The 115,724-nt window shown below is 43.9% G+C and overlaps 1 protein-coding gene and 1 long non-coding RNA gene across 9 annotated transcripts; both read left to right on the top strand.

Annotated features, from left to right (window-relative positions):
• Window positions 1–3,643: 3,643 nt before the first annotated feature.
• On the top strand, window positions 3,644–78,247 carry IQGAP1 (IQ motif containing GTPase activating protein 1). 3 transcript variants are annotated; one of them, XM_067305831.1, is made up of 38 exons: window positions 3,644–3,786; window positions 5,647–5,746; window positions 28,882–29,038; window positions 29,406–29,483; window positions 31,169–31,245; window positions 33,583–33,650; window positions 34,742–34,855; window positions 35,262–35,440; window positions 36,148–36,238; window positions 36,679–36,842; window positions 39,619–39,703; window positions 40,864–41,027; window positions 41,407–41,567; window positions 42,116–42,240; window positions 47,556–47,719; window positions 50,394–50,484; window positions 53,395–53,562; window positions 53,922–54,064; window positions 54,407–54,577; window positions 55,869–55,952; window positions 56,600–56,671; window positions 56,769–56,838; window positions 57,444–57,652; window positions 58,832–58,987; window positions 59,155–59,318; window positions 60,551–60,775; window positions 62,135–62,275; window positions 62,370–62,454; window positions 64,714–64,946; window positions 65,735–65,867; window positions 66,252–66,354; window positions 67,842–67,977; window positions 69,860–69,947; window positions 70,407–70,619; window positions 71,735–71,901; window positions 73,038–73,160; window positions 74,092–74,200; window positions 75,771–78,247. In XM_067305831.1, the coding sequence occupies exons 1-38, from the start codon at window positions 3,732–3,734 to the stop codon at window positions 75,882–75,884; spliced, it is 4,980 nt and encodes a 1,659-aa protein (XP_067161932.1). In that variant the 5' UTR covers window positions 3,644–3,731; the 3' UTR covers window positions 75,885–78,247. The 3 variants fall into 3 exon arrangements, with proteins under 3 accessions (XP_067161932.1, XP_067161933.1, XP_067161934.1); XM_067305832.1 differs by lacking the exon at window positions 3,644–3,786 and adding an exon at window positions 6,269–6,416 and having other exon boundaries at window positions 5,671–5,746; XM_067305833.1 differs by lacking the exons at window positions 3,644–3,786; window positions 5,647–5,746 and adding an exon at window positions 15,682–15,702.
• Window positions 78,248–81,722: 3,475 nt separating this feature from the next.
• On the top strand, window positions 81,723–89,673 carry LOC136993419 (uncharacterized). Of its 6 annotated transcripts, none has more exons than XR_010885713.1 (6): window positions 81,723–81,817; window positions 84,306–84,478; window positions 84,667–84,852; window positions 86,318–86,506; window positions 86,922–87,005; window positions 88,401–89,673. It is a non-coding gene; the product is annotated as an uncharacterized lncRNA (long non-coding RNA). The 6 variants fall into 6 exon arrangements; XR_010885711.1 differs by lacking the exon at window positions 81,723–81,817 and adding an exon at window positions 82,678–83,895; XR_010885710.1 differs by lacking the exon at window positions 81,723–81,817 and adding an exon at window positions 85,244–85,428 and having other exon boundaries at window positions 84,122–84,478.
• Window positions 89,674–115,724: the final 26,051 nt, after the last annotated feature.

Here is a 115,724-nt window from a genome sequence, read left to right as displayed (position 1 = left end):
TAAGTGTAGAGCGGCAATAGACATCTGTTATCTCAGCTTTCTGAGGGTTTTGTGTGTGTCATAGAATAAGTGATAGCTTGGAATTCTTAGTGCTGAACAGGACCTAGAGCAGATCCTACTACATCTTCAGCTTTTGCTTTGGCAGAAATGAGGACGCATATGAAAAATTATTCAGTGGAAGGTTATTTGAATATGTTATTATTTCCCTATCTTTTTTGGCCTGAGAGACCATGTGATTTTTTGGAAAGACAAGCAGGATAGTTGTATATACTATAATGTTTGGAGGAGGATAGAAGAGATGAGAGATTCCCTCTCTTTCAGCAGCAGCCTGCAGCTAGGCTATTTTGAAGTGACTGCAGAATGGCAGCTTCAGAGTGTAATCTTTTTTTTTTTTTTCCCCAGCACCATTCACAGAAATAATCTTTCTTGATAAAGAAAGTGGCCAATAAATACTTGCAAAGGAACAAATAGTGGTTTAAATAAAGGATTGAGTTCTGCAGCTCTTGTTTCCTCAAGGAAGCCTGGTGATTAGGCAGTTAAGGCCAAATAAAGAATACTTAAATTTTGTACAGAATTGCTAACTAAAACTGTGAAACTGGAGAAAAATAAGTACCTCTGTAGTGCTTTGTGTTAGACTATCTGTCTAGTGGCTATTCAACATGGGAAAAAAAAGACAAGAAACAGGAGAGGTAATAAACTAAATACACAGATACGCAAACCCTAAGAAACAGCAGTTGGTAGAGACTGTAACAAAGACCAGAAATCTTAGAGACAATGATCGGTGAGGCCATTACAGGGACCTTAAAGAGGTTCAGCCAGAAACTTTGAAACTGCAAATGTGTGATAATCATGTTTTATTCTTATCAGAATGGGTCCTATAGAAAAGACCAAGTTTATGATTTTTTTTTCACTGGGATTATGGGGCTGTGCAAAAATTATTCTGGGATTTTAGGGGAACAAAACCAGTTCTGCACTCCACAGTCTATATATAAACATTGTTTAAAATGTCTTCTCATTGTATAACTGCAGAGTGGCCACATATGAAGTAATGTAAATACATATTAATAATTAGAATTATAACTGTTATCAAACATTTTGACTAAGAGCTGAGGGATGTTATGGTCTTACAAAATTGTTGGCATCACTTATTACTATCATTATAAGCCATTACTTACATTCATTATTGTCTCTTTCAACATTACTTAATGGGAGAATTTGGGTTTTCCTCAGGATCACTACCTGCATGCTTCTTCATAAAAAAAAAAAAACAAAAAAACCCCCAGCCTCACTGAATCAAATCACAGACCTCTTTAGTCCAGGGCCCTGTGTCTGATATTGATCTGTTGAGAATACTGACAGAGAGTACAAATAAGGCGTGCATGGAAAGAGATCCATTCTTATGCTGACATCCAGTGATGTATGATCTTCCTGAGTTTTCACCTAGACCAATTTGTTTAGCAGCCTTTGATGAACTTCTGTGAATTTATCTAACTCCTTTTTGAGTGTGTATATTCTTCTGGTCTTCAAAATAATGTCATATCTATTTCTATACTTTAGTGTTATGCTTTGTAAAAAGGCATTTAAAAACATTTAAAGACTTTAAAGCACTTCTGTAGCTCTGATCATCATTGCTGCCTTTCTCTGTACCTATTTTTGTTTGATTATATCCTTTCTTAAGAAGGGATGACCAAAAGTGAGGTATAATTCAAGTTGTGGGCACATCTCTATTGAAGATAAGTATCTCAATCAGAATTCAGGATGCACTGGCTTAATGAAGTTTCCTACTTTGTACTACTGCTTTTCTTTCCTAATACTATGGAGTAAGGCTTGCGGGGAAAATGACTGTCTTTTATGAGACCAACTGATATAACTGGTCAGGCAAGTCATTTCACCTCATGAATATCCTTAGACCGTCTTAGCTGCAAGATACTACTATTAATAGTTTCCAAAATTACCTTTGGCTTTGGACCATTCCTAAGCACTGAGCTGAAGTTTTCAGCTCCAGGATCTCCTGCCTGAGATGTAATGGGTAAATTAGAACCCGTCGTTGTACATGTACAGTTAGTATTGTTTTTCCAGTGTTCACTATGTTGCATTAACATTGATTTTCATCTGTTGTTTATGGACAAATTACTTAATATTGTGATATCCTTCTCCATCTCTGTGAGCTGTTTATCAGTCATGTACTTCAGCAGGTCCATGGGCAACCAACAGATTGGATCTGGCTTAGCCAGAGAGGGGGTGCTTCCTCCTGCTTCTTTACCTCCCTCACACTGCAAAGTGGCTCTTGGCAGCAAGAGGAACTGGCAAATGGTTCTTTGCCATTCAGTCTCCCCCTTCTTCCCCCACAGATCCTATTCACAGCTGTCTCCCTTCTTTCCTTTACTGACTTTACTGTGGCATATATTCCATTTTAAAGCTGATTCAAAATTAGTAGGAATGATCTTGCATGAAGAAGTCCTCCCATGAGTCTCCAAAATCCAATTACAATTAACAGTTCCATTTATATCAGCATACTGGAGCACACTTTTTCTAACACAGAGCACAAACTTTCTAACATAAGAACTGTCTCCTTTTTTGCTTTTCTACAGTACCAAGCACTATGAGGCACCAGTGCTGATGCATATGCATTCTAGCTAATACATGCAAGAACAATTACAACCAAGAAAAAAAAAAGAGAGGAATTAAGAGTGCTCTTCCTAATACAGCCCAGGATGCTATTGGCATACTTAATTACTTAATTTTTGCTTAATTATTAAGCTTATGCCCTCGCAGCAAAATTCATGGGAAAAATCAAAATGGACATCTAGTGGCATCTTCTATAGTCTGACTCTTGAACAAGTACTGTAAGAACAGTAATAGCTGAGTCTAACACGCATGGAGGGAAAGGGGCTGTCGGGGCACGGCTGTCTCCGTGCTGCTGAACGTTGCCGCTGTCGCGCGCTGATGTTCTGGAGCAGCCTGCCTCGAACCGCGGCTGGCATTTCGGGTGAGTGACAGCGGTGTGGTCAGCATAGCTAGGCCGGCGGTGGAGAGGAAGGGCACGACCGTGTCCGGCTGGGCTGGGTGTACAAGCCTGGCACCGCGGGGCGCCTGTAAGGGCCCGGCCTGGCTGCCTCCCCCCGGGAGCCGCGCGCCAGGGGGACGGAGGCGGTGGGCAGGGTAGATGTAGGGTCGTGGCTGGGCTGACCTGGGCTGCAGCCTGTGTCAGAGCTTGCTTGGGCGTTACGGGCGGTGCTGACAGGAAACGCAGGGTCCCACGTGTGGGACAGACACGGAACCGCGGGTGGCGCCGGGGGGGGCAGGTGGCAGCGCCCCGCGTGGGGCGGCGCCGGGGGGAGCGGGCGGCGGCGCCCCGCGTGGGGCAGGACCCCGTGCCTGGGGCTGGCGGCGCGCCGCGTCTGGCCGGGCTGAGGGAAGCGGGACAGGGCCGAGCCGGGCACCGAGTGCGGCCGGCGCCGCAGGGCTGGGTCGCGGCTGGGCGGGCGGGGCGGGCAGGGGAAGCTGCCCGGCGGCGCCCCGAGGCCGAGCCGCGGCGCAGCAGGGCCGGGGCACAGCAGGGTCTCGCGCCGGCAGCGGCGGAGGCGGCCGGGGCGCGGCCGGGGCGGGGCGGGGGGAGCGGGGAGAGAGCGCGGAACGGCGGCTCCTCCTCCGCCACACCCGGAGCGGCAGGAAGAGGAACCGCGGCGCCCGCACCCAGCTCCGGGCGGCCCGCGGCCCAGCGCAGCGCCATGGCGGCGGCGGAGGAGATGGACGGGCTGGCCATGTCCCGGCCCCACTACGGCTGTGAGTACCGAGGGGCGGCCGGGTTCGGCGGAGCCGGGCGGCCGCCAAGGAGCATCCTGCCCGGCGACGCCCCGCCGGCCCGCGCTGCTCGTCCCTGCCCGGGGGCCGGTGCTGAAAGCGGAGGCTGGGACGCCGCGGGCACAGAGAGAGACGCGGGGCCTCGTCCCGGGCAGAGCTGCGGGCGCGGCCGGCCCCGCCCGCGGTCCGCGCGGGAGCTGGGCCGAGCCCCGGCGCCCGAGAAGAGCGCGGGGAGCAGGCGCCGGCGGCCGCGCGGGGGGGCAGCCGTCACCGCTCCCGCGCCGCCGCCTCGCGGGGGCTGCCCGCCCCTCCCGCGGCGGGGTGCGGGGTGCGGGCCCCGCCGCGCCGCGCCCAAGATGTCCGCCGCGATGGGCGCCCGCGGGGCGAGCGCGGCCGGGCGCGGCGCGGCGGGGGGGGGCGGGGGAGGGGGCGCGGCCGCCCGGCGGGGGGAAGCCTCGGGGGGGCGCGGGGGGGCACTGCCGCGGTGGCAGCCCTTCCTCCGCCCTTGCTGTGCGTTTCGGCAAAGGCATCTGCGTTACCCGGGTGAAACACGTTCAGACCTGTGGGCGATTGGACAGATTCACCCCCTAGGAAATACACTTTGGTGAGCGAGGCTTTAGCTTACGCTCGCATTTGAGGTTTGTGATACACATTTGAGTCTGTGCTATGATGTCACGTCAAAAATAAGCAAGGATGGAGGAGCTGCAGCGCGGTGGTGATGTGTTTCCTCGGCGCAGCGGCGGTGGCGGCGGGGCCGTGTGGCGGCGGCCACGCCCGTGGCGCTGGCGGCCAGCGGCGGGCAGGAAACGCTGGGTGCTCCCCGCTGTTCATCTGAAGTGAGAGGGAAGTATTGCGGGAGAGTCAGGAGGAGAGAGGAATTTTCCCTGCTGGTAGGCGTTGCCATGTGCTTTGTCACAGCTTTCAGCTCCTTTGGGAGCTGAACTTCCCGGTAACTTTGGGAAATGTTGAAGTAATAAGATGCTTCTGAGATACTCTGAACTAGGAGACCCATGGCATTTTGAAGCAAAATCTTGTTTGAAACCCAATACTGCAGTTAATACCTTGTCATTATACTTATTTGATGAAGGCATTTTAGGTGTAAGCTAACCTTTGATTAATACTGGTATGAGACATTTCCTATTTGTCAAACGACTCCTTGAAACCTAAAGAATGTGCATTTTTTTTCCATAAGAGCATGGATGAGATATTTAGCTGTAAGAGTGGAAAGGACAGGCTGCATCACTGAGGCTTTGAACATAGTCTGAAAGATTTAGGCATACACCCCTCTATAGGTCCTCAGGTTGATCCAAAGATGATGCACAAGTTGTGGGTCTGAACAGTTTCTCTTCAGATGAGGATTATGAGTAGCATTTCTATCTCTCTTAGAGATGGAGTGTAACTATATAAAAGGGATTTTATGGTGTGATGATGTATTGTTGTCCTTCTTTAATCTTTGATTACCAAAATCAGAAGGTAGATGGAGAGACATGATCACTGATGCACTTTTTAGGAAGAGAAAGGCAAAGCTAGAAGAAAATAAGAAAATAAAGGACTGTTTATAGGAAATTGGAAGATGCAAAAAATTGGGTCAGAAGCAAATGGAGAAATCAGAAAGAAGGAAAATGACAAATTTATGTGACAAAGGAGGAAGGGTAAGGAAATAGGATAACTTCAGCTTTACATTCTGTTCTGCTGTTTGTAAAGAACAGATCTATTTGGTTCTTCATTTTCTGAATCAAATAAAAGTGAGCTCCTGTGGCAAAGGTTGGATCTGATTTTTGGTTTGTCCATTCAGTTGCATTCAATCCTCAAGAACCTGAGAATCTGTTTGACTGTTTGCAGCTGTCCTGGATAATGAGAGGTTAACAGCAGAGGAGATGGATGAAAGACGGCGCCAGAATGTGGCTTATGAATATCTTTGTCATCTGGAGGAAGCCAAGAGGTAAGAATAAGTGGACTTGAGACTGCTGGTATATTAAAAGGAGTTGATACTTGGTAAGTGGAATAATTTCTCTGTAATTTATTTCTTGACTGTGTTTCTGAGCAGCTATTTAGATTCATTTAAAAAAAAAAAAAAAAAGTCTGTAGGGGCCTTTAGCAGCTACCTCTCTAATCTGTTTTTCTACCTGACAGAGGCAAATGCAATTTTGCCTACCTTGTTCCTGATGTGCTTATATAACATGTTCTTAAGGACTTTTGTGACAGGGACTCCATAGCTACCCCTTCAGCAATTGTTCCAGTGCTTCAGTATCCTTAACACTGGAAGGACCCCCCCTGGTATCCAACTTGTATATGTCTTACTGCAGTATTACCCCATTACTTATCAACAGACATGGAGAACAGGCTATTCTCTTAACTGCAACCTTTTAAAAATCTGAATTGTTACAACATGTTTCCTTGCTCTTTTCTCTTAGACTAAAAAAACCCAATTCTTTCATTTTTCCCTGTGGGTCCTATTTAATAGATGAGGTCATTATTCCCGGATTGTTTTGACATCTCTCCACTTACTCCATGTCTTTCTGGAAGTGCACTGCCAAAACAGGAAGAAGTTTTCCAACTGGGGCATTAACATGCTGATAAGAGCATAAGGATTATTTCATGTATCCTGCTAGGTATGCTGTTATTCATACATTCCAGCATGGTATCTCTGTTTTCATAATGGCATGATGTGGTAGAGTTTTGCTGACTTGCCATCCTTTTCCTTGAAGGTATGCTGCTGAAGTTTGTTCCCCATCCTATGTTTGTGCAGCCAATTATGTTTTCCTAAGTGTATTGCCTTTTACTTGACGCTGTTGAATATTATTCTGTTTTCATGACCTTTTTGTTTAAAATGTTAAAATAATTTTGAATTTATTCCTGTCCTCCAGCATACATGTAGCCCCCTCCTTCTTCTGTGTTATCTCCACATTTATAAAGTGCGAAAGCATGCTATATTTCTTTATTCAGACAAATAATGAAAGTATGATCTGAACATGCAGTGTGTTGGGGTAGATTCCTATATCTGCTATGTCAGAAAAAGGAAACTATTAAAAATGTGTAAATTCTTATTGTTGCTAGTTTTAAATCTTTTGCAAGCAACCAATCTTATATGCTGTAAGTGGAGAATATGAATGAAACAGATTGGTTTGTCTAATGCTTCCCTTCATGACAGTCATCTCTTCTCACGACTTAGCACAAATTGAGCTTTTACTTGAAATTTTGCATGGTTGGTCCAATCTCAGTTCAACAGAGACAAGCTTTCAAGAATAAGATTGAAGAAGTGATGTTATAGGTGATATTCCCCACACATACGCTTTTTAAAATAATGCCTATGTTTGAGTTGTTTGCATTTTGTAATTAGTCAGGACATTGATCATTAGCTTAGACTTTCAGTGTACCTATAAAGATCTAGGCAAACTGGTCAAGATGTATGCCACAGAAAATAGCTTCTGGTGCAATAGAAAAGTAAGGAGGACGCATAAAAACATGTTCTAAATAATCAACAGCATGCTTTGTCAAGGTTCACTGAATACTTGAGTCTTCCTTTGTCCTTCAGAAGATGATACAGACTAAGAACCAGAAAACTTTGTTTCTTCACTAACTGATGATAAATTTCTGAGCATTTCTATAAGTTCGCCCCAAGAAGACAGACATGTTTCACTTAAGTGATGTTATGGGGGAGGAAATGGAGTGTTTGTACAAAATCACTGCTGGCAGTGCTTAGAGGACTCATTTGCAGTACTTTATTCCAGGATTTTAATAGCTTACACTCTCTTACCAATAGCTTACACTCTCTTATTTTTGAAGGGGGCAGGTGGAGGGATTCAGTTTATGGTATAGTCTCTTAGGTGCTTCATAACAGTTGTCACTACTGTGACTCCATAGAGGACCCTTCGTTACTGCAGACAGTAACTTCCTATCCATACAGATTTGGATGAGGTTTGAAGTACTGAGGAAGATCCAGATACATCTCGGAATCTGAGTCGCTCCTTCCCTTTGAATCTTTAGGGCCAAATGTTTGGCAACAGGGAGAAGTGAGTTCCATTATAGTCACCTTTGGTGCTTGAAGGGCCCCAAAGGCATCTCTTGTGGACTCTTTCAGTTATTGGCTTCAGAGTAAATGCTTTCTGAGGTGTTTGTACTCTGTGAAATTCCATGTCCAGATTTGCAGAAGGATTTGGACAAAAATGTCTAAAGCAGCAACAGGTTTAATACATTCATTCAGCTGTTGCTTAATCCTGGAGATTTCAAGTCTTTGGGGTAACTAATCTTTGACATTAAAATTTCTTGGCCACCTCATGTTTGCTGCTGAGTATTGCCTCAGTATTGGCAAGGCTGAGCAGCTAGGCCTTAGATTTCCCTTGTCAGAGGCAAGATGTTTCTCCTCATTGTCCTCAGAACGAGTCTTCGGATATTTAAGACAGTACCTAGTGATTGCCAGTACATTTTCTGAAGAATGAACTGTGTCTTTAAAACACTAGTGGTGATACAGCCTTTGTCTTAGCATATCTTGGCAGTCGGAGTGCTTGCCTGTTAAGTGGAAACTCTGCTCGAAGAGGTTCAAATACCCTTTCCCAATCCTACCCTTTCCCAGTTCCCAAACCATGTTTGATTAGTGGCCTATAGGCTATTTGTACATATTTGAAAGGGAATTTCTGATTCCCAAAACTGAAGCTGTGCATAAGAGTTAAAGATTAAGTCACCAAAAGGAGGGGAGCAGACCGGTTAGTTTAATGATTAAGAGACTCCTATGAGAGCAGAAAGGCTTGGATTCATGGTCTATTCATGTTAATTTTTTTCCTCACTAAGCAGTTTTTGTGTAAATTGTCCTTTTGCTTTTTAAGTTTTTTTTTGTTTGTTTTCTTGTTTTGCTTTTTACTATAAATACAGGCAGAAAAGGGCTTTCAGCTGCATTGTTGGCAGAGAGTTTATTTAATTTCAAAAGTAATGATCTCTTAAAGCTCTGTTTTAGTTGCTTTTATTAATGTCGTTGGTCTGGGATTCTCTGTATTTGACTTCTTTACCAGTAACGTAATTGATATATAATGTGTGAACTAGGTGCTGTAACGTTTTGCTTGTGCTATTGATGACAATGCCTCAGAACTATGGGTATGGATAGAAGAGTTCCTCATCTTTGCATAGTGAGAGATTTCCAGATTGAGAGTTATATCTGTAAGGAGAAGAGGAGAACCTAATAGCAGAGCAAGGTATCTGGTGAACCCTGTGTCACATTTTTTTTTTTTTTTGGAAGTCAAAAAGGTGAGTTTTGTAAAGCTGACAGCTCTGGGTGTGGAGTGGTAAGCACCTGAAATACAAATCCCCTTCTGTCCCCTTCTATCATATGCTATACATCATAATATCCTATTCAGATACTGTAGTTTATATTCAGTTTCTCTAGAACAGAGAGGCATCTAAAGGGCAACTAAAATTATTTGAATGCCATGTTAATTTGCATTGCATCAACATTATCAGGAGTTTGCTGTCCCTGTAACCAGTGGATACTGTATCTAGAAATATAAACTATTTTTCCCTAAATATTAAAAGAAGGTAACATGAAAATTGGCTAGTGTCCAGTTTCATGCTAAAGTAGAAACTCTGGGTTTCTGAACTGTGAGACACAACAGTGTGTGTGCGCAACAGCTTTGAATATTTGACAAAATGTTGCTTTGAGTAGCTGTTTGCTAAGGAGCATATATCAAAGGCATTAACTGAATATCAATACCTTATACTTATTTAATGGTACTCCACTCTCTTTTGCCTTTTTTCTTTCTTGAGAAGTCAGTGTTCTTCCGTTGTAATTTGGCACTTTTTGACCTCAGCTAATAATTTGCAATAGTCTTGTGAGACGAGCATTATTTTTGCTACTTGAAGAAAGGGAGACAGAGTGTATAGCAAGGATGTTGCCCGAGATCATGAAGGAAATTGAGATGAGAGTTAGTGCTAAACTAAAGATTATGAATGAAGGAATTGCTATACTATGCTTGGACCAAATACATGTTTCATGAATAAAAATAGCTTCCTGAATAACTGTCTTTTAACATTTATATTTATTTTCTGTTCCCAAATCACTGTAGTCTGTACAGAAAAACTGTAGCAGGTCAGATAAAACTGATTAAGAAATACCCTGTTTTCTCATGACATGACAGCGCATGCTCACAGAAGTGTAAAGAGATTTTTATCCAAAATAGAAGCAACCTGTGAGAACTTCTTACCCCTCTCCCTGGAGATGTAGAGTACTAAAACCAAGGAATAGAGAGAAGTATAGAGGGCACTGGTTTCCATAAAGATTGAATACGTATAGAGGTATTGCTAAATGGGAAGCTCTCTTAGTGCTTATTCTGTGGATAACTTTGCAAAGCTGGCTCAACAGTGCCTGTAAAGGTGTAGATAACCAGTGTTGAGGGAGCTCTTGTTTGCAGATACAGTATTAAAATATTACACTGCAGCTTAAATCGGCTTCTGAAAGAAACACAATAGTTGCTTTTTTACATGGTGAATTAGGTTTCAGGATATTTCTCCATTGCGAATCAGAGGTTTTCAGAAAGGTGATAACATTTTTGCATTGGTTTCAGATTCTTATTAATCCGAACTTGGAAAAGTTGAAGCAGTTCAGGTAGAATACGTGGCTTATGAGCCTTCATTAAGCACCGAGACACCACAGGAGAGCTAGGTACTAGGAGGGTAGTTTGAGAAAAGCAGGATTAGTTTTTCCTCACCTATTTTTGTACAGTTCTGAGTGTGACTCATCTTTCTGTTGCATGTATTCTGTAGTGAATACATTCTAAAATAAGCAAGTTGTGTGCAGATTCTCTGATTTAAATCCTGTTTAGGTTAATCTGCAAATTAGGTACAGGCAAGTTTACAACGAGCTTTGAAGCTGTAGAGTTAGCGCACTACCTCGTGGAGGATTCTGAGGACAAAATGGTAACAGCAGTCTGAGGAATCCAGCTTGGAGTGCTGGAAGCCTGGCAAAGTGGACCACAGTTGCAACTTAAGGTTTTATATACTTCTCTTTATTTCAGAGTAAATCTCAGGAGAACAGGAAACATAACATACCTTAAGAGCCCTTCAAATCAAAAGATGGGTGAGGGTTGCTTTAGGTTTGTATATCTGAGCTGATTTTTCAGATCTATGCAAACCTGACTTTGTTTTTGCTCTAAAAATATTTCTATTTATGCTTGCATTCTCATTGATGACCACATACAACTGGCAGGGAGTCGTTATTTGGACTGGAAGTGTCTTGGAATGTGTATTCAGAGCCATATTTTTCTGAGAAGTGGGTGGAGAGTGGCTGAGAGAGGGCAGCAGTAGAGTACCACCGTCTTTTCCTCACTTTGAATACTTTTTTTCTGAATCACTGGAAATAGTAATGAAAAGCACGAGGGGAGCAGAAAAACAACTGCTTGCACAGAAATCATTTCAGAGACCAGGGTTTGGCTGATTGGACAGTGGTTTCTGAAGGAATATTGTACGTAATGCAAGAAGAAAACAGGCCCGTAATAACCAAGTGTAGCAGTTCTTGACTATCAGATACTGTGGACTGCTTTTTATAACCCGTATTTGCAGGAAAGCAACTTTAGTTTTGAGATAAGGTAACTGTAGTGATGCTATGCCTTCCATTTTGTTGCTAATTGTAAATGATCTAAGCAATTAGCTTTGACAATAGAATGATTGAATGTGTCTTGAAAAAGATTTTACATATGTAATAATCAAGTTACTTGTGAGTGTGGGCTTAGTACTCATCTGAAAGCTCCTCTGGACTAACCTAGTGAATGTGATAGAATCTCCATCAGTAAAAGCAGCTAAGGTAATTTTTACCAGTTTTTGACAGTGTTCGCAATGGGACTACAAAGAGGAACCTCATGTTTACTTGTAAAGGAAAAGGGGAACTTAAGTGCCAGAATATAAATAAGGTCTTTGGTTCAGCTGCAGGTTTCCAGGCAGGGTACCTGAATCACTACAAAAAATATCTGGCCTATGTTATTCAGTAATCCCTTGCTTTTTAGTACCTTTGAACTGAAAATGCCTTTGTGGATAATGAGAATGCCCTGGGGCATTTTGGCTGTGGGCGGCACTTGTTCTCCTGGCTCTTTATTTGGGAGGCCATGTCTTTTCCTGCACAAACTGCACTGCAGTTCAGTTAAATTACCACTACTTCTCTAGGAGAGTAAATATCCTCTTAATGTTACAAAATTATTTATCTTTATTCTTGTTACCTCTCTAAGAGATCTTTCCTCTTGTCAGATGATTCCTCGATTTATTTAGTATTGGTAGACTGGAGAATTTTAGAGAGAAGTTTTTGTTCAGGATTTTTTGTGTTGCTGTCTGATGCTGTGCTCGGGTGAATTTGGATGAAGAACTGGCTGTTTGCAAGCTTTGTGCTCTGATCCCCTGTGAGAATGTGTGCCAGGTCTGCAGTTTAACTGATTTGAAAATGTTTGTGATTCATACGTAGTGGTCATGATCTGCTAGAGTATGTGGTTTTCATAGCCTTCTCAAGCATCTTAGTAACTCTAAAGTGTAGTGCCCATCTCAGTGTGTTTAGCTGTAGTTCAGAGCTCTCGTCCCTCTCCTTGCAATAGAATGAGTGGCTTGACTTGTCCAAAAGAAAACTGTGTCTGTGGTGCTGGCTATACTGAGCAGTGTCAGGGGCCCTCTAAGCCATAGCTTAATACATTCTTTAGGATGGCTTATGCAGACACTGCTGCCCCCCCCCCCCCCCAAAAAAAAAGTAAAAAAAAAAAAAAAGTGCAGCCCTAACTCTCTGGCCACTTGCTCCTTACACAGTGCTGTTGGGAGCAGGCATGTTTTCCTTGGCACACCTGCAGAGAACTGCAATAGTAGAGCTAAGATAGATGTGAATGGAGAATGAATGGGATTGTCTGGATGTGGAGGCGCCACATGCTCTCATGGCAGGGGCAGGGCCCTCAGCAGGGGCAGGGCCCTTGGAATGGCATGTGTTAATGGCACCTGGATTAGCAGACCATCAGGACCTCAGCCTTTTTGTGTCAAGGTTCACAAGACAACGGGAATCTGGAGACAAAGTACAGGGAACAAATTCTGATGACTCGCAGAGGTGGGACAGGACAGAGATTCTTCACTGTCAACTCCAAAAGAGTACAAAAAGGTATATCTGAAACCTGGGAAACCTGCACATGGTCAACAGCTTGAGAAGAGCCCTGGACAGCTGGGCTTGTCCTCCATGTCATGGCAATGGATCCTGAGCCTTGTGGTGCTTGTTGTCAAGACACTGTGTCTCACTGCTGGCTAATCCCTCTCCTGGTGCCTGATTCCTGGACCGACCTCTTGGACACAAAACGCATTCTGGTGCTAGTGAGTATGAGACTGTGAGTGAGTGAAATCCTTTTTGTTTGTTTTTATTTTAAATAAAACCAGCTTCCATTTCTATAAAGTCTGGCATATTTTGCTACATTGTTGATACAATGTTGCAACAGTATTTCCTACACATTTGTGTGAGCTGTGCCAGTTTGTAGGATAAGTCAGCACTGGCCAATTGGACTGTGGATTCCGAAGTTGAAGGCAAGAGTTCTTTTTTCTGGTGCAGGTGATGAAGATTTAAATCTCTATTTCAGCTTGTTAGATTTATCAAAATTATATTTGATTAGAAATTGAGAAATTCAGAGCATTGCTTTTGATAGGCAACTAGAGAAGAAAATCATAACCTAACGAGCAGTCAAAACGTCCTATGGGAAACATATCTTGTTAAATAATCTTAATAGAAATATTTCAGACTACTTTTTTTTTTTTTTTTTAACTGTAACTATAGGTGTAATATAATTGTAAGGGTACCTGACTTAGTATGTCATACTGATTGGAGAAAAGTGCTGTCTATTTGTTTACAATTTTGATCTCAGATTTACGAGCTCTGGAAAGATTTAAGGAGCTGCTCTTGAACAGTTAAACTCTTGATGATCATCTTGTTTCCCAGGGCATCAACTGTTATTCCATTGCTGAAGCCAACTTGCCTTTTTTCTGTGGATTCGAATATTCTTGTGGAATTCTAAATAAGTGTTGCTGATGCCTTGCTTTAGCTTGAATAGCTGCTCTCTGTGCTAGTGTCCCCCACTCTGCTTTTGTGAGTCTGCATTCTACAGGATGAATTGTCAAGTGGAAGACGATAATGCCTGAAATTCTGTGTGCTAGTGCAGGATACTAGACAAGACTGGGGAAAGCCAGTGATATGTTATGCAAATGTAGACCTTGAGAGTGAGCAAACCCAGTGGGGAGTTAGGGAAGGGGAGAAAGTTTTTATTCTTGGGATTTTGTTTCATTCTGAGTGGAATGCGTAGTACTCAAAGTCTTTGTGTGACGTAGTTTGTCATTTTTATTGTATGAATTGAAAGGCTGCTTAGCAGTGTTTGCTGGCTTATTTCTGGCTTCTGTTTGGCAGCTACATTATGATTACCAAAACTCAGTTTGACAGAGGGTTCTGCCTTCTCCCCCCTTGCAGATTTTCTAGCATCTATCAGATTTTTGCCGGATTTCCTGTTAAAACAGCTGTATGAATAAGATGCTGTGACAAGCTCTATTGCTTGGGGAAGATGATATCATTTACTGCAGGTCAGAAATCCTTTGAAAAAAATTATTTGCCACAAAAACGCAAGGCTTTTTCAACACAGGGACAGGTACGTTATGTTACAGTTCCATGTAGTTTAAAATGTAGATATTCAGGAACTGTGAAACTCACAAATTTACTATTTAAGGCCAAGCATGTGAGTTTACTTGGGTGTTCACTGCTGTAGTGTGTTTTCTGTTTCAGCTTTGGTAGTTCAGGTATGCATTTTCTGCTTATGCTCTTGTGCATAAAATTCTTATTATTTTACTTTTCACCCACCCTCCAAGCTACTGGAAGGAGAGGACAGAAATTACTCTCTTTTCCCCCTAAGCTCTTTTCTTGAACAATCAAACAAAACCAAAATAAAACAAAAACACATTGTGCATTAGCAGTGAATTTTAAAATAGCTTTTACAGAGACTAGTAAATGGTATGTTTATTTCCCATATGCTTTAAGTCTAGAATAGACCCCAAAGATTATCTCATCATTTTTTTTTAGAACCCAGACCAGATAACTTTACCATGTGACTTTTGTAGTGGGATTTTGACTTTTGACGTTGTACTGTGAAGGCATCCAGTGTTGATTTTTTTAGGCTCCAAGTAGGGGGAGGTCAGCCAATGGATCATTCCAATGGATTAAAAGTTTTTGTTTGTTTTCCAGTAAGAATTTTTCCCCTTCAGCTGCTAAACTCCTGCTGTCACAGATACTCTATTTGTATTGTTACTGGTAAAGACTGATTAAATATCCTCTGATAGCCAGTTCACTGACCTGACAAAAAATCACTTGTTTTTTTCTCTTGGAGTGGACGGTGGGGACACTTTCTGTCAGGGTACTGGGCTGAATTTGCTTGCTGAGGGTCAAGGGCCTCCAGAATGCAAGGGAAGCAGCTGGAGCATGTTGTTGAGAGAGATTTATCTTGTACAACTGAGCCCTTATCTTGCCACTTTCTCTGTGTGAAATTTTAAATTTGTTCTCTGTGCCTAGTTATGCCTATTCTTGCTTCCTCTTGGCCTGCTATTTTATTACTCTGCTCACATGGCTGTCTGTCTTCAGTTTCCCCTCTGTAGTCTTTTTTCCAGTATATCAAATTCAAGTTTGTCTTCAGGACTCTTTCATTGTTTACCGCTAACATAAGTGATGATTTTTTTCTACTTGCCGATCACTGTTTTCAGTTGGCTGAGGACAGTAGCTTTGATCATTTGCTGTTCCATGTCTTCCTCAAGTATGCTGCCCTTTGCACAAGAAGATTTCTTGCACCAACAGGTGTAAATCTTCTGCCTCTTCCTCTTGTAAATACCTTCTGCTGCAGTATCTACCATCCTTCACTGGATTTGAGCGCAAAGGTAGTTTCTTGCTTTTGGGTGTACACTACTTTCTCTGTCCAGTGCTTATCCTTGGTTTTTGTTCTGTTGCATGTTGCATGTCATGTTTTGAGCTGTCTGGGGCAAGTGCTGCCTTAGACAATAATGTGCTTCAGTACAGTGAATGCTTTGTGCATAACTGGGGTTTCTCTGTACTACAGAAAATTTCTTTGTCTGGCTGCTCTGGAGGACTACTTCATAGGCCTAATGTGTGGGAGGAGTTTCGGAGAAGGTTCTCTTCCTGTATGACATGCCTATGCCTACACAAGGACACCTAGTTTTTTCCTGGCTGGAGGGAGATTAAGGCTCATACTAGGCTCACCTGTACGGGTACATAGAGAGTCTTTCTCAAAACTGAACAAGTTACTTGCATGTGTCCTGGATGCACTGTATGCTCATGCAACAGTCTGAGTGTACTAGGATAATTGCCCTGTCTGGACACGCTGAACTTTTTTTGCCTCTGGGTAGAGTGTAACAGCAGAATAGAAAAGCAAGATTGGATTCTGTCCGTTGTGTGCTGTCTACAGAAATGCAGGAACTCTGCTCCTACTCTTTTGAATTACTGCAGTACACTTCACTTGAAGCTGCAACTTCCAGCTCTGCTTCATGTGCCCTGGCTGTCAGTTTCTGGGTGAAATTTAAGACTGTATGGCTAACAGCTTTAAAAAAATTAAAAAATAAGACTTTTAAAATTATCTAATCTTTCCTTCTTTCTAAACATAGCAATGTGAAATTAAATCTTATCAGCGATCAGCTGTCTTTCTAGCCTTTGCTTTTTGTAGTCTGTTGAAAACACTTAATATAAAATACCCAGCATTGATGAGATCTGCTTTAAGCTTTTTTAAAATTGCATGTGTTTTAAACTTTAATTCAGGAGACAAGTATCTAACTTTGTTTCGTTTGGGTAGAAGACGTTTTGCTTTCATTACTTTTTACTTAAACTCAGCCAGCAGTGTACAGGATGTTGTCTTCGCTTGGAATGCTGTGTTCGGAGTTGTATAAATGATACAAAGTTTGGCGTGGTGGGGAAGTCAAGAAAGCTGATGTTGTTTAAATCCAGGAGGGGCAGAATAAGATTTTTCCATTAAAAATGGCATAGAGTGGCAGCTTCAGAGGTGCTCAAAGATGTGCAAAAAGGTCAAATATTATTTAAGAAGTGTTCTTGCAAGTTAACAGCTTATCTTCATTGATTTCAGTAGGAGTTAGAGGTTGGTGTGCTTAAGTACTTCTGAATGTTTTCCTAGATATTTATGGACATCTTTGGTCACATAATTTCAGTTAAAAGTTTGATTTAGGGTTATTAAAACCAATCTGTCAGCTTGTTAATTACAGTTAATACTACTTTTGCCTGAGTTTTAGTGGAAAATCTAGTTGTTAAGTTCTATGTACTTAGAGTACATAGTATGAGACACAGCTAATAAAGGCAAATCTAAAGCCCATTTTTAATGCATTTTTAGTAATGCTGTGATTCCCAAATACATTGTGGTACATCAAATAAAAACTTATAAGTGTGACATTCATAACTTTCTATCACAAAATAAAATTTCATCAGCTAATGCTCTATATGCTCTGTATAATAATTTAGGTAAATATGAACAGGTATAGCATATTTGATTGAGCAAGAAGTTACCTAATCTAATGAAAGGCTCCATTTGTTTGCAGTCACCATGTTTTAATGATTATTCCAACCACTTGGATTGTAACTTTCGTCTGGAAAGTAATTATTTAAAAAATACAAAACCAGAATAAAAGTGGGTGGGTTTTTTTTGTCTTAATTTTGATGTTTATAGGGCACTTTGACCTTAAATCAGTCTAATAGGCTTTAAGATACACTTGTAGGGCTAGCTTTGCCAGAGAGTAGGATTTCTGTTTGGAATGGAGATGACTGAGTAGGGTAGATGCGATGAGAGTCCCTCAAATGATGAATAGTGTGGAGAAAGTGAATAAAGAATAATTTATTTGCTATTTTGTGCAACACAGTTCAATTGAGTGCATCCAGCTTCTTCTAGGGTAGCAGAATTAGAGAGGGGGAAAAAAAACCCAAAGCAAATGTTTTGTTCCTGCAGAGTATTATTAATTTGTGATTAGTCATAGGATGCTATGGAAGCCAAAGGGGAGATGAGATTGTGATTTGACAAATCCATGGTGAACAGCAGCTATAAGACTTGTCTGTCTCAAGTGGTCTCTATCTCAGGAAGTCTCTAAGCTTGTACTTGCTTACATCTGGGTGCCTAAAGATGGCAAGAAATAAATCTGTACATCTCTGTTACAGTCCTCCCTAGCATCTACTGCTGGCCTTTGTCAGAGGCAGGGTATTGGCCTTTATGGGAAGGGAATTTCTTGTCCGACACCACAGTCGGGTAGAGGGGCTGCTGCGATCATCTACATCTTCCTTGGTGATAACTTCCTGGTTTAAATGTGATTGAGGTAGCTGGAAAGCATTGTCAGCAACTGTGTTTGCCAGAGTCCTAAACTGGATAGTCTTCAGAAAGTTCTGGCAGATACTTCTGTTTTCCTTGGTTTTGTGTTAGTAGGCATGGAGCGGTTGCATAGAGGAAAGGTGAATGATCCTAAGGCATTTTGGGAGGGTTGAGAATTTTTTGAAGGTCTTTTTATTTCTGGTGTCTGGTTGACTTGCTTTGATCTCCATTTTGTAACTTCTGTAATGCAATTGGGAATGCAGTGCAAATGGAAAAAAATCCTAAAAAAGATCCCCACCACCCAGGGTAATTCTCCATGAGCATGAAAATGTTAAGCTGTAGTAACTGCCTGGGTATGCCATCTGACTGGCTTTGTAGTTTTGGCAGCCTGCCTGGAGTATTTCAGTGTGAGAGGAGAGCAGGGAGCAAATGGTGAAGTCCATTTTTACATGGTGGTAGCTGTACTGAGTGAATGGAGTTAAACTTTGGTATTCTTCACTCACTATTATTTGGGTATAACCAGCAAACTCCTGCAGGAATCATTTCTTTGAAGATGCAGTGAGCAGAAAGCTGTTTCTTTTATTCTGAAAAACAAAGTGAGAAAATGTAGTGCTGTAGGTTTAGTGTAGAGTTTGGGATTACAGGAGTTTATTTCAAGACATGCTGTACTATGTTACTTTGAGGGACGGACTTTACAGTCTTCCTGTAGATAATTGTGTTTGAAGTACTGTTTTAGTTCCCTGTGAGATAACCACATCCCCAGTGGTCTCGGCCTTTGACATTCATGTTCTGGAATTAGCTCCATCAGCCCTCACTCGAAGGCCTGCTCCCACAAGAGCATGTGTAGAATCCCAACCTGGAGTATTACATTATGTGAAAGGTCCTGGAGTTGGTGTATCACCAAATCCATGCCCTACTGTGCTACTCACCTCTACTTAAGATCAAGGAGATAGACATATGACATTCTTAGGGGATATGTTGGTAGTCCCATGGCAGACTTCTGAATCCGCCCAGCGCTCATATAGGAGCCTCTGTTTGTGAGGTCAAGAACATGTCACTTTCAACAAGGGAATGGGTTGTAAGGCTCTTACTGTTTAGAATCTGTAGTTCTAAGCTGTGTTTTTTACACCAAACGCTGTTAATCACTTTTTTCTGAACTATATTCATTCAGGATTTATAAACAAGTTCATTCTCTTGGGCACCATGCGTGCTTTATCTTGAACAAGCTGAAAGGCTTTAGGGTGGTCCCTTGTCTCTGTTTCCATAGCAGATGGCACCTAGAACATTGCTGTGTTGACACACAGGTTGTTGTGCTCAACAGTGGACTCTAACAACCTTCTACAAGAGTGCTACTATTCATTGTGCTGTGGGTGTCTTCTGAGACCTCAAATGACTTCGGCATTTCTGTGAAAGGTCTGTCTGCCCTTTGTCCACAGTTTCACTAAGCACTACCTGCAGCTTTTGCATAGCTTCCAGGTGATGGTTAACAGTTGAGCAGCCCTTCAAGTCACCCTTGTAGCAATATTCAGATACCCCTCCACATCCCTGTGTAGGCTGTACAGTGCTGCTTGGAGTTGCTTGCACTTTAAAAGTGTTTGCATGAAATCACTCAGAAGGAAAAGCTACTGGACATAACTTTTCAGGTTCTTCACAGTGTCTTCAGTGCATCCACTCAAATAGCACCCTGCTTCTTTTCTCTTATGCTTGATTTTTGGGTATTCTGAGGTTTGGAGAGGCCAGGGATGTAAGATGCACTTCTCCCACTTTTGTCTGTATATGGATACACCAACAGGCAATGGATGAATATCCTCCTAGAATTACTTCCAAGGCAAAAAGATGTCCCTGTTCCAAGTATTTGTACCCACAGTGTGAGCATGCACACAAAGATCACATCTCAAAGAATTTCTGTATTTTTTGGCAAGTAGCATTCCTATTTCTTGGTCATGAGTGGGAGATGTGTAAGAGGTTCTAAATGTATTAGCACACTAACACTTGTGCTTTTTTTAGTAGAGCACGAGTTTAGACAGACTTCTTTTGCTAATTGAAATATATTGGTATAGTATATAGATGCAGTTTCAAAAACTGGAGGATAATATCACGTGCCTCTGGAAAGAGGAACCTCCTTTCCACCACCAGACCTCCTTCAGTAGCATACTCGGTCTTCCTGAACAAGGAGCCAACACCCTTCTCTAATGTAGTTGCTAGGGGACAACTAGAAAAAAAGCAAGGAGTGTTGTGGCACTAACGTGTTAATACAGACAAGACTCTCGCATTCTGTCCCATTGTTCTGAATTCTCCAGTCAGTGCTCCCAGAACAAAGGGTCGGAAGTTTGCATTGAAGTTCTCTCTGCAGCTTCTCTGCTAATGAAATTGTTGAGGCTGTGCAACGAGCGAAATGAGGAGTGATTTTGAGGACAGCTGAGCCTTAGCCAAAACTTAGCATCAGTGCCAGACTCTGAGTGATACTGGTCATCCTTCAGCACAGTATTGTTAGTGCTATGTACTTTATCTCCTTTATGTTTTTTATCAGCTAGAGTACTGAAGTGTTGCATTTGGGGCCAAAACAGTGGAAGTGACCTCCAGGTGCATACTAAGACTGTGTGTCATGCAACAGTCCAGTCTTGAAGTAGAAAAGAGTCACTGGCTAGGTCTGTGTACAAAAGGAAGAGCCATTGTTCTGAAATTCTAGGTCAGCCAAAGGTTAGAAGATGTATTTCTGGCCTCTACAACTAATTAATTTACCCCAAAATTGCTACTGCTTAGTGATGATGAAGCACTTAGCACTCCTAAATGTTTGGCTGATCAGGATTGTTTTTCTTGTATGTTAATATCACTTGATTTTTGCCTTCTCTGTTTTCCATACCGTTTTCTGTTTTCTTTTTGTGCTGGAACATCCTGTATGGGAATCCTATCATGAAATGAGTGGTGTTCCCTATAGTTTTTTTTCTAATTTTGCCATCTGTCCTACTGTCTTTGTGTGTTAAATTGGATACTCTTACAAAAATTTCCTGGAGAGATCGCATGATGGTTCTCCTTCCTTGGGCTTAGCGGTAATCAGTATGAGAGAAAAAAGTGACTTTTTTTCTTCTTCTTTTCCCCGCTTTTCCATTGTCTCAGGGTTAGGAGAACATTTCTTTAAGGTCAGGACAAAAACAGAGGATGAAAATGTTAATGTTAGCCAGACTTCTGGCCTTTGCACAAGTGTAAGGGCAAGATGTGTGCAAATATGAGCAGTGTTACATTTCTGCCATCTTTGAATTCCAGTTCTGGTTAAAATTGACCTACAGTACTGTAGGAAAGTATGATACCTTAGGTTAACTTGTCACAGTCCTTCTTGATAATGCTGTGTCGGGGAAGAAAAAACAGGCCAATAATTGAGGGGTGACTGGTGTTATTTTTTTCCCCCCCATTCTTGCTAACAGAGCAATGCTTCTTTTTTGGAGTTTGACAATAGCTGATGTTAGTTTTTTACTAACTTTTTTTCCCCCCCTTTCTTTTTCTTTTCCTTCTTCTTCTCAAGGAAGGCCTGCTTCTAAATTGCAACTGGTGGTACTAGCTGCATGTAGATATTCAAGGATCTTATCTGGGAGTGGGATCTGTGTTTGACTTGGCAGTAGGGCTGACTGATTAGAAAGGAGAAATTATTCCTTTCATTTGAGCTAGCATCAGTAAAATCGGAGTCTCCTATATTGCTTTTGCAGTCATGTCATGAAAGTGGGGGAATTTAGTTCTGGTTAAAAATGATCTTTCTTTTCTTTGTGCTGGGGAGAGGGAGGGAGTGTAGTGGAAGCTGCATGAACCTGCAATGCCGCTGAAAAAAAATATTTTCAAACTATGCCTTAAGTAGCAAAAAAGGGCTCAGGGTTTCTGTGGAAACCTTATTGATGGCTTATTTTTCTAATGCCTTCTGTTTGATAGGCCTTTAGAGGGATGCCTTAGGTTGGGTACAAATGCAGAGGTCAGAACTTGCAAGTGAGTGAGTTGCTGCTCATCATCGTCAATTGAGTGAGCGAGCTGCTGCCCATAACCCAGTTTGATTTCAATAAGATTTGAGAAATGCTTGCCTCTCACTCATTTGGAAATCCCACATTTCTTTGCTGAAAATCTGTGCTGTTTCTTCCTTTTAAGAGTGATGGGAGTTTTAATATAAATACACAAGGTTTTAAATAAAAAAGCTGCTGTTTAATACTTTATGGAAATATGACTGTCCTCTGGTCTAGCAAACAGTTAAGCTATGCTGCAAGAAGGGAAGTTTTATTGCATGTAAATTGGCCTGGTTTTGTAGTTGCATTAACACCCACTTAGGAACCTGTTGAAACAGGTATGAGTACATTGAGACAGCTTATGTTCTAATTATGGGCTATTTTTCTTACTTTATGGAGATGCTTAAACAAAGCTCACCATCTCTGTGTCCTTCGGTAAGGTGATGTGGTTCCGTGTCCCTTCTGCTTTCATTTTCAGTCCTTCTAGGGCTGAACAAAGTGGGTGTTTTTGTTGCCTCAATAAGGCTGTTGGGAGGGGAACTGTTAACCTTATTGCTAGCATCTGAGTGCTTCCCAGGGTTTGAGTAGTTCCAGGTCCTCTCAAGAGTCTTTGGCTGTAATGATTTTAGGCATGTAAGCAAGAGTTCAGAAAGCTCTTGCACCATACGGAAGGAATGGGGGAGAAGGCTGGGTCGCTGAAGGAGTACCACAGGAAATACAGTCATGTGGTTTGACATGTGGAAAGAGTATGATTTGAATGGTAGTATTTCATTTGCTTTACAGTATCTTTGGTTTAATGAATCATTTGGATAATGGTCCGGAATTTTTAAATTTAATGTTTTCTCTGTTACTCATTCAGATTTAGTTGCCCTTCTGCACTTCCCAGAACATAAAGTTCAAGAAGAACAAAGTTTCTGGGAAGAAAGCAGTAAGGCACAGGAAAATGGTAGCTGCAGAGGAATGAGTTTCTCTTTGTGGCTGTGATCTCGTGTACAGAAGTTGCCCAGGGGTTCCCAGAAACTTTTTCTTTCTTTCCGGTAACACTATTTCTTGTTGCTTTTCCAGGCTCTTCCCATTCTATTTTGGTTGCAAGTCTCCCTTCTCTTGGGCTCAGATTGGACTCCAAAGTGTCATGGTGTTTCATTTGGGATTGGTTGACTCTGCTTAAGAAGGATGACTGGACTTACTGTTGCCTGGACAAAGAGCAAATGCTACACTTGGGATCTAGTTTCATTGCAAGTTTTTTATTAGAATTTGAGTAAGAAAAGGTTTATATAACGATTAAGTGAATGATGAGGTAATATTTGAGGAGCGAATGTATGGTGGCTTGCTTTTATTTGTTATTTCAGTTGATAGTAACTGCTTATAAAAATAGAAAATGTGGTGTGTTGGTTTCTTACATTGGTGTTTCAAATAATTTTCAAGTGCTCTCCCAGTTTTACAATGATCCCCAATTCTTTATTTTCAACCGAAGGCTTCTTTGAGAACATTCTGTTCAAGAAGCTGTAGCAATCAGTGTGCTTTTAATCTCTCTAGTAGGGAGTTTGCATTCTTGGTTATATAAGTAACCTGAGAAAATATGATTGTCCAAGTCACAAACCACAGCATTTATTTCTTATTAGAAAGGAAAGTGTGATACTACGTCTTCTACTATAGGAGTCTGTTCAGAAGCTCTCATGGGGTAGCTTTCCAGAGTAAACTAGGCCCAACTAAGCAACTTCCTGTATATACTTTTTTCTGCTTCAGGAATGTTACTTGTCATTTACTAAGTGCACTGTACCTGGAGTACTGAATATAAAGAACATGAGACCTTGAAGTATTAATATTGTTGTCATTTGGACTAGAGGGACTGAGAATTCCTTGAGTTGTGAAAGTTTCTCTAATGCAGGATATTTTGATTTATGGCTTATTTGGAACTCTTCTGACATGTAGTTGCTACCATCTATGACTCAAAATGTGTCAAAACTCGTTGAACTGGTTTGCTTTCTGTAGCTTGTACTTTGACTCAATTCTTTACTCCCTTAACATGTCCTTCGGGTTGTATTTGTTTTCTGTACCTTACAGGCTCTGCATAAACAGTCCTCCCTTTGTTTTCCCAAGTTAGATGGCAAGGAGCTCAAAGGCAAGATGAACGAGATCATGGTTACGAGTCATCTGGTGTTTGGTGGCTAGCTGGTGACTTTCTCATATATGAATAAACTAGGCAGTGAAACTCATCATTTCCAGATGGTCAGGTGCTACCAAAGGGCACGTAAAGCAGTCCTCTGACTTTTTACAACTTTTTAGGAGAGTAAAACCCACAAAGAGTGTGAGAGATATGAGGCTTGGAAGAAATGTCATTGTTTTATATACCTTTCTGAATACTAATACTGTTTTACATTTTCTCCAGCATATAGAAGGTTACTTCTTGATTTCTACGGTTTATCCACTCTTAATTTAAAAAAAACAACAACAAAAAAACCCCTTTTTCTTTTACTGCTGGATGTGGTGTTGCAGTGTCCTGTCTCAAATAAAGTCCCTTCAAGTAGTGCTAGAGCCTAGCTGTCATTTTTGTGTGAGCTTTGCCTCAGCCATTCCAACCAGCTACTCTTTTGCTGGTTGAAAGTTTCTACACACAAAGCCTTTGTACTCTGGATGTTCTGAGCAGAGGCTACAATTGCCATGTTGTACATCTTGTAAAGAATTTTATGCGAGAGTTGCAAATTAGGAATTTTATTCTAGTTTGGGGGGGAGCTGGAAAAGACAAGAAGTGAGTGAGGAAGTTGGGAAATGAGAAGGTGGCAGAAGCTGGACTATTGACTGTTGTGGGGAGGGGAGGGGAGGGATGTCAGCAGGTACGTGCAACTGCTTTCTTGCTGTTGATTTTTGTGAGTGCTGGTTCCTGGCAAAGGTAGTTTCCTTCCTTTCTCACTTTCCTTCCAGGCTCTGCTAAAATGTCCGCATCCATGTCCGTTGGATGCATTTGGTTGCTGTCCCATTTCTGTGAGTAGTTTAGTTACTGTGGCAACCTCAGTGAAAAGCTTCTTGACACCTTCTTCTTGCTTCTGTTAGCTTTTTGAAGGTGTCAGCTCTGCTGCTTGGAGCTGTAGAGAAGCCAAGTGTGAGGAAAAGGCTTTCCTGTGCAAAGGGAGAGAGCCTTTAAATTGAGTAATGGTTTGCATTCAGATAGAAAAATCAATAGAACTGAGATTTGGGCACCATAATAGTGGCTGATTCTAGGTACTTTATGATGAGCAGCTATGGGATATTTGTGGTTTGTGGGTTTTTTTTTTTCTTTTTTAACTTTTCACATTTTTCTGTGGCCTCTAGAGAGGAATGCAGATACTTAAAATAATATGAACAACTAAAGAAACAACAGTAAAATCTGACTCTTTCTGAAGCCCCTGTTGAGTAACCAAAAAGCCTCCAAATGAGGCTTAGTATAACTCTCTGATAGAAAATCCACAGATTGGAAAACAGCATCTGGCATGAGATATTGAAAAAAGAAACACAAATAAAAGTGCAGGAGGGATGACTTTAAAAGTTGAGGATTTTATGCTGCATTTACTCCAGAGTCAGATTTTAGATCCTCTTGCATATAGGCAACCAGCTCACTATGGATAATTGTAACTACTGTGAATAGAAAAGGCGGTCTGAGGAACAATGGCAGCCAAGCTAAGTAGACTTGTTTGAATTGTACCTTTAAGCAAATACAGAATTAGGGCAAAGAACAAAGCATTAGTGTTGCACCTTTTTTTGTTTTAGAAACACAGATTTATTTATCTTAAAAGGCAGATGGCCACACTGTATACTAACAACATTTCAAGTAGAGATAGATGGACAAGTAATGGATTCAGGTGCCAGTATGTGACTGGCATTCCCCCTGAGCAGTGGAGATGCATGTTCATCTGAAATGGGTTTTGTATGTTTTCTCAAGTATGTTTAGTTCTGTTTAAGTTAACCCACTTAAAAAGGGACCAGCTGTCATAGAGCAACAGGCTGGGTCTGTGATAGGTTAAAAAAGAGAAACCTTAGAGATGGTTGAAATTATGCACAGGCAAGACCATTAGAAGAGTTATCTAAGACCGTATATCTGCACTAGTCAAGGTCGTCTTTCCTTTGATTGTTAAAATATTGCAGCCTGTCAGAACTTTTGTTTTCACCAACACCTACCAGCCTTCTCAAATTAGAAATGCAGTTTACTATCTCTTCCTGGTCTTCTTGGGAAAGATGAAAAAAATGACCATGATGAATTTGGAAGCATCTCATCTCCTTAGTTTACTGCTACGTTGTTCTGTATTTGATATCAAGAGTAAATTGTACAAAAAATCCCCCAAATTAAATTTTTATATGTATAACACTTTCTTTTCTAAATTAAAGAAATTGTCACAGATTATATTTTCTTTTTAAGGCCAGAAAGAGGGATCATTTAGTCTGTCATCTTCTCAGATATTGCAGGTTGTAAAACTTTATTTAGTTCTTTCCATTGAGCCTTACGTACTGGGCTGAAAATTGGTGGTTCAGAAGTGGATATGTTCTTGCCTTACTTTTGGTGCTGTTCATCAAAAAAGGTGGAGCAGGCCGCTGGTGATAACTATAGCTTCAGTCATCTGATTTCAGTTTGCTACCATGAGACCGTCAGAGCACCATACTGCTTCTCACTTTGTTGCAAACTGAATGCATTGCACTGTTTGTCTCTCATTGTGAAGAATTATCTTAACGAATCAAAAATTTCTTTCCTGTCATCTTCCCCCTCTCCAATTTGAAAAAAAACGTGTAGACCACAGCGATCCATTTACTTAGCAGTGTCAAACACAGGGAAAATAGCACCTGACTTGACTGTTCCCCTTGGTGTACACCCCAGGATCACATTAGGTTTTCTAAAAGCTTTAAACTTAGAATTCATTATGTCCATTGTACTCACTACACATTTTTCAGTGTTACAGATTGTCTTTTTAGAATATGGTCCCCAGTCTGTAGATATGCTCGATCAGTGACCTAATATTTAACAATATGTAAGGCCTGGGTTATTTGAACAGCTCCATTTTTTTTTTACTGGAGCTATGACCACCCATGTGCTAATTATAGTTTGCAGTTATGGTAATATTGCATATTGTAATCATCTGATACATAGATATAATCATTTAATTTTGTCAGTCTTGATTTTCATATTACTTCCTGGAGAACTGAAAGAAGTGCATAGTATGCCAAAATATATTAGAAATAGACCCATTTAATGATTCCCCATGAAAACACTACTTTGAGAATTCTGCTAGTTCTTAGTATATGTGAGCTATTTTTTTGTATGTATATACAGTGCAAGATTTTAATCAGAATATTGAGAGGCACAAAGCTCTCCCAAAAGTGAGATGTCTGCCATTTTAGGTGGTAAACAGAACTGCATAATTTTCCCAGGTGTGTTTTACAGGGCCTGTTTTCTGTGAAACTGTGTAAATTTACCACAATTTTATATTTAATCCTATATAATTTGCATCCAGCATGTTGTTTTTCTGTTATTTTGCCTGGATTAATATGGAACTAGATAGTCTACAATTATGTATTCATATAAAACAATATTTAGATATTAGAATTCTGGTTCTATGGAATTTCTCTGGGATTAAAATATCTGAATTTCCTAAAAACAGACAAACAGCCCCCCCCCCCCCCAAATTGGGTCAGCAGTATCCTTTGCTTGACTGTCTTTAGACTCAGTCCCAGTAATGAGGACCCATCATCCCTGTGACCCAGATTGTTAACCTGGCTCAGGTACAGCGTCAGATCTGTGTTTAACGTGCTACTGCTGTTCTGGGTCACTGTTGTCTTGAAAGTCACTTTTCTATGGCTTTCATTGATTCAAGGCTGATGTGTCCTTTAGGAGCTTTGAAGTTCAGGTGGGAGTGAGGCATGGTCTCCAGAAGTAAGAACGGTGTTCTTCAGAAAGTGGCCTGTGGCGCTGGAACTCCCTCCTGCAGAGAACAGAACAGCCAGGGAGCATGTCTCCTCCAAAACAAGCTGCACAGCCAAACTTGCAATATACATCTTGTGGCAGCTTTGCTAAAGAAGAAGTGTCTAGGTGAACCTTTGTTGTGAGGACAGTGGCTTTTCAAATTATTTGCTGCTGTAATCTTTATTTTTGTCATGAGGAATACAATAACACCATTACATGAAACAAGGACACAAGGGGAAATCAGCTAATATGAGGAGGGAAAAGTGAAAGCTGTGGCAGTGAAAGTCTGTTCCATTTTTTTTGTTTTGTTTAAAATGTGTAGGAGTGAGAGAAAAATATAGGTAAGGAACGTGAACTCAATGACAGCTTTTTAAGGCATCTCTATGAGGTCAACTAAAAGAGCTTGCATCAGTGGCACAAAGTCATGAAATAACGAGTGGATATTTAATGAAAGTAGAATAAAGAGATGCTTGTGAGATGAACCTGTGCTCAAGAGGAAGATTTAAATACAGGTTGGCTACTGTGTCTAGACTAGTACAAGCTAAATCAGGGGCTGAAGGAGAAACATGATGATGTGATGATATCTTAATAACTTGTGAAACTTTTATTACTGTACTTCTGTTTAATATTTTATCTGAAGCATTACTGAGTACTATTTTAATGGCACAGATTGTCTGATAATGCTATAACCATTATCAACCTCTAATGCTAAATGAATACCGTGCTGAAGAATGGCATAGCAGTAGCAGCATGAAACTTTTTTAGCATGAGGCTGTGTTTACGAATTGGAAATGCGCTTATGTGACCTGCTTTGTTCTTCATGCACTTCCAGATGGATGGAAGCCTGTCTGAATGAGGAGCTGCCTCCCACAACAGAACTGGAAGAAGGCTTGAGAAATGGAGTCTATCTGGCCAAGCTTGGAAACTTTTTCTCCCCTAAAGTGGTTTCTGTGAAGAAAATCTATGATAGGGAACAGACTAGATATAAGGTGAGAACTGTTGGCCATAGAGACTGGGGTAGGTAGAGGCCTAAAACAGGAAAGAAAATGTGTGCACGGAGGAACTATGAGTGAATAAGCAGAGTGTTAATTTATGTTAATGTTATCTGAGAAACTCCTCCTTGGCTTTAGAGCGAGAGAGGTGGACTCTTTATCTCATGTGAGATAAAGCTTGCGCTCATGAGAGAAAACTTGCCTTGTTATAAACAATCAATGTAATTGTATATAAATGCTTCTGACATCATCTTTTCAGTAAAAGGACAGTTTTCACTGTCTTAGTGAAGCTCCCTAGTGTTCTTGGCAGCTGTTACATTTTGTCTTACCACCCTCCACTTCTTTCTAACTATCTTTATTTCAGGCAACTGGTCTCCACTTCCGGCATACTGATAATGTAATTCAGTGGCTGAATGCAATGGCCGAGATTGGTCTCCCCAAGGTAATTTCTTTGTTGTACATGCAAATAAATACATAATTTCAAAAAAGCCTTGCGTTCCATGGAAGCATTTGCTGTTGTGCAAGAATCAGCAGACTTTATCTAGTTAATTCTTCATTTCCTGGAGTTGCTTCTCTGTAGAAATTCTCTCCTAAAATTTGCTGAAATATTTCGTTCTGCTTCATGTGTGTGTGCGTGCATGTGTGTGTGTATAAATGATTAGGAGTGAAATAATTCCTCCTTCTGTACCATATGCTAAATATTTCTAATCTTGCGTGACATCTGCATTACATAGTTCTTACTCTGCATCCTATTGACCAATATCTGAGCTACAGTTTGTTTGTGGCATTTTTTTATATATATCTATGATGGAAGAATCAGCACAACATGGAGTTTTTACATCAAGTTGGAATATGTTCATGGTATGCTCTAATCAAGCATATATTATTGGCTTCACTAGGGTAATGGCCAGATAAAATCCTCTGAGCTAATAAATGGTGTGACCTTAAAGTGTATGAAACTATGGTGTCGTGCTGATAGTCAAGTCACATACATGGATTAGTACCCAAAGTAAATTTTCCTCATGTGTTTATGTAACTCTTGTTATGCTCAGTGCCACCAAAACCAGCACTGCGTAGTTTAGTCTGTTGTTTGTTTTGTTTGGGTACGTGCTTGCAAATTGGACACACTGTTTTTGTCAAAGTTTTCCAAACAACTGATGAGATTTACTAGTTGAGCCTTGCTTGGATTTATGATGATCTTACAGGAACACATTTGGGAGCAGGAGATACTGAAACATGCTGTGAAGGTGGTTAGGTGAAAGGAAAATAAATGAAGAGTGAGCTAGGCAGAGGGAGTTAAGTGTGAGGTATGGGTTAAGATTTTCAGATGTGAATGAGGTTTTGGGGGAAACAAGTGTGTAAGGAGACATCGAGGAAACTGGACTGGAGCCCGATATGTTGACAATGAGACATTAGTGCTTTAAGTACTTTTCCATGCAGAAGTGCCAGGGACCTGATGCTTTAGAGTTGTGAGGGTCCTTCAGTTGCTCTCACCTTTATGGAAAGAGCAATGTTATTTTTTGCTCATAGACAACAGAAAGGAATGCACAAATAACTTAAAAGTAGTGTACCTTGTCAGCACTTCTGTCTGTGAAGACACACTTTCAGCATTAACTCTTTGGGCTAAATTTTGAAGAATTTTTCATTTGAGACTGTCTGAAAGCATTTGGGCCCAGGCAACTGAAAACGTGGTGCACATTGCCTGCAATCTCAGTGCTGGCCTCCGTCTGCTTTTGTCACTGTCTCTTCTCTTCCTCTCCACCCCCACTTAGTCTGAACAAAATCCTCTTTTCCCTCTTCTACTGTAAATATTTTTCTTCATCTCTTGACTTTCCCTGAAGTCCCCACAAAGACTTCGCGACCCAGCATCTTGGTGGGGGCCCAAAAGAAAGGGTGGCTGCTTCCAAGTGCATAGAACTTGAGCAGGAAGAGGAAGCCCTGGTTTGTGTGGTAGAAACAAAAGGGAGGCTTGGCACTTCAACTAGGAAGGCAGGGAAGCTCACGGAAGAGTTCTGTTCTGTGCACCATTTCATAAAAGCACTGCAGAAATTTAGGCTTACCACAGTTATGCCAATTGGATATGAAGAGTGAGTATCATTCAGACTGCTAACTTTGTTTTATCTTTAGATTTTCTACCCAGAAACGACAGATATCTATGATCGCAAGAACATGCCACGCTGTATCTATTGTATTCATGCGCTCAGGTAAGGCATGCTAGGCAGAAATCTAATTGCTTCTGAAATCTGTCTGGAAAGCTGAAAGGTGAAGGAAGGAGTATGCACACTGACTTGGAGCTGAGGGGTGGATGGGATGGATTTACTAACAGAAGAACAGTCATACTAGGTCAGAGCAAAGATCCATTTAGCCACTGTTTTTTCTTGGCCCGTGGCCAAAGCAGATGCTGAGGGAACAGGAACCAGACAAGTATGTTGTGATTACTCCCTTGCCATCCCAGTTCTCACCCTCCCTCTCGGCTCTCTGAGCCAGAGCTAATACTCTGGGCATAAAGGAAAGTCTTGAAGCCCTAGAAAGTGCTTGTGAGAAGAAAGCGTGAGTGTATCCAGGGATCAGTGCTATCACTGTATGAGAGCCAGTGTGATCACTGTAATGTACTGCAACATGTATAACTTGAGATGATCACAGTAAGAATGATCAAGCAGGAACTGTTGCCAAAAGGTCTTTAAAAATATCTTAAAATCTCGCATAGACTGAGTAGGATAATTTCAGTTCTTGAGAAAACTAGGAGGATTTATTTGTTTGTGCTGTGTTCAATTTGATGGGATAGCGCGTAGCACAGTCTGGGTTTTTTTTGTTTTGTTCTTTTCCTGACAGGCTGGTTTGAATGCAAGTTTCCAGTGTGGCTTTTGAAATATGTTTAGATTTTTATATCAAGAGGACTCCTTTTGCAGAACTTACTGGGTGAATGAATGCTGGATTGTATAAATTTGGGTCTTCGTCTGTTGCTTGCTCAGTATCAGTTCTCAAGAACAGCTTCTTCTGCTCTCTAATCTGTTGCCAATGTGAAATCCGTGGAGATGAATGGCACTTAGCTGAATGTTAAAAGATATTTCAGACTGCTTTGGATCAAATTATTATTTATAGAAATAGAGTGATTCCAACTTGGATCCAAAATGAATTGTCACTGGAGAATGGGTCATTTGGAATTTATATAGCAGTCCGGAGTAGACCTGTGGTGGGGTGCATTGCCACTACCAGAAGCAACATTCCCTTTCACATGGCTTATAGCAAAGTTCTTCCCTTACTGGCAGCTTTGTGATAGTTATTGTAGCTACTCTGTGCCTGGAGTTGGCTGGCATATATTCTCGTTACATTGCTTGTCATAGCCTGGCCAGTTTTGGGGGGTGGGGGTGGGGGTGTTGTTTTTTTTTCTCCTTCTGCAGTCTGATTTGTGGACAGTAACTCTGTTTTCTAAAAAAGATTAAATTTGTTGTTGTTGAACTCCTTTTCAATTACATTTTAGGTAAAGAAAATCAGTTCAGGGAATGAATAGATGCAAACAGTCCAGGTAGTTATGCTAAAGCTGTAGAAGTTATAAGCTTTCATCTAACAATGCCTTTTTAATGCATCTTATTTTTTTCAGTTGTTATCATTTTTGGGTGAGGTGTTCCATAACTGATTCCTCTGCAGAGTCAGCCTCCTCAAGATTTTATTATTTAATTAATTTTACTTACTGAGGAAAGAAGAGTAATTCTGGCATGTAAATATAAATAAGAAAAAGGATTTTTTTTATAAAAATGTGTTCCTTTTTCAGACTTAGTGCATCAATGTATTTCAATTAAAACAAATAAAGATCTAGAACACAGTTCTGTTGACAGTCCCTAGGTCAGAAATGTGGCTGCCTGGTGTTTGTGTAAAAACCTGCTTAGATCTGTAAAGACTAGAGAGCTAGATTTGACCTGTTTTGGTCATGTATAAAGCAGGAATTCTCTACACTCTTTTTTCTGGGCAAGTAATGACTCCAAGTTTAAGCTGAGGAAGCAGTTATTTAGTTTTTAAAAAATAGTGTGTGGTTTTTTTAATAGTGGGTTTGTTTGTTTGTTTGTTGTTTTTTTTGTGATGTTTCCATATAATCTGATATTTTACTGGAGGACACAGTTCCATGAGCTGTGCTGAGCCAGCGTGACAGGCAAAAAAAGGGGGAGGAATTTCTCTGCTTTCTCTGATCCCATTTGTCCTTAGCTATGTGGTTTCACGCCTCCTCTGTAACAGTTCTAGTAGTTGTCATACTCCTTTGTGAACCAGTTCAACTCACTGAAGTGATGGCAAAATGACCAAATGAATACTTTATTGTAATTTTAGTAAGTCAGATCAGCTCAGTGAAGACTTCAGGGAGTGATGGGCCAGTAATGTGCAGCTGTGGGGAGGAAGAGGGGAGTCAGCCCACCCTTTTGGTGGCAATTTTTTTTTTTGGCTTATCTGAATGACTCCCTGAATCTATATATTTTTTAAAATTCTGTGTCATTATCAGGATCACAAGGAAAAAACACTGGTGCTAATTATTCCTTTGTCTTCTTTTTTAGCCTGTACCTGTTCAAACTGGGACTTGCCCCGCAAATTCAGGATTTATATGGAAAGGTGGACTTCACAGGTAAAAAAAACAAAAAACAAAACAAAAAAAAACCCCCAAACCCAGTTTTTGTTTTTGTTGATACTTGTACTGTCTTTATCTCATGCTCTGCTAGACACTGTAACAATCAGCTGAAAAAGGACTTTACTATAGTCAAAGTTAAAGATTAATGGCTCTGAGGAGTTCCAGTAGCTTAGGAAAAAGGTTTGTTTTGGGTACTTCTGAGTAGAGTTGATACATAGTCATCAGTTCACTAATTATTACTTTCACAAATAACATGCTTTACCTTTCTATCATTGTTGTAAGGTGCTTCAGCCTTTCCTTCATCCCTTTGAGGGGGTTTCATCTGTTAGGTCATGAACATTCTGTCAGTTTGGAACTTGGTAAACTGTTAAGGGAAGTCAGAACTGCTTAAAATAGAGCTATCATCAACTGAAGAAGAAAGTTTACCAGGTGGTCTGCTGTAGGAGAATTCAGCACTGAATTTCTTATGTCCACATGGCTCCTCAAGGTTTCAGTTCCTTGATTTTTATTTTTTTTCCCCCCCCAAAATGCCAAATTGTGTTTGCATTAGCGAGGTTACTGCCCAAATGCAGACACCTGATTTGAAAGGTGTCTAACTTTTTTATTTTATTTTCCTGCAAACCAGTTACTGATTGTACCTAAGAGGCTTAACTAAAATCCTGTTTTTGAGTTATATAGTATTTGGCAATAGCATGTCTCCATAGTCTACATCTCGTTTTCAACAGTCTCTCTGCAAAAAAAAAAAAAAAAAAAAAAAAAGCTGAAATACTGCCTGTACATTTTCCTGACCTGTTGGCAGTCATAACTGAGGTACCTCACAATGATGGTCTCTTTCAAGCTCTTCGTATGAGTTGTGTGATGTTTTCTTGTGAGGAAGACTATGGAATTCTCCCATATGAGTTTCTGGGATGAATGTAGATTTTTAGGAAAGTGTACAGAATGCCTATCAGTTTCCACTTGTTTTAAGCCTCATTTACTTCTACTGGATTACATTCAAAGTATTAATAAAACAGTAATTTGTAACTTAATGTAGCTGTCCTGAGTTTTCATGCAGAAACAGTTGGTGTATGTTTTTATGTATGTTTCAGAGGAGGAAATCAGTAATATGAGGCTTGAACTGGAGAAGTATGGTATTCAGATGCCTGCTTTCAGCAAGATTGGAGGAATTCTAGCAAACGAGCTCTCTGTGGATGAAGCAGCATGTAAGGAAAAATGGAGTTTCATTTTCTGTGATTTTTTTTTTTTTTTTTTCCCCATGTTGGCAGATTAGATACTATGTGTTGCTTGTAGTATTCTCTGTTGTGAGACAATATAATCCTTTTGATACTCCTCTTGAAAGAAGAGGAAGAGTGGGTTTTGGGTTTTTTTTTTTTTTGCTGGGACATCTTGATTTTATTAGGTAGACATAGTACTAGGAAATGTGCCACCATTTATGTCCAGAATATAAAGCCATGCTGGAATGGAAAGCGTGTTAGTAATTCTTTTGTTGTTGCCAAAGCTTTTTTCAGGTTCTTTTTCTGTGGAATTCTTTCCAATTAAGTTCTAAATTTGTTACAGTTAGAGTTGTTGTGTTTGTGCCTAACTGGCAGGGTGTGACTTGTTTTTCAGTACATGCTGCTGTTATTGCCATTAATGAAGCAATTGACCATCAAGTTCCAGCTGACACTCTTATGGCAATGAAGAACCCTAATGCCATGCTAGTAAATCTTGATGACCTGTTGGCATCCACTTACCAAGACACACTCTACAGAGCAAAGCAAGACAAGATGGAGAATGCGAAAAATAGGGTAAATCCATCCCTCTTTCAAACCGTCTATTTGTGTGCATTGCAGTATATTCTTTTATCTTGCAAAGTAAACTGAGGAATCAACAGTGTGTGTTGTTGGACAGTCCTCTATGTATGGTGTTGGGTGGGTTTATTTCTATTAATATTCTACCGTGGCCCCCAGTAACCTGTTTTCTTACAGAAAAAGACAGGCAGCCATAGCTACATTACTGTGTTTAGCTGTCTGAAATATGGACCTCACTGATGAACAGCATTCACGTCAGCCTTTATTTATTAGAAATGCTATCCCTCTATTTTCAAACAGTACTGATACTTCTTTCAGAGAATGAAATGATGTGCATAACAGGCCCTCTGACTCTCTCAGAAGGGATGATTGCAGTTTTAGAACTCTACATGTCTAATGCCTAGCTATGTCTACTGCTTTCTATGTTCTGGAGCGCTACTGTGTGTTCCTTTAGAATCATTACATTGAAATAAGGCTCTTGGCTGTCTGTATCAGAGAGCAAGTATAAGTATACTTACTGTATATGTTTTTACTTCTAGGGCTTCTTTTTCCATGTGTAGAGATCACCTCTTAAACATCCTGTCACAGCTCTGTATAGATACACAGTTATGCTCCCTGTCCTTTTCCATGAGAGGATCATAGAAAACCTATGAAGGCAAAAGAAATTGTAGAAACAGACTGATTAGTTTTTATTTCATCTTCAGATTGCCTCTGAAAATTCAGAGAGAGAGAGAGACGTGTATGAAGAACTTCTGACTCAAGCTGAGATTCAGGGCAATGTCAATAAAGTGAACAGTAGGTATCATGCTAAATTAACAGCCCTAGTTAAAGAATACTTGAAAGCAATACCTGTGCTGCTCCTCACTTTCTATAATGCTAACAGAAGCGGAAGGCAGTTTTCCTGTTTTTTTTTTTTTTTTTTTTTTTTTTTTTTTAATGTTATTAGTACACAGTTATAAGCTGAGTTCATTTTGACTTCTGGTGCCCAGTCTTTGGGGAATTGAATGATTTTTCGCTAAATTCTCTTCCTTGAGTAATACATGTTATTTCTATTCTTCAGCCACTTGTTAAAGTGCTACTTTGCAATTGACTTTGGAAGTCTTCCGGTTAGGTTCCATACCTAACTCTCCAACCATCAGGTCTAAGCGTATTTCTTTCTGAGCAGTAGGTTATATAAATCAGGGGATTTCCTCATTTAATGTTTCTCTCAAAACTCTGCTTTACTTTGTTACTAGCACATTCAGCTATATCAAAGATTGGCCTAGCTTTGGAACAAGGAGATGCATTAGCATTATATGAAGCTTTGGCAACGCCGGCCCTGGGACTCCGAGGATTACTACGAGAAAACTGTGACTGGTATCTCAAGCAATTTTTGAGTGATAGACAGCAGAAACAGGAGGTATGGAAAAGCCTAGATCACCATGGTTCCTATTTTTTTTTTGTCCTTTCACCATACCATTATATAGTAATCATTTGCAATATACCTGCATACAATTTACTGTTACTTTGAAAAATTAGATGTGTAATGCAATCAGAGAAAAGCATACAGTAAATGTATTTATCATTTAGTTTTAACCTCTGCATATGAAACGCAAGTACAGTGCTTGTATGTACGTAGAAGTACAAGCTGGGGACTGATCAGCTGGAAAGCACCTTTGCAGAGAAGGACCTGGGGCACCTGGTGGACAACAAGTTGACCATGAGCCAGCAAAGTGATGTTGTGGCAAAGAAGGCCAAAAGCATCTTGGGTTGCACTAGGGGTTATATTGCCAGCAGGTCAAGGGAGGTGATTCTTCCCCTCTATTCAGCACTAGTGAAACCGCATCTGGAGTACTGTGACTAATGCCGGGCTGCCCAGTACAAGAGAGACATGGGCATATTGGAGCAAGTCTAGAGAAGGGCTGAGAAACTGATTAAGGGACCGGAGCATCTGACACACAAGGGCAGGCTGAAAAAGCTGGAGCTGTTCAGCCTCGAGAAGAGATGGCTTGGGGGGGGGGGTGGTTGGAGGACCCTTATCGATGTGTATAAATATCTTATGGGAGGGAATAAAGAAGATGGAGCCAGACAGCTTCTTGTCCTCTCACTGGGAACCACTGAGAAGTAATGGGCACAAACTGAAATACAGGAAATTCCGCTTAAACATAAGAATAAACTTTCTTTTACTGTGGGGGTGGTCAAACACTGGAACAAGTTGCCCAGAGAGGTTGCGGAGTCTCCATCCTTGGAGATATTCAAAACCCAACTGGACATGGTCCTGGGTGACATGTTCTACTTGATCCTGCTTTGAGCAGGGGGTTTGGACAAGATGATCTCCAGAGATCCCTTCCAGTCTCAATTTTTCTGTGAGTTTAGGCAGTCTTGCTTAAAACTTATGCTTTTCTGGGAAGGGAAGAAACTTTCCCCCTTAATGTTTCTGGGACTTGATTGCAATACACATCTAGACAACAGCCTTCAGAGTCCCTGTCTTTTTATTGTAAGACGTAGGTGCAGCTCAGTCAGTTCAGCTCCTGCCATATAATTTCTGAATTTGTTTTGGTGCAAGACTGGATACAGTTGCAATGGGGAGGGGTATGGGACCTGCACAGCTGTGTGACTGTACCTGCCTCATGTGATCTGACATATACTCCCGCTTTGGACAGGGTCTGCACAGGGCTCATTGAGACCTACAGCCCAATGAACTTAACATGTCCTCCTCCCTGGCCCCCCAAAATCTGTGTCTGCATAAGTAGGATCAGTCTATTGCATATCTGATACACTTTTTCTCCAGAATGTTCTAGCTTTTTCCACTAGAGTGCAGGCTGACTTTCGTGTTCAGGATCCCTGAATCTGAAACAGATTCAGAACCATGCTTGTGTGTGTAGGTTTTTTTTGGTTTTATTTTTATTTTTTTTGGGGGGGGGGGATTGGGGGCGGTTGATTTTATTCTTTGGGGGTGGGTGGGGTTTTTTTGGTTTTATTTTATTCTTTTTAATGTCAGATTCAGATGGTTGATAGCTAAATAATTTTCCTCAGTATAATTCCTTAAAATAACCATGTTATTTTGGAATGATGATTTTATCAGCCAGAATCCACTGCCATGCTTTGTGATTGTTCCTTACCTGGGACTTCACATTAATGAAGGAGCTGAAGGACGTGTTTGTTGCTGTAATGCCCTTAAGTGGGGGCCTCTTGTACAGCATAGACATAGTCCAACAGCTGCTGCTATTCAGAAGATTTGTCACTTATCTCTGAAGAAAGGTCTTAAAAAGTAATATTCCTTGGGAGCTACAATTCAGACGAGATAAGACAAATGTGGGCTTTTTAAAATGTACTGTCAAGCTTTGACATGGCAAGCACTCTCTGTAGTTGTCCAAAGATGTCTCTAGTCATGAAATAAGACTGGGGATATTTTTACCAAGCGTTTTAGTTCAGGCAGCTGTTTTCTGAACTGCAAAGTCAGATTGCAGATTCTTCAAAAAATAGTTGAAAGATCTCAAAATACAAATATGGTCTTTTACTGCTTCTGGAGAATAATCATCTTTACTCAGTGTTACAAAAGGTTGTTGCCTGTACAGCTAGTACCCAGGTTCTGGAAGTCCTCCTGTCCTTGTATCAATCAATCTTATTTTCTATTTGTATTCATGTGGTACCATACAGCCCAGGAAGGGGTGTGTGTGTGTATGTGTGTATATATACATATATATATATATAAGCAAAAAATACACATTGTCCATTTTTGATGTTCCGATAACTTCTGTTGATAAAACAGAACACTAATTGATGTTTGGGTTCAAGGCAAACTATGCAAGTGCTAACTTTTTCTTCAGCACACACCTCATGTTCAGTGAGCCTTTTCCCACAAAGTTGTCCCCTTTGTATTAAATGTTTCATAATTTTGGAAGTCAGGTCTTGCACTTATTAATTGGTGTGTTCATGGGACTGCACTTTTAATACGGTAAAAGGCATTAGGTTGTAACCATATGGTCTTTCACTATATGAACTGAGTATCTAGTGTGGAATTTCTGTCTCCAGCATACGTGTGGCATTCTGTGCAGAGGCTGTATGGCATTAAAGTGCTCTAAGGAAAAGCTGCCTGCCTTTCCCCCCCCCCCCCCCCCCTCTTTTTCTCTGACCTGTGTGAAGTCAATGAGCTGACATTTCTCTCCCCTTACCAGTGGTTTGTTTTTTCTCAGGCTGGCCTTACAGGTCCTCTGCAGAAGGAAGAGTTGCAGTTGGGAGTGGATGCTGCTAACAGTGCAGCGCAACAATATCAGCAAAGTAAGCATCAGCAGAAATTGCTGCAGCAAAGTAATTGTGGGATGTGATCAGAAAGATGAGACAGCAAAATTATTTGTGTCTATGTGGGGATATATCAGGTCTCTCAGACCATTATGAATGTTCTTTAAGTATCTTGGCTACTAAGAACATTAAATAGACACAGTTTCCATGATTATTTAGTGTTTTTTCTCCAGCCCTTATTTGGTTTGATCTACAAAACTTTTAGCTGTTTCTGTAAATTCTGCAAAATTGTTGCTAAATATCAAGTAGCAAATAAAATGTAGATGACAATGACTTGTATCATTAGTTAATTTATTTGTAAGTCCTAAAAAGAGTTTATCTGTGGAAGATTTGTTTTAATACTGAAAATATCTTTTGTTGTTGCTTTCCTACAACAAAAGCTGTTCCTGAAAATTGCTTGTATATAATTAGTAGTAGGTATTGTTAGACTCTCATATTTTATTTTTTTCTGATCATTTTATTTCATGTTGATATTTCATATATTGATTGTTTTCTGCTCGGTGCCTCTGACGCTATACAGAGTTCTCTCAGTTCTGGCTGCACAAGAGTGATTGATTGAATTTGTAATAGGTAGAAAGAAGGTTATTAGAGATCCAGGGACAGAGCGTTTAGATTACACGAGGAAAATAGTTGATGTTTAATAACTGGAAGCTATCTTTGAAGTACCTCACTTGCTCAGCATTTGTTTACCTACCACAGCTAGTTTAATGCTAGCCAAAGCATATGTACTACAGAGTACACCGTACAGCTTTGATGAGTAAAGGCACAGGATAGACATAGACAGGAAAGAAAAGTGTTTATTAACCGTCCATGGAAAAAATTGGCAGTTCAGAGGTTTCTGACCGTCAGAAGACTGAAATAGTGAAACAATCCTCTGATAGACTAGTCAAGCAAAAAGGTGAGCAGGTTTTAAAAAATAATCATTTAAAGAAGCGATTATGGTCTGGTTGTCTGCAGCAATGGAAGGCTAACTTCAGAAGTACAGATCAAAGAACGTCACTCATTTCCTATAGCTAAGGGAATTTTTCTTTTTCTTATTAGGTGTCTGACTACTGAGTGGAATAAAAATATTCTCATTATTAGGGAATCCACTGCCTGCCTTCCTGATTCTTTTTGCTGCCTCTTCTTTGAACTTCTAGGGCTGGCAGCAGTGGCCAGAATTAATTCTGCAATTCGAATGGGTGATGCTGAGAAGACTGTAGCAGAGTTAATGAATCCAGAGGCCCAGCTACCAGAGGTTTATCCATTTGCTGCAGATCTTTATCAAAGGGAGCTGGCCACCTTGCAGCAACAGAGCGCTGAAGTAAGTACCACGTTCTCACTTATTACTAGAAATAGATGTGGATCACGGGGTCCACCTTGTCTGGTTTGTTAAACATGTTCTCTGGAACAAACCCGTTTTGAGAGTTCACAGAGCTGTGTTGATGTTCAGTCTTTTTTGATGTGTTGTTTAATCCATACATCTTGAGCTACTCAGCACTGTAAGATTCTGTTTTACTCTCTTACTTGGCATTCTAGTTTTGTTCATGATACTCACTTTTCTACCTCCATGTCATATAGGTTGTCCTTTTGTTTTGTCTCTTATATCCCTATTCTGACAACTACTCTCTTATGTTTTATTACATACAGCAGTAGTTTGTGACGGGTGAGTAGAATGAATTTGTTGTCCTCTTTGTATGCAGAGTAACCTTACCCATCCAGAACTATCTGTTGCTGTAGAGATGCTGTCTTCTGTGGCCCTCATTAACAGGGCTTTGGATTCAGGGGATGTGAATACAGTGTGGAAACAGCTGAGCAGTCCAGTCACAGGGCTCACTAACATTGAGGATGAGAATTCCCAGAGGTGGGTATTTCTAGGAGTCATGTCTGCCCTTGATATTGCTTATATTGTTAGACTTCTTGATTTTTTTTTATTTTTATTTTTTTTTTGGTCTTACCCCTTTAAGTTCTTTCTATGTTATTTGTCACAGCTTTGATTTCATCTGTGTTGGCTCTTGTGTCTTGTTTTTGCTATTATCACTTCATATTGGTCTGATTTCTGTGCTGTCTCTTGAAGCCTTCTCTCAGATTTCACACTAAAGCTGTGTTCAAATACTTCTTGGTTGTCACTGGTACTAACCCAGTTCAACCACAGCATCCTTTGCCCTGATCCCTCATTTGGTGTTTTAGTGCTTTTGTTGCTTATTTCACTCTCCTTGCATTTATTTGGGCTGACCTGTCTTGTATATAGCCTTTCATCTTTGTTTTCTTCCCTCTTTTTGCATTTGCTTCATATCAACCCTCATGTTACCTCTTCCATTTTGTGTTCGGTCTTCGTGCTGTATTGTGTGTTCCCTGGCCAGCTTGCTCTGATGTGATGTTTGTTGTTGGTTTTTGTCTTTTCTTTGACAGGTACATTGATGATTTGATGAAGCTGAAAGCTCAGACACGTGTAGAAGGAAATGAGTTTATCACATGGAATGATATCCAGTCATGCATTGATCGTGTGAACATAGTTGTGCACGAAGAACATGAAAGTAAGTTCTGCTTGATTCATACTAGACTGACTTGAGATTATAAAGGATGCTAAACCTAGATGCATCAATACCAAAAGTTGTTGATGATGGACTTGTAGTTGTGTCATACATTATATATCTAGGAAGAACTTAGTATGAGAAAGATTTGATGGTCTGTAGTTAACGAAGTCTTGATAGCAGAACTGTTGATAGAGAGATCAAGCATTAAGGAGTATTTGTGGTGTTGCAATCAGTATCTTAAAACAGCGTGTTAATTGCTCCAATGCACGTTGCTACCCTTTTTGTATAACAAAACTGCATCTGTTGTCTGCCATCAGTGTCTAGCATTAGTCTCAAATCTTTTCTAATCTGGCTTCTATCCCTCAAACTTAACTAAAACTAGTATTGCCAAAATCTCTAATGAGTTCATTGTAGCCAAATCTTGGAGTACTCCATGCTCCTTCACCTTTATCTGCTGCCTTCAGTAGAAGTTATTTTTCTTGGAATCTTGTACTCTTTGGCTATAATTTCTGTCCTGTTCAGGTTTTCTTCTCTCTTCTAGTCTTTTGAATGTGCTTTGGCCTTTTTTACTCTCCAGTTTAGTAAAAGTTCCACAAACTCAGTCGAGGATCCCCCTCTCCTCTTTCTCTGCTCTATCTATGGGTCATCTCTGTATCTCTCGGATCTAATCATCTGTCAGATGCATTTGTATGGTGGATGAGGAGCTTGAATGAACAACAAAGAAATGAATGCACTTCCAGGTTTTATCCTCAGTCCTTTAACTCCTGGCTGTATTAACACTGCTTCAAACTACAGCTTCTTTGAAGATCAGTGATGCAAAACATCATCAAAGAAATATGTTTTTTCGTTTTAGTTAAGTCATAACTCAAACAGTGATACTCAAAAAAGTTGGTTTTGAAATGTTGATTGTTCACTTATGTATTCAAATGCTTATGCTTATTAAAACATTTGATTTTTTTTTTTCCTTTTTCAAAGCACACTTAATTATATCATCTGTTTGATGCCACTGAAAGTTTATGTTCCAGGTGTTGGGACCCAAATCTCAAGTTAGAATTGAAATGGAAAGTTTTGCTCTTTTAAGAGGTTGATTGCTTTGTTTGCAGCTAGTTCTGTAAGGAAATTTAGAAGCCTTTATTTTCTGTTTTAAAGCTGTGTATGACTGCTAGTTGTTAGAACCAGGGTCTACAAGCTGAATTGCCTGATAACTGACCTGTTGATGAGTAGAAAAAGAGTATGTCTGTACTTCTGTGTCTTTTTAATGCAAAAGACTAGTAAAGTGAAAAAAAAAAAAGATCCCTAATCAGAAAATAAACAAATCCCCTATAACAGTTTTAAATATATGCAGCAAGTGCCAGTATCAGATTTCTTAACTAACATACTCAGGAAGGTAATTCCTGCTGCAAATTGAGAAATGTGAATAGGTGTTTACCTAATTTCTATGCTACTTCTATTTCTGCATTTTTTTAATTTCAGTTTAAGTAGTATTTTGAAATATACTTAATATACTGCTTATAGTATTAAATGTCTCTCTTTTTAGCAGTGATGAAAGACTGGAATTGAGCATAATGGTGAAAATTTCAACAAAACAGAAAATTGGGGAAACTTTCTGTTCTCCAAGACAGTTTTAGTTGACTGAAATCCAGAATGGAAATAGAGGAGTCCTAGCACAATTGAGCAAACTATTCTCAGGTAGCTCCTTCTGAGGTTCTGTATTTGCCAATGTAATTTTCTATTAATTTTTGTTCAGTTCCAAAAGGAACTGTAATTTTTGGTTATGACCAGTCCTGAAAACATCCTGTATATGCAAGTAGCATAACCTAGACATTCAAGCTATCTTTTTAATATTTAGCTCAATGCCTTATATGATAGGAGGGAAAATATTTGTCGCAAATGTGGAGGTGAAGATTAAGTTGATCAGTGGATGCTGAGACAAGTATCTTCTGCTACTGCTCGTTGCATAGTTGCTGAGCTGTGTTTCACCTTGAGAAGACTTCCTATAATCTAGAGAGGATTAGATTTTAATTTAAGAGCCTGCTGTCTTGATTATCTTGCTAGACTCTGGGTTTGCTCTTTGGGCCACGTGAGCAGATATGTTGAAGCCACGTGAGCAGATATGTTGAAGCCACACATGCACACAGACCGAGATAGGCATATGCACACACCAAGACAGTAGCTCTGTAGTATCCTTTCTATATAAGAGATCACAGCAGAAGTATAAAAGTTCATGTAGTCCAATATCCTGCTTCTTATAACACTCCATATCCTTTAATGAAAGATACAGGAAATCCTGTAATGGGATTAGCTGTTCTCACGGGAAATGTCTCAAGTCTTTCATCTTCTGGTGCCTGGTGTATACCCTCATGCAAGGACACACTCATCTCCTGTCTATGCATAAATTATATTAGTCTGAGAAAGTCCTGAAACTGTACAAGCATATATTTTTCCCCTTCCATTATCCTGGTAAATGGTTTCAAATTCAAAAGTTACTTTCTAGTGAGGAGCTCTAACATATTACTGTATCATGGAGTAGTCTTCTCTTGCCCACATTAGCAAACAAATGAAAGAGAATTCCTGTTTATCTTCTGTGCTCTTTCCTAGGTTTAACAGTTATCATATCTGCTCTTCTTTAGTCTTCTTCAGAGCTAGTAATCCCAGTCTTTCTAGGATTTCTAGGGAGAAGAGTATGTTTTAAGATGAATGTATGCAAACTGTAGGAGGGAGCAAGCAGTCTGTACCATCGTCTGCCTGGATGACCTGAATTAAGAACAAAAAAGAAAAATGAAAACATCTTAAAATCTAAGATAATATAGAGAGGGATAATGAAGAGGCTAAATCCAAGAGATGCAGAGAAAAGAAATTCCATTATGGCCTATGCATCAGTTCCAAGAAACTAGGTAACAGGTCAGATTAGACAAATTTTATCTAGTTAGTAATATGGAAATCTAGTTGAAAGATCTGAGTCATTAGCAGTTTTGGGAGTAAATAATAGATATTATTTGTTGCTCCAAGAAAAAGCATAAAATCGGGTATTTGTTTATATGTGTGTTAGGCAGTCAAATCATAATAAAGGAGAGTAGAGAAATTAAGGAAGAAATCCACTATTGAATTGGGGAGGAGGAAGAAAGGGATGTCACTCTAAGTGGCCTATGCTGTGTAACTCTCTACTCAGACATCCTTGGAATTTCTAACTTAGTTTTCTGCCAAAAACTGTGGAGCAGGGAATAAATCAGAGGATATGTAGATGTTCCATCCTGTCCTGTCGTATGTGTTTCTATAACAAAACCAAGGATTCTGTCAGCAGTCTCTCTCATCTTGACAGATAAGTAGAAGCTTATCATAGAAGTCTTTGCAAATGATCATGGTTTGCTAACATGTCTGTGAGCACAGAATTAGCTGAAGCATGGTGGCATGGATATGTGGACTTTTTACAGGGCTGAGTTTTACAAAACAAATAATTTACCTGAAAGAACAAAATGAATTAGAAGAATAAGGGCAATTGAGAATGAAATAAAACTATTTCTCTAGCAGCCCAGTCTCACAGGAAAAGTAAAAGAGTGTATTAAAAAATAGTATACAGAAGAAGGAAGTGGAGGGTAATCAGAAGGGGATAAAGTAAATCAGTAGCAAAAGAATCCTACTGGTGTCTTTGTCTGCTACCAGGTAGAGCTGTCAATAATGCAGAAAAAGAAGAAATATTAACTAAGTAATTCTGATTGGAGAAAAGCAGATGATAGTCACATCATGATGATGACAAAGTATCTCTCATTTTGGCATTAAAGCTAGGCATTTTGGAAGCAGTAAGTGCTGAAAGTTTGTGTTCCAGATTTCTAAAAGAGGTTTTCCCCCAAGTAAATCTGTACCAGTCTGGAAACTGAAACTAGAGAAATTAAAGTGAGGAAAAAGCCTGATGGATTTCTGTTTGTTTTGAAATTAGTTAACCATTTGAGGCAGCTGACTGGGAATTGTGATGGGATCTGTCATACAGAATTTTACTGAAGATTGCACTCAAATTATTTCCTAGAAGCATACCCAGATAGGGAACACATCTGAAAGCCCCTGTGGCTTGTGCTGTGTGGATGGTCAGACTAGACATTTGCTTTTGATCATTGAAGGTCTCAGTGGATCTCCAGTAATTTTTATCCCCCTATATCTATTTATCTGGTCTTGTGTCTGTGGTCAAATGAGCTACATGTCATACTCAATTAAAAAGTTATCTGAAATTTGGTGAGAACTGATGAAAAACGCCACAACTTGTGAAATTCTGGGCCATGTGTCTTCCTGTCATTCCTTTCAAATTAATTTTGTTTTCATGAAGCACATCCCTGGGGTTTGAAGGAGATTAAATGTTTAAATGATGCTGTTGGACAGACAACCATGCCAGCGTGTTAGTGATCCTGGTTCTTGTAGTGTCCTTGTTTTCCTTAATCTCTCCTCCATCCCAATAGCCATTCTACCCTAAAATGTTCTGTTTTTCATATAGTGCTAGTCTTGTGATTCTTTCGCCATGTACAGAACAAAAGTCATGATCCTTGGATGAATTGACCAAAGTTGAAAAACACCACACTGAGCTCCTTACTTTCTTTTCTCTAAAAGACCTCTTTGTTTTGCGCTGATCAAACCATGATCTGAATTGAGCAGGGAATTGAACCAGATCACCTCCAGTGGTCTATTCCAACCTAAATTACTCTGATTTGCAGGAGATGGTTGCTGTTGATAGGGCACAGATGATGTAGACTCTGTTCACATGTAGCTAACTATAAGCTATTTATTTTTGTCAATTTTTACTTAGCTGAATGGGACTCTTAACTTTTACTGTACTTGAATAGCATCCACATCTCTGCTAATATAATTAATGTTATATATGTTCAGTAAAGTAGATTTCTAAAATAGGAAGTTACTGTATTTTTAAATTGTATTTCATGCAAGTCTTCAAAGTTGAAGATTGCTCTTCAGAGAAGCCAGTACCTTGGAAACCTGTAACCTATGAACTTCAGCCATTTGGGGGTTTAATAGTTGTCTCTTCTCACAGCTCTGAGCTGGGATGCCTGAGGACTCAGTTAGGATCCTTCCTGTGGTCTCCCTGAGTGATTATATTTTTATTACAGTGCCCATACATTTAATGGCCACTTTAAAGTGAAAAAATAGTCTTGCTTTCTTTACCAGTAAAAAATATTTTCTATTAACAATGTTACAGTTCTCGACTGACATCTGGTTTAGAAAGGCTTAATTGCACTTTTTTGGAGCATTGCTTGTGATTTTTTTGTTGACTAAAAATGGATTTTTATACTTCTCCCCCCCCACCCTTTCCTCCCCAGGGATTTTGGCAATTGGACTTATCAATGAAGCCCTGGATGAGGGGGACACCAAAAAGACAATTCAAGCTTTACAGATTCCTGCAGCAAAATTGGAGGGTGTAACCCCAAAGGTAGCACAGCACTATCAGGATACACTACTTCGAGCCAAGAGAGAGAAAGCACAGGTGAGTGAAACTAAATGCCTCTCATGAAAAGCTTTTTTATCTGTGTGGTACAGTTATTGCAGCAGGAGTCCAGAAAGTCAGGAAACAAAAACGGAAGTGGAGAGCTGGGCCTTCTGCATGTGATTAACAGATCTTGCCTCGTCAGTTTGGAACTTTCTGTGCTAGAGAAAGAGATTTGCAGCCAGAATCTGCGCACCTTCATGAACTATGGAGATGACTATAAGGATATTAACTGCATGAAATATTTTGCTACAGCCAATCCCAATGAGAGAAAGATCTTGTTTGGGGAGAAATAATATGTAATTAATGACTGCCTCTTCCATATTCTCGGGGAGACCATGTTAATTCTAGTAGTTCTGAACTTCTGAAAATAACTCCCCTGCAACCTTAAGGTGTTTTTTTTTTTCGTTGTGTTTTGTAAGAGAATCCTTTATGTCAAATGTGTCTGGAGGCATCATTATATACACTTACACAGGAAAAAGAAAAAAGTTTCTGAAAATGAAGAACCTATTTAGTAATGAGCTTGGAGAAAGAAGTGAGGCAGAAATAGCGCTATTAGCAAAATGTATGCTGATGCCTATTGTTCACCTGGTGACACTTGCTAAGGATATTTTTGGTGGTAGCTGTTGATCTTATTAGCTGAGAACTGCTATCCTTTTGTAAAGAGTTGCCATTAGGTAACTGGCTAAATGTCAAGGTGGAGATGGGGAGAGGAAGAGCATGTCTCATCTTACTGGATTTAGGAAGGAGGAGGATTGTGTGTGTGCGTGTGCGCGCGCGCACTACTGATTTTTAAGTAGTATGGATGGGATACTGATTTTTATTTTACTTGTCTAATTACAAACAAGTAGCAGACTTTTCTGCTTTCAGTAGTGTTTTTTTGTTCTTTTTTGGAGCTTTTTGCTGTAGTACCAATGCAGAATTTTACATTGAGATTAAGAGCTATATTGAGCTGAACTTTTTTTTTTTTGAGAGAGAGAGTAAATGTAAACTCGCACAATGGCAATAGCTAAAAACTGAATACATTACTGATGAAAGCCATTGAGCAGCTTCCTTAAGAAGGGACTTGAAAGGGTTAATGTTCCTCAGGAACCCATTTTGTGCTGAAGCATTTCCTCCTGCTGAGTCAGAATGAAATAATGAACTTTTTAAAGTGTGCACTCCAGTTTGTGCCAGGCTGGGCTGGTAACTTCAGTTGGTGTGAAATTACCTTATTTAGGCATATGTTAAATTCAGGGCTCCTCCCAGCAGCATTGCAGTAATTTCAGAAATTGTGAGATCATATTACTGAAAAATGTTTTGGGGAAAATAGTCACAATCTTAAATCAACCTTAAGTCAATCTTAAGTTACTTGCCAACTAGTAATTTCTGAACCTCAAGACTGGGAGGGATTATAGTTGGCAATAAGGCACTCTTCAGTTCCTTGTGTGTTGGGGGAGCATTGTATGATGCATGTTTTTCATGGGCTAAGTACAAAAAAGGTAGACCCTGTAATATGTTGTGCTGTGTGCACCTGCCTGAAAGCCTTCAGCAGAAAAAGCATAGAAAAGCGCAGGATGGTTTTGACAGTCTGTGGGTTGGCTTCTGCTGGTAGAGACCACAACAGAGAAAGTTGTTTCTTTGATTATTTCCCCCCCGCCCAGCCCGGAATTCTCTGTGTTCCTGATACTCTCTTGGGACTAGCTGGACTTTCAGATGAAATCTTCCTGTATCAGATATGTTGGTCTCTTGAATGAAAGATCATTAAGGATATCAGTTTCCAACCCACAGATACAATGGGAAAAATGTAGAGGGTGTGTTTAGGAAACGCTCATGTTCAATCTGGCCCTAAAACTCTTTAATACTCCAAATAGTGGCTCTTTAGTGCTGTGTGATTATTATTCCATACCAGAGGCAAATGTCTTCTGTGTTCTGTTTGTACAACAACAGTTGTTGGGGGGGGGGGTCGCAGTTGCTTATTATGATTTCTTTTAGTAGTTACCTACAGGAAGCAACAGTGGGTGGGGAGAAGCTATGCTTGGCAACTGCTGAATCATCGTTTTTTGTATGTTTTGGGACTTGCTAAACCTTTGTCTCTTTCCTCTTCTCACACTTCTGCATGTAAACTGAGTTTCTTCAACACCCTGACAAAATACAGGATACTGTGTAATAACTATTCCATAATGAGCAATCTGTTAAAACAGACTTGTAACATAGCTTTTAGTGTTATATATGTACATCCAGCCACAATATGTACAATACTTTTTGGTCTTCCAGTTTGTACAGTTATATGAATTTTTATGGACAGAGACCAGAACAGTCTAATGTGTCATTAGTTATCCAGAGCTTTCAGCTGCTGTGCACACATTGGTACCTTTTTGTTCTAAGAACTCTTTGTAGCCATGTTCTGTAAAAGAGCTAACTTGTTTTCCTGGAAAGTTGTATCCTCTGAGTAAATATGGCTTTAGGACTAAAGGGTTTTTGACTGGGAGGCCATGTTGGGTCTGATAGAAGTCTTTGCTGGTCACAAATACACGTGATGTTCTTGTGCTGAAATCAATTAGAAAGATTTTGAAATGCTTCTCTTTCCCTCTGATACTGAAAACTAATATATTGGCTGTTGCTGAGTACAGATTATTCTACTTCACAAAAATACAGTGAAGATAACTGCTTTTTTCCTCATAATCCTCTTTAGGACACTAAGGATGAGACAGCTGTACTTTGGCTAGATGAAATTCAGGATGGGATTCATAGGGCTAACAAGGACACAGAGGAGTCCCAGAGATGTAAGTATTGTAGTAAATATTTCAATTAATCTCTGTTATCAACCAAATACTGGTTACTTAAGGAAAGGTTCAGAGCTAGAAATGTCATGTAAATATGGCAAAGGAAACTGATTAACTGATTACACTTTTGTGCTTTGGATGTGATAATTTTTCTTTGAAGAGTGGATGTCAAATTCTTTAAATGTTAAATTTCTTAATTTCTCCTTTTTTTTTTTTTTTTGTTTCTTTTTTAACATGTCATTTTTCTGGTTTTGCTTGTGACCATGTTAGCTCATTGGACAAATCTCTATCAAGCAGATTAGTGTTTGTAGCTAATTGTGTATCTCCTGTGGGTGGGTAGTTAGGTGTGAGAATGTGCATGCGCACAACTTAAGCTAATGTGCAGCAGACAATAACATTTATTATTTGTGTGGTGTATTGTTGTCTTGTCTCAGTTCTATTAAGTGTTTCTAGACTACATCAGACTCTTTAAAAATACAGACCACTGTACGCATCAGTGATATCCACCTTTCCTCCTTATTGCAGTTTGCAGGTGAACTGACCCACCCATCATTACATCCTGGTCTTCTTACAATAATCTTTTCTGCCTCCAGAAGCAATAAACTAATTCCTGTTCTTTGCTTACTTTTTTTTTTTCCTGACAGAAGTTTTCTTTTTAATAAGAACATGAGTGTTTCTGTTTTGGTCTGGGTTCCCCCCCCCCCCACTCATCTGTTCCCTGTATATGCTGGCTGTTTGTTGGGTACCACTTGTTTCAGAGAGCTTATTTTTATACGTTTTTCAAATATGATATTCTATTTGCATTTATCCTAAATCTCTAATTTTCTGTTACATTTAACATTTGTACTTGCCTGCTTGCTTTGCTTGATTTGTGCACCATTAGCGAGCTGATTGTTTTCTTTCTTTGTAGAGACCTTATTTTTCTTTATTCTGTGTGTTCATCTCTGGTGTGTTGATAAAATACTTTTTTTTCCATTCCCAGAACTTCTAATTTGTTATTACACTGATGCTTAAAGTTTTCCAAAGAGGCATGAACGGTCCCTTCTGATTTTGATTCGAATAGGCAACTAACTATACTGGAAACTGAAAAGTTTAATCTGAGTCTGGAATTGTTCTGGAGATGGTGCTGTCTTACTTCTGGAACAGCTTGTTCAAAAAAGTTGTGGAATCTCTGTCCTTTAAGATTTTTCAAAACTCAATCAGACAAGGCCCTGAACACAAAATCACAGAATGGTTGAGGTTGGAAGGGACCTCTGGAGATCATCTAGTCCAACCCCCCTGCTCAAGCAGGGTCACCTAGAGCATGTTGCACAGAACCCTGTCCAGACAGCTTTTGCATATCTCCAAAGATGGACAACCTGTTCCAGTGCTCTGTCACCCTCACAGTGAAGAAGTTTTTCCTCATGTTCAGATGGAAGTGCCTGTGTTTCAGTTTGTGCCCATTGCCTCGCGTCCTGTTGCTGGGCACCACTGAAAAGAGTCTGGCTCCATCCTCTTGACACCCTCCCTTAAGATACTTGTACACGTTAATAAGATCTTCTCTCAGCCTTCTCTTCTCTAGGCTAAACAGGCCCAGCTCTCTCAGTCTTTTCTCATAAGAGAGATGCTCCAGTCCCCTAATCAACTTGATCCAGTGTTGTAGTTAGCCCTGCTTTGAGCAGAAGGTTGGACTGCAATACCTCAGAGATCCCTCCAGCCTAAGTACTTCAAGCATCTGTGTATCGGTTATGTAGAGTTTATAGCACAATTGATTCCTTCTGTCCTCGCTCTCTTGACTCAGAAATGAGCTTGCTTTTATATTTGTGCCTGGTGCCTTTTTGTTTTTTGTTTATAGATGTTTTAAAAGGGAGCAAAATCAATAGGTTCACAAAAAGCTGTGGATATGTTATGTTTCTAGTGAAAGAAAGTAGTTTTTATCAGTTTTTATCCTACTGTATGGCCTAGTTCAGTTGTTTTTGATGCCAATATTTGATCAGTGAATTCTGCTGTTAACTGTCTAAAAAAGTGGTAGGGCAGAACTTTACTTATTCATCTTAGTATTTCTTTCCAGCAGTACCAGTATAATGCACCATTTCCCTACCCTCATGAGCACCTTGGCAAGGCAGCAGCTTGAATATCATGCCAAGGAACATTTGGTCAAATGCAGAATTATTTATGTTCCCTTAAACCTGAATAAAACCTTCAAATACCCTCATCCATATGTGAACAGACATTTTTGCAGTATTATCTAATGCTGAAGGTTACTATAGCTCATCTTTGCTGTGATAGTGTAATTCCTTTGCTTGTTTTCCTCTTGCGAATATGTCAGTGTTTGGGTCACAGTCCTGGGGTACCCCTGGAACTGCATCTTATTTTCCTCCCTCTTTGCCTCCTGCCCTTCCCTGCCCCCAGTTTTTCAGGTTTTGACTTGTTTACAAGCTACTACTTACTCATGCTGCTGCTGTTACCACTAGGGATGGTACTAGTTGTTGAAAGGAACCCTTTTATTCAGTTAGGCAATGTGGCTTGGCTCTGCCAGGAGAAACTGTCTCAACTAAAACTGTTGTCAGAGTAGAGCTAGGTGGAAGGATGAAACTGTGTGTTGTAGAAAAACATTGCGGATAAATCTGCACCACACCAGGGCTCGGAAGGGCCCACAAATAATGCGCTCAGAGGCACCATGCTGTGTATGACTGGACGCGCCATACTCAAGATGCCTCTATACTGCAGGATGTCTCACTTATATGTGTGTGTGTGTGTGTGTTTTATTTATATTTGCATGTACCCAGACAAACACAAGCACACGTGCGCGCGCACACACAAACACACACAGTGTGTGCACATGTGCATATTACCTTCCTGCTGTTTTGTTTGCCGTGAATCACTGAGCCTCTGAATGCCAAGGTAACCTGCTTCCTTGTATTGTCAAAGTTTCCTTAGGAATTCTGGCCATTAATGAAGCAGTAGACCATGGTGATATTAGCCTGACCCTGAGTGCCTTGCGCTCACCGGATGTTGGGCTATACGGAGTCACTCCTGAATGTGCTGAGACGTACCATCGAGAGTTGGCAGAAGTCAAGAGAAGAAAAAGGGCAGCAGGTGAACCTCAAATAGCTAACCGTTGGTGAGAGCAAATAAATCCAAGATTATTGCATGCAGAACAGGAGCCAGAGAAAAATCAGTCTCTGGGGAGAAGTCTTGTGTTATAGGTGGGAATTGGGGCTTCTTTGTAAGCTGAACTAAAAAATAAGCATATAAATAGTAGAATCTTCTCCATTTGTAGAATGTGTTGTGTTAGGTAGTTGTCATATTAGTTCATTGGGGTCTCAGAAAAATGTATAGCCCTCTTGTTTGGGGGAAGGTTCATCTTCATATGTTTATTTCCTAACTGTAATATTTGTATGCTGGAAAAACAATACGTTTGTTTTTGAGACTTACACTGCGGTTTCTGTTCTTAGGGGGCAATAGCAGTGAATGGGTGAAACACTGGGTGAGAGGAGGCTATCATTATTACCATAACCTGCAGACCAAAGAGGGAGGATGGGATGAACCAGACAGATTTGTGCAAAATGACACACAGCTGTCGCGAGAGGAGATACAGGTAGGGTAGATAACACAAGGTCTTTCTCGGAAAAGTTGAAGTTCTCATCCTTCTAGTCTTTAATGCAACTTGTTTCAATGCAGTAGATTGTCTTCTGTGTAATGTTAGCAAGCTTAGTAACTCATTTATTTCATTTTGTGTCATCAGACTTTGTGTCAAAATTCCTTGTCCCATTTCAGAAAATTCATCGTTTTGGTAAATGACCATGATGCTGCTGTTCACTAAAAAGCAACTTGGAAGTTTCTCTTGTACACAATACAGAAAGATAATGTAACCTCCCTTTTCTTGTGTTCCAATTCTCTCTTTTTACTGCCTCTTCTTCCTACCATAACGCTAATCCAGAGCACTATCTCTGGAGTCACTGCTGCATACAACCGAGAACAACTGTGGCTGGCCAATGAGAATCTGATTACAAAACTTCAGGCCTGTTGTCGAGGATATCTTGTTCGCCAGGAATTCAACTCAAGAATGAATTTTTTGAAGAAACAAGTCCCAGCAATCACTTGCATCCAGGTAGTGATGTCCTTTAATTCTGTTTGAGACTTGTACTCTGCAGCTGCTCTCTATACACAGACATTTTGACTGTTTTTGTTCTTTTCAATTTTAGCGCTCAGTGATCTCCACCTCATTTTGCAAGTTATCTAAAGATATTTCCTTTTCCCAAAGAGTTTTTGCATATGATTTGCTTTTCCATGTGATATAAAATGAATAAATTCTCCTCAGGCAGAATTGCAGGGAGAAAAACATATCTAAGGAAGATCTTTCCATCACTTTATTACCCAATTCAGTGTTTTGAGAATAGGGCAATATCAGGTATGTCATGTCTTTATGCTGATAATACCATGTGATGAGTTAGTAATGCGATTCATGACAAATTGAAAAGAAACAATATATTTTTCAGTCTTCCAGACTAAGATTCCCCTTCGGTCCTCCTGTTTTAATTCCTCCAGGGATTTGGAGGATTGAGGAGGTGAAAGGAGATGGTATGGCATTCAGTGTGAGGTCGGGCACTGGCAGGAGAACAATGAACAAATCTTTCTCCAATGTTGTAACTGGAATACATGTAAATGAAATATATGCTTTGTACATTATCATGACTTTATTTTTTGAGCGGTATATGTGTGTTCATTCCTGCCTAAATAACACACACACACACACACACACACACGTGTGTGTGTGAGTGCATATATTTTTTTTTTCTATATCAATAATTTTATATAATTTTTAACACACACTTATGTGTGTGTGTATGTACACACACATCTATGTGTATGTATACATTTACATGTATATTTATATATACATACATACATGCATGTATGTATATATAAAAATCTTCTGATTGATTAAAATAGCACCTTCTCCCTTTAAGCATAGTGATTAGGTTCTTCCAAACACTTGTCTAACTTTTGTTCCAAGTATTAGTAGCAGTCAGTCTGCTCTGAAGGCTTGTAATTTTACATCACTCTTCTCTCCAGCGGCAGCATCTACCACGTGGCCCTTGTAGAATAGTTTGTCAGTTTGCCTATTTAGCTCTACCTTTGTTCTCTAACTCTGCTTCTGGAGGTCTGGGCCTTTCATGAGGTAATTTGAAGTCTCTCATGATTACAACTGGTGAAATAAGTAGTTAATGATTCACTGTATATCTCTTACAGTTTGTTTGATAAGGTAAGTATGTCTCCCTCACATTTTACATTCAGCCAAAAGGGAACTTAAAAGCTGAGGAGCAGAAAGAATCTCAGAATTATAATTACCTTGCTTTACTTTGAAAAGTAAAGCAGGTGAGCATGTTTTCTGTTTTCAGTCCCAGTGGCGTGGCTACAAGCAGAGGAAGGCATATCAGATTCGTTTGGATTACCTGCGAGCGCACAAGGACCAAGTAGTGAAGGTACAATTCTGGGGGGAGCCTATTCCAAATGCCACAAAACAATTACTAATAGGAAAGAATGTTCAGGTTATACGAGCTGTCCTTGGAGCCACTGCAGAATTATTCACTGTCTGGAGTATTTCAGGTATCAGGATTATTAACTATTCCTTATCGCAGTCCAGATAGTGCATGAGCTTTTGTCCATTAAAGTTACTAGGAGAGACATTTGTTCCTTTTGGGGGGGGGGGAGGGGCCAGGGCAGATGGGGGGAAGGGGAATATTACAGTCTTCTATTTCCCAGGAAGTGTTTCCTAACTTTGACTACAACTTCCCTTCTATACAGTTCAGCCCATCATTCAAAATTATCCTCTTCTTTTGTTGTACTAATCTGTCTACCCTCTTGAAATTATAATTGTTAATTTTGGTAAAATTTGTAAATTATCAGAATTTACCAGCCTTTCAGCTCAGGTGTACTTGAGGTAAAAAGTATATAGTTGTTGCTTTAATATTTTGTTTAGCATTAGTTTCTTAACTCTTTCTCTCTCCCTCCCACTCTTCGCTAATTGTCATAGTTGTATTTCTCTGAATCCCTGCTGTTTTGTAACCTTTGGGAATGATCTCTGTAGAGAAAGGAGTTTTTATCTGAAAATTTTGTTATTTTTCTATAGATTCAATCAATGACCAGGATGTATCAAGCCAGAAAGCGTTACAGAGATCGTCTGCAGTATTTCAGAGACCATGTAAGAGGCTGTCCTGTTAAATTAATGCAGTACCTGACTTTTGCACTATGCCCTGAATGAGTTCAAGTGCTTTTTTTTTTTTTTTTTTATAACCTAGATAAATGATGTTATAAAAATTCAAGCCTTTATCCGAGCAAACAAAGCACGAGAAGACTACAAAACCCTCAGTAAGTATTGCCAAAACAGTAAAACTCATGTGCCTTGAATCTGTGTTTGCAAGGGATGTTGCTACTGTATTCTGTAACATCAAGACAGTTTTGAAGAGCAATGGGGGTGAAATTGGTAGGGTAGTGCAATGAGTAGGGTGCTCTTGAGGCTGAAGAAAAACTTGATTCCAGACATTGCTTTTGTTGCTGAGAAATAGAACTGCAACTTTTGAATCAGCTTCAGCAGTGTGGACTATCTTAGGTTGATATTTGCTTGATTCTTTGCTCTTCATTTCTCTCATGATTTACCCAAAACAGGAAATTTCAAATGTTGTCAGAAGTTGCTCAGACTAGGTGGTATTAATTTTGTCTTGGCCAGACTGCTCCCTCATGTGCTATTTAAACACAGATGAGGCACACGTTAATTTCTGTTGTCTGTTGCCCAGAGAGGTTGTGAAGTCTCCGTCCTTGGAGATGATCAAAAGCCCTCTGGACAGGGTCCTGGGCAACGTGCTCTAGGTGACCCTGCTTGAGCAGGGGGGTTTGACTAGATAATCTGCAGAGGTCCCTTCCAACCTCAACCATTCTGTGATTCTGTCCCCTGATGTTTTCTCACCTATTTTTAGTTAATGCTGAAAACCCACCTATGGCTGTGGTACGGAAATTTGTCCACTTGCTCGATCAAAGTGACCAAGATTTTCAGGAGGAGCTCGAGCTAATGAAACTGCGTGAGGAAGTTGTAACTTTGATCCGATCCAATCAGCAACTGGAAAATGACCTCAATCTGATGGACATCAAAATTGGGCTGCTAGTGAAAAACAAAATTACATTGCAGGTAGGAAATGTGCAAAAAGGAGACCAGCTGAAGATTGAACTGAGCTGAGTGGTAGTTAGCAAGGAGAACTCCTGGCCTTGGTTGCTCAGTTGCTCTGGGACAGCTGAAAATATTGCCCCAGATTTGCAAAGAAAAGCAAATACAATAATTTTTAATTAGCTATTCTGTTCACCTTTCCAGACATCAACTTGCCGCTATCTCCCTGTAAGTTCTTACTCCAGTCCACTCATTTAATGCAAACCCCCAGAAAGAAAACTGTGGGAGGAGAGGAAATGGGACCTGAAGCTTTAAAAACAAAACAAAAACATAAACTGATAAAACCCACATCAGACTATCTTGACCTAATGAAAGCAGGAGATTCTGTGTTTGAAGGCTTCAAGAACTCTGCTTTGTTGCTCCTTTGTGGTTAAACAAGTGACACACAAGCTTGCACATTTTAGTTGCTCTTGTTTTGGGATGCTGTAACAGAGAGAGAGATGATTTCTGAGGCAGGAGACATACGCATGCCACTTGATGTTGGTTGGTTAAAGGAGGCCCAGTCTATCACTTGGCTGATGTGATTAATTTCACAAAAAAAGCACAAAACAAATGAACATAATTCCCCACCTTCCCCCCCCCCCCAAAAAAAACAAAAAACCCCCCCCACAACCTGATAGAGCAGTGCCCTTGTTCAAGCTGAAGTTCTAGTCAGCTTTTAATTTGGTCCTGGATGACATGGCATGAATCTGGTCTCCATGTAAGATATGGATCAGTTTAGTCAAATTTTATTTGTGAGGGAGGCTGCAACTTTTGGGCAGGTGCCTGCAGTGAAAAGTACCATTGCTCACAGAGTACATAGAGGTAGTGACATAGCTGAATATAGGACATGATTTTGATGTTTTAAGCCCAATTTAAAAAAAAACCATTGTCAAACATCTTCAGGATGCTATCAGCTCTGATACTAATTGCTGTCAAGAGCGGCTAACCCTTCTAGGAGCACATGACAAATTCTGGAAGTCAGGCATAAAGTACAAAGAAATCACTGCCATAACATATCATGCTCCACTTTAATAGCATCATGCATACCTTGACCCTGCCTTTCCACGTGCAAGAGAAGTGGGCTGTCAGTTGCAACTGTTCTCCAATACTGCATGTTACTAAATATTTAGAGTGTAATCTATCCCTATTCTTCCTTTCTAGGATGTTGTTTCTCATAGCAAAAAACTTACCAAAAAGAACAAGGAACAGCTCTCTGACATGATGATGCTGAATAAACAAAGGGGAGGTCTGAAAGCTTTGAGCAAAGAGAAGAGAGAAAAGCTGGAAGCCTATCAGCATCTGTTCTACTTACTTCAGGTATGCAGCTTCTAATGCTGCTCTTAAAGCATTCGATGACCTGTTGTTATAGAGGCTTATAAGTTTTGGCCCAGTCCTTGCTTACGCACTATATTTTTGAGCCATCTTAGTTCCCAGTGATACTGGACTGTGGGGGCATGCACACTGAATTTTCCTTGTCGTTGCAGACTAATCCAACCTACTTGGCCAAGCTGATTTTTCAGATGCCTCAAAACAAATCCACAAAGTTCATGGATTCTGTGATCTTCACACTGTATAACTACGCATCCAATCAGAGAGAGGAATACCTGTTGTTGCGGCTTTTCCAAACAGCGTTGCAGGAAGAGATCAAGTATGTGATAGCGTATAGTATAGCCTTGTGGTTGAATCAGTTCTGTGAATTTCTAGAACTGAGGCAGTTTTCACATGGTGTCTCATGCTAATATGCAGATAATGCTAAACTGTCCCTTCTTTCTGCTCTTCCCATTTCATATCTGTTCTTATGCAATCTAGAAAGGAAGAGTTGAGTCTGTCCATTAAGGATGAAGGCTCTTTACTGCAGTCAAGATTTTGCTACCCAAGAAGGCAATTTCCTTTGACCTAGTGCAAAGTCATCCTAAAATTCAGTCTAACCTGAATTCTCTAATGTTTGATTGTAAAAACCTCCAATAAACTGCTCTTTTGTCTAGAGCAACTCAAGCTTTGCCAGTCAGGGAGAGAGCTGACAGTAAGCATGTCTTTGTTTTTTTTTTAACTGGATTTCCAAAAGCTAATGATGAGGATACTGAAACCAAGGAGCTGTATTATTTGGTCATCTTATTGAATGTCAGTCTTAGGGAACCTGGCTGTCCTCAGGCACGTTTTGTTTGGTTGGTTGAGCCTTAGGAGCTTGGTGTTACATGACTGCAGTTCTTTATAATGCAGAGCTGCACAACTTGCTGAAGAAGAACATATAGTAAAATTTTGGGGGAGACTATTCTTCTGACATTTCTTTAGAATGTGTTTTAACCATGAAGATGGTGTATGCCCTGAAACAAATAACAACTGCTAAAAGAGTGGGGGTTTTTTTGTTTTGTTTTGTTTTGTTTTTGTTATTGTTTAAATTTGTGTTCGGAATAGCCCGGGGAAATGTAGATGCTTCTTTCTCTGCTGCTGTATTTCCTGGAGTGGTATACTAGGAATGGCTTTTGTTATTGTAGCTTGCTTATTTTGAATACTGGAAGAAACCTACAGTTCTTTTTCTTCTCCCTACATCAACCACCCTCTGTTACCTTTGTATTTTTGAATCACGTTTTCAAATGAAGTATATGATTGGATGAGCATTAATTGTCATCAGGCTGGCTACTGGCAGGCTGTGTTGCAATTCCCAAGCAAAAGGCATAAGTTCCTTTTCTCACCTGTCTTGAAAAATGTTCCAATATTACTCTTATACAGTGTTGCAGTTTATTGCTATAGAAAGATTTTAGTACAAATGCATGTTTCCTGATGGTGACGCTCTAACACTTTGCTTTATGCTGTGAAGTGTATCTAAAACTGATAGAATTATGTGTACTTCATAGTTCATTCAGATTATTTCTTCTTCAGATCAAAAGTAGACCAGATACATGAGATTGTGACTGGGAATCCTACTGTTATTAAAATGGTGGTAAGTTTCAACCGTGGTGCCCGTGGTCAGAATGCCCTGAGGCAGATCCTGGCACCAGTTGTGAAGGAAATCATTGATGACAAATCACTGAATATCAAAACTGATCCTGTGGATATTTACAAGTCTTGGGTTAACCAGATGGAGTCTCAAACTGGTGAGGCCAGGTATGAGAACTGTTACTACTGTATTTTTCTAAACGTTTCTTATCTCCTTTGCACTGCTCTGCTAATCCTCCCAAATCATTCTTGGCTTCGCTGCATGCATCTGTCCAAATGATACCGGCTTTTTCTCCTCGAATCAGCTTTCATCAGAGAGTTAGAAAGATCATGTTTCAGCAATGGTGCCGAGCGTATTGGAAGGAGATCCCATTAGGAGATGGAAGAGGAAATGCTCTTTGATGTGTGTGCGCCGAATTGTGCTGAATTGAAAGCACAATTCAATGATGGCTGTGAGATGCCATCTAACCTAGAAGAGATCATGAGAGAAAAAGTACTTGGGAATCAATTCCATGTCAGTCCTTGTTCATTTCATATATATCCTGTGCAAGCTTAAATAATACATGCAAGCATACAAAACCTCCTTTGTTGGAGCAAAAGCGCAACATCAAAATTCTTAGTCCTAACATCTTTCAAATTAATGTCAGTCACTGATGAGAATTGGATTGCAGGACCTCTGTGTGCTAGATGATTTTTGTTTGTTTGTTCGAGAGAATCGTTTCGGATTCTTTACTTCAGTGATTGAGACTGTGCTAAATCTTGAGGAATCTTTTTTTTTTTTTTTTTAATTTTTTTAAATGCACTTAAAAATCCATAAAAAGTAAAGCCAACTCTTGCAGCACAGCACACTGTGGGTGTCCCTGTTTAAAGTCATCTGCAGTCATATGTCTTACCATATGCCTTTTCAATATTCTGGATGTGTTAAAAATGCAGGCGAAGATGCATGTTACTTTAGATCCTTCTCTTTACATGAGATTCAGGAGACACTTTCATGATTTATCCATTTCATCTCTCCCTCATCACTTGAATACTATACAGTAATTTTAGGTGATAGAGAAAACATACCCACTTATTTGGCACTACTTCCTGCAGATAGCAGGTTATATGGATTTTTCTAGAGATTGCTTTAGCTTGTGGTTTGTCCCCAAGTTTTTATCAGCTTAATGTTGAAATGAGTAGTTTGCTGTTTCACTGACTTATATGTAGCCTGAAACACTACATGTCACAGACAGCACATTTTTTGCCTAGAGTGCATGTCTTTGTGCTGTACAAAAGGTACAGTTTTGAGTTAGCTGGGTCTTTTCTAACAATGTCCAGTGCAAGGGAAGCAGCGAAAGTAAAAGCAAGAAATCCCCAGCTCTTCTAGTGCCTAAAAGGTGGATTGAAGGCAATGCTCAGCCCTTGGCAGCCAAGTGAATGTAAGCTAGTTTGTTTCTGTTTCTAGCTAGAAATTCTGTCTAGCGCTCTCTCTGAAATATGCTAGCCTGAGAAATACTCACTTTCATATGTTTGATCTTTTTCAAATAGCAAACTGCCATATGATGTTACACCTGAGCAAGCACTAACTCATGAAGAGGTGAGGACGCGCCTGGATGCCTCAATCAGAAACATGAGGACAGTGACAGACAAGTTCCTGTCTGCTATTGTTAGTTCAGTGGACAAAATCCCGTGAGTCTGGTGTAGCACTGTACCGTTCTGAAGAAATTACTGATGTAATAAAAATGCTAGCAGCAGTTTTATTTGCCTTTTCTTTCTTCCAAAGTTATGGAATGCGCTTCATTGCCAAAGTGCTAAAAGACTCCCTGCATGAGAAATTCCCTGATGCTGGTGAGGATGAGCTTCTGAAGGTGAGGACCTGAACACCTTTGAGAATAACTGCCAGCCAGCTTGGCTGTGGCAAGAGCATCTCGTTCTTCTCCTGTGTGCATGCGTGCGCACGTATGTGTGTGTGTGTGTGTGTGTGTGGATTGGAGTGTATATACAGCAGATGCACTTTTCTTTTTAATTTATTATTAAGGATATAAAATGTTTCACATTGGGCGTTTGATTGTTAGCTTCATATACAACACCTGAGATGTAACACAGTGCTCAAAGGGAGGCATCCTCTTGCTTCTGCTTTGCTTTTAATATCTTTGATGTTTGGTCCTTTAGGTTTCTGGACTTGGGGTATTCTTGCTGCTAGGAAGTAAACCTTGGTTTTGCTGGAGTGATCACAGCTAGTTGGTCTTTTCTTAAAGAGACAATGTCAAGTAAAAAAAATTCTGTACTAAAAATTCTGATGTGCCTAATTTCCATACTTGTGACACTCTAGGACATATAAACAGCAGCAACTCATGATTTCTAGTCCGTTTTGTATTTTACATTTCAATATGTTTGGAGAACTAGAAGTATGCTCAGAGTAGGCACTCTCAAATGAGTATAGCTTTCTGTTTTTCACTGAAATTTCTTTTTTTTTTTATATATAGCTTTTTGTAATCATGAAGGCCTTTATGTCCATGAATCCTTTGCTTGTTAATGAAACAAACTTTTTATCTTAGAATACTTGACAATGTCTCTTTAAACTTCTCTGCCTCTACTTCATTAAAAAATATTTACCAATCTGAATGCTGTTTTCTTCTCTCTTCTAGTTCTGTGCTTTCCCATTCTGAGGCATCGATTCTTTCTATGCAGGTGAATTAATTTTTTCCATCTGTAAATTTAGGTGGAAAACTGCGGTTTTCATTAGTCCTCGTGGAAACAATGTAACTGTCCACATGAAAGTCAAAACTGCAGTGTGTGCAATGACTACACGTAGATTTTTAGGAACAAAAGCTACCTGTGTAATACCTTTTGTTCTCTTCTCCCACTCCCTAAGTTTGGATGTTATTAATATGATTTTTCTCACAGACACGTTTTCTTATTACCTTTAGTGAAACAGCTTTGACTGTTGTAATCCTGTGACATAACCTGAGGGAGTACGACAGTGTTTTGCATGAAATAGTTGTCAAAAAGCTGACCTCTGAAAGTGCTTAATAATTTCCTCCACTGTTTAGTAGTGGCTAGGTTGTTTATCTCTGTTTTCAGCTGTTTGTTCAGACCCCTGATCTCTTCTGTGCATTTAAGTCACACGGAAAGCAGGAGAAGCCAAGGTTCTGTGACCTGGCCATCTACAAATTTCTGTGAACCACCAGAAAATACTAGAGCACAGTGTGAGAATTACTGTTTTACAACAGCGTGTTGTGTTAATTCCTTTTTATTGCTGGAATAACTTTTGCAAAGTATCAAAGGTTTGAAGTATATTTGTGAGCATATGGATGGTGTGACATCTTTATTTTTGGTTCTTTGACGTTTATTGCTGCTCACATTTAACTAAGTAAACTGAATTTTGAAATGTCAAATGCCATTCTTCTTTTGTACTTCTGAATTTGTTATCTCTGGATTACATGGTTTCTCAGTTACACTAGCTTCCTTTTAACTGGGGGACTGTATCTGAGAATGTTGTTGGCTTACTGAGTTATTCTGAAAAAGAAAAGGAGTTGGGAGAAAGAATGGAAAATAGCCACTAGTTTTCTCAGTTTAGCTCCTTGTTTTGCCGTGCTGCTTCACCATTTTTGCTTTATTGGAGATGGCAGCCTGTTTTGCGCACTTCTCTAAACTAGCTCTTGTCTTATATTTGGACTACAATCCCAGGTTCCTCTGTACAGTCATTGTTCTGCCCTCTGTCAGACTAACTCACCTCTGTTTAATTCCCATGGTAAATTGTCTCATGATCATATAAGTAGTCTGTTGGTAACTTGCTAATATCTTCTGTCCATACATTTTATAGATTAAAATTTTAAATCTTTATACCTAGGCATATCTGCAGCCTTATATTCCTGTTACTAGTCATGCTCGTTTTTCCCTCTTTGTGATTACCATCCTACTGCATCTTAATCTTTTTTAAACTGTAGATTCTTTGGGATAGCATATGCTTGTATATGGCAGGACAGTAGGACTTTAATCTTGAAATGGGCCTACAGCTTGCACAAAAATAATTGATCAAAGCACAGTCAGAATAGTTTCAATAAAATTTAGTTGTGACCTATACCATTGTTTATTGACATGTTTCTCTACTCAACTTTTCCCAGATTGTTGGCAACTTACTCTATTATCGCTACATGAATCCGGCCATTGTCGCACCAGATGCGTTCGACATCATTGATCTTTCAGCTGGAGGTCAGCTGACTACAGATCAACGCAGAAACCTTGGTTCCATTGCAAAGATGTTACAGCATGCTGCCTCCAATAAGATGTTCATGGGAGACAACGCGCATCTAAGCATCATTAATGAATACCTTTCACAGTCATATCAGAAATTCAGGTAGAAGACCATAGCTAACTAAGTTGGGAAGTTTGGCAGATGGTAACATTTCAAATAAAAAGGAGTAATAATAAATTATAAATATGATAAATTCCATCTCTGTCAAATAAGCAGTCTGTTGAAAATAAGAGATTGCACTCAGAGTTCCATAAGCATCGGTGACGATGGCAAATACAATGCGTACCTAGAATTCACAAACCATACATAGTATGGCAATGAGATTGCCAATCAAGTATTTTGATTTATGACATGTCAAAATTAAGGTTGCCTTTCTGTGTATTTATTGCAATACTATGGACATAGACAACTAATACGGACATACCCCCTTCTTTTTTCCCCATATGAACCCTGCCTCCATGTAAAAGCTAACTGGTGCTCAGAAATTGAAGTGGGTTGGTGTTTTGCTGTTTATGTAGTAAAATCAGCGGTTCATTCCAGAACTCTTGCCTTACGCCTTTCATGTTTTGTAATGAAGAAAACCAAAGGCTGCTGGGAGTGGGGAGTGTTCTTGCACTGAAGGCAGGAGGATGCGTGAACACAGTCCCTGGAGTCACAGACCTGTCCTGTGGATGCTGAAAATGAGCCAATATCAACATGCTCAATAACAATAATTAAATTTACGAGGTTACTTTGTGGTATGCTAAAGCTGATGAATTGTAGCATGCTGTGATGCACAGAAGATTATAGAAGAGTGATTCTTCTTGGGATTGTCATAGAGAGTTAATGCTCTTGATATGTCATGTGACTCATAGAGTTATATTGATTCTTTTCTCCTCCTTTTTTCGAAGACGTTTTTTTCAGGCTGCCTGTGAGGTCCCTGAATTGCAGGATAAATTTAATATTGATGAATATTCTGACTTGGTGACTCTCACTAAACCAATTATTTATATTTCCATCGGTGAAATCATCAATACACACACTGTAAGTATGCATTGGTTACATTTGCTCCTTATAAGCAGCCCTCACAAAGAAAATTCTACTTTTGGGTTGAAACCCAGCTTACCAAATCTAAAGGTGAAAACTGTCATTTGTGTGCAAGAGCTAATTGTCATTAGTGTACGAGAGCTTGTCAACTTATAGAATTCAGTAATTTGCGTGTGGTTTTTCTAAGTTGTTTTGAAAGTATATAAGTATATCATAATGTATATGATAATGGCATAGCTTTGAGTGTTGATATTGCTACTTTGGAGTTGAATGAAATAAGGTCTTTTTCTAAAAGAAACCAGCTCTGAGTGAAATAATTCCATTGGCTAGAAAAGGATCTGTGATTAAAAAAAAATAAACAATTTCTTTCTGTTCATCTAGTTGCTCTTAGACCATCAAGATGCAATTGCTCCAGAGCACAATGATCCAATTCATGAGTTGCTGGATGATCTGGGAGAGGTTCCTACTATTGAGTCCTTAATAGGTGATCTGTTTTATTTTACTTAAGAAATATGTGATATTCCCATAAATGATCCTAAGTACAATAAAGAAACCATATAAGGAATCATCATAGGTCATTTGAAAGCAGGTGCTCTAAGAGAGCAGCAATAAATTTGTTCATTTATTCTTTCTCGCAACAGAATTTGTTACCCTGGAGGAACAACCTCGCTAACCTCACTTCTTTCTCCTCCATCCTCCTCCGCTTCCCCGAATTTCTAGAAGACAGAAAGAAATTTTGAAGTGTTTTATTTCTTCCCTTATGTTGGAGCTCCCCGCCCTGCCCCAGCTTGTTTGAAAGGATTTGTTCTCCGTTCTAGAGATCTATATTTGTAATGTAATATATAGATTATTGAACTTTGAAAGGAACATGTGTTCCTGTAAGGCTCTTTGGTATGGTTGGTAGGGACAACTGTTTCCCTCCTATTCAGTTATTTCTGTACATTAATGAATATCTGATAAAGGAGAGAATTTTATCCTCTTCTAATGGGGGAGGAAGGAGCTAACTTTACTGTTGCTAATCTGTGACAGTTTTCTAAAAACTGGATCTGACCCTACAGTTCACTGCTCCGTGATATCACAAACACTGCAAAGTTGCATGAGCCTTTCTCCTTCCTTGGTTTTTCACGTTGCAGCTATTGGGAGCATGAAATCTGCTAGCTGGGGGGGAGGATGTTTTGGAGAAGATGGTTGATAGCAAAATGTTTATTTGTAAATTCATTGATGAGAAAGGTTAGAGCTTTTTAAAGGAATGATTGATGACGTGTTTTCTTGCAAGCACTCATGAAGAACAGAGGAAGTGTTATCTGAGAGAACCTAGATTTTGAGTTTAACTAGAACCACCCCCCCCATTTCATTTTCCTTTATGTATTGTATTGAGGTGGTTAATATTTCAGTTTTATCTTTTTCTATCTCTCTGGAAAAGGGGGACAAGTGTTTGGAAAAAAACATCCTAACAAGTGTTCTGACAGAAGGCTCAGACAAAATTAAAGCAACAAAAATTCCTCTTGACAGAATAGCTTGCTTTGTTTAATAGAAGATTACGGGGTTGGTTTCTAATAAGGGTTTTACTCTTTGCTTTAAAAATTCATTCTAATGAAGACACGAGCAATGAGGCAGACCGATATTTTTTATTTACATATTTTTGGCAGGTCAGGTAGACTTCTCATTAGAGAGACAGAGAGGCTAAGATACAGTGTGCAAGGCATACCCGTTCATAAGGCCTACAGACTTGAGATTACATGGTACCTTTCTCTTCCTGGCCCACTCATTGTCAGTTTTGTGAAGAAAATCCTGTCACATATTCAAGATAATGTTTTAAAAAATCCATTATTGGCATACGAAGTGTCATTTTAACAGTGTGGGAAGCAGTGCTGTTTTTCTGTGTCCTGTTAAGTTAGAAAAATTACAAAGCTCTAGCAGTCAAGAATGTGAAGAATACAATCAAATATAACACCTTTTTCCACTTGGCAGGGGAAGGGTCTGGCAACGTTAATGACCCCAACAAGGAAATGCTAGCAAAGACTGAGGTTTCTCTCACGCTCACTAATAAATTTGATGTTCCTGGTGATGAGAATGCAGAGATGGATGCAAGGACAATTCTGCTGAAGTGAGTGAGCGGTAACTGCCTGGCGCATATCTCGGAGAATGAGGAGGGTAGAAGCTGAATCTTTACAGCTAATCTGCATGTGAAAATAAAAGAGAATTGAAATATAATTTAAACTAAGATGGGGCTGATATTCAAAATACCCTGAGCTTGTAGCCATGTCCTTTAAATTTTGTGGCTGTTAAGTTTGTTCTGTTTAGTTCTCTGTCAAAGTATAATTTGTCTTCCTTTAAAAGTTTTTTTTTTTTTTTTTTTTTTTTTTTTTTGCTGGTTCTAGAGGGGAAAACTGTCAGAAAAGAAACCTTCTGGATGTGAGTGAGAGAGACCAAAAGCAGGCAGATTTTCCTGCATGTGAATAATTCGTAAAGACTATCTGAAATAATTCATCGTGTTCGTCACAATTTAATTTTAACTCTGAAGTCTGCAGATCTAAAATTTAGATGTATTGATGTTTGTGTTGCCTATATAATGCCTTATGCAAATATTTTCAATACAAAATGAGTGACATATGGAAAATCTATGGGTAACCAAATGTCTAGTACATATGAGTAATATTGTATTGTACTGTACTGCTAAATTAGCCAGTTCTTACAGAATCAGCTTCTTTCCCTGTAGCTTTTTCCCTGATTGTGGGAAATATCTCCTTAGGATATTTTTGCTGTTGCTATTGTCCTTTTTTTGATTTATTTAGTTTGATGTGGTCCCCTTCCCTCTAGACTTTCTATTACTCAAACCTGACTCTTACCAATGAAGCCTAATAGCTTTTTTTGGGAAAAGAAGTGATGTTAGCCTAATGGAAAGAGAGCAATGAACAGTCAGGGATTTCATTATCGCCAGACTCTTCATCTGGGGGGAATTAGTACTATTTTCTGTCTCTTGGCCAGTTTTAAGCAATCCCCTATTGCTGAGATGTGTAGAGCAGCTCTCTGGCATTCAGTTGCATATTCACCTGCTCTGATGAATACACATTCTTGCTCAGATGCTAGATAGTTTAACTGAGAAGTCTTCAGGTTGGCTTACACTGGGATTTGCCAGAGCAGTGATCTCCCAGAAGAAAGTCAGGCCTCCAAGAAGAACTTATGTTAACTGGATTTCTCAAAAGATGTATTGGTATTTTCCCCGCCCACCAAAAGAAGCTAACACTGATTACAAAAGAAAAGATTTTGGGCATGTGCCTGTAGTAATCTAAGATATTGATCATAAGGAAAATTGTTGATGGACTTTGTGTGATGCCAGAAATAATGACAACCTCACTGCAAAGTACCGAAGGTACTCTTTGGTTTCATCGTCTGCTTCAGGGACAGTTTGCATCAGACTGGGCACTGATTGTGATTAAATCGTAGCTGAGGTCAAGGAACAACACTGTCTTACTCCAGATTGGAGACAGGTACCCAGTTGGGCTCAGATGCTCTATATGTAAGAAAATAGTCCCCATGCAGTTGTTTGATACCTGTTACAAAGCACTGAAGTGCACTCATGGATGGGTACTATTATAGACTTTTTCTGGCTGCATGAAATTGCTGTTGCTGCTACCTGTTTTGCCTTTCACCTTAGAATTGCAGCTGCTGTGGTCCAGGTGGCAGTACTGAGGCTGCCTTGGAATATATAGGGTAACATTCCCAGTACTTAAGAAGGTGCTGGGGAGCAATCCTGTGTACTGCATAGGGACACCCTGCAGGGAACTAGTTTCTGAAAAGTAATTTACTTTTTTACGCAGTGTTATCGGGGATCTGGTCTGGCTTATGATAGGCCAAGTGTGCATGCAGTGAAAATGCGACTTTAGAGAAGTCAGTGACATTTTGTTGTTGTTGTTGCAGGGCAAGAAGAATATTGAAGGTCTTTCAGTCTTAACTGTTCTCTTCTATTCTCCCTGGTTTCTTTGCAGTACAAAGCGTTTAATTGTTGATGTAATTCGCTTCCAACCAGGAGAAACACTGACTGAAATCTTAGAAACTCCAGCTACCTCAGAGCAAGTATGAAGAAGTTGTTTCCCTACATTCTTTTTGGACTAAGAAATTATTGTCTATCCAGATGTTTGTGGGTATACTTGGGAATCTGCATCGAGGCTTAGTGGTTATGTATTGCAGTGGGGCTGTGGCATGTTGATGTTGGAAATACGTGTAACAATAACGAGAAGGGAATATAATGGAAATATATTATATGTGTAAGCTTAACTTCTTCGATAGTTGCTAAATATCTGTCTGTCTGTCTAGCTAGCTAGCTATCTAAAAGGCTGTTTTAAACAGCAGGTGGGCTACTGCTGGTTCCTATACGTGAATGTGTTTGCCAAACATGGATTCACTGGCTTCAGTAAAGGAATAACTGAGCAAAATTCTCTATCCTGTGTTATGCTGGAAGTCCGACTGGTTCCCAGTCACCTTAAAATCAGTCTTTTTGGAAACTTGTAACTTTTTGTTGTTTTTTTTTCCTAGGAAGCAGAGCATCAAAGAGCTATGCAGAAACGGGCCATTCGTGATGCTAAAACTCCCGATAAGATGAAAAAGTCTGTATCTGTAAAGGAAGACGGCAATTTAAATCTTCAAGAAAAAAAAGAGAAAATCAAGACAGGCCTGAAGAAGTTGACAGAACTGGGGACTGTGAATGCAAAAAATAAATACCAGGAACTAATCAACGATATTGCAAAGGTATTCCCGTCAGTGGTTTCCTAGTAGTCATGGTTGTGTTTTTCCACAATTTGCAGTGTTGTGAAACGGGTCTGTGGAGTTTTCAGGAGTAAGTAAGTTTTGCATTAGTTACTTTAGAGACATGAAACATACTTTTTTGCTGCTGGGTTTTCACCTCTTTGTGTTTAGAAAGTCATATATCTTAATGAGAAATTCATGTCTTCTCAAATGGTTGTGTTGCCAGGATCTCAGGCATTTTGTAAGGAAAAATATTGTAGCTTGGGGGAAGCTCTAATGTGTTGGGGTTTTCTTTTCCCTCTGCTGCTTTTCACTAATAGTGCCTCTACAGACTTATTTATACAAGAAAACCTTGCACATAACTTAAAGAAATCCTAACCAATATTGTTATTTAAACATACTCATCCAAGAATTCCTAAAATATAAAGGGGGAGACAAAAAGTCTTTCAAAATTGGTCTCATACTGTTGTACATTACTATGGTGATGATGTATTTTATATCACAAATTTACCCAAGTAATGTGTGAGAAAGATTATGTACATAAAGTAAATAAATCATCACCTTTAGAAGTTGGATTGGAATTGATCATGAAGTAGTTAATAAGCATCAGAAATGAAAAAGGAAGTTGACTTGACCATGCGACACTTTTTTGTTCAGTTATTAATGTAACATATGCTTAAAAATGGCTGACTAACAAAGAAAGATGAGGAAATCTTGTGCACTGATATGATTACAGTTTTTGATTTGTAGGATTTCTTTTCTACCAAGAGAAGGTAGAAGTTGATGCAATCCTTAAATTCCCCTACTGTCAGTGCCCACACTAGTCATTGCAACTGTGACAGCATCTAAGTCTGAGAAAGCAAAAACACATTCAAATGAACTGCTGTGGAAGGTTGGTTAGTTCCATAAATAGTCAACACGGAGAAGAGGTGGTGATGCTTAAACTGGGGCAAGTATGACTGGGGAATCTCACTACAGCTTGTAACCTAAAGCAAGGCTAAGCCAAATCAAAACAGTGTGTTTCAAATAGTCTGTCTCAATGTACTGGGCTTGAGCAACTGCCGGAGAGCATCCAGCAGTGGCTGCTAAGTCTTTGCATGTCTCGTTCTGTGCTGTAGGATATCCGAAATCAGCGTAGATACCGTCAGAGAAGAAAGGCAGAGCTGGTGAAGCTGCAGCAGACTTACAGTGCCTTGAACTCCAAAGCTACCTTTTATGAGGAACAAGTGGATTATTACAAAAGCTACATCAAAACCTGCTTGGATAACCTGGCAAGCAAGGGCAAGTAAGTATCTTGGGACCTTGGAGCTGTGGCTCTAGAAGCGCTCCTTAAAGAATGAATTTGTATGTCGTTGCTAAGAAGAATGGGACTGCCATCTGCTCAGAGGTTCTGGTGTAAGCTCTTTACCAATCTAATGGTCCTAGAGAAGGATCTTAACAGTGGTGGGAAAATACTAGGTAAAGGGCAGTGCCCTGCATGGGGTCAAAAAGACATTTTAAATAATTTTGGTCCCTCTGGGAGAGGGGAGTGTAAAGGCAGGGGGAATAAAGTGAGGTGCCCAGATAATGCATCTGCTGCTCAGTCTGTCCTGTCATTCTTTCTAGAAGCAGAGAATGAAGATAATCTAGCTTTTAAGTTCTGTATTTTGATTACTTAAAAGCATTGATTAAGATTTGTCTTATCTTTTGTCCTGAAAGGAGTTGGTTATTTCAGTGGAAAACAATTCGGGTGCAGGGATTTTCCTGACAAAAAGTGATGTCTTCCTCCTAAATTCATCACTTCCTTTTGCTTTGACAGGCGGTGGACCATAGTCCTTTTTAGGCTGAGATTTTTATTTTTGGGGGGGGGGGGGGAAGGTTTGTTTGCCCTCTTGGAGGAGCCTATCTCTGGCAACTGGCTATAGGGACAGTTTGGCCTATACACCTAGCTTTCAGACAGCTGACATAAGCGAGAGAAATCCCACTTTGTGTCATTCTGACATAAAGCAGCAGTTCCTTTGATGTTCTTTTGTGTAACTTTTTTTTATCTGAACATGCTGCAGAAAGAATTTCCTGTTTTGAAGAAATTTCCTTATTAACCATAAGAAGATTCACTTTTGCCTAATGATAAATGGGACTGCTTCCTATAAAGTACCATTCCTTTTTCTTTTCCTCCTGTTGCGTAAGAGTTTTTGGGAAGTAGTAGGAAATTAAAGATTTGATGCATTAGGTGGGTTACGTACTCTTGTTCTTTTTCTAAAATATAAAGACATGGCTTCTGCCCCAAATAACATCCAAGCTACAAATGCTATGTAGATAGATGATGTATTTCTGCTAGTCAGTTTATCAGCTGTGTTAGTTTCAGTTTATTAGCTATACTGTTCTAACCGCTCACCCAAATTGGATTTCTCTACTCATTAACTCATCATCTATTTTTCACAGGGTCTCTAAGAAACCTCGGGAGATGAAAGGCAAAAATAGTAAAAAGATTTCTCTAAAATATACGGCAGCTCGACTTCATGAGAAGGGAGTGCTATTAGAGATTGAGGACCTGCAAGTTAACCAGTGAGTTTCTCTTTAAAACTCTAACCTTAAGAGGCAAGTAACTTTCCTGGGGGAAGAGGGAAACAGGTATGCTGAATTCTTTTGTCTCTTACTTGTAACTTGCTCAGACTTGAGGAACATAATCCCTTTTGGGGGCTGCAAGGAGTGTTTGTGTTCTGTTGATCTTGAGATTTGTCTGAGATCATGACAGATCGCCTTATGGTTGAGCTCTTGAAATTCAGCATTGTTTGTAGCCTTAGCTGTCAAAGCTGAAGAAATTGTTTTGATTATCTAGGCTGGCATCCCTGTGTAGCGAGGGCCAGGAAACCTCGCATAGTGATCTCTTTTCAGTTCTGTTATTTCTGGGTGAACTGAAGCAGATCTGTGATAGAGAGGTTTGGCAAGATTTAAAGATGATTTTCCCCACCCCCCCAATCAGGGAAGGGTACCTCCTCAAATGAATTAGTGAATTGCTCCAATAGTTAGAACTCTCAGTGTTGAAAAATCAACTTACTGTTAGCTTGGGTTTGTCCAACTGCATTTTGTTAGCCTTGGTCTTTTGTGGAATATTTAGAAGCTACCTGCTACTAGAATTTTTCCAAACCTGAATGCTGTTTTGTGCTTTGTGCACTGAATGGGGTGTTGATACACGTGTGCTAAAGTGGGGTGTTGATATGCATGTGCTGAAGTATCCTGTTTCCTATTATAGGATATTACTGCTTTTATAAAGATGTGCTCTACTAGAAATAGACTATATTAAGTTTCCATTCATTGTTCTGCTGAGTCTGGTTGGATTTTATGGTCTCATTCTAAATAGGGATAGAGAATTAGAGTTAAGAATGGGATTCTTGGAAATTTATCTTCTGAGTTCATCTGGTGTATTCACTCCTTGTTTCATTAGGAATTGTGTGTTCAGTAATGAACTGTGGTTTTCATTTTTCAAATTTCATAGGTTTAAAAATGTGATATTTGAAATCAGTCCAACAGAGGAAGTAGGAGACTTTGAGGTAAAAGCAAAATTCATGGGGGTACAGATGGAAACCTTTATGTTACATTACCAGGTAAGAATTGTCCTGTTTAACATTGAAAATGTATGGTATATAAGTTCTGTGGGCTGTGTATGGCCAGCAAATACCTTTTCTACTTGCCAGACTCTTTATTGTAATACTAATCACACATTTTCTGCCTGAGCGGTGTGAAAAATGTGTTTGAAAACAACCCTTTTGCAGGCGAAACAGATGTAATGCAAGTGGGAGATTCAGGCTAATTTGTTTCCTGATATCGATCTGTGTTCCTAGTCACACGCATGCATGCGTGCACTTCACAACTTTCCATTACAGCAGGGAGATCAGGAGTCTGCTGCAGCGGTCAGCTGGGCTTGGGCGTGTTGGCTTCAGCCACTCATTGCTTATTGGTATTTTTTCTGCCACCCTGCCCTTAACTGGTTTCTTTAGCTGCCCAGTTCTTGGGAGGCCTCAGCTTTTAGTTACTCCAGAGTACTGGAAAAGGCACACAGACCTAACTTCTCCCAAACAGCCTCCATTCTGCCTCCTACACTGGTACTGTTATGCCTGATGTGTCTGTCCACTTCTTCCACTTCTGCACGTCCCCCAAAATTTGGTCCCTAGGCATCGTTAGGTTTCTTGATCTCTAATGCCTCAGGGATCTTGAAATAGATTATGTGCAGGAGCGCTGTGCATCATAAGTCTGCACCTCATCTCCTTAACATGTTCCCTAATTGGCTGCTGGGAGGCACAGCTGCTCTGCACATCCCATATATGTGCTCAGAGGACTCTTCTAGTTCCTTTCAGTTCTAATCTGTTGGAGCTGCTTGTGAACTTCTCTGTTCATTTGGTTACCCCAAGTCATTCACTTCTCATACATACACATTGCTATGCCACTACTCCTTTGTAGCACTGCTTTGCAGAAAATGCAAATATACTGGGAGTGAGGGAACTGCCCTCACTAATCCACATATAGCATTACCAATGGCATCAGTAAAAAGAGTTACATTGTCATTGTCAAAATTTTTATGGAAAACAGGAGAAGTAGTTTTATAATTATTTATTCCAGTGTCACCCAGATTGGACAGCTGCAAGACCCAGATTATTCAGATTATTCCCTCCAGTAATACTAGCTGAACACCTCCTCCAGTATGTAGTATTCGAGAGTGGGGTTGCTGACATGTTCACTGATGAGATAGATCAGGAGAGTCTTTTTGTATAAAGTCGTGCTGTGGAATATAATGTTTCACAGGTACATAATATGGTTAGGCATAGAGAAACCCCTTCTAAAAGTTACGACAACTTTGTGGCAATTGTGGAAATGAAAAGCCTGGAGATGTCTAGATTTGAAATTTGGCTTTCTTAGAACTGTTTTCTATTTCTACCCTCTTTCACAGTTTTCAATTAAATGTTTTTTATAAACAGATTAAAAAATGAAGATCTTTTGTCTTAGAGCGACTTTATTTTTCAGGCAGTGTTGGTAGATCTTTAGGTTACTCATTTTCCTAGCTTATGCCGTATGCCTCATGAGAGATGTCCCTCAAAAACCCCACTATATCCTAGGGTCTTATAGATTCTCTATTAGCTCTGGAGGATTCCTCACTGATAAATGTATTCTCTTTGGTAGGATCTTTTGCAGCTGCAGTATGAAGGCGTTGCAGTCATGAAACTGTTTGACAGAGCAAAAGTAAATGTCAACCTTCTGATCTTCCTTCTGAATAAGAAATTTTACGGGAAATAACTAACCTCTGCCAGCAAGTCTGTGAAAGGGGAGATAAAAGAAAAATCTGCACATCTTTTAATGTCTCCTCTAGCTGTCAGAATCAAGGACATTATATTGAAAGGCTATAGCTATGCGTATCAATATATGCCCATGCCTTGCTAGAGTATATCAAATGTATCATGAAGGAGGACTAAGAACCTCAGTGAATTGACAGCCCTGACCGAGTCTGCAGGGAGTTGGTTTCTTGTATCTTTATGATCTTTATCTTCTACTTTGAAGGTCCCTTGAGAGGAGGTTAATTTAGAATGTATTTTTACAGGGCACTGGGGATTAAACTAATGTTAGACTAGACATAGGGCAACTGGGTGCTTTATTTGCCTAAGCATGTGCTTTGTAAGGCTTGAATTCTTGTTGCTTGTATGAAGAGAAAGCTGGCACTACAGAGCAATCAGTCTGCCTCTTTTTGAAAGCAAAAAAAAGGTTACAGATTGTATTCAGATCCTGGTTATTCTCTAACAGCAAGGAATGAAATAAAAAATGGTCAAAGTCTAGGTTACCTATTTGTATGTGAGCTTGTGGTGGCGGTGGCAGCCAATTGCTGAGATAGAACCATTAGAGACTGGGGAATTGTTAAGTGTGAAGAATGGTTGCTGAATGATTCGTGAATATGTACTATAGCCAGATAGAACAGCTTTAGTGGCTCATTTTTCTCAAATTGTTTCTCTTAATGACACTGTAATAATTTACAGGTGGCCCCTTAAATAGAGGGACTGTGGAATGTATTTACTAGTGCTTAAGGATGGAGGGGAAAAGCCTTTTGGAGAATGGTAGGAAAATTTAAAAAGTCTGTTGAAATGTTAATTTCCAGTGTTGCTTGCACTGCATTTGAAATATAAAAATTGCCTTTTTTCCAATTTAGAGCAATGCTCCATATATCTGTATCTGATGCAATAAATGCTAGGCTCTACCTGTAGAGTTGTCAAAGGAAGATGACTGTCTTAAATAGGTCAACTGTTAAAAAGTTTCAGTTTTCCAGCTATACCTAAGTTCCCCCCCCCTTTTTTTTTTACTGCTTAGATTTTTTTTTTTAATTCACTTTAGGTGATGGTGCTGGCTGTTCTGCTATATCCAACAGAAATGCAAAGAGACTCTTAAAAAAAAATCTGGCCTTAAAATTGGTTGTAGGCTAAAGATGTTTGCCCCAGAAACATACTCCCCCCACCACTTTTTAAGATTTTTCCAAAAAAAAGGGGGGGGGGAGATCTCTCAGAAATGCAAATTTTAAATTATTCGTAGGTCACTTGCGCTGTTCTATCAGATAGCTGGGTTTAGTTGAACTGTCTTATCTCTGATCTGCACTGAATTAGTTATGCCAGTTCGGATCTTTTTCTAATGAAAGCCACTCAGTATTTGAAATGCCGCATGTCTGAGGATAACTTTTCTGTAATCCTTTAAGAGTTAAATACATATTTCAGCCTGGCAATGTCTAAAATGTAGTTAAATATATTTTAATATTGGTGCATGCTATTCCCAATACCAAAAGTTCCTCCTCTTACATACCAAAACCAAGAAACATACTTATAGTGTAGATCATCTTCTGAAAGAGAGAAACCTTAGAATTGGATTTCTCTTCCACTGGTATCTGAAGAAGAGGTGAGACATAGGAATAGGTCTTGCATAAATTTTTAGCTGCCTCTGAATTTGATATATAACAGAAGGACTTTAATTCTTTGTATTGAGGATGATGAAAATCATGGTAGAACATTATGGAATGATTGCTAGAGAAATACAGCTATACTCTTCAAGCTTTCAAGTCACAGAGATTAGTCTCCACCCCTTTGAGGGAAATAATAAAAAAAAGAACACTTTCCAAAGTCTGCCAAAACCTTTTAAACCATAGCCCAAAAGAGGCTGAGGTAACCCAAGGATGGGATGAGGTAACGAGGTGTTAGTAGCGGTCTTCTACTAATCAAGCGTAGTACCCTTGGGGGAAGCATCCTTACCAGTTGCTTTACAAGAATCGCCTTATTGCCTACACCTATCAAAAAATCAGGCTTTTGGCAAAAATTAAAAAAAGAAACCAAACTGGTTGTTTGAAAATAATCATAAAAAAATGGGAAAGAGTCTACTCATTTTAGCTGAGTAACAGTATGTGTTTTTAAAAAAAAAAAAAAAAAAAAAAAAAAAAGCTCTGATGAAATATGCAGACTCAGCACTGAATATATGTATTTTGTAATTTATTGGCAGTTTAGCTTTGCTTATCCCCCTACACCATTGTATTTACCATGGGAGTAGCTAGAAAAAGAAGGCATGTCGTCTTTCTTTGCTGGTAAAATTTGCCTTTGTAACTCGTATCAAAATAAAAAGGTCATTTGTCCCCACGGGTGCTATTGTTTGAACTGTGACTGTGCAGGGCAGTGGTGACTTGGCAGAGAAAGCCGCCGAGCTCTACTCCTGCCCCAGGAAGTGTGACAGGGGCAACTGCCCCCATGGCACGGGGGAGCACTGACGATCACAGGAAGGCCAAGTTCCTGCCAGGTGAGCACTGGAGGGAGCAGCAGCCATGGTGGGCTGAACTGCCCATTCCCAGGATGTTGGAGAGCAGCAGCAAGGCTACACGGCCCATGCCTGGAGCACCGGCTGCCAGCAGCAAGGAGGGTGGGCAGCAGTGCGCATGTGTGAGCTGCCTGCCTGCAGGACCCCTCTGGGATCCGTGTAGCCCTCCATCTGCTTTTCTGGGTGCCTAAGAGTGCCTCTATGTGGCAAGTATGGACAGAAGGAAAACAGAAGAGATTTTGAAAAGGAATATGAAGTTTAAGCTCCTTATCCCTGACAAGGTTTCTGAGGCTTCCTTCTCCTCTGGGGTCCCCCACAGGGAGACCCACACACAGTACCCAAGGCACCAGCACCCCACTGGGCTGGAATTCCCCCCACCCAGGTTCCTGTGTGCAAATCCAACCCTCCCAAGGGCACAGTGAATGTCCCCCACAAAGCAGCCCCCAAAATCCCCCAGTTCCATAACCTTGCCCATCACCATCAGTAATCCCTAAAGCTACTGGCCCCCCCAATCCTGCCTGAACAGTACAAATACTCCCAGTGCTGGCCGGGATGGCTGTACACCCTATGTTCCATGCTGTGGGGGAGTGGGGCAGATGTCCTGACACTGCTGGCAGAGGTACAGACTCCTCAGGGACCTGTCACAGTCACAAATACCACCAGGCTCCCCCCTGCAGCCCTGTAGCACCCCCAAAAGATCCCTCCCAGCACTGTCCAGCTCTGTCCCAGTAAGACAAGTACAAGCCAGCCCACAACTGCACTTTATTCTCAGTTAACACAGATGTTTTTAGATTTGATTACAATAAACAGCAAGGCCCTGTCAGATGGTCCTGCAGGCTGCTCAGTTCCAGCACTGCTGGACCCTGACATTGCTCCCACAGGTGTCATGCTGGACCAGGGTCCTCCCTGCCACTTGCAATGGGACTGTGGTGGCCTCACAGACCCCAAATATCCCCAAGCCCTGCCCCAGGGCCCCCAAATAGTGCCCCAAAGCTCCTACCAGCCTTTAAACATGCCAAACCCTTCCCCAAAGCTCCCGCTGACTGCCAAACACCCTGCACTGACTGCTGCACCAAAGGTCCTACTGACTCCTCTCAAAACTGCTGCAGGGCCCCCAAACACCCCCAAGCCGTGCCCAAGTGCCCCCAAACACCCCTAAACCTGCCCTGAGATATCCTAACCCTGCCTAGGGCCCCCAAACAGACCCAGCCCCCGGGGCCGGCAGTGGTGGGAGACGGGCAGGAAGGACCAGGGCGCTCGGCCCCCCCCCCCTCCTCAGGCCCCCCCCCCCCCCCAGGCGCTCGGAGAGAGGGTGCGAGGACCTTGGGGCCCCGCCCCTTCCCCAGGGGCCAGTGGGAGCCTTGTTCCTCGGGCCAGCTCAGCCAATCAGGGCTTGGCCTCCCTACGCGGCGGGCGGGGGCGGGGCAGAACCGGGGGCCGCCGTGGAGATGGGGGTGCGCGGGGCTGTCACTTTCTCATCCGGCGCCGGGATACTGGGGCCGAGCGGGGGGACCCGGCGTATGGACGGTGCAGATCAGGGGCCGTGGTGAGTCTCTGTCGCTCCTTCCCTCCCTCCGCTTGTCCCTCCCTGCCGCTCCTCCCCCTCCTGCCCTTCCACTGCAGCGCATCCTCTACACCTCCCCATCCCCGCCTGCCTCCCCCGTGTCCATGCCTCCATTTCTGTCGTGCTCTTCTTCATCACGCCCATCTTCTCTCCGTCATCCCTCTCTTCGTGGTTCTATTTCTCCATCCCTTACAGCTTCATCCCTCTTCACCTTCCTCTATGTTGCTGTTTGTGCATCCTTCCTGTCCTCTGCCTGGCTCTTCATCCCTCTTTTTCTTTGCTCCACTCCCCATCCCACTATCTGTCCCCCCCTCTTTTCCTTTTCCATTCCTCTGTCTGGCTCCCCTTTCCTGTTTCTGTTCCTCTGCCACATCTGCATCCCACTTTTCCTCTCTTCTGCTCCTCGGCCTAATGTCAAACTTTCTGTCCAGCCCTCCATCCCTCTCTTTCAGTCCCTCTATCTAGCTCCTTGTTCCTCTGTCCAGGTCTCTATCCTGCTCTTTTTCCATTTCTTTGTCCAGCTCTTCATCCTTATCCTGCTCTTATCACTCTGCCCAGCTCCCTGTGCCTCTGCACGTCTCTCTATCCCTTTCTCTTTCCAGCCCCCTGTTCTTCTGTGTGCCTCCTCCATCTCTCTTCCATTCCTCTTTCCACCCCCTCCATCTCTCTCCCTCTTTCTCTTCACTTCCCTCTGTCTGGATCCTATCCCTTTATTTTTCTCTCTCTCTCTCCCTCCCCCCTTCATTCCCCCCCCCCTCCATTTCCCCCCATGCCCACCACTCTCCATCCCCCACCACTCTCCTGACCTTTCCCCAAATCTTGTCTCAAAACCCCAAACAATCCCCAAAACACCCCCAAACCCTGTCATAACAGCAGCAAGCTAGACCCTGAATACACTTTAGTCTCAATTAATACAGATGTCAATATAATCAATTAGGAGAAACAGTGAAGCTCATCTGGATGGCCTAGAACCTGCTTGGCAGCTAGTAGTTCAGCTACAGCAGTAGTTCACAGCCACGCTCACCGCTGCCCTCAGGACAGGCAAGTGCTGCACAGAGCGGCTCGCGCATGCGCACTGGCTTAACATCGCTCACTGCTGCCCTCGGGTGTCAAAAAAGCAGAACGGCACGCAGCGGGGGGGGGCGCGCATGCGCACTGCTACCCGCCGTGCTCAGAGCTGCCGTCGCGTTCCGAAAAAAAATCAGTCCCTCCGTGGACGGTGCCGGGGGAGTCCCGGACCGGTGTTGGGGATCGCGGGGCCGCGCTCCGAGCTCTGCGGCGGTATCCGGGTCCCGAGGGCGGGCGGGCGGCGGGAAGAGGGGCGCGACGGAACGCGAACGCCACAAACCCCACAGAGCTCTGCGGCACCCCGCCGCCCCCCGGGCATGCCGGGAGCAGCAGTCTTCCGGCACCGGGCTTCCGGGAGGCAGTGTTGCTTTGCGCGGCATGCCGGGAGCAGTAGTTTTGCGGTACTGGACTTCCGGGCGGCCATGTCGTTTTTGCGCGGCATGCCGGGAGCAGTAGTCTTCCGTCACTGGGCTTCCGGGCAGTCCTTTTAGTCTGCACGGCATGCTGGGAGGTATAGTTTTCTGGCACACGAAACGCGCGCACACCTCTGCCCTCGCGTGTCCAATAGGCAGTATTGCACGCGTAAGGCGCACGCATGCGCACTGGTTTTCCCCTGCTCACTGCTGCCCTCGGGTGTCGACACGCCAGTACTGCAGCCACCACTGCCCTCCCCTGCGTACAAAGAATACTGCAGCCAGCCGGCGCACACACGCGCACTGCCGGTCGCCGTGTTCGCCGGTACTCTCCGCCGTTTCGGTAACGGGTAAGCGAATGGGCCGTGCTCGTCGCCCCTTCCCGGGACTCACAGGCCGGTAGCGCAGAGCGCTGTTCCTTATCGGTGCTTCCTGGTGTAGCGGGGACGGGCAGTGCCGTCTCGGAGCCGCTCCGCGGTGCCCTCTCACCGGTGCAGCACCAGAGCCTGCTCGCTGATCCCCGCCGCTCTCTCGGGCACGGGCACGGGCACGGGCACGGGCACGGGCAGGGGCAGAGCAGCCTCGGGGCGCTCGCTGCTCGGTGGGAGCGCCGCGGGCTGCCGCGGCGGGCTGCGGTTCGCACGCGTGAGCCGGCCGGCTGCAGCGCCGCGCCGCGAGCACGCGAGGGCACTATTGCGAGTCTCGCCTCCCTCCCGCTCCCCCCCCCCCCCCCGCTCCTCTCGCTCGCGCCGGTCCGTAGCCGGCGCATGCGCGGTCCTCGAGCGCCGGGCCGCCGATGCGGTGGCGGTCCGTTGGCGGCCGGCGCATGCGCGGCGGCGGGGAGCAGCATGGCGGCGAGCAGGGTCCACGTTTTCTCTCGGCGGCGGCGGGTGAGGGCCGAGCCCGCCTGGAGTCGAGGGTCTGGGGGCCCCGGTGAGGAGAGCGGGTGGCGGTGGGCTGTGTCCTGCCCGCTGCGGCCCTCGCTGCATGGAGGCGGCGGTGTGGGGGAAGGGGGGGGCTGTGGCCCGGCTCCGTGCCGGGAGTGCAGGTCGGACTTTCCCTGTTCCGTGTGTCGCCTTTAGGGCCCCGGTTCCTCCCCAGCGCGGGCCGGGGTGTGCGCTCGCCCCTGCGGACGCGGCCCGGCGGAGCGGGGGGGGGGCAGGCGGCCCCGGAGCGGGCTTGTGGTGCAGCGTCCGCGGGAGGACGGCTCCTGTGGCGGCAGGCACGCCCGAGAGTGCTGGTAAGTCCCGAGGAGGTTTAAAACCTCTGGACCAAGCAGGCTGAAGATCAGTTTGAGTCAGGTACGATTAGTGCAGCCCCAGGTTATTTCTTTGAGACCTGTGGCTAGGCAAGCGAGAAGACGGATAGAAGAACAACACTCTCAGGCACCCGGAGGCCTCCCCCACCCCCAGGCACAGAGTGTGGGTGCCAGCCAACGCAGGCACTGACTGACTGAAAGCCCCGCTGAGTTCTGCTCCCTCCTGTACAGCTGCCCCAAAGCCACGGGCTTCCCCAGTGCAGTATGTGGTGATGGGACCTCTGTTGCCTCTGATGTCTCCCCAGGCACAGGGGAGCTGCACGTACGCTGCACATATGCTGCACAGGGGTCCGTATGTCTGCAGCAGTGGCACAGCAGCCTGATGTCCCAAAGCCCCAAGCAATGCCAAAACCACTCCCAGACCCAGTGCCTACAGCAGTGAGAAGTTCTAATAAATATGGGGGGGGGAATCTGTGCCTCCCCTTTGACTCAGTCCCACTTTAGAGAAAAAGGGATTTACAGCACTTCTTGGTGAAGAATGTTGACGGATGGGCGCACAGCTGACAAACAGACTTTTCTCTCTTTTCTTCTGAGCCACCTCTTGGAAGCCTCTGTGTGTGCAAGAGGACTCTGTTAATGTGGCTGACCTGGGATAATCGTGCTGTGCACAGTGCTTAAGGAGAACATTAACATAAAATTGCAGGCTAAGGAGTAACCTTAAAAAAATACGAGACTCGGGAGAAGCCTAAGAGAACGCTGGTGGGCTATGGGAAGCCCCAGGAATGCTACAGAAAACAGCAAGGCTTTTAGGCACCTTCTCAGAGCAGGAAAAATGACTTACTCCAGCCCATAGGACAATGGGTGCTCTTAATTCCCACCTTTAATTACCAAAAGTGTTGTGAAAGCAGAAGGGACTAGAGATGATGCATAGCGGGTTATGGGCTATGTGTAAAGTTTCAACAAACAGCAGTCCTCTCTTAAAGTAGAAACAGTTTAGTCTTAGGTAGTAGATGAACGTGGCTTTGAGTAATGTGAAGAGAAGCGGTTACGTCAATCACCCTGAAAGCCTTGGAGAAACAGCTAGACCTAGCGATCCAGTTGTTGATTTTGGTCATCACCTGTGAGGCCAGCATCTGAGCATAAGAGGAATCTAGGAGCTGTATCAAAAAGGTAATAGGTTTGAAGCAGCGATGGGCAAATCAAGTGCTATCATTCTTCCGCGTGGCTAAAGACTGAGAGGCTTGTCGGTTAAGTGTGTGTATATGAGGGTTTGAGAAAGGATACTGAACAGTAACAATAATACCGAAGCAGAATAAAAATCAGGTTTCGTGGAAGATGGCGTAGGTAAGTATTAGGTGATGTGCCTGCCTGTCTAATAACTGAGCCCGAATTGCTGTACGTCATGTTTCCAAATGCTTACCCTGTAAAGTATGATGCAAGGTGCTGTATTAAGACCTTTCCTGTAAGGAAAAGGAAAGGGGGGGGGGGAAGGAAAAAAGAACACAGCAAAGAGAAAAAGAACATGCATAAATCTAAGTGTTTCACGGCAAAAAAAATGCAAGTTTCTCTCTTTGTTACAGAGATGGAACCAACAGTTGCAAATGCTGATGAAGAGAAAAGCTGGACAAGCAGTTTTTTGGTGATTAATACCGAAAGGACGGGATGAAACAAGGAAGCAAAAATGCAGTTCAGCAGACCCATGATATCACCAGAAACTGCTGCAGCAGAAGGTGTTCTGGCACGGGTAACTAAGGTAACTCTTGATAATGACTGTTAGTTATTTCGGCCTCCCAGAGGCAGCACTGAGGACTAAGTAAGCCATTCCTACCTTGTGGATATCGTTCACTGTATCTGCCTTAGTTTTGCTTTGGTTGTTTCTGTTTTGTTTTGTTATCATGCATGCATATGTAGAAAGGGAAAGATGTCATATTTAATTTTTAGATTAATTGCCATGGCTGAAGTTGAAGAGACCGGAAAAACGTAAGCAAGCTGAAGTAATGAAATCAAACGGAACCAACTGAGAGCTGTCTGCATCGCCCAAAAAGGGAAAGCCCGTTCCTCCTGGCAAGGAAGGATCACCACTAATAGCGATCGGAATAATAGATCACCAACATATAAGGTCTGAAGGTCTGTACGCATTACAAAAAGTATTCTACGTACATATATTTCTCCGTGTGTGACTTTATGTGTCTGCGAGGCATCATGCTTTAAGAGCTACAAGACAGCAAACTATTATCTTGGGGGAATGGTGGTCAAGTGGCCAGAGTCTCTGAAGAGACAGAGAGACAGAAGTGTCCGAACAGTAAAATTAAGAGATCGCTTTCAGGAAAGCTCGGTTAGCGCACCCCCAGGTTAATTGCCTGGCAATGGTACTTGGGGAAATGGGAAGAGAGTAGATAGAGGAAAGGTTAAAGCCTTGCGGAGTTAAGGCTCCTTCTCATCAGTTCCAACTTAGAGCAGTTTTAGGAGGATTTAATTTCCTCCTGTAGTGTTAACATAGCTTTGCTGGTATCAGCAGACTGTGGTGGAAATGACTGGAAAGGAGTCAGGAACGGAACAAGGAACGTGAGGCTGCTTTCACTGAACTGGAAGAAGTGGCTGTAAAATCTGCTGCCCTCGAATTCCCAGGACAAGGCGAGCCTTTTTCAGTAATGCTTTCCACATCTGCTGAGTCCATGGGAGCAGCACCGTTAGAAAACAGCGGTAAGGGAAAGTGGGTGCCAGTAGCATCATCCTTACATCCCCTTTGGGGCCAGAACAAAAATTCTCCCGCTGCGAGAAAGACTGTTTAGCGGCAGTCTGGGCTGTAACTGTCTTTGAGACTTTCACCTTTGAGAGGACAGAGGCAATCCAATCTGCTCAATTCCCTCTGAAGTAGCTAATGTCAGGGAAGCGAATAGACAGCAGAGTATCATCTATCCAAGTGGCACAGCGGGCACTAATCTTAACGAGCGGGGCGCGGTGGGGTGAGGGGGTTTACTGTGCAAGTGTTACAAGAAGTGGCTCTTCTTGTGCGTGTCTGAATTGACAGAGCACGGTTGTGCCAAAAATGTGGACACAGGAGGCTTCTGAAAGATTAATCTCTAGCGGCTACTTAGTCTAACTTCCCTTTCACAGCAAGCCCGACTGTTGTCATAGCTTCCAAAACAGAGATTGGGGGAAGCGGTATTTGTGGCTTGCGTATTCTCGTTTACCTTGCTTGTGTGTGTATTAGATCCGCTTTTGTGCTTATAAACAGCTTTGGATTCTTATGATTCTCTGCAGAGCTTTGAATGTTTTTTTTGTTTGTTTTTTTGCTTTGCTTTATACTTTTGTAGGGCGATGGATTTTACTATGCCTCCGTCAACAAGCACTGGCTGACAAAGTTGTTATGTCCCAGCAGAGACTCTTAGGCAAGACAGAGGAGTTCAGCTACGCAGCCTGCCAGAAGAATGTCGCCTGGGAGGAGTTGCTAGCCTTGAGCTATAGGCGCTGATGCACACGGCTTGTTCTGTCAGACACGAAGAGGTTTTCTTTGGTTGCGGAAATTTCAGCTTGGCTTTACACCCTATAGCGGTAGTATTTTTGTATTTATAAACTGTGTTAATCCTAGGCGTTTAGAACATTGGGGAACAACTGTATGCCGCCGTGAAGAACTACAGGCTACCGCCCTCAGCCCTTTGTAAGTTATCACATGTCAAGAGCAGCCAGGAGAATCGAAACGCCAGCAGAAAGGTTCTCCACCTGGTCCTGACAAGGAGCCTTCAGCCGTAGGAGGGTCGGCCACGTCCTTACCGGACTTGTGAGTAATAAGCCGCAATTCACGGACCGGCAAAGGAGGGGGGGAACAGCGACCGGTAGCCCGGTTGCTACGGCATTGCTGTTGCTAGCAGGGCCACAAGGCCCGTGTGAAGCCTCGCCTGCCTCTTTGGAGCTTTGTTTTGGTCTGTTTACCTGGAAAAAGCAGTGAGGCCTCAAATAAGAATTTTTGTGGCTAGATGGGTAAGCTGTGACCCCAGCTGTCTTTGCCTTGCTTTGCTGCTTAATGCTGTAACAGCAACTCAGGACCCCGGAATAAAAACTGTTACAGTGCTTAAGGGAGGATCTGCGTTTGCCCTGGTTAGGGGACCATCGTTAAAGCTTTGGGGGGGGGAGAAGGGGGGGAAGCTACAAAACGAGACTCTCCCAGTGACCTTGGTGGTTTGATTCATTTGCAGTCTAATGTTCTGAGGGCCGGCAACTTGAAGATGAGCAGCTAAGCCCGTTTTGTTGATTTCGGTGATACTGTTTTAAGAAAGCATGTAAGTACAGACGGGGTTTGGGGGGGTTTTCGAGCAAGACAGGAAAGAGCAAGGAAGATTGGAGCATGTGGAAAAACTAGGTGCCGTGAGCGTACTGAAGTCGTTAAGGGCTGAGAGAATTTGGGGTTAAGCATCTGAAAGGGGCTAAGGCACAAGGAGCAGTAAAATACCGTCACTGAACACAAGGTTTCTACCCAGTCTGTGCCTGTGCGCACACCCTCGCTCTGGCAAACGCAGGCACCCTGGAGCTGTAGGCAAGCAGGCCCACAAGTGGACTTTGGGCACAGCAGTGCACAGAGAGCTCTGCGTGCTCGGCAGGCGAGTGGGGTTGGAGTGTGGCGAGAGCTGTTCTGGGCTGACCAGATCCATCCGGTTCTGCCTCTTGTCCCTCTGTCCAGCTCACCATCCTTCTCTTTCTTTCCCTGTCACTCGGGCCGGTGCCAGCAGCGACCAGGGGCTCCCATCGATCTGCCTGGCTTGGGTCACGTCAGACACCTCTGCAGGGACTCTACGTGCAGAGGGCTGTGGATGTGCGGTGGGGGGGCACTAACGGGCCAGAGATGCAGTGGGGGACGTAGTAGGCAGTGAAGAGGCTCCTGGGGAAGGAAGGTGTCATGGAGGCAGAGAGCAGCAGAGGTTCCAAGTACTCAGGTGTTAGGACAGGTGCTCGTGGTAGGGCGGTCTGGAGCTGCTGTTGTCATCTGTCCTACTTGTCAGCGTGGCCTGCAGTTACTGCGTCTTGTCCGCCTGTGTGTAGACAGGGCTGCCGCGCGGTGCAGCTCGAATCGTGGTCGCGGCGCTGGCATCGAGCCCGCTTTTCTGTCAGGTCTGCCTTTATGCAAGCTGTTGTCTTCCCTACGTCAGCCTTGCTCTGCTGCTCTTCCAGGGGCCTGCACTCAACTCTGCTTTCTGGCACACTGTTGTGTCATAGGGCTTTCCAGCAGGGTCTGTCTGACTTGGGCCGCTTGTGGTGTCCACTAGGCAGCCTGAGCGAGTGAAGCAAAATCCTCCTCCTGGCACTGTCCCAGCCAGAGTCAGTTTCCCATCAGCTCAGTCTCTCCAGAGTTTGGAGGTTTTGGAGGCCTTAGTTTTTATCCTGCCTTGGCTGGACAGTGCTTTCTGAGAGTGTCTGTCAGTGACAGATTGGCTGTGGAGTTTCCCTGAAGAGGGTCATCTACCAAAGGCTGGAGGTGGCCAGGTGCCTGAGCGAGCCTGACTGTACGCGAGGGTTGCTGTGACATCCTTGCAATGAAATGGAGCCAGAGAGGGTGACTGAAGCAACACAGAGGGTCAGTCATAATTGCGGAAACAATTCCGGGCCTTGGACTAGGGAGTAGTTCTAGGAGGGCTGTGCAGTTGCCTGGCTGCTCAGTAACCGTTCTGGCCGCTTTGCAGGTGGCTGAAGCATAGTCCAGCAGTCAAATGAGCATTGTCACAGCTGGGAGCTCTGTGGAGATCTGCGGTCATCCATGGAGGACGAGCTCTGACTTGCAGCATGGACACAGCTAAGTCCTGGGGCTGCATTGTATGTGAGCAGGGCTGGGAGGTGGAAGGTGGTTTTGCCCTCGGTGGTTACTGGTGTCATTGGCTGTGGATGTTTGCCCATGGAGCTGAGAGGACCAAAAATATTAATTGTCTGTAACAGAGATGAATTAGTGCTTGCGGTGTTTCAGGTAGGTTCAGTGGAAGTGCAGCTTAGTGCAGTCCTGTGGCGTGATTCTTGCAAGTGCTCGCGTTTGAATGATGGCTAAAACCAAGCCTATAAACAGCAACTGTAATATGATTCTGGTGCGTGTCTTCCTTCTAAATGAAGGGGAAACTTCTTAAGCTGTGGGCAAAACCCCATGGCTTCTCTGTACTGTTCTCATGCTCATGGGTGCTTTGGTGTTTCTTGCTTAAAGTGGAGGGTTTGAAGTTTTTCACTTAAGGTTTATTGCTTAGTTTGTTGTTGAGGGTTTGTCACTCAGGGGTTATGGTGTATTACTTTATTTTGTGGGGCTCCGTCTTTATCAGTCAGAGTTTACAGTTTGTTCATTTAGCGATCAGGGCACAGAATTTAAAATCCAACCTCATTCATAAATTTTAAAGCTTTGGCAACCATTTGCATTCCAAGATTTTCAGTTTGTCACTTAGGGTGCAGGGTTTACAGCTTACTGATAAACAAAAAGGGCTAAATCCTCGGATAATAAACTGTAAGCCCTGAAGCCTAAGCAGCAAGCTGCAAACCCTCCTCTGAGGTTTGTAACCTTCCCCTGTACCCAGCGTTCAGCTCTGTGCGCTGACCTGAGGTCCGGGTTTCATGCGGCGCAGGCCCATCACACCGAGACTGGCGACGTGACGGGCGAGCTGAGCGCTGTGAAAGTGTCCTGCAGGGCTCTGGTCTGGAGTAGGGCAGAAGCACAGGCAGGCGACATCAGGCATTTTCCTCTCAACTCTCAGAGCTGGATCCTATCCCTGAAGGAAAAAGCAGAGGGGGTAGGTTGTTGACTACTCAGAAACCTGCCACGTCAGGGGCAGCAGCAGGAGCTGACCCTTCCCCGACGGATGGATGAACACTGGTGTGGTCATGACTCTGCAGGTGTCACAGGATAAGGGGAAGCATGGCAGACTCGCGCCCAGGTGTTGTTTCTGTTCAGTAAAACAATAAACAGTTGCTTTATTCTTTGCACTCATGTCTGTGGTTCCTGCCATCGCTTTGCCTGAAGATGATGCCCAGGGGAGGAGGTTACACATTGCGTGTGGTGCTGGGAGCTGGTCCCCAAGTCCCTCGTACTTTGGTGTCCCTGCGGTTCCCAGGGAACCCAGTGCTGTTCGCAGGGCTGTGGGGAATTTCCCTTGCATTGCCTGGACCTTGGGGCGGTGTCGGTGGCGTTTCTCATCATCCTGGGGGCAGCCAGGGCCCCTCCAGGGCTGTGTGAGGTCCCCAGGCTGCTTCCGGATTTGCTTTCAGCACTTTACCATGTCCCTCGTGTGTCTGGGATGAGGCCTGTGTGCCTGGAGCTGGGAGATAGTTTCTGTGGGGAAGGGGGGAGCCTGCAGGCACTGTCCCGTCAGCCACTTCGAGCTGTGTGATGTGCCTTATGGCCCCTTTTGTATGCACCAAGGCCCTTCGTTTGTATTTTGGTTTGCCCCAGAGCCCTGTGTTTGCCCTCTGATGCCCTCAGGAGCCCTCAATTCACATTTTGGGTTGCCCTCAAGCCCCCTGTGTGCCTTTTGGTGTGCCCCAGGGCCCTGTGTTTGCTTTGCAGCACACCCCAAAGTTCTTCATTTAGCTTTCTCCCCTGTCCCAGAGTTTTCTGCAGTGCTTCTTGGTGTGCCCCAGGGCCCTCCCTTTGTTTTTTGGTGCGCCCAGAGTCACTGTTTGCTCGATCATTGCCTTTTTTTACTTTTGTTGCACCCACAGCTCTGGATTTGTTCTCTTGTCCCCTGAATACTCCCTTTTCCTCTCTGTACACCCCAGGGGTCTCCCTTCAGCTTTCAGCAAGCTGCTCTCAGGAGTGGGGGTGCCTCTGCTACCCTGGGAGCCCCAGCTGTCCGTGATGGGGCTGATAGCCATTCCCCCTCTCCAGTTCCTGATGGGTGCAGCTGTGGGCCCTAGGGCTGGGATGAGCCCCAGGTGGGGCTGGGGGGCAGGATGAGCCCCAGGTGGGGCTGATGGCAACAGTGGGTATGCACCAGGGTTGGGGCTGCAGTTGGGGGAAGCCTGTGCTGGGGCCAGTCCGGGACAATGGAGCTGCTGCTGAGCACCGCCCGCTGGGACCAGCACGGCGGCTGCGCCATGGAGGAGGTGAGCAGGGTGAGGGTGTCCACACTCGGGGCTGCGGGTCCCCCACGTGCTGAGGGTCCCGACGGATGGGAGCGTCCCGGGCAATGTGGCACAACCAGGGCGCACCGGGGCTGGGGATGGCGGTGCACCGGGGCACTGGGGGCCGGCCGAGGACGTGGTGGGGAAGAGCAGTGCACTGGGGCCATGGAGAGTGGGGAGGGAGGATGTACACCAGGGCTTTGGTAGTGCGGGGGGTAGGAAGGGGGTGCGCTGGGGCTGTGGTGGGGTGGGGGGGAAGGAAGGGGGAGCGCCGGGGCTGTGCTGGTGCCGGGGGGGGGGAGGGAGAGAGGAAGGGGGTGCGCCGGGGCTGTGGTGAGGTTTATTGCGCGGTCGGAGGAGCGGGGGGGGGGGGGGGTCCTGGGTCAGACCGGGAGCGTGTCGGGGAGGGGGGGGAGAGGCAGTGTCGGAGCTGAACCGGGGCCGGTCGCGGCGGTGTCGTGGGAGTCCGGGGCCGGTGCAGGGGATCGCGGGGCCGCGGTCCCGGCTTTGCGGTGGTATCCGGGTCCCGGGGGGGGGGGGAATAGGGGCGGATCGGAACGGAATCGCCAGACGGTCAAACCTCACGAAGCGCTGCACAAACACCCCCCCCCCCACAGCATGCCGGGAGCAGTAGTCTTCCGGCACGGGGCTTCCGGGCGGCCATGTTGGTTTGCGCGGCAAGCCGGGAGCAGTAGTCTTCCGGCACGGGGCTTCCGGGCGGCCATGTTGGTTTGCGCGGCATGCCGGGAGCAGTAGTCTTCCGGCACGGGGCTTCCGGGCGGCCATGTTGGTTTGCGCGGCATGCCGGGAGCAGTAGTCTTCCGGCACGGGGCTTCCGGGCGGCCATGTTGGTTTGCGCGGCATGCCGGGAGCAGTAGTCTTCCGGCACGGGGCTTCCGGGCGGCCATGTTGCTTTGCGCGGCATGCCGGGAGCAGTAGTCTTCCGGCACGGGGCTTCCGGGCGGCCATGTTGGTTTGCGCGGCATGCCGGGAGCAGTAGTCTTCCGGCACGGGGCTTCCGGGCGGCCATGTTGGTTTGCGCGGCATGCCGGGAGGTGTAGTCTTCCGGCACGGGGCTTCCGGGCGGCCATGTTGGTTTGCGCGGCATGCCGGGAGGTGTAGTCTTCCGGCACGGGGCTTCCGGGCGGCCATGTTGGTTTGCGCGGCATGCCGGGAGGTGTAGTCTTCCGGCACGGGGCTTCCGGGCGGCCATGTTGGTTTGCGCGGCATGCCGGGAGGTGTAGTCTTCCGTCACGGGGCTTCCGGGTGGCCATGTTGTTTTGCGCGGCATGCCGGGAGCAGTAGTCCTCCGGCACTGGGCTTCCGGGCGGCCATGTTGCTTTGCGCGGCATGCCGGGAGCAATAGTCTTCCGGCACGGGGCTTCCGGGAGGCCATTTTAGCCTGCACGGCATGCTGGGAGGCATAGTCTTTTAACAATGGTTTTCCTGGTGGCCATTTTACTCTGTAGGGCATGCCGGGAGGTGTAGTCTTCCTATATTGGCCTTCTGGGAGACCACGTTGCGCCTCTCGAGGTGACAGGAGGTGCAGGTCTCTGTCAGCAGGATTCCCAGCAGCCCTCCGCGTTGTGCTCTGTGGCAGGCCAGCAGCTGTAGTTCCAGGTGCCTGTGCCTTTTCCGCCCTGCAGCAGTGGCCTGCTGTGTCTGGTCCTTACTGGACGTGTGCCACTCACGTGAGAGTCCCCATAGGTCATCAGGGACAGTGGAATTTCCCAGTTTTTCCCTCGTACAGGTCAGGAAATGTTTTCTATCTCTGGTGTGACCAGGCAGGGTTGTCCCCAGGGGCTGGGGCTGTCCCTCTCGGCAATGGGGAGGGCAAGGAGAGTGTGAGGGGCTGTGTGGACTGGTAGTCATAGCTTTGCTCAGAACTGAGGCTAGTTAGGCATCAGCTATGAGGAGCAGCGGTGCTGGGAGGGCTCGGTGCAGAGCTGTCCTGTTATGCAGCACAAGAGAAAGTCCTCAAGGAAATGTGATCAGCACTGTTTCTGTCCAAGGAGCCTAGAACAGCCTGAGAGACCCTGGAACAGCCACAGGTACCTCACAGCAGCCCCAGGGACACTGTGTCCCTGCCTCCCAAGGTCATTGCATTCAGGTACCTTTAACTGTGCAGAAGGAGCCTGTAGGAGGCCTGGGCATGCATACAGAGAATCCCCAGTTGCCTCTAAGGACCTGGAACTATAAGTATTTTCTTTACAAAGATGCGATCTCTTTGATGCCTTGCTGTTGCTTCTGTGTTGCTTGGTACCCAGGTCTACTATGTTCAGAGCCACCCTTCTTGCTGCCCTCTGCTCTGTCTCAGCTGCTGGCCAGACGAAAAGGGGTGTGCGGCTAAACACCAGGCCAGGGTGTCTCAGCTGCCTGCTATAGGACAAACAGGAAGGGGAATCGGTGACAGGAAATGAAAGTACATGTGGATGAGAAACAGCTGCTTTAGAGGACTAAGATGCAACTGAGATGCAACAGGGGCAACTGAGAGGAGTAGAAGTAATGGGGGAAAATGGTGATGAGGAAGGTGTGTTGTTAGAGGCAGTACAGTGGAGAAGAGAGGGAAAAATTGCTCCTATGATGAAATAAAAACTGTTCTCAAGAGATATTTGCTTTTTGCTCTTCGGGTTATGAATCTGCATGACTTCCTGAGAACTGTTCTGAGCATGTGGTGTTGCGGGTCATGACTGCCTGGGCAGTGGTCCCCAACTTGTCTGCCAAGACTACGCAACAGCTGACAGCTGCCTGTAGAATAAAAGCAAAGGCCAACTTCTCAGAGATAAGAGACAGGGTCCAAGCAGGAAGATGATGGCGGGTGAGTTAATGCCCCAGAATCTTCAGTTTTGCCTGTTGTCTCCCCAGCACTCTCATATTTGCTCCCTAGTTCCCTCAGGACCTATCCACTTGCCTTTAGGTGTGCTCCAAGGCACTGCATTTGTTCTCTTGTCCCTTAAGAAGTCTTTGTTTCTCTCTAGACTCGGCAGGATTACAAGGATCCCTCTGGAGCCCTTCTTCATGCTCTGGAGCCCTCTGTCGGCCATCCAGTCCCTTTAGCAGCCCTCTGTTCTGCTTTGGCCCCCTCCTTTGGCCTTTTGGTTTCCACCCACAGACCTCCATTGTCCCTCTAGACCCCTCAGCACCACTCTAGTCCCCTTAGGAACCCTTCCAAAGGCTTCTGTCATGCCCCAAAGCTGTCTTGTGGCCCCCCAGCCCCCTGAGGACCCATCTAGTCTACTCAGAACCCCCCCCCCGACATCTTTGTTGTGCCCTGGAGCCTTCTTTTGGCCATTCACATTCCACTGGACCTCTCCTGTCTCCTCAGAGCACTTCTGGAGATCTTTCTTGTTACCCTGTTTTTATTTCTTGGCCATGTAATCTCCTTAGAAGCTCTCTGGTCTGCTCAGAACCCCTCGTGGGGTGCTTGTTGTGCCCCAGAGCTGTCTGCTGGCCCCCCCCAGTCCCCTTTGTAACCCTCTAGTCTCCTCAGAAGCCCTCCAGATGTCTTCCTTGTTCCCCAGAGTCATGTTTTGGCCATGTAGACCCCTTAGCACACCCCTAGTGAGTTCTGGACTGCTCTTTCAGCTTCCTTCTGCCCCCGAGCTCTATCTTGGCCCTCTAGACCCCTTAGGACCCCTTTTGTTCCCCCAGAACCCGACCAGAGACCTTGGTTGTGCCCCAGAGCTGCCTTCTGGCCCTCCACACCCTGCAGAACCTCTCTTGTCCCCTCAGACCACCTCTGCAGGTCTTCCTTGCTCCCCTGTTTTTACTTTTTGCCCATCTGGTCCCCCTAGGACCCCTCTAGCATGTTCTGGACTACTCTTTTGGCCTTTCTTGTTTCCTAGAGTTGTCTTTTGGCTCTCTAGCTCCTTTAGGATTTCTGCAGTGTTCTCAGAACTCTTCCTGCAGCCTTTTTTACGCCCTAGAGTGCTCTTTTCATCATTCAGCTGCCTGAGCACCCTGTTTTCCTCTGGACCCTTTGGGAGACCTTGGTTGTTCTCTTCTGGCTTCTTTTCGTTCTTCTCTAGTCTCTATAAGAGATGTCTCATCTGTTCTGGATTCCTCTTTAGAGCTTTGTTGTTCTGCATAGATCTCTGTTTGTCCTGTATAGCTCTGAGGAACCCCTTTCTTTTACTTTGGACTATTCTTTCAGCCTTCCTTTTGTTCCCAAGCTCTGTTTTGGCCCTTTAGACTTTGTAGGACCCCTCTAGTGCCTTCAGAACCTCTTTTGGAAGCCTTTTTTGTGCCCTAGAGCCCCGTGTTGGTTCTCCAGTCCTCTTAGCACCCCTCTTGTCTCCTTGTGTGTCTCATTCATCTAGAGAAACAGAGCTCGTGTTCCCCTGGAGATCTACCCATTCTGCCCACTGACCCCTTTTTCTAATTACTCTAGGTACTATATAGGAAACATCTCTCTTTGGAAGTACTCACATTACAGAAGCACACATGTTCCAGGAGTTTATTTTGATAACTTGCTTTACCCTACAGGAAATGCTGCCCTGCTAGAACAGCTGTACTATCTGCAGGCCTGAACCAATCACAGGAGTGTGGTATAGTGTGTGCCCTTTATAGGTTATGTGGAATGTTGGAGCTTTCTTCCTAAGCATAAGCAGAACTGATTTCTAGTTTTTAATGCAAAGGCTAGTGTAGTTAGGGTAAAAAGAGAACATACCTCCTGATATTATGGATACAGTACATGAAGTCTCAGTAACCAAGTAGATGGTCCGTTTCATCAAAGAGGCCTGTTTATGCTTTCTGTGCTCTCCATTCTAGATACCGAGCAGAAGAAAAAGCCTTGCTTCTGCCTAGCCCTGTGTATTTATGGCTGCCGGTGGTTTGCCCCTCCCCTTCCAAGGGCTTGTGGGTGGGTCAGTGGGTGGGATTAGGGTTACATAAACCCAGGGTCTCGGGCCAGGGAGTTCATTCTGCTTTTGTTCTCCTACGGGAGCAGTGGTCTGGAATTGCCTTGGCAAATAACAGCATTTGAGGAAGTAAAGCTACTCAGGAAGATTTATTGCTGCATTTGGAGAAGCAAAGGTTATTCCTTGATGTAAGAGCAAGGGGATGGCTCAAGCTGGAGCTGTGAGCATGCCAGAAAGCTGCTTATGGCAGACAGTTTTTTTTCTTGGGTCAGTATCTCGGTGTGGGGTGTTCAGGGGTGGAAGAGGGCTTGTGAATGTCCGGTTGTATCTTCTGTTACCTGTCAGTATTGTTTTCTGGTGTTTCTGTGTTTACCATGGAAGGGATGCAGCTTCATCACTGGACTCTTTCAAGAGGATCACACTTGAGGAATTGTTTGTTCCTCTCCTGGACTGCAGACAAGAGGAGACAGCAGAGGTCCTGGGAAAACATTTCCTCCTACATTTACACCCTAGAGGAGTGTGTGTGTGTGTGTGTTTTTATTTGTTTGTTTGCTTTTGTAGCATTTCTAGTAATTGGGATGTGTGTGAGGTATCGCTCTCATCAGCTAGTCTGGTTTCTGGCTCGCTTGCTGGATGTTTTGCTGCTCCTCAGAAATATTGTCAGCCCTGTTCAGGGAGAAACCGTGTGGGATTTTTGTGGTATGTAGACTTGCAGAAGAGTCCCGACTTTATCTGAAGAGGGAAGGAAGCGTCCTCCCACCCTGCAAGTGCAGTATGATGAGAAAAGAAGTCACATCATTGGACACTAAACCCAACTGTAAGCGCATGTGCCCCAAAGGCTCAGAAACTATCCTACACACAACTAATGAGCTCATCTCTTTTCCTGCTCAAGCCTTGGCGCTGAGAGGGAAGAAACTGTTGGACTCCTCTGGACCACGAGGAAACCATCGGCAGTCTTGCCTGCCAACTCCTCTGTTCCGTCCGTGCCCCTGAACCCACTGCCACGTGCTCTTTTGTGGCTCTGCTTCTGACCCCTACCCTGGCTTCTGGGGCTGTATGCTTTGCTTTTTCAGGTAGCGTGTGGGCCTTTTCCAGGAATGGTTGAGGATTTCAGGTGAGGTAGAATGGGCGATCAGAATGGTGTTTTAGTTGTTCTAGGGCTGGTCAGTGCTGCCTGGCAGCATAGAAACTTTGTTTTGGTTTTCCAGGTGCCGTGGGTGTCCCTCCAGCCTCAATATTGGAGTTTAGAATTGGCACGGCGCAGGCGAGCGGAGCGCCCGTGGGGCTTTGACGGAGGGCGCTCTTGCGGACAAGACCGGAGCCGACCGGCCCGGGGGTGACCGCTCGCGCTCTGGTTTGGCAGGCGATGATGGCAAACAAGGTGACCGGAGGAAGATCAGAGAGGATGCAGCTGCCATTGAAGATGCCTGTTGAGGATGGATGGTGACCCAGAGCACTGCAGAAGCTAAGTTGAGGGGCCACGGGTGTTGGTGTGTCTCGGCTGTGTGTGTGCTGACATAGCATAGTATGGGCTCTTCCGGATGAGTGCTGTGAGGCAGAGACAGTGGGTGTGCATGGCAGAAGGTGAGGGTGTGCTAGGCAGGGCAGCTCCAGCCTGTCTGTGTTGTTGCGTAGTCTGTGGCGTGTGTTGTAGCTGTGCTATCTTTTGCTCAGGTCTTGACGCTGCTCTGCTCCTTTGCGCTCAAGGAGCACAGTCCACGCTGCGCAGTACTAATGCGGTAGGCATCCGTTGTCTTTTGCTTGGCCTGACTCATCAGCTTTGTGCTAATGGATCGTGTCTCTTTCTGTGCAGTCAGCTAAAAGCGGCGGTCTGTCACACTGGCTTTGCATCGTAGCCATTTGTTGCCGGTCATCTTTGCAGCCATCTTTGAGATCTTGTCGGCCATTCTTCTTCTGTGTGTTTCTCACGTTCTTTCAGGGTTTTCTTCCCTGCGTTGTCATGAACTCAAGTCTTTCTTGCCGGCCTCTTCTGCATCAATATTCCTGACTTTGCCAGCCCCTTTCCATCACGGGCGGTGGCGTTTGACTCTCTTCTGGGCTCGTCCAGAGCATCAGAGCTGCACGGTTGTGGCATCGTAGGGCTTTCTGGCCGGCAGCGTCTTATGCGTGGGAATAGTTCTTTTTGCGTAGGGCTCTCCTCCATGTTTGTGTCTGATATTTGTGTGTATGTCTGTCTGTGTGGGGCTGGAGCTGCCGTGCTTGTGGGTGTTAGCAATGGTAGCGTGCAGAGTGTGGCAGTGATGAACTGGAATGGTGATTGGTCAGCTTCTGCGTGTACCTTATGTTGTTGTTTTTGTAGATGTGGTGCAGCATTCCCAGAGGGCCCGAGGGAGATGGAGGAAGAAAGGGTCATGCCCCTAGGAAGGTGAGCTAGAGATTTGTTGCTGGAAGTGGAGTGTTGCGGTCAGTGGTTCTCTGGTTAATTTTTGCTTTGTGCTTATAGGTGTGGAGCAATGTGGAGAGTAGGTTGCTTGCATGCAGGAGGAGCACAGCAAGGTGAGTGTCAGTCCGATAGTGGAAGTAGAGCCTAGGGTAGGGCTGTTGTCTCGTTGGCGCTGTCTGTGTTGCCCACTACTCTTTTGGTTTTACAGGTGGGTGGCAGGCCTCGGCGTGGCGACCCGTAGCATGGCGGTCGGGATGGGTGAGCAGAGCAGGTGAAGGTGTGGGAGCAAATGCTTGATGTGGGTGGGCTGTGGTTTTGCAGGCATGATCTGAGTGCTTGCTTTCTGTTTGTGTTTTCAGGTTTTGCTGGAAGTTGTGGAGAGGAGAAGTTGAGTGCTGACAAGAGCCTGAGCAGATGAGAGGGGGAGCTTGTCGGGTCAGAGGTTTATTGTGCGGTGGGTGGTGTTGGGCTGCCTGTTGGTGATGTCTTTTGCTCTGCTTTTTCAGGTACCATGTGGGCCTTTTCCAGGCATGGCTGAGGATGTCAGGTGAGTGGATTGGTGTTGGGTGTTGTAGGGCTGGTGAGCACTGCCTGGCAGAGGAGTAATTTTGTTTTGTTCTTTCCAGGTGCTGTGGGCTCCCCCCAGCCACAGTGTTGGAGTTTGGAATTGACACAGTGCAGGTAAGCGGAGTGCCCATGGCACTTTGTGAAGGGTGTTTTTGTGGATGAGGCTGAAGCTGCCTGGCCTGGGGGTGACTGCTTGTGCTCTGGTTTCGCAGATGATGGCAAATGAGGCGATGGGAGGAAGATCAGAGAGGATGCAGCTGCCATTGAGGATGTGTCTTGAAGACAGATGGTGACCCAGAGCACTGTAGAAGCTAAGTAGAGAGGCCAGGGGTGTTGGTGTGTCTTGACTCTGTGTGCGTGAGTGTAGTGTGGAGGGCTCTTCTGGATGAGTGCTGTGTGAGAGGCAGAGGCGGTGGGTGTACATGGCAGAAGGTGAGGGTGTGCTAGGCAGGGCAGCTCTAGCCTGTGTCTGTGTTGTTGCATAGTCTATGTGGTGTGTGTTGTAGCTGTGCTATCTCTTGCTCAGGTCTTGATGTTGCTCTTGTTCCTTGTGCTCAAGGAGCACAGCCCACACTGTACAGCGCTAGCGTGGTAGGCATCCGTTGTCTTTTGCTTGGCGTGACTCATCAGCTTTGTGCCAATGGATGGCATCTTGTTTTGTGCAGCTCGCTAAAAGGGGCCATCCGTCGCTCCGTCTTTGCATCGTGGCCGTTTGAGGCCGGTCATCTCCGTGGCCCTCATCGAGGCCTCATCGGCCTCTCCTCTTCAGAGGCCGCCCTCGTTTTGCGTCTTCCCGGCCTCCTTTCAGGGTTTTCTTCCCTGCGTTGTCATGTCCTTAGGCCTTTCTTGCCGGCCTCTTCCGCATCGATCTGCCTGGCTTTGCCGGGCCCTTTCCGTCATGGGCAGTGGCGTTTGACTCTCTTCTGGGCTCACCCAGAGCATCAGAGCCATGCGGTTGTGGCCTCATAGGGCTTTCTGGCTGGCAGTGTCTTATGTGTAGGAATAGTTCTTTCTGTGTAGGGCTTTCCTTCATGTCTGTGTCTGATGTTTGTGTGTGTGTGTGTCTGTCTGTTTGGGGCTGGAGCTGCCTTGGCTGTGGGTTTTAGCTATGGTAGTGTGCAGAGGAGAGTAGTGATGGACTGGAACGTTGACTGGTGTTGGGTGTTGTGGGGTTGGTGAGCGTTGCCTGGCGGAGGAGAAATGTTGTTTTGTTTTGTTTTTTGCAGGTGCCGTGGGTGTCCCCCCGGCCACAATGTTGGAGTTTGGGATTGGCGCAGGGCAGGTGAGCGCAGTGCCAGCGGGGCTTTGGCGTGGAGGGTGCTCTTGCGGATGAGGCTGGAGCTGACTGGTGTGGGGGTGACCGCTTGCGCTCTGTTTTGGCAGGTGATGAAGGCGAATGTGGTGACCGGAGGAAGATCAGAGAGGATGCGGCTGCCGTTGAGGATGGATGGTGACCCAGAGCACTGCAGAAGCTAAGTTGAGGGGCAAAGGGTGTTGGTGTGTCTTGACTGTGTGTGTGTGTGTGTGTGCGTGTGTGTGTGTGTGTGTGTGTGCGCACGCGCACTGACAGTGAGTGTAGTGTGGAGGGCTCTGTGATGGTGTGCTCCTTTCCCCCCCCCGCAGCACTGATGTGCTCTGTCCCCCTCAACCTGATTTCCCTGTAAACAGCACGTATGTAGGGGCTAGTTGAGCATGTGCCGACTAAGGCCTGTCTAGTATGCCAATGTGACTATGAGTCAATCATCTCCCCCCCCCCCAATAAATAGGGGGCAGCCCAGAGCCCATTGAGCCCTCCTGCAGGGCAGCGGACTGCACTGCAGAACCTCCTCTTGAGCTGGGACGCCTCTCCAGGTTAATTCTCGAGGTTGAGAGATTCCTTACCTGTGACAGATCCTCAGCAAGTGATTAATAGCATGCTGAACTTTTGCGAACTTTGTGAAACTTTCCTGAGTTATAGCTCTGACTAATTGCGTGCATAATTCCTTAGACATAAACTGTTGACCAAGTCTGGGAGTAGGACTGGATCCAGCCGCACCTAGGCTCCTCTCGGAAGGAGTTTAGAAAGCAAGGGGGTCCAGTCTGAACCTCATGACTCAATGGGAGGGTTCCCTTTGCACTCAGCCCTTTAGACATAAACCATTGACCAAGTCTGGGACTAGGACTGGATCCAGCCGCACCTAGGCTCCTCTCGAAAGGAGTTTAGAAAGCAAGGGGGTCCAGTCTGAACCTCATGACTCAATGGGAGGGTCTCTGTTGCACATGCATCTGACCCTGTCCTTCATGCAGTAAATAACTGAGTGAACCTTGCCAATTGAACCTCATTAAATTGTTCTTATTTAATTGTAAACTTTGTTAAGTTGCTGTCTTACTGCAATAAATGTAGTGCTGCTTCCCTCTTAGAAGTGAAGTGCATTGCTCCTTTGGTGACAGGCTCTTCTGGATGAGTGCTGTGTGTGAGGCAGAGGTGGTGGGGTGTGCAAGGCAGAAGGTGAGTGTGTTCTAGGCAGGGCAGCTCCAGCCTGTGTCTGTGTTGTTGTGTAGTCTATGTGGTGTGTGTTGTAGCTGTGCTATCTTTTGCTCAGGTCTTGATGTTGCTCTTGTTCCTTGTGCTCAAGGAGCATGCTGTGCAGCTCTAGTGCAGTAGGCATCTGTCTTTTGAGTGGTCTGACGCATCAGTTTTGTGCCCATGGATGGCATCTTGTTCTGTGCAGCCAGCTAAAAGGGGCTGATGGTTGCTCCGTCTTTGCATCAAGGCCGTTTGAGGCCGGTCATCTCCGTGGCCCTCATTGAGGCCTCGTTGGCTGCTCCTCTTCTGAGGCCACTCTTGTTTTGCATCTTCCTGGCCTCCTTTCAGGGTTTTCTTCCCTGCATCGTCATGTCCTTAGGCCTTTCTTGCCGGCCTCTTCCGCATCGATCTGCCTGGCTTTGCCGGGCCCTTTCCATCAGGGGCAGTGGCATTTGACTTTTCTGGGCTCATCCAGAGCATCCGAGCCATGTGGTTGTGGCCTCATAGTGCTTTCTGGCTGGCAGTGTCTTACGTGTAGGAATAGTTCTTTTTGTGTAGGGCTTTCCTTCATGTCTGTGTCTGATGTGTGTGTGTCTGTTTGGGGCTGGAGCTGCCTTGCTTGTGGGTTTTAGCTATGGTAGTGTGCAGAGGAGAGTAGTGGACTGGAACGTTGACTGGTGTTGGGTGTTGTGGGGTTGGTGAGCGTTGCCTGGCGGAGGAGAAATGTTGTTTTGTTTTGTTTTTTGCAGGTGCCGTGGGTGTCCCGCCAGCCACAATGTTGGAGTTTGGGATTGGCGCAGGGCAGGTGAGCGCAGTGCCAGCGGGGCTTTGGCGTGGAGGGTGCTCTTGCGGATGAGGCTGGAGCTGACTGGTGTGGGGGTGACCGCTTGCGCTCTGTTTTGGCAGGTGATGAAGGCGAATGTGGTGACCGGAGGAAGATCAGAGAGGATGCGGCTGCTATTGAGGATGCCTCTTGAAGACAGATGGTGACCCAGAGCAGTGCAAAGGCTAAGCTGAGGGGCAAAGGGTGTTGGTGTGTCTTGGTGGTGTGTGTGTGTGTGTGTGCTGACGGTGAGTACAGTGTGGAGGGCTCTTCTGGATGAGTGCTGTGTGTGAGGCAGAGGTGGTGGGGTGTGCGTGGCAGAAGGTGAGTGTGTTCTAGGCAGGGCAGCTCCAGCCTGTGTCTGTGTTGTTGTGTAGTCTATGTGGTGTGCATTGTAGCTGTGCTATCTTTTGCTCAGGTCTTGATGTTGCTCTTGTTCCTTGTGCTCAAGAAGCATGCTGTGCAGCACTAGTGCGGTAGGCATCTGTTGTCTTTTGAGTGGTCTGATGCATCAGTTTTGTTCCAGTGGATGGCATCTTGTTCTGTGCAGCCAGCTAAAAGGGGCTGTCTGTTGCTCCATCTTTGCACCGTGACTGTTTGTGGCTGGTCATCTCCGTGGCCCTCATTGAGGCCTCGTCGGCCGCTCCTCTTCAGAGGCCGCCCTCGTTTTGCGTCTTCCCGGCCTCCTTTCAGGGTTTTCTTCCCTGCATTGTCATGTCCTTAGGCCTTTCTTGCCGGCCTCTTCTGCATCGATCTGCCTGGCTTTGCCAGGCCCTTTCCATCAGGGGCAGTGGCATTTGACTCTTTTCTGGGCTCATCCAGAGCATCAGAGCCACATGGTTGTGGCTTCATAGGGCTTTCTGGCTGGCAGTGTCTTCTGTGTCTGTGTGCCCGTGTCTGTGTGCCCGTGTCTGTGTGCCCGTGTCTGTGTGCCCGTGTCTGTGTGCCCGTGTCTGTGTGCCCGTGTCTGTGTGCCCGTGTCTGTGTGCCCGTGTCTGTGGTTGGAGCTGCCTCGTTTGTGGGTGTAGTAATGGTTGTGGCCAGAGCAGAGTAATGTATCCATGAAACTTTTTGAGGGGTTTCAGTAAGGTGGAAAAATATTGTTTTCTTTAAAAAAAAAAAAAAAAAAAAAGAAAAAAGAAAAAAAAGAAAAAAAAAAAAAGAAAAAAGAATTTGCCTTGATTGGTGTGGGCATTTTGGGGGGTTCTTATTCATGTTGATACAGTGTTGTGTTTAAAAAAGGGATGGAAGGTGGTGGTTATCTTATTAGCAGTGATGGTGGGAATGAGTGGGCAGTTGTGTGGTTGTTGGGTGGGCTGGGTATTGAATGTGTCTAACTTTGTATGCATGTGTGTTGTTTTTATTCTATTTTATTTTCCTCTAGGGTGGAGTTAGCATTTAGAATTTTTTAACTATTAAAAAAAAAACCCCAGCCGGGGGATTTTTTTTTTTTTCCCCTGGCTGGGTTTTTTTTTCCCTGGTCCCGGCCACTCTGCGAGGCGATGATCATCGCCAATATTGCTGCAGAGTTTTGGCTCGGGGCTGGGGTTTTCTAGGCAGGATGGTTTTTGGAGGCACTCGGTAACCCTGTTACTGGGGGCTGTCTAAAAAACCTGTGGCGCTTGCTTGTTACTGTAGGAAGGTAGAGTATTTGTGGGTGGATGTGAGTGGTAGTGGTGAGATTGTAGAGATGGATGCTGAAGAGTTTGTGCAGCTGATGCAGAGTGTGGGCTTGTTTGTGATGTTTTGTCTGTTGCTTTGTAATGGATTGTGTAACTGAAATGTAACTTTGTTGTGCTGGTGCAGATGCTGAGTTCTGGTAGGGGGAAGGGAAGGCTGCTGGTTTTGTGGTGATGGAAGGCCAAGATTTGTTCATGATGTTGTAATAAAGAGATTGTTGTGTATTTTTTTGAGCAATAAACATGAGCAAGATTCCTGAGTTTGTGTCTGCTTTCAAATAAAGATGGCTTTGTTGTTTGTTTCTGTTGTGTTATTTGAAGTACCTGCGCCACACATTTGCTCTTGCTGTTTTCCCCTTTGCTCTTGGTCCTTTCTACTTTTAGAATAAGAGGAAGACAGATTTTTTTTTTGTCATCCTCTTATTTTAATCTTGGTCCTCCTCTGTCCTCTTTTTTTCTTAAGGAAAAGATTTCTTTTTTTTTTAATTTTTGTTATTTCTTTGTGTCTCTTATTTTGTCTCTTTCTTCTGTTCTCCCAGTTTGTCTTTGCTTTACCCCTGTTTTTCTCTACTTTTCTGTCTTTAGTCTTTACTGTTTAGTCTTCCACTCTACCTTACTTTAGTTTTGTGCTTTGCTCTTTATTCTTTGCTTTGTGCTATCCTGCTTTACATTTTTTGCTTTGCTCATTGCTTTCATCTCTTTGCTGTTTGCTCTTTCCTCTCTGCCTAATTGCCTGCTTCCCGCTCTGTGCTTTGCCCTTTGTTCTGTTTTCTGCTCTTTGCCTTGCCCTTTGCCCTTTGTTTAGCTTTGCTTAGCTTTGCTTTCTGCTCTTTATTCTCTGCTTTGTTCTCTGCTCTTTGCTTTTTATTCTTTCTTTTCTGCTTTTTTCTCCTTTATTTCTGCTGTTTTCTGCTTTCTGCTCTCTGCTGGTTTTGCCTTGCTCTGCTCTCTGCTGGTTTTGCCTTGCTCTTTGTGCTCTGCTCTCTGCTCCTTCTTGTTTTTCTCTCTATTTTCTGTTGTTTGTTGTTTTTCTACTCCCTCCTCTCTTCTCCTTTTTTCCCCTCTTTCCTCTCTCTTTTTAGTCTTTCCTTTCTTCTCTTAGCTTTTTATTCTCTGCTTTTTTTTCTCAGCTGAGAATAAAAAGCATTTCCTTTGTTCTTTCCTTACTTTACTTTTCTGTCTGCTTTTTTTCTAGCATACTGGCTGGGAGTAAACAATTTTACTATACAATTTAAAATAAAAAAATAATTATTTACTCCCAGCCAGTATCCTACTTCTGCTAATGAATTCATTAAATATGCAAATTATTTCTTCCTATACTTATTATTTTTCTTTCTTTTTAAATATAAATATAGTATTCACACTAAACACATTACTGCATGCATGTACAGCATAACATACAGACACATGACAGACTACAGAAACTATAGACCACAAACTAAAACTACAGCCAGTACTCCACACAGCAGTACACAGGTCAGACACCCATTAGCACCTCAAGCCCAAGAACGGTGCAGTCACCTGAAGCTGTGATCATCCAGACATGCAAACCCATGCACTGCCCAAAATATGAGTGCAAACACAAGACCTAGGATTCACAAATACAGGCCTAGGACTAATTCCTTTGAAGACAAAGCAGTAGGGCTAGCAGCAGGAGTACAGGCAGCCGTAGGGGTAGGGCTAGCAGTAGGGATATGGCTGGGGGTAGGGGTAGGGCTGGGGGTAGGGGTAGGGGTAGGGCTGGGGGTAGGGGTAGGGCTGGGGGTAGGGATAGGGGTAGGGCTGGGGGTAGGGGTAGGGGTAGGGCTGGGGGTAGGGGTAGGGCTGGGGGTGGGGGTAGGGGTAGGGCTGGGGGTAGGGGTAGGGGTAGGGCTGGGGGTAGGGGTAGGGGTAGGGCTGGGGGTAGGGGTAGGGCTGGGGGTGGGGGTAGGGGTAGGGCTGGGGGTAGGGGTAGGGCTGGGGGTAGGGATAGGGGTAGGGCTGGGGGTAGGGATAGGGGTAGGGCTGGGGGTAGGGGTCAGGGTCAGGGTCAGGGTCAGGGTCAGGGTCAGGGGTTAGGGTCAGGGGTTAGGGTCAGGGGTTAGGGTTAGGGTTAGGGTTAGGGTTAGGGTTAGGGTTAGGGTTAGGGTTAGGGTTAGGGTTAGGGTTAGGGTTAGGGTTAGGGTTAGGGTTAGGGTTAGGGTTAGGGTTAGGGTTAGGGTTAGGGTTAGGGTTAGGGTTAGGGTTAGGGTTAGGGTTAGGGTTAGGGTTAGGGTTAGGGTTAGGGTTAGGGTTAGGGTTAGGGTTAGGGTTAGGGTTAGGGTTAGGGTTAGGGTTAGGGTTAGGGTTAGGGTTAGGGTTAGGGTTAGGGTTAGGGTTAGGGTTAGGGTTAGGGTTAGGGTTAGGGTTAGGGTTAGGGTTAGGGTTAGGGTTAGGGTTAGGGTTAGGGTTAGGGTTAGGGTTAGGGTTAGGGTTAGGGTTAGGGTTAGGGTTAGGGTTAGGGTTAGGGTTAGGGTTAGGGTTAGGGTTAGGGTTAGGGTTAGGGTTAGGGTTAGGGTTAGGGTTAGGGTTAGGGTTAGGGTTAGGGTTAGGGTTAGGGTTAGGGTTAGGGTTAGGGTTAGGGTTAGGGTTAGGGTTAGGGTTAGGGTTAGGGTTAGGGTTAGGGTTAGGGTTAGGGTTAGGGTTAGGGTTAGGGTTAGGGTTAGGGTTAGGGTTAGGGTTAGGGTTAGGGTTAGGGTTAGGGTTAGGTTAGGGTTAGGTTAGGGTTAGGGTTAGGGTTAGGGTTAGGGTTAGGGTTAGGGTTAGGGTTAGGGTTAGGGTTAGGGTTAGGGTTAGGGTTAGGGTTAGGGTTAGGGTTAGGGTTAGGGTTAGGGTTAGGGTTAGGGTTAGGGTTAGGGTTAGGGTTAGGGTTAGGGTTAGGGTTAGGGTTAGGGTTAGGGTTAGGGTTAGGGTTAGGGTTAGGGTTAGGGTTAGGGTTAGGGTTAGGGTTAGGGTTAGGGTTAGGGTTAGGGTTAGGGTTAGGGTTAGGGTTAGGGTTAGGGTTAGGGTTAGGGTTAGGGTTAGGGTTAGGGTTAGGGTTAGGGTTAGGGTTAGGGTTAGGGTTAGGGTTAGGGTTAGGGTTAGGGTTAGGGTTAGGGTTAGGGTTAGGGTTAGGGTTAGGGTTAGGGTTAGGGTTAGGGTTAGGGTTAGGGTTAGGGTTAGGGTTAGGGTTAGGGTTAGGGTTAGGGTTAGGGTTAGGGTTAGGGTTAGGGTTAGGGTTAGGGTTAGGGTTAGGGTTAGGGTTAGGGTTAGGGTTAGGGTTAGGGTTAGGGTTAGGGTTAGGGTTAGGGTTAGGGTTAGGGTTAGGGTTAGGGTTAGGGTTAGGGTTAGGGTTAGGGTTAGGGTTAGGGTTAGGGTTAGGGTTAGGGTTAGGGTTAGGGTTAGGGTTAGGGTTAGGGTTAGGGTTAGGGTTAGGGTTAGGGTTAGGGTTAGGGTTAGGGTTAGGGTTAGGGTTAGGGTTAGGGTTAGGGTTAGGGTTAGGGTTAGGGTTAGGGTTAGGGTTAGGGTTAGGGTTAGGGTTAGGGTTAGGGTTAGGGTTAGGGTTAGGGTTAGGGTTAGGGTTAGGGTTAGGGTTAGGGTTAGGGTTAGGGTTAGGGTTAGGGTTAGGGTTAGGGTTAGGGTTAGGGTTAGGGTTAGGGTTAGGGTTAGGGTTAGGGTTAGGGTTAGGGTTAGGGTTAGGGTTAGGGTTAGGGTTAGGGTTAGGGTTAGGGTTAGGGTTAGGGTTAGGGTTAGGGTTAGGGTTAGGGTTAGGGTTAGGGTTAGGGTTAGGGTTAGGGTTAGGGTTAGGGTTAGGGTTAGGGTTAGGGTTAGGGTTAGGGTTAGGGTTAGGGTTAGGGTTAGGGTTAGGGTTAGGGTTAGGGTTAGGGTTAGGGTTAGGGTTAGGGTTAGGGTTAGGGTTAGGGTTAGGGTTAGGGTTAGGGTTAGGGTTAGGGTTAGGGTTAGGGTTAGGGTTAGGGTTAGGGTTAGGGTTAGGGTTAGGGTTAGGGTTAGGGTTAGGGTTAGGGTTAGGGTTAGGGTTAGGGTTAGGGTTAGGGTTAGGGTTAGGGTTAGGGTTAGGGTTAGGGTTAGGGTTAGGGTTAGGGTTAGGGTTAGGGTTAGGGTTAGGGTTAGGGTTAGGGTTAGGGTTAGGGTTAGGGTTAGGGTTAGGGTTAGGGTTAGGGTTAGGGTTAGGGTTAGGGTTAGGGTTAGGGTTAGGGTTAGGGTTAGGGTTAGGGTTAGGGTTAGGGTTAGGGTTAGGGTTAGGGTTAGGGTTAGGGTTAGGGTTAGGGTTAGGGTTAGGGTTAGGGTTAGGGTTAGGGTTAGGGTTAGGGTTAGGGTTAGGGTTAGGGTTAGGGTTAGGGTTAGGGTTAGGGTTAGGGTTAGGGTTAGGGTTAGGGTTAGGGTTAGGGTTAGGGTTAGGGTTAGGGTTAGGGTTAGGGTTAGGGTTAGGGTTAGGGTTAGGGTTAGGGTTAGGGTTAGGGTTAGGGTTAGGGTTAGGGTTAGGGTTAGGGTTAGGGTTAGGGTTAGGGTTAGGGTTAGGGTTAGGGTTAGGGTTAGGGTTAGGGTTAGGGTTAGGGTTAGGGTTAGGGTTAGGGTTAGGGTTAGGGTTAGGGTTAGGGTTAGGGTTAGGGTTAGGGTTAGGGTTAGGGTTAGGGTTAGGGTTAGGGTTAGGGTTAGGGTTAGGGTTAGGGTTAGGGTTAGGGTTAGGGTTAGGGTTAGGGTTAGGGTTAGGGTTAGGGTTAGGGTTAGGGTTAGGGTTAGGGTTAGGGTTAGGGTTAGGGTTAGGGTTAGGGTTAGGGTTAGGGTTAGGGTTAGGGTTAGGGTTAGGGTTAGGGTTAGGGTTAGGGTTAGGGTTAGGGTTAGGGTTAGGGTTAGGGTTAGGGTTAGGGTTAGGGTTAGGGTTAGGGTTAGGGTTAGGGTTAGGGTTAGGGTTAGGGTTAGGGTTAGGGTTAGGGTTAGGGTTAGGGTTAGGGTTAGGGTTAGGGTTAGGGTTAGGGTTAGGGTTAGGGTTAGGGTTAGGGTTAGGGTTAGGGTTAGGGTTAGGGTTAGGGTTAGGGTTAGGGTTAGGGTTAGGGTTAGGGTTAGGGTTAGGGTTAGGGTTAGGGTTAGGGTTAGGGTTAGGGTTAGGGTTAGGGTTAGGGTTAGGGTTAGGGTTAGGGTTAGGGTTAGGGTTAGGGTTAGGGTTAGGGTTAGGGTTAGGGTTAGGGTTAGGGTTAGGGTTAGGGTTAGGGTTAGGGTTAGGGTTAGGGTTAGGGTTAGGGTTAGGGTTAGGGTTAGGGTTAGGGTTAGGGTTAGGGTTAGGGTTAGGGTTAGGGTTAGGGTTAGGGTTAGGGTTAGGGTTAGGGTTAGGGTTAGGGTTAGGGTTAGGGTTAGGGTTAGGGTTAGGGTTAGGGTTAGGGTTAGGGTTAGGGTTAGGGTTAGGGTTAGGGTTAGGGTTAGGGTTAGGGTTAGGGTTAGGGTTAGGGTTAGGGTTAGGGTTAGGGTTAGGGTTAGGGTTAGGGTTAGGGTTAGGGTTAGGGTTAGGGTTAGGGTTAGGGTTAGGGTTAGGGTTAGGGTTAGGGTTAGGGTTAGGGTTAGGGTTAGGGTTAGGGTTAGGGTTAGGGTTAGGGTTAGGGTTAGGGTTAGGGTTAGGGTTAGGGTTAGGGTTAGGGTTAGGGTTAGGGTTAGGGTTAGGGTTAGGGTTAGGGTTAGGGTTAGGGTTAGGGTTAGGGTTAGGGTTAGGGTTAGGGTTAGGGTTAGGGTTAGGGTTAGGGTTAGGGTTAGGGTTAGGGTTAGGGTTAGGGTTAGGGTTAGGGTTAGGGTTAGGGTTAGGGTTAGGGTTAGGGTTAGGGTTAGGGTTAGGGTTAGGGTTAGGGTTAGGGTTAGGGTTAGGGTTAGGGTTAGGGTTAGGGTTAGGGTTAGGGTTAGGGTTAGGGTTAGGGTTAGGGTTAGGGTTAGGGTTAGGGTTAGGGTTAGGGTTAGGGTTAGGGTTAGGGTTAGGGTTAGGGTTAGGGTTAGGGTTAGGGTTAGGGTTAGGGTTAGGGTTAGGGTTAGGGTTAGGGTTAGGGTTAGGGTTAGGGTTAGGGTTAGGGTTAGGGTTAGGGTTAGGGTTAGGGTTAGGGTTAGGGTTAGGGTTAGGGTTAGGGTTAGGGTTAGGGTTAGGGTTAGGGTTAGGGTTAGGGTTAGGGTTAGGGTTAGGGTTAGGGTTAGGGTTAGGGTTAGGGTTAGGGTTAGGGTTAGGGTTAGGGTTAGGGTTAGGGTTAGGGTTAGGGTTAGGGTTAGGGTTAGGGTTAGGGTTAGGGTTAGGGTTAGGGTTAGGGTTAGGGTTAGGGTTAGGGTTAGGGTTAGGGTTAGGGTTAGGGTTAGGGTTAGGGTTAGGGTTAGGGTTAGGGTTAGGGTTAGGGTTAGGGTTAGGGTTAGGGTTAGGGTTAGGGTTAGGGTTAGGGTTAGGGTTAGGGTTAGGGTTAGGGTTAGGGTTAGGGTTAGGGTTAGGGTTAGGGTTAGGGTTAGGGTTAGGGTTAGGGTTAGGGTTAGGGTTAGGGTTAGGGTTAGGGTTAGGGTTAGGGTTAGGGTTAGGGTTAGGGTTAGGGTTAGGGTTAGGGTTAGGGTTAGGGTTAGGGTTAGGGTTAGGGTTAGGGTTAGGGTTAGGGTTAGGGTTAGGGTTAGGGTTAGGGTTAGGGTTAGGGTTAGGGTTAGGGTTAGGGTTAGGGTTAGGGTTAGGGTTAGGGTTAGGGTTAGGGTTAGGGTTAGGGTTAGGGTTAGGGTTAGGGTTAGGGTTAGGGTTAGGGTTAGGGTTAGGGTTAGGGTTAGGGTTAGGGTTAGGGTTAGGGTTAGGGTTAGGGTTAGGGTTAGGGTTAGGGTTAGGGTTAGGGTTAGGGTTAGGGTTAGGGTTAGGGTTAGGTTAGGGTTAGGGTTAGGGTTAGGGTTAGGGTTAGGGTTAGGGTTAGGGTTAGGGTTAGGGTTAGGGTTAGGGTTAGGGTTAGGGTTAGGGTTAGGGTTAGGGTTAGGGTTAGGGTTAGGGTTAGGGTTAGGGTTAGGGTTAGGGTTAGGGTTAGGGTTAGGGTTAGGGTTAGGGTTAGGGTTAGGGTTAGGGTTAGGGTTAGGGTTAGGGTTAGGGTTAGGGTTAGGGTTAGGGTTAGGGTTAGGGTTAGGGTTAGGGTTAGGGTTAGGGTTAGGGTTAGGGTTAGGGTTAGGGTTAGGGTTAGGGTTAGGGTTAGGGTTAGGGTTAGGGTTAGGGTTAGGGTTAGGGTTAGGGTTAGGGTTAGGGTTAGGGTTAGGGTTAGGGTTAGGGTTAGGGTTAGGGTTAGGGTTAGGGTTAGGGTTAGGGTTAGGGTTAGGGTTAGGGTTAGGGTTAGGGTTAGGGTTAGGGTTAGGGTTAGGGTTAGGGTTAGGGTTAGGGTTAGGGTTAGGGTTAGGGTTAGGGTTAGGGTTAGGGTTAGGGTTAGGGTTAGGGTTAGGGTTAGGGTTAGGGTTAGGGTTAGGGTTAGGGTTAGGGTTAGGGTTAGGGTTAGGGTTAGGGTTAGGGTTAGGGTTAGGGTTAGGGTTAGGGTTAGGGTTAGGGTTAGGGTTAGGGTTAGGGTTAGGGTTAGGGTTAGGGTTAGGGTTAGGGTTAGGGTTAGGGTTAGGGTTAGGGTTAGGGTTAGGGTTAGGGTTAGGGTTAGGGTTAGGGTTAGGGTTAGGGTTAGGGTTAGGGTTAGGGTTAGGGTTAGGGTTAGGGTTAGGGTTAGGGTTAGGGTTAGGGTTAGGGTTAGGGTTAGGGTTAGGGTTAGGGTTAGGGTTAGGGTTAGGGTTAGGGTTAGGGTTAGGGTTAGGGTTAGGGTTAGGGTTAGGGTTAGGGTTAGGGTTAGGGTTAGGGTTAGGGTTAGGGTTAGGGTTAGGGTTAGGGTTAGGGTTAGGGTTAGGGTTAGGGTTAGGGTTAGGGTTAGGGTTAGGGTTAGGGTTAGGGTTAGGGTTAGGGTTAGGGTTAGGGTTAGGGTTAGGGTTAGGGTTAGGGTTAGGGTTAGGGTTAGGGTTAGGGTTAGGGTTAGGGTTAGGGTTAGGGTTAGGGTTAGGGTTAGGGTTAGGGTTAGGGTTAGGGTTAGGGTTAGGGTTAGGGTTAGGGTTAGGGTTAGGGTTAGGGTTAGGGTTAGGGTTAGGGTTAGGGTTAGGGTTAGGGTTAGGGTTAGGGTTAGGGTTAGGGTTAGGGTTAGGGTTAGGGTTAGGGTTAGGGTTAGGGTTAGGGTTAGGGTTAGGGTTAGGGTTAGGGTTAGGGTTAGGGTTAGGGTTAGGGTTAGGGTTAGGGTTAGGGTTAGGGTTAGGGTTAGGGTTAGGGTTAGGGTTAGGGTTAGGGTTAGGGTTAGGGTTAGGGTTAGGGTTAGGGTTAGGGTTAGGGTTAGGGTTAGGGTTAGGGTTAGGGTTAGGGTTAGGGTTAGGGTTAGGGTTAGGGTTAGGGTTAGGGTTAGGGTTAGGGTTAGGGTTAGGGTTAGGGTTAGGGTTAGGGTTAGGGTTAGGGTTAGGGTTAGGGTTAGGGTTAGGGTTAGGGTTAGGGTTAGGGTTAGGGTTAGGGTTAGGGTTAGGGTTAGGGTTAGGGTTAGGGTTAGGGTTAGGGTTAGGGTTAGGGTTAGGGTTAGGGTTAGGGTTAGGGTTAGGGTTAGGGTTAGGGTTAGGGTTAGGGTTAGGGTTAGGGTTAGGGTTAGGGTTAGGGTTAGGGTTAGGGTTAGGGTTAGGGTTAGGGTTAGGGTTAGGGTTAGGGTTAGGGTTAGGGTTAGGGTTAGGGTTAGGGTTAGGGTTAGGGTTAGGGTTAGGGTTAGGGTTAGGGTTAGGGTTAGGGTTAGGGTTAGGGTTAGGGTTAGGGTTAGGGTTAGGGTTAGGGTTAGGGTTAGGGTTAGGGTTAGGGTTAGGGTTAGGGTTAGGGTTAGGGTTAGGGTTAGGGTTAGGGTTAGGGTTAGGGTTAGGGTTAGGGTTAGGGTTAGGGTTAGGGTTAGGGTTAGGGTTAGGGTTAGGGTTAGGGTTAGGGTTAGGGTTAGGGTTAGGGTTAGGGTTAGGGTTAGGGTTAGGGTTAGGGTTAGGGTTAGGGTTAGGGTTAGGGTTAGGGTTAGGGTTAGGGTTAGGGTTAGGGTTAGGGTTAGGGTTAGGGTTAGGGTTAGGGTTAGGGTTAGGGTTAGGGTTAGGGTTAGGGTTAGGGTTAGGGTTAGGGTTAGGGTTAGGGTTAGGGTTAGGGTTAGGGTTAGGGTTAGGGTTAGGGTTAGGGTTAGGGTTAGGGTTAGGGTTAGGGTTAGGGTTAGGGTTAGGGTTAGGGTTAGGGTTAGGGTTAGGGTTAGGGTTAGGGTTAGGGTTAGGGTTAGGGTTAGGGTTAGGGTTAGGGTTAGGGTTAGGGTTAGGGTTAGGGTTAGGGTTAGGGTTAGGGTTAGGGTTAGGGTTAGGGTTAGGGTTAGGGTTAGGGTTAGGGTTAGGGTTAGGGTTAGGGTTAGGGTTAGGGTTAGGGTTAGGGTTAGGGTTAGGGTTAGGGTTAGGGTTAGGGTTAGGGTTAGGGTTAGGGTTAGGGTTAGGGTTAGGGTTAGGGTTAGGGTTAGGGTTAGGGTTAGGGTTAGGGTTAGGGTTAGGGTTAGGGTTAGGGTTAGGGTTAGGGTTAGGGTTAGGGTTAGGGTTAGGGTTAGGGTTAGGGTTAGGGTTAGGGTTAGGGTTAGGGTTAGGGTTAGGGTTAGGGTTAGGGTTAGGGTTAGGGTTAGGGTTAGGGTTAGGGTTAGGGTTAGGGTTAGGGTTAGGGTTAGGGTTAGGGTTAGGGTTAGGGTTAGGGTTAGGGTTAGGGTTAGGGTTAGGGTTAGGGTTAGGGTTAGGGTTAGGGTTAGGGTTAGGGTTAGGGTTAGGGTTAGGGTTAGGGTTAGGGTTAGGGTTAGGGTTAGGGTTAGGGTTAGGGTTAGGGTTAGGGTTAGGGTTAGGGTTAGGGTTAGGGTTAGGGTTAGGGTTAGGGTTAGGGTTAGGGTTAGGGTTAGGGTTAGGGTTAGGGTTAGGGTTAGGGTTAGGGTTAGGGTTAGGGTTAGGGTTAGGGTTAGGGTTAGGGTTAGGGTTAGGGTTAGGGTTAGGGTTAGGGTTAGGGTTAGGGTTAGGGTTAGGGTTAGGGTTAGGGTTAGGGTTAGGGTTAGGGTTAGGGTTAGGGTTAGGGTTAGGGTTAGGGTTAGGGTTAGGGTTAGGGTTAGGGTTAGGGTTAGGGTTAGGGTTAGGGTTAGGGTTAGGGTTAGGGTTAGGGTTAGGGTTAGGGTTAGGGTTAGGGTTAGGGTTAGGGTTAGGGTTAGGGTTAGGGTTAGGGTTAGGGTTAGGGTTAGGGTTAGGGTTAGGGTTAGGGTTAGGGTTAGGGTTAGGGTTAGGGTTAGGGTTAGGGTTAGGGTTAGGGTTAGGGTTAGGGTTAGGGTTAGGGTTAGGGTTAGGGTTAGGGTTAGGGTTAGGGTTAGGGTTAGGGTTAGGGTTAGGGTTAGGGTTAGGGTTAGGGTTAGGGTTAGGGTTAGGGTTAGGGTTAGGGTTAGGGTTAGGGTTAGGGTTAGGGTTAGGGTTAGGGTTAGGGTTAGGGTTAGGGTTAGGGTTAGGGTTAGGGTTAGGGTTAGGGTTAGGGTTAGGGTTAGGGTTAGGGTTAGGGTTAGGGTTAGGGTTAGGGTTAGGGTTAGGGTTAGGGTTAGGGTTAGGGTTAGGGTTAGGGTTAGGGTTAGGGTTAGGGTTAGGGTTAGGGTTAGGGTTAGGGTTAGGGTTAGGGTTAGGGTTAGGGTTAGGGTTAGGGTTAGGGTTAGGGTTAGGGTTAGGGTTAGGGTTAGGGTTAGGGTTAGGGTTAGGGTTAGGGTTAGGGTTAGGGTTAGGGTTAGGGTTAGGGTTAGGGTTAGGGTTAGGGTTAGGGTTAGGGTTAGGGTTAGGGTTAGGGTTAGGGTTAGGGTTAGGGTTAGGGTTAGGGTTAGGGTTAGGGTTAGGGTTAGGGTTAGGGTTAGGGTTAGGGTTAGGGTTAGGGTTAGGGTTAGGGTTAGGGTTAGGGTTAGGGTTAGGGTTAGGGTTAGGGTTAGGGTTAGGGTTAGGGTTAGGGTTAGGGTTAGGGTTAGGGTTAGGGTTAGGGTTAGGGTTAGGGTTAGGGTTAGGGTTAGGGTTAGGGTTAGGGTTAGGGTTAGGGTTAGGGTTAGGGTTAGGGTTAGGGTTAGGGTTAGGGTTAGGGTTAGGGTTAGGGTTAGGGTTAGGGTTAGGGTTAGGGTTAGGGTTAGGGTTAGGGTTAGGGTTAGGGTTAGGGTTAGGGTTAGGGTTAGGGTTAGGGTTAGGGTTAGGGTTAGGGTTAGGGTTAGGGTTAGGGTTAGGGTTAGGGTTAGGGTTAGGGTTAGGGTTAGGGTTAGGGTTAGGGTTAGGGTTAGGGTTAGGGTTAGGGTTAGGGTTAGGGTTAGGGTTAGGGTTAGGGTTAGGGTTAGGGTTAGGGTTAGGGTTAGGGTTAGGGTTAGGGTTAGGGTTAGGGTTAGGGTTAGGGTTAGGGTTAGGGTTAGGGTTAGGGTTAGGGTTAGGGTTAGGGTTAGGGTTAGGGTTAGGGTTAGGGTTAGGGTTAGGGTTAGGGTTAGGGTTAGGGTTAGGGTTAGGGTTAGGGTTAGGGTTAGGGTTAGGGTTAGGGTTAGGGTTAGGGTTAGGGTTAGGGTTAGGGTTAGGGTTAGGGTTAGGGTTAGGGTTAGGGTTAGGGTTAGGGTTAGGGTTAGGGTTAGGGTTAGGGTTAGGGTTAGGGTTAGGGTTAGGGTTAGGGTTAGGGTTAGGGTTAGGGTTAGGGTTTAGGGTTAGGGTTAGGGTTAGGGTTAGGGTTAGGGTTAGGGTTAGGGTTAGGGTTAGGGTTAGGGTTAGGGTTAGGGTTAGGGTTAGGGTTAGGGTTAGGGTTAGGGTTAGGTTAGGGTGGTTAGGGTTAGGGTTAGGGTTAGGGTTAGGGTTAGGGTTAGGGTTAGGGTTAGGGTTAGGGTTAGGGTTAGGGTTAGGGTTAGGGTTAGGGTTAGTTAGGGTTAGGTTAGGGTTAGGGTTAGGGTTAGGGTTAGGGTAGGGTTAGGGTTAGGGTTAGGGTTAGGGTTAGGTTAGGGTAGGGTTAGGGTTAGGGTTTAGGGTTAGGGTTAGGGTTAGGGTTAGA

Source organism: Apteryx mantelli, chromosome 15 (genome assembly GCF_036417845.1).
Source record: "Apteryx mantelli isolate bAptMan1 chromosome 15, bAptMan1.hap1, whole genome shotgun sequence".
NCBI lineage: Eukaryota > Metazoa > Chordata > Aves > Apterygiformes > Apterygidae > Apteryx > Apteryx mantelli.
Note: the sequence above shows the minus strand (reverse complement) of the source record. Positions and strands in the feature narration are given on the sequence as shown.

What these genes read in the sequence shown, in the direction of transcription:
- IQGAP1 (XM_067305831.1), top strand. Translation starts at nt 3,732, where the DNA reads ATGGCGGCGGCGGAGGAGATGGACGGGCTGGCCATGTCCCGGCCCCAC. An exon ending in GAGAAGAAAAAGGGCAGCAG is followed by an intron (nt 53,563 to 53,921) that starts GTGAACCTCAAA and finishes TTCTGTTCTTAG; the next exon opens with GGGGCAATAGCAGTGAATGG. An exon ending in ACAAGGACCAAGTAGTGAAG is followed by an intron (nt 55,953 to 56,599) that starts GTACAATTCTGG and finishes ATTTTTCTATAG; the next exon opens with ATTCAATCAATGACCAGGAT.